This window comes from Mustelus asterias, chromosome 16 (genome assembly GCF_964213995.1).
Source record: "Mustelus asterias chromosome 16, sMusAst1.hap1.1, whole genome shotgun sequence".
Taxonomy (NCBI): Eukaryota; Metazoa; Chordata; class Chondrichthyes; order Carcharhiniformes; family Triakidae; genus Mustelus; species Mustelus asterias.
This window is the reverse complement of record NC_135816.1, coordinates 32,541,244-32,685,422: the sequence shown is the minus strand read 5'-3', so window position 1 is coordinate 32,685,422 and position 144,179 is coordinate 32,541,244. Positions and strand designations below refer to the sequence as shown.

The following is a 144,179-nucleotide window of genomic DNA, read 5'->3' as shown; positions in this document are numbered from 1 at the left end:
CTCATTATAACTTGGGCTATAATGATCATTCTTCAGATTGACTAATGTACCGAATAATGTGTTTTCCAGTGTTTATGTCAGATTCCCTTGGGAATTTGCAGAGTGGGGTTTGATTAGGATGATTGGCCAGGTATGGTCATGTGACAGGGAAGCTGGGCTCACACAGAATATTCAAGCTTAGATGCTGCTTTTGGAGTTGAGAGAGAACAGTTTCTCTCTTTTCCCCTCTCTGAAGTTGGAGACTGGAATCTGCCAGGGGATAAGTTTCTTTCTTGGAGATTATGCTGTATGAGAGTGGCTTTTTCTGAAAATTGCTCTCTGGACCTCTGTCCAGAAAGGTTAAAATGCTGAAAATCTGGCATCATGTGGGCATGTTTTTGTGCTAACTAATTCTGAAGAAGTGTCTATGTCTGTGTGGTAGTGTCTTAAATTGGAACAACAGAGAGAGATAGCTGTTAAGGATTGTACTTTGCCATGTCTAAATATTTTAATTGGTAGACGTTATGCTAATTCCTTTTGTTATATTCTAACTGTGTTCTTAAATAAAGTTTGTTTTGGTAAAATCTTCCTATTGGATCATTTGAATCGTACCTGGAGTGAAACACGTTATGCCAAAATCAAATGCAAAAGTTGAGCTCCAGGGTAACTGCATAATATACCTAGGAGTTTTTGGTCTGGGTTTTAACACCTGGGGCCTTGAGAGAAATCTTTGTATCCTCACTGGCTACAGGGGAGGTCCCAGAGGATGGGAGAATAGCCAATATTGTTCCTTTGTTTAAGAAGGGTAGCAAGAATAATCCAGGTAATTACAGGCCGGTGAGCCTTACATCAGTGGTCGGGAAATTATTGGAGAGGATTCTTCGAGACAGGATTTATTCCCACTTGGAAATAAGTGGACGCATTAGTGAGAGGCAACATGGTTTTGTGAAGGGGAGGTCGTGTCTCACGAACTTGATCGAGTTTTTCGAGGAAGTGACGAAGATGATTGATGAGGGTAGGGCAGTGGATGTTGTCTACATGGACTTCAGTAAGGCCTTTGACAAGGTCCCACATGGCAGACTGGTGCAGAAGGTGAAGTCGCATGGGATCAGAGGTGAGCTGGCAAGGTGGATACAAAATGGGCTCGGTCAAAGAAGACAGAGGGTAGCAGTGGAAGGGTGCGTTTCTGAATGGAGGGCTGTGACAAGTGGTGTTCCTCAGGGATCAGTGCTGGGACCTTTGCTGTTTGTAATATATATAAATGATTTGGAGGAAAATGTAACTGGATTGATTAGTAAGTTTGCGGACGACACAAAAGTTGGTGGATTTGCGGATAGCAATGAGGACCATCAGAGGATACAGCAGGATATAGATCAGTTGGAGACTTGAGCGGAGAGATGGCAGATGGAGTTTAATCTGGACAAATGTGAGGTAATGCATTTGGAAGGTCTAATACAGATAGGAAATATACAGTAAATGGCAGAACCCTTAGGAGTATTGATAGGCAAAGGGATCTGGGTGTACAGGTACACAGGTCACTGAAAGTGGCAATGCAGGTGGAGAAAGTAGTCAAGAAGGCATACGGCATGCTTGCCTTCATCGGCCGGGGTATTGAGTTTAAAAGTTGGCAAGTCATGTTGACGCTTTATAGAACCTTAGTGAGGCCGCACTTGGAATATAGTGTTCAATTCTGGTTGCCACACTACCAGAAGGATGTAGAGGCTTTGGAGAGGGTCCAGAAAAGATTTACCAGGATGTTGCCTGGTACGGAGGGCATTAGCTATGAGGAGAGGTTGGAGAAACTTGGTTTGTTCTCACTGGAGCGACGGAGGTTGAGGGGAGACCTGATAGAAGTCTACAAGATTATGAGAGACATCGACAGAGTGGACAGTCAGAAGCTTTTTCCCAGGGTGGAAGAGTCAATTACTAGGGGGCATAGGTTTAAGGTGCGAGGGGCAAGTTTTAAAAGAGATGTACGAGGCAGATTTTTTACACAGAGAGTGGTGGGTGCCTGGAACTCGTTGCCGGGGGAGGTAGTGGAAGCGGATACAGTAGTGACTTTTAAGGGGCCTCTTGACAAGTACATGAATGAGATGGGAATAGAGGGATATGGTCCCCGGAAGCGTAGGGGGTTTTAGTTAAGTCAGGCAGCATGGTCGGTGCAGGCTTGGAGGGCCGAAGGGCCTGTTCCTGTGCTGTAATTTTCTTTGTCCTTTGTTCTTTGACCTGTCTATGGACTCATTTCTCTATTGGTGATGGAATACAAAGTCTGTGCTGTGGAGTAAAAAGAGAAAATGTTGGAAATATTCAGCCAGTCTGGGAGCATCCGGTGAGAGAAACAGAGTTAACACTTGAGGGCTGCATTGGAGAATCCTGCTGGGCAGGTGAACTGAAGTTGGGAGTTTGCTATGGCAGAATAGAATGAGTGACTGCACACAAAACAATGTTTGTAAGGCAAAGAAGCAGGCCATTGCAATATTTTTCAGAAATGAGTATAAATAAAGGTAAAGTATATTCAACTCAGGAGCTATGTGCCTGTAAAGCAAGCAGTCAGCAGTTGAAAAATGAGGGGTGAGGAAGGGCCTTAGCCCTTCAATGTTGAAAGTCCGCCTGATGCAAGATTCAGGTGGATAAACAGTTCACCCGTCTGAAACCAGTACAAGGCTGTTCAAACTTACAGATACTACACCAAATCCCGATTGCCAAATTCAGCTACAATTAGGCAGAGGTCATTCAGGGATCAGCGAAGATGTTCCAAATAATATTCAGTTTTTTATTTTCTTGGATCATGGACCCAATGATTCTGGCCTTCCATAATTTTCTAAGCCATCTCTGTACGATCTCTGACTCCTGGATCACTCCCTCCCTGCCCCAACACAGCCCTGTCCAGCCTCCTAGCCGTCTCAGGATGGGAGCCATTCAAATTCCCATCCTAAAATAACTGGTGGCCTGTTGTGGGGCACCTCTCTGGCTCCTGAAGCTCATTGGTGACATTTAAATGAGGCTGAACCCCAGATTTGTGCACCGGCTTCATCTCACACAAGCAAACACAAAACCAGTTTCTGTCGTAACTCTTGGAAATGGTTCTGCGTTCTATGTAATTAATTAAGTTTAATCAGATTGATCACGTTCAGTGAGGTGAAGGATGTTTATGCTGGAGATTATTCTACCCAGTGTCAGGTGAGGGTATGTTTTAATATGCTGAACAATGGAGTAATAGATATTGAAGCAAGGAAGGGATAGTATTACAAATTGATAGGCCAAGTGTGGGCCATCAGAGTCAAAAGGCCAAGTGGCTTTTTCTCTGCTGTTAGGCTGCATGATTAAACTCTATCAATGCTCCTCGAAAGTGCCTGTGCTTGCTATTGAATTAGTATAATATCCATTTCTCACATTAATAATTTCCATAGCCAATCTAAGCGTGTCTATGTTGCACCTAATTATGGATAGTTTTGCATTGTGGGCCAGCACCCAGCAGGACATAAATTGAGTTTGTTCCAATTGCATTTCACACAGGAACCTTACAGCTAGCGCGATCTTGTTTATGAAAAAAAATCACATTTTTAATGTGTCTGTTGAATAAAGAAAAAAAATTCTGTCTGCTTTTCTAAATGGCTTGACTTTCCCTGGAACAAGTCAAAATTATTTCAGCATTCTCTTTATCATTTCTAAATCCACCATCAAATGCAACAATTTGCTAAATCCTAGACCTGGTTGTTACTACTGATTTCTCTGAATTTCTATATGGGTGGCACGGTGGCACAGTGGTTAGCACTGCTGTCTCACAGCGCTAGGGACCCGGGTTCAATCCCAGCTTGAGTCACTGTCTGTGTGGAGTTTGCACGTTCTCCCTGTGTCTGCTTGAGTTTCCTCCGGGTGCTCTGGTTTCCTCCCACAGTCGTCATGATATGAAGATGCCGGCATTGGACTGGGGTAAACATAGTAAGAAGTCTCACACCAGGTTAAAGTCCAACAGGCTTATTTGTAGCAAACACCACTAGCAGTTCCAAAAGCTAGTGGCGTTTGCTACAAATAAACCTGTTGGACTTTAACCTGGTGTTGTGAGACTTCTTACTGTGTTCCTCCCACAGTCCAAAGATGTGCGGGTTAGGTGGATTGGCCATGCTAAATTGCCCCTTAGTGTCAGGGAGATTAGCAGGGTCAATATGTGGGGTTACGGGGATAGGGCCTGGGTGGGATTGTGGTTGGTACAGTCTCGATGGGCTGAATGGCCTCCTTCTGCACTGTAGGATTCTATGATTCTATTTAACAGGTATTAAACTTGCATTGTGGGCAAAATTTTCCATTCTGGAAGCTAAATCCAGCAGTGGATATGATTCCCACCTGGTGGTGGGACAGCTGACCATGTGCAATCTTCCGCTGATGGACCTGCGAGGAGCTCCGCGAATCCCGTGATGGATCGGGCAGGAAGTAACCCAGCCCCGAATTACCGCACGGGGCTGAAGGTCCTGGCTCCATCTTGAAACAGCACCCAGAGAGATAGCCACTCACTGCAGGTCAGCTGCTGCATAGAAGACAAACACTATAGCAACCAAACATAGGAAACGCTTGGACCCATGATCCAGCAAGGCCCCGCTGGGATTCTCCCCCAGGTCATCCAGGATGGACTGTCCAAGGGATGGGAGCAGGAAAGCTTGTCACTTGACCACACAGGCCTGCGAGGGGGTGGCTAGGGAGGCTAGTGCATTTGGGGCCCAGAAAAGGACCATCCTGCAGTGCAGGAAATGCATGGATGACCTGTTGCAGTCCACCAGGGTAAGTGAAAGTTCTACTTACTGTAAACCTCAAACTCTCATTAGAGCATTCGGCAGTCTATGGTTTAGAATCCACAGGATTGTCACACATGGCAAACAGATCAGCACTGAATGTGTATCAGCCACGCTAAGGACACCATCTCATGTAAGTTCCTGGAGAAACAACTGCGGAGGGCTCAGCGAAGATAACAGGCATGCATGCATTCTGAACTGCTCCTTCATTCATTGGGTTCACAGTCAATCTTTCTGTCTTTACAGGGAACAACATTTCCCATAATAAAAGAGAGCGAGCCATCACCAGAGGGGGAAACCCTCATATCAGGACCCTTTCCAGTTCTGAGGAACAGGATGCAGGGCATGCTGGAGGGGAGAGAAATCATTTCTGTGGCAAGGTGAGATTTAACTCCTGCAACAAGGCAGTGAGAATGTATCCAAAATATATCAACAAGATGTGGGCAATAACTGTGAGCGATCTTTAAGTTTTTAAAAAAGTTTTATTTATTAGTGCCACAAGTAGGCTTACATTAACACTGCAATGAAGTTACTGTGAAAATCCCCTAGTCGCCACACTCTGGCACCTGTTCGGGTACAGTGAGGGAGAATTTAGCATGGCCAATGCACCCAACCAGCACATTTTTCAGGCTGTGGGAGGAAACTGGAGCACCCAGAGGAAACTCATGCATTCACGGCAGAACATGCAGACTCTGCACAGACAGTAATCCATGCTGGGAATCGAACCCAGGTCCCTGGAGCCGTGAGGCAGCAGTGCTAACCACTATGCCACCAGGCCGTCCTGCTTCGTCAATCACTAATTCTCTCTTCTGTCCATTGCAAGTATCAGCAAGAAAAGGGGGAGGACCCCCTCCTTCGGATGACACAGTTCCAACCCCAGACCACCTCTGAGGCGGAAGCAGAAATACCCTCATAGGAAGAACTTTCACTGCATTCAGCTGCACTCTCCACCAGTGCAGATACACCTCCGTTGGACCTAGGGGTAGAGTAAGCTTGGGTTCACAATCTGGTGATTTCCTCATGGACACATGTCCATAGTTAGCGGAGACAATGACAGCTGATGTCTCAGACACTATTGGAAACCAGACCCTTGATGAGAACAATTCTTATGATGAACCTCTGGACTCTGCCCTAATAGACCTTTTGGACATGCAGCAAAAGGCAGGCGGACATCAGGCATAATTGTCAGAGGCCGTGGTCGTGTCACACTTCTTTGTGCATTTTGCTCCTCCTTAGGAGCACGTGGACTATCCTGGAGCCCCTTTCCGTTGTGTTGCTCAGGTTAATGATCCTCCTGGACCTGCGCCAATTGGTGATGGGCCTTTTGCATTCTAATCAGAGCTAGCATCAGGGCATTGCGGCCTGCATCCTGCATTCTCCAATCCTTGTATCTGGGAATGAATTGAATTCAGACATCACTCTCTCTTCAGCTCCAATCCAGGAATCCAGTTCCAAGTCTTTGGCCTGCCCTCAGTCTAAACATGGCATCCCTAAGCGACCCCTTGTAGCTGATTAACATCCCTGAGGCCCACAGGTGTCTGAAAGGTGGTTCCCCACAAACCACCCCCCCCCCCCCCGCTCAGACATGACTGTGTTTTCACAATGAGAGTCTCGATTAGGGTGAATACACTCATGTGCTATAACTCTTAATGTGGAGATGCCGGCGTTGGACTGGGGTAAACACAGTAAGAAGTTTAACAACACCAGGTTAAAGTCCAACAGGTTTATTTGGTAGCAAAGCTTGTGTGGCTTTTGCTACCAAATAAACCTGTTGGACTTTAACCTGGTGTTGTTAAACTTCTTACTATAACTCTTAGTCAGGCTATTGCCAGCTTGACTACATTAGCTTTGGCACGATTGATACCCTAGCCTCGCAGGAATGTCTTGATTGTAAGTATGATGCTTTGGAAATTGTGACCATGATAATGGAAATACTGAGGCTTGTTTTGTGCGTGAAGCTTCTGCACAGCAGCCATAGCCCTTGATTGTTTGATCCTCCTTCCCTTTTTACACGTCTCTGTCAGAAACAGATAGTCATTCGCATCAACTTCACTGTAGTCCCCAACCGTAATGGATTGTTGCCTGAATGCACAGTTAGTAAAGGAGCAATGTTCTTTCAGAGGGCATTTGATCATTGGGACCAGTACTCAGCTCAGCCTTGCTCACTATATAGCCTGAGTAGCTAATTAAGAGTGGCCTTTCAATCCCAAAGCCCAAAATAATGGTGATCACTAAATGTGAATTTGGTGTTCATTACCTATGTGAGTGTCACCAGCTTCCCACCCCCTCCTGTCACCCATCAGGTTCCTCCCATCCTCCTCCACCGTCACCCCTCCTACTTGATTGTTTTTGTTAATTCATTAATGGGATATGTGTGTGGGATATGCCAGGCCAGCATTTTTATTTCCCATTTCTAACTGTCCTTCAAAAGATGATGGTGAGCACCGCTGCAGTTCATGTGGTGTAGGTACATGCACAGTGCATTCCAGGATTTTGACTCCATCCAGAACTTGCCACCTGATTCCAATGAATCCTGATGTCACACTTGATCAAATGCTATCCAGCCACCCCCCTGACCCTTGACCCCCAACTTTGTCCACGTTAATATTCCTGTTCTCCACCCTGTCACCTTCAACGATGTTCCCATGTCATTTGCCGATCTGACCCCCTCCCCTTCTTGAAATCACATTCTCCCTTACTTTTCGAAAACTCCCTTTATCCACTCTGTCCATGTCTCTCATAACCTTGTACACCTCAATCAGGTCACCCCTCAGTCTTCTCTGCTCCAACAAAAACAACTCAAGCCTATTTAACTGTTAAATACTCCATCCCAGGCAGCATCCTGGTGAATCTCCTCTGCACCCCATCCAGTGCAATCACATCTTTCCGATAACGTGGCGACAAGAACTGCACAGAGTACTCTAGCTGTGGCCTCACCAAAATTCTATATAACTCCAACAGGACTTCCCTGCTTTTGTAATCTATGCCTCGATAGATAAAGGCAAGTGTCCCATATGACTTTTTCACCAGCCTTCCACCTTTTCACATGCCCTTCTGCCTTCAGAGATCTGTGGACAAACACACCAAGGTCCTATTTTCCACAGAACTTCCTAATGTTCTACCAATCATTGAATACTTTCTTACCAAATTCCTTCTTTCAAAGTGTATCACCTCACACTTTTCAGGGTTAAATTCCATCTGCCACTTAATCTTTTTTTTCTAATGAAAAAGCATTTAACTTCCTCAATGATCTAACAACTGGGATTGCCTTTCTCCTTTGAAGAGGAGTAAAGCAGTGTTGACCGGTCCTCTATCTCCCAGCACAGGGATCCACAGCCCAACAACCAATCGGAGAGCCTGATTAGAAGTTCATAGAAATCATACAGTACAGAAAGAGGCCACGGTAGTACAGTGGTTAGCACTGCTGCTTCACAGCTCCAGGAACCTAGGTTTGATTCCCGGCTTGGGTCACTGTCTGTATGGAGTTTGCACATTCTCCTCGTGTCTGCGTGGGTTTCCTCCGGGTGCTCCGGTTTCCTCCCACAGTCCAAAGATGTACCGGTTAGGTTGATTGGCCATGCTAAAAAAAAAATTGCCCTTAGTGTCCTGAGATGCGTAGGTTTGAGGGATTAGTGGGTAAATATGTAGGGATGTCGGGGTAGGGCCTGGGTAGATTGTGGTCGATGCAGACTCGATGGGCCGAATGGCCTCTTTCTGTACTGTAGGGTTTCTTTCTTTCTGATTGATTCGACATATGCTCAGGTAACTTAGAGCTAATGCTGGTTTTCTTTTCAATACATTTCTGAAGTATGACAAAGAAATGCACATGGGTGACACCAGAAGCAGGTATTAAATGCAGTGAATTTACACAGATATTAATGGGATCGCCTGTGGTGAGTTGGATGATGTGGTGTTCCATAAAGACAGGATTTTTATAGGATGTAACATGTACTGATTTGCTAGTAAAATGGAGCTGAGTTTTTTTAGGCTACAAAGTCTCAATTTTAACCCTGATCAACCAACCAACAAGATCGAGGCAAGTGATTTAAATAGCGATGGCCAAATTCCTTACACTTAGCACCCACCACCATTTTAACTACATGGTTAGTTGTTCTTGCAATAAGACTATCTACATTCCTCACTGCTCTAAACTGTTTACCTAACACAATGGCTTCAAATATATTAAACTGTAATCAAAGTTACTTTTTTTTCAGAATTTTCTCCAAATTCACCAAATTTTAAAATGTCCAAGATAATGACGCTGCATTGCTTATTGTGGATGTTTTAATGTCCCATGTAACCTTCAACAGGAAAATACAACTTCCTTCCAATTTAATTATGTAATTTGGAAGCAACATAGGTTAAAGACCAATATAAAGCTTTGATAAATGTGCAAAACATTTCAAGGTAAGTCAAACATTTACTGAATGTCCTATTTAATAAGCTCCTGAAAGTTTGAGAAATAAAATCGATACACTTTACTGAAATAATTAATGGGGTTATCATAAGTTTTATTTCTATGTTGTCCTGATATTGGATTTATTAAAGATCAAAAATAAAGTTAGAAAGCTTTGTATGGAATCTAAAAATAATGTGAAAAGGGAAAAGCATGAGTTGAGGCGGCACGGTGACACAGTGGTTAGCACTGCTGCCTCACAGCTCCAGGGACCTGGGTTCGATTCCTGGTTTAGGTCACTGACTGTGTGGAGTCTGCACATTCTCCCCGTGTCTGCGTGGGTTTCCTTCGGGTGCTCCGGTTTCCTCCCAAAGTCCAAAGATGTGCGGGTTAGGTGGATTGGCCATGCTAAATTGTGCTTTAGTGTCCTGGGATGTGTAGGTTAGAGGGATTAGTCGGGTAAATATGTGGGGTTACGGGGCTAGGGCTTAGGTTGGATTGTTGTTGGTGCAGACTTGATGGGCTGAGTGGCCTCCTTCTGCACTGTAGGGATTTTGTCCTTGCCAAGAGGTCATTTGATTCATTAAGTCCTTGCTAAGTTTCTGCAAGAGCACTTTAGATAATTCTTCCCGAAGGCATCATTTTATTTCTCTTCAGCTGCTTATTCAATTTCCTTTGGAAATTGGAAAACCACCATTAAACCAGTCTCCAGCACCCTCTCGGCCATCCATTTCTACATCCATTCACTGAGTAATAAATTTTTTTTATCATATCGCCTTTGGTTCTTTTGCCAGTCACTTCAAATCTGTGGTCTTGTGTCTTAACTCTTCCGCTAATGTAATCAATTTTTCTCTATCTACTCTGTCCAGATCCCTCATGATTTTGGGCCCCACTATCAAATCTCCTCTCAACCTTCTCTCCTCTAATGAGAACAGTCCCAGCTTCTCCAACCTATTCATCTAAACTAAGTTCCTCAATCCTGGGACCATTCTCATAAATAATTTCCGCAACCTCTCGAAAGCCTTCACATTCTTCCCAAATGTACAGTGTCCAAAATTGGACTTACTACTCAAGTTGAGACCAAACCAATGGTTAATCAAATCTTCCTTGCTTTTGTATTCCATGCCTCTATCTATAAAGCCCTTGTATCTTTTTAACCATTTTTACAATCTATCCTGGCACCTTCAATGATTTTGGCACATGTACCTCAGGTCTGCCATTTTTCCAATCAAAATGTACCACTTGTACAGGGACTCTTGCAGCTTGGTCCGCTGATATCTGTAGTGAGCATTGCTGGGTCATAGACAGCGCATCCTTTGTTTCACCTAACACTTAACCTTGAACTCAGAACAGCCTTCCCTACAGTCCTGGCCAAAGAAGTAGACACAGTAAGAAGTCTCACAACACCAGGTTAAAGTCCAACAGGTTTACTTGGTAGCAAAAGCCACTAGCTTTCGGAGCACTGCCCCTTCGTCAGGTGAGTGAGAGATCTGTTCACAAACAGGGCATATAAAGACACAAACTCAATTTACAAAATAACGGTTGGAATGCGAGTCTTTACAGGTAATCAAATCTTAAAGGTACAGACAATGTGAGTGGAGAGAGCATTAAGCACAGGTTAAAGAGATGTGTATTATCTCCAGACAGGACAGTTAGTGAGATTTTGCAAGCCCAGGCAAGTCATGGGGGTTACAGATAGTGTGACATGAACCCAAGATCCGGTTGAGGCCGTCCTCATGTGCGCGGAACTTGGCTATCAGTTTCTGCTCAGCGACTCTGCATTGTCATGTGTCGTGAAGGCCGCCTTGGAGAACGCTTACCCGAAGATCGGAGGCCGAATGCCCGTGACCACTGAAGTGTTCCCCAACAGGAGGAGAACACTCTTGCCTGGTGATTGGCGAGAGGTGTTCATTCATCCGTTGTCGTAGCATCTGCATGGTCTCCCCAATGTACCATGCCTCGGGACATCCTTTCCTGCAGCGTATCAGATAGACAACGTTGGCCGAGTTGCAAGAGTATGTACCGTGTACCTGGTGGATGGTGTTCTCACGTGAGATGATGGCATCTGTGTTGATGATCCGGCATGTCTTGCAGAGGTTGCTGTGGCAGAGTTGTGGCAGGGTGGCAGCTCTGCAAGACATGACGGATCATCGACACGGATGCCTTCATCTCATGTGAGATGATTAGTTGAGGCAATGTCGACTTTGAGAAAGTGAGACTGGGCTACTGAAGGGAGAAGTCAGGAGTGTGCATGTTGCCTTGAGTATGGAGAACAGGAAGTGGTTCAAGGAACATTGAATATCATGGAGATATCTCTAATCAGCGATGGCAAGGTGGCATAGTGGTTAGCACTGCTCCTCACAGCGCCAGGGATCCGGGTTCGATTCCGGCCTCAGGTCACTGTCTGTGTGGAGTTTGCACATTCTTCCCCGCATCTGTGTGGGTTTCCTCCGGGTGCTCCGGTTTCCTCCCACAGTCCAAAGATGTGCAGGTTAGGTTGATTGGCCATACTAAATTGCAGACTCGATAGGCCAAATGGCCTCCTTCTGCACTGTAGAGATTCTATGATTTTATGATTCTATTGGTGGATTTGAAAGCTAATGGGTGGAACTTAAGTACAAATCCACTTGGGAAGGTCAGAGACAGAGATAGTTGTTGGGGAAGTAAATGTGACTATGAAATAGAGGTTCAGCAGAGACTGTGAATGAACCATGAGGATGAGTGGGGGCATGGATTGACATACAAAGTATGAGAGGTCACTGGATAGAGGGGAAAAGAGTGGCATTGGGAATATGTGGGGCCATAAAAGATGGGTGGGGGTCACAATGTGGCATGGATGGGGCATGGACAGTGTGTGGGTGTTGAGGGCGTGTGAGGGGTGAGGCTGTTTTTTGGTTTAGTTCATTTTGTTCAATAACTGCACCAAAGTCCTGGGCACTAAGGCAGGCCATCCGCCCAGCCTACCTCTGTGCCAGGCAACCTCTGAACTAGTTCTGGGCTGCCAAGGGGGGGGTCGGGGGCTCAAATTCTAATGCAGCCTTCCCCCCACGCCAGCGTCAACCCTTCCCCAACACCCCCCACCACACCCTCCTCCCCCACCACCCAGAACAAAAATCTCAGCTCCTGGGCCTCTTTGTTCTAGGGGAGAAAAAAACCAGAGGGCATGGGTTAAGGGTGAAAGGAGAAAAGTTTAAAGGAAATATTAGGGGGGCTTCTTCACGCAGAGAGTGGTGGGAGTGTGGAATGAGCTGCCGGATAAAGTGGTAAATGCGGGGTCACTTTTAACATTTAAGAAAAACTTGGACGGGTTCATGGATGAGAGGGGTGTGGAGGGATATGGTCCAAGTGCAGGTCAGTGGGACTAGGCATAAAATGGTTCAGCACAGACAAGAAGGGCCAAAAGGCCTGTTTCTGAGCTGTAATTTTCTATGGTTCTATGGTTGGATTTGCAATGCCGGGAAGTGTGCCGAATCTGTGCATCCAACCCAGGAGCGGAAAACCAGGCCAACCAATTTCACCAGTCAGGCTTTCAGTCAGTTCCTGTAACCAATCCAGATCAGTCACTCACTAAATGCCAGAGATACACTGAATGGTTAATTTATTTAAAGTAGTTAAGATTCTTCCCAAATGCCCTTGTTGTGTATTAACCTGCAGAAAAAAAGAAGTAATTGGTTATTCAAGTGAAGGATTTGGTGTTAATGATATAAGAAATAGACTTAGCTCTCAATTAATTTTGAAGGAAAACAAAAGGTGTACAGGGAATTATGAAGCATCATCTTTGTTGAAATGCACTTGAAAAATACTGGCATGAACATAGTGAAATCTCAAGAGCACACATTAATATTTACAATTAATATTATCTGGCATAACACACTAGAACAGTGTCCTGAAGTTTTGTCATGCTTTTTCTCAACAATTGGGATTAGCTATTAAATTAACTCCAGTGCCATCTGAAATTTCCTTTCTCTAGCGATTTCCTAGTAAAAAGAGTTCAGTGTCAAACCCTGTCCCAGCAGACATGGGCTGACCACAATACAATGCTGATCAACTTAACGAATGCACCGACAATCTCCAAGGCCATGAAGTGGAGAACATGGGGATTTAGAACGTTTCAGTGTCACAGCAGGGAGGTCCTTTAAGAAGGTTGAAGTTAACAGCTCCCAGGCAACCACAGGGGAGCTTGGCATTGAGATGAAACCAGTCATTTGCAATCGTTAGCTGTTACCATTACAATCAGATGCAAAAGGAGTATAAAATTACTTTTTTTTTTGCTTCTCGATTTAAACGAGCAGTGCACCAGGCTGAATATTAAAATCAAACTCTTTGATTTTAATTCCAGGTAGCTTTTGGGTGAGTGGATAGTGGGTTGCGTTTGAAGGCACAGCCCAGCATCATTTAGAATATTATGGGTGGCTTCCCCACCCAATTCGCTGACACATTCAGAAATGCATTATCTATTTGGGTTGACTTGGGGCAATTTTATTTTCCATGGCTGATGGGAGGAATGGCAGGTTCCCAACAGCAGTGAACATTTGTGTTCATGGGAGATGCTGTCCAGATGTCGCTTTCTATTTAGTAAAATCTCACATCTGCTTAATGGAGAAGAAACCCTGAAAACTTAGAAAGGAATGTATTTTCACTGAACACCTCCAACTTGTGGGGTTTATAGGCGAGGATAAGCTTCCTGGGCACGGCTGAACACAAGTGTGTCAGGAAGTGCAGAGTCTCCTATCAGGTGATTGCTATCATTTCTAGCTTCTTGGAAGGATACCACTTGCCAGGTGGGCCCACATTGCCAGTAACGGTCAAGGGCACCAAAACCTCAAATTTCTTCATCTCTGCCTCCTTCCAGGGATTTGCCGTGACATTTGTAGAATCTCACAATCTGCCGACTACAAAGTAAATTTCCCAAGTGACAGTGCCAAGTTTGCAAGGGCCAGCACTTAGCTACTGGTGATGCCAGTCAGAATGAGAGATCTCTTGGATTTGCAGATGTGGCTGGATTCCCACAGGTCCAGGGACGGTTCCTTGGAGTCAAGGGCTACCCTCTAAGAATGTGGCTATTGACACCCAACAACTGACACCCAAGAAAGGTGCAACCCAAAGCACATGAGTATAAGAGTGATCAATGAGCAAGCTAACAGGGTGCTGAAGATGTGATTGGGGTGCCGGGACAGATTTTGGGATGTCCTTAGGTATGAACCAGCAACATTCTCTAGAATTGTAGTGGTCTGTTGTGCTTTCCATAACATTGCGCAGCAATGAGGACTGGAGCTGCAGGAGGAGAAAGGTGATGACTGCTCTGCATCTTCAGAGGAGGAGCACCAGGAGAGAGAACAGGAGGAGTAGGAGAAGGAATAGTAGCCTGATGTGAGTGACACTGAGCTCTAACCACTCACTTAGCTGCCAGGGATGCCCAGGGAGACTGACTCAGTCATGCTTCAGCTAATCTGAGGCTATGGCGTCTGGCACACAAATTCTGAAGCTAATCTGTTCAACATCTCCCCACCCCTATCCAGCCCCCAGTATAAAGTAATCCCATAATCAACAATCCATCCATCTCACAGACACCCATTGCTCACCTTTTACTTTTGTTCTATCATTCCTCACAATGCAGAAAGCAACAGTGGGGAGCATTGGACAATGGGGATTTGAAATAAAGTTTATGGTTCTTAAAAATTAAACAGAAATGTGACAATATAACATAGTGTTAAACACCCCATTGGCTACCCTTGTGCGACTCCAATCCTTTTGTTCCTTTTTCTTTTCCTCCGATATGGGGCAATCCTTGCGGCTTCAGCAGAGCTAGAGTCCGACCATGCATATTCAGGATGGAAATGCTTTGACTTTCTCCATCTTCCCTCTGACTGTACACCTGCACTTCCAAGAGTTGGAGGTCACTGCTGCACTTCAGTAAGGCCCAGGAAAGTCAAGGGGTTGATTGCCTCCATGCTGTTTAAGGTGGCACTTTGAGTGTACAGGTGAGGTCGAGGGGCCTGTGGAAGATTGAACTGATAACGTGAGAGGGTCTAAGAAATTATTGCACACATCAATTTTCAGTGCTGACATTATGTCAACATGAGTGAATGTTGTATCCATGTTGCTGTGTTAGACTTAATACTGTCATTAGGTAGTTGGGAGACCCCCATTACTCCATCTCCAATGGTCAGGCATGCTGTGATGTGGCTTATCTCCAGCATTTCCTCCTCTGTAACTGTCAGAATGGTGATGAATCGAGGCCACCCCCAGTTTTTCTGCTTCTTCCCGATGTTCTGTTCTCCCTTCAACAAGGAGAGAAAAAAAAAGAGATCTATAAGTGCTGCATTACCATGTTGAGTTTCCATCTGTGCCATTCCTGAGTGTGTCATAACACATCTACCATGGTTCAATGGGCGGCATGGTAGCATAGTGGTTAGCACTGCTGCTTCACAGCTCCAGGGACCTGGGTTCGATTCCCGGCTTGGGTCACTGTCTGTGTGGAGTTTGCACATTTTCCTCGTGTCTGCGTGGGTTTCCTCCGGGTACTCCGGTTTCCTCCCACAGTCCAAAGATGTGCGGGTTAGGTTGATTGGCCATGCTAAAAAAAAATTGCCCCTTAGTGTCCTGGGATGCGTAAATTAGAGGGATTAGCGGGTGAAATATGTAGGAATATGGGGGTAGGGCCTGGGTGGGATTGTGGTCGGTGCAGACTCGATGGGCCGAATGGCCTCTTTCTGTGCTGTAGGGTTTCTATGATTTCTATGAATGCTAATCCTCGCAGCAGATCCCTTTAAATTATGGAGCTGAATGAGGCTGCTGTAGATTGTCAGACATGTCTCTCAATGGCCAGGAATCACTAAGTCGACGTAAGTGCAGTGGCTTGGCCAAAAAGCCACTGACAAAATGTGCTGCTGAAACTTTTAGGTTAACAACTTGCTGATGGCCTCTCCCACTGTGAACAGGTTTGATAGTTAAAATTTAGCCCAATATGTCAAACTAGGGAACCATGGACAGAAAGTCATTTGGCCGTGATTGCAGCCAATGCGGAATTTGTTTTGGAGATTTGTTTATTTCTTTTTAATTTTCTCTTCCATTCAAAGACCGTTGACCAATAATGGAAAATGCGCACGTTACAAAATCAAATGACTGCATGCCGTTAATTAGGTTTTTGCTGTGATAAAGGATGTCATGATTGCATTGCCATGATTCTGAAAGGATCACATACAAGCCTGGCAGATTGAGAAAAATCTTAGGCACTGTAGAATCTATTGAAAAAATTCAGGAAATCGGCTGCAAAAATCAAATGAAGAGACAAGCTCAAGCAGCATCAACTCTCTGCTGTGGCAGAGACACCTCAGTTTTCTTGCTCAGTAATGACTGGATTAATGTGACTCCTGCAGCAATGTCCAAAACCAAAATAAATAATTATCGAAGCTTCCATTAACCTAAATAAAGTGCTGCTTGCTAGAAACTTAGAAACCCTACAGTGCAGAAGGAGGCCATTCGGCCCATCAAGTCTGCACCGACCACAATCCCACCCAGCCCCTACCCCCACATATTTACCCACTAATCCCTCTAACCTACACATCTCAGAATTCTAAGGGGCAATTTTTAACCTGGCCAATCAACCTAACCCGCACATCTTTGGACTGTGGGAGGAAACCGGAGCACCCGGAGGAAACCCACGCAGACACGAGGAGAATGTGCAAACTCCACACAGACAGTGACCCGAGCCGGGAATCGAACCTGGGACCCTGGAGCTGTGAAACAGCAGTGCTAACCACTGTGCTACCATGCCGCCCTTACAAGGTAACTATTTCCTGGTTTACCTACTATTGCTCAATATATTCAGTCAAACATTTAGACTACCATTTTCAAAGGGATTCATTTTTTTAGGTATTAATGACAAACATCTGACATGCTATGAATAAGTTGACAATAAAAGTTAGTTAGTTCATTTATTAGTCACAAGTAAGGCTTACATTAACACTGCAATGAAGTTACTGTGAAAATGCCCCTAGTCACCACACTCCAGCACCTGTTTGGGTCAATGCACCTAACCAGCACATCTTTCAGACTGTGGGAGGAAACCAGAGCACCCGGAGGAAACCCACACAGACATGGGGAGAATGTGCAAACTCCACACAGACAGTGACCCAAGCTGGGAATTGAACCCAGGTCCCTGGCGCAAGACAGCAGTGCTAACCACTGTGCTACTGTGCCGTAATAGATACATCTAATTAATTACAAGCTGGAATCTAATCAAGGGCTCCAGATTCAAGATATATGGAAAAACATATAACTGGAAGTGAGGCACAGACTGGAATCTAATCAATTAAAATGGTTTATATATAGAATGGAAGAGTCCCAGGATTGAGAAGCGAACTGTGATCTAATCCAGAGATTCAAATGAAAGCTCCTTCTGTAAAAAATAAAATTAGTGATGTTTGCATTCATCGTTTGAACTTTTCAATAAGATTACACCTTTTTGTAATTACCTCAGGCAGTGACCCGATGCTGTGACAGACAAGATCTTAACTTGAGTCCTAGAGTCAGTCAGTGGGCACAGGTTGAAGTATGCCTATACATTGTATGCAAATATGGATTTCATCCTTAGCACGGGAAATTCGGTAATCAGATACCATGCAGAATCATCCTTATTGCTATAAAAAGTAAAAGGTAATCTATGAAGTTGTGGGTTTTCAGACGTTTGCTGATGAGTTAATGTTATTCATTCATTTCGGAGATTGGTTTTACGGAGATGGAAAGAAAATTTACTGATGTCACGTTTATTCATTGTAATTGATCTAGGTGTGCTTTGTGGCTCAGTTAGCTTCCAAACTGCACAGCACAGTGCCAACACTCTGGGCGGCATGGTGGCACAGTGGTTAGCACTGCTGCCTCACAGCGCTAGGGACCCAGGTTCAATTCCCGGCTTGAGTCACTGCCTGTGCGGAGTCTGCACGTTCTCCCCTTGTCTGGGTGGGTTTCCTCCGGGTCTCCTCCCACAGTCTGAAAGACATGCTGATTAAGTGTAACGACCCAAACAGGTGCCGGAGTGTGGCAACTAGGGGAATTTCACAATAACTTCGTTGCAGTGTTAATGTAAACCTTACTTGCGACACTAATAAATAAACCAAAACAAACTCAGTTATATACTGGATGAACACCTACAGATTAATATTGCTTAGTGTAGGAAGGAGCATTGGAAGATGAGTAGGACACTCAGTCATTCAAACCAGTTCTGCCATTCAGTTAGGTCTATCTTACCTCCATCTTTCCAAATTAGTTAAAAACCATTCTGGACTGATTATGAACGTATGAAATTGATGGGTAGGGAAAGACCATAGAACATAGAACAGTACAGCACAGAACAGGCCCTTCGGCCCACGATGTTGTGCCGACCTTCATCTGAAACCAAGATCAAGCTATCCCACTCCCTACCATCCTGGTGTGCTCCATGTGCCTATCCAATAACCGCTTAAATGTTCCTAAAGTGTCTGACTCCACTATCACTGCAGGCAGTCCATTCCACACCCCAACCACTCTCTGCGTGAAGAACCTACCTCTGATATCCTTCCTATATCTCCCACCATGAACCCTATAGTTATGCCCCCTTGTAATAGCTCCATCCACCCGAGCTGGTCTATTCAGCCTGTATTACGTCACACTAGATCATCACTGGATCTGATTTAAGATGAGTTCTTAAATAGACATGGTAAATCAATCCCTTTTTTTGATTGAGACAAACAAAGTCAGGAGAGAAGGTGATATAAGAATTCCTAGTCGGAGGGCTACTCAGTTAACTTCTGATAATGGGCCACCCCTTCTACTAGTTTTTCAGCTTCATTCTGTTTCAGTCCTGTAAATTTCAGCTGCTTTTGGAACTTATGGTGTCCTCCCGCTTCACCATCACCTTTTCTCCTGCAACTGACTCTGCTTCACTCAAGCTTCATTCCTATCAAAAAACCACCATCAATGCATCCGCCAATACTCTACTCTCAAACAGCTTCTGGATCTTCAACCATTTCACCCGCCTCTAACCTTGGACAACAGCTTAGTGATGCTTCATGCTGATTTCACCCTTTACTACGTGTTCATTATTCCAACACATGACCTTTGACTTTAATTCTGGACTCCTTCCTGTTGACACCATTTATTTGCTATTTTCCATTTCCTATCAGGTTTTTTTCTATTCTAATTTTTATGCAGCCAGACTCATGTAACCTGAGCTCTCCCTGTGCATTTTGTTGTTGCTCTGCACCCAAGCCCATCAATCTGCTTCTACTTTTGCTCTTTACCACTTCTCGATTCTCTTCTATTGGCAGCCTTCTTTCACATCTCCTCTCTCAGGTTCTCTACCTTCCCAATTCCCGATTTCAATCCTTCAGTACTCCTTGACCTTTCTGTTCCCTTGTCACTGTCCCAGACTTGCTCCCTGTTAGATAAGCCTACTACTTCTTCTATTTCTTGGTATCCTTCCATGGGCTCATTGAGGCACTCGCAGCTGGCTCATTACAAGCAGCCACCCCAAATCCCCATTCCACTTTCTCAATGAGTTTCCCATCCATTGCATCATTAGGGACTAACTTTGCCAATCTTCTCAGCTCTTCCACTGCTGACCCTGTGGATTCAGCTAGCAGATCAACTCTCACAACCCCTCTAGGCAACTCCCTCAAGACTGTCCGTTCACTTGTAAACAAGGTATTCACTGGCTATGAACATATTGTGGATGATTGGGCAGCACGGTGGCACAGTGGTTAGCATGGCTGTCTCACGGCTGGTGACCTGGGTTCAATTCCAGCCTTGGGTGATTGTCTGTGTGGAGTTTGCATGTTCTCCCGGTGTCTGCATGGGTTTCCCCCGGATGCTCCGGTTTCCTCCACAGTCAAAAGATGTGCAGATTGGATTGATTGGCCATGCTAAATTGCCTCTTCGTGTCAAGGGGATTAGCAGGGTAAATACAAGGAGTTACGGGGATATATAGTGCCTGGGTGGGATTGTTGTCTGTGCAGACTCAATGGGTTGAATGGCTCCTTCTGCACTGTAGAGATTCTATAGATCCTATGATTGCATTGACATCATGACCTGGCTGAGGAGTGATGATACATTAAGCTCCCTCCTGGCTACTTCTTCCACACTCACCCAATAAAAACCATCGCGATGGTTTATGGTGTTTATCACAAAATCACTCCTTGCACTGACCCTCTATTCTTCAGGCACTTCTCCTCCTTTGAAACATTTGTTTAGCCCTCTCATCTCTCTTTCAAAATTATCATTCCCCCAAATAGAATAAACATTTTATCACTGAGATTGTTCACTGTTTTTCTCCCTCTGACCCTGCATCGAATGACTTCTCATCCTCAGTGATTCCAAATTCCATCTCAACTCCTCTCTCCTCTGAGTTATCTGCCCTCTTATCCTCACCTCGCTTTCACATTCCCGATCAGCCGCTTGGCTTTGCCATCCCACATGATCTTGCTAATCCCAAAGTAGTAACAGATAGGGCCTTCTCTGATCGCTTCCTTGTATCACTCCACTCACAACGCTCTGCAATGCCTCTTTCTGTATCCATTGCTGGAGAAAAAACTGTCCCCCATTCATACAACTGCACTTTCAAAATCCCAGCTGCATCCTTTGACCCGCCATTTGCCACAAAAGTTCTGCAGCAATTAATTATCTCAACCACACTTTCACCTTCAGCGTTAATGACTGAGTCTCCAATAAAAACCATTACTCTCTCTTACCCTGGCTGTTCCCCATGGTATAGTTCTCATCACCATTCCCTGAAGTCCAAGACTTGAGAGGGTATGGTGGACCATCTAGCCATCCACTACAAGATCTGACTGGACCATTTAAAAGTAAAGTAAAGTTAAAGTTTATTTATTAATCACAAGTAGCTTACATTAACACTGCAATGAAGTTACTGTGAAAATCCCCAGTCGCCACACTCCGACACCTGTTCGGGTACACTGAGGGAGAATTTAGCACGGCCAATGCACCTAAACAGCACACCTTTGGACTGTGGGAGGAAACCTGAGCATCCGGAGGAAACACACGCAGACACGGGGAGAATGTGCAAACTCCACACAGTGACCCAAGCCGGGAATCGAAAACAGATCCTTGGCGCTGTGAGGCAGCAGTGCTAACCACAGCACCACCATGCCACTAATTTAAAACATTATCAGATGTTACGTTCTTCTGCTAAAATTATTCATTATTCCAGGATCATCCTAGAATGCAAAGATAACCTTCAACTTCTTTTCTCTTCTACAAACAGCTTCTTAAACCCCACTCCTCTATCTACTCCATCTCCAACAGCAAGTGTGAGGAACTCATGGACTCTGTCACTAAGATTGAGACAATTGATTAGCTGCACGGCACGGTAGCACAGTGGTTAGCACTGCTGCTTCACAGCTCCAGGGACCTGGGTTCGATTCCTGGCTTGGGTCATTGTCTGTGTGGAGTTTGCACATTCTCCTCGTGTCTGCGTGGGTTTCCTCCAGGTGCTCCGGTTTCCTCCCACAGTCCAAAGATGTGCGGGTTAGGTTGATTGGCCATGCTAAAAAATTGCCCTTAGTGTCCTGCGATGCGTAGGTTAGAGGGATTAGTGGGTAAATATCTAGGGATATGGGAGTAGGGCCTGGGTGGGATTGTGGTCGGTGCAGACTCGATGGGCCGAATGGCCTCTTTCTGTGCTGTAGGGTTTCTAAGATTCTAAGATCTATGCACTTCCCTTCCACTAGCCCACCTGCCCAAACTTACTTTCATGCTAGCTCCTGTCCTAGCCCTGAACTTGCACCTTCCTCTAGTTTCTCTCTTCTGACCTTTCTGTGCTCAGCCTGTTGTTTGATTCTATTCTCAGTAAAATGCTGATCATCTAACCTCCCCTCCTGGTGTCCATGTTAACTGATATTGTCAATGGTTTCCTCTAATTCCGGTGTTATCCTGCAAATACATCCCTCTCCTTGGCAACAGTCTGAAATTAAGCTATTCCGTTCACAACCTCGCTGTTACAATCTCCAGCCTGCTCCGCCATTTGATAACACCTGATTGTGGCCTCAACTCCATTTTCCTATCTGTCCCTTGACTCACTAGTTAATCAAAAATCAATCCATCTCAACTTGAATATGTTCAATGGCCCAGCCCCCACTGCTCTCTAGGGAAGACAATTCCAGACAAACAAACCTCTTTGGTCTGAGGTTGTGCCCTCTTGTTCTAGTTTTTTCTACCAATAGAAACATCTTCTCCACGAAGATGGGGAGACCCTATTCTCTTGGCATCCCCACATTCTCTTGGCATCCACCCTGTCAAGTCCCCTCAGGATCTTATATGTTTCAATAAGATCACTTCATTATTCGAATCTTCAATGGGTATAGGTCTAGGCTGCTCAAACTTTCATCATAAGATCAATCCTCCAACCCAGGAGATGTGCCTTCTCTAAATGGCTTCTAATGCAATTATATCCTTTCTTAAGTAAGGAGATCAAAACTGTACGCAGTATTCCAGATGTAGTCTAACAAAGGACCTATACAGCTGCAGCAACATTTCCCTACTTTAGATTCCCCTTGCGACAAACAAAATTCATCTTGCCTCTCTAATCACTTGCTGCACCTGTATATCATTTAGTTTTGCGATTCATGCACCAAGACACCCAGATCTGTGTACCGTATAATTCTGCAGTCTCGCTCTCTCCATTAAAATAAGATATTGCTTTTCAATTCTTCCTGCCAAAGTGAACAAGTTCACATTTTTCCACATTATATTCCATCTGTCAAATTTTTGACCACTCACTGAACATACCTAAATCCCTTTGGGCCCCGTATCTAAGGAAGGATGTGCTGGCCTTGGAAAGGGTCCAGAGGAGGTTCATAAGAATGATCCCTGGAATGAAGAGCTTGTCGTATGAGGAACGGTTGAGGACTCTGGGTCTGTACTCGTTGGAGTTTAGAAGGATGAGGGGGGATCTTATTGAAACTTACAGGATACTGCGAGGCCTGGATAGAGTGGATGTGGAGGGGATGTTTCCATTAGTAGGAAAAACTAAAACCAGAGGGCATAACCTCAGACTAAAGGGGCGATCCTTTAAAACAGAGATGAGGAGAAATTTCTTCAGCCAGAGAGTGGTGAATCTGTGGAACTCTTTGCCGCAGAAGGCTGTGGAGGCCAGGACATTGAGTGTAGATAGGTTCTTGATTGATAAGGGGATCAGGGGTTATGGAGAAAAGGCAGGAGAATGGGGATGAGAAAAACATCAGCCATGATTGAATGGCAGAGCAGACTTGATGGGCTGAGTGGCCTACTTCTGCTCTTATGTCTTACAGTTTCAGTAAATTCACTCAGATTGCCTATTTCCACCTCTCAATTTTACCCCATCTCAGCTCATATTCCAAAACCCTCATGCCTTCGTTATTTCTAAAACTGACTATTCCAGCGCACCCCTGGTTGGCCTCCCACATTCTACCCCACGTAAGCTTGAGGTCATCCAAACCTCAGTTGCTGTGAGTAAATGCACTGCATGTCCTCCAATTCTGACCTCTTGTGAATTTCGAATTATAATTGCTCCAGGATAGATGACTGTGCCTTCAGTTACCTAGGTCCCAACCTCTGGAAAATGTCCTTATATCTCTCTGCCCCTCTATGTCACTTTCATCCTTTAATACATTCCTTAAAACATAGCATTCTGACCAAAATTTTGGTCAGTTGACCTAATATCTCTTTACAGAGTTTGGTGCCATAATATGTCCCATAATGCTCCTGTGAACTACCTTGGACGGTACTTAAATATTTGTTGTTGTTATTATTTCTTTTTTAACTCTTTAACCCTCTTTAATTGTGGAGCTGTCACGTGATATGAAATTATGGTACTTGTGGCTTTACATATCGTGGAGTAAACTACTGCAAAGCTAATTTGCAGCACAAAATCTTCTTTGCAATAATAAGATTCGTTGGTTGAAGTGAAAATTGCCTGCCACTCTTGAATTTCAGCACCTTCAGCAAGCCTTGAAAGTTGAAATAAATGCACAAACATTAACTGTGAAATATAACAGCAACATTTGTGTACAAACTAGTCTTGAATTGTTCAGCACCTTTGTGAAAACGGTGTACAGAAATTTGGTTCAGCACATTATGCATTGATGCATAAAGGTCATTGATGATTCTACGCTGTAGTGTAAGCAATCAACATCTGTACATAGACTTGTACCTGTTTTAACCTGGAGTGCCAAACTAGCAATTAACTTGTGAACTTGTGTTCAATAGCCAGACTAATAGAAGCAGCAGCTCCCTGGTGCACTTCCCTTAAAATTTAGGTTGTGTCGCCATTTGATGTAAGAAGAATGTTTCTGATGGGTTTTTGTGGTTCCTTTAGTCTGACTTGTTGCCTCAAGGGCGGCATGGTGGCACAGTGGTTAGCACTGCTGCCTCATAGTGCCAGAGATTTGGGTTCGATTCCCAGCTTGGATCACTGTCTGTGTGGAGTTTGCACATTCTCCCTGTGTCTGCATGGTCCGGGTGCTCCGGTTTCCTCCCACAGTGCGAAAGATGTGCTGGTTAGGTGCATTGGCCATTCTAAATTCTCCCTCAGTGTACCCGAACAGGCACCGGAGTGCGGCGACTAAGGGATTTTCACAGTAACTTCATTGCAGTGTTAATGTAAGCCTACTTGTGACACTAATAAATAAACTTTACTGCTGGGCTACTATCTGATGTTGTTACTTCACTCTCAGCAGATTCTGTGCTTTGAGCTCAAGGTGGATTTTGATATTCCTGAGCACCTGTTTTTTTTGTTGATGAAACTTTTGATACACAACGACACTGTGAAATGAAGAGGAAAGGACCCTTCTGCATGGGGTGGGGAAAGCATTGTGTGAAGGAACAGAGGACTGTGTGAAAGGGTGGAGATGTTGAAGGGTGGCTGTTCAGATGACTAAGTTAGGCTTCTGAATATGGATAAACTAACTGAACGTTAAGATTAAAAAGCAGTCATTTATGCAGTAAAAGTGTTTTTGCTTTCAATAAATGGGCCATTTTTGATTGTTTTTTTAAAATACTGGAATTCATGCCTGTAAACCATTGAGGATATTTACCACAAATTATGAATAAATAATTGTAATCATTTACTGGAAATTATATGACAGTACAACTTTTTCTCAGAACCTGTATCTGGACCTTGTCCAAAGAGGAAGCATTCTAAGTTGTAGCTTCACAGCATCAGGGGCTTGGTATGCTAATTACAGTTTCACACCACACACAGAGGGAGCTGGTAAATGTCATAAGGAGGTCTATCAGTCATGCATCTATTCCAATCTAAATGGTAATTATGCTATTTTCAAATATCCACATTAAGATTATCGTGACAGCACAAAGCAAGGAACATTAAATCAAATACTTAGGTAATATAATTGTTTTTATATTTGATGGTCCTTGTGTTAAAACAATACAGCAGAATTACAATTGAATGTTAATACGAAACAGCAAATACTTATCTTTGACTAACTTATCTAAATGGCATAATTAAATTTATCCTTCCTGCATCTTTATCCTTTCATTCAGATAGATTTTTAAAAAATATGATAGCATTGTTGTGGGAAATTTACCACTTCGGAGTCAGACTTGGAGGTTCAACAAAACAGTTTTATTTTGGATAAAGCTTTGGGAGAAAGCACTGGTACTCCGCAGTAGTTGGCAGCTACCTTCTCAACTACACAATGGTAGTTGAGCATCTCTTATACTTCTTAGACAATAGGCAGTACGGACATTAGCCGTTAACACATCGTTACAAGTTGAGTAGACAGATACAGACATCGACAGTTAACACATCGTTACAAGCAAACAGGTACGGACATGGACAGTTAACACATCATTGTACATAGAATGGATACATTCATGCAGTTATGTCCTCTATCAATGACTGGCTTCGATATATATACATTTATGTCCCCATCAGTGGCTGACCTTGTTGTCAAAACTAATTGTTCTGGGTCTGCTCTTTATCTCAAGTCTTAAAGTGCCCCGGGTCTGACCAGTTTCCTGCAGCAATTCAGATACTGCAGGTTTTAACTCTGTGTAACTGTCTGTGCCCAAAGTCAGTGCCTTTTAATGTCCCTTCCCAGAGTCCACTTTGTGTGCCAGGTAACCATTTTGTGTCCATCACTTTAATTTCACCAGAGCAGCTCCCCCTTTTTGGTCAGGATTATTATTTAATAATCCCCAGACCAATAACAGCAACATCTCCACAGGTAGATATCCATCTTCTTCTTTCCTTCCTCGTAGCTCTCGATGTCTTCGGAGGTTCCCATCATGTATTCTTCCTCGATGGTTATACTAACTCCTGACGCAATTCACGTCACCATTACTTTGCAACAGACATTAAGGCATCCAACAATTAGGCAACAGACAATTACTATTGCAATGAGTATGATCAGTCCATGCATTAAATAGGAACAGTAAGAAGTCTCACAACACCAGGTTAAAGTCCAACAGGTTTATTTGGTAGCAAATACCATAAGCTTTCGGAGCAATGCTCCTTCGTCAGATGGAGTGGTCTCTGTTCTCAAACAGGGCACAGACACAGAAATCAAATTACAGAATACTGATTAGAATGCAAATCTCTACAGCCAGCCAGGTCTTAAATGCACAGACAATGTGGGTGGAGGGAGCATTCAACATAGGTTAAAGAGATGTGTATTGTCTCCAGACAGTACAGCTTGTGAAATTGTGCAAATTGTGCTTATGGTATTTGCTACCAAATAAACTTGTTGGACTTTAACCTGGTGTTGTGAGACTTCTTACTGTGCTTACCCCAGTCCAACGCCGGCATCTCCACATCTTAAATAGGAACCCCAGGATCCCCCCACTAGCCATTCCTGCCAGCTACTCCCTTTCTTGGGTCCCTGTCTGAAATCGTCAAGCTGTTTTCTGATGTTATTAATGACTTGGGTGATGTTATAGGATTCGTCTGTGACATGGGTTATGCATTTGTCTCCTATGATTGTACATACTCCCCCCTGTTGTGCTAACTGGTAGTCTACTGCATATCGGGTCTGCTGTGCATATAGTCTCAGTTCAGCCGTTTCTTGGTTGACCGCTTCCAGTGCTTTTGATGTGCTGTTTCCCAGGACTGTTAGTCCACAGACAATATAATTTCTATTTTTTGCAGTAATTACTCCTGCTGCCCCCCCCCACAGAAAGGGCTCCAAGGAACCCATATCCCAGTGATGATCCCATTGTGCCCGGGGTTTCCCAATCAGCACAGAATTCTTTGCTGATAGCCTGGGTTACTATCTTTCTCTGGATGTGCCCCTTCTGAGGGCATGGAACAGTGAGTGGTCCTATTGTTCCTACTGCAAAAAGGATCGGGACGGCTGGTACTGCTGTCATGTAGGTACCATTGAAGAGGAATACAAATCCCTTTTTAGCCCGGTAGCATTTAGTGTCCCGATTATTAGTTTGTGTATACCGCCAATTGCTCGGTTTACTTGACTCCCCATTTGATCCCACCACTTGGTAAGAATCAAATGGGTATGTCCATTCGGCTGAGCTGACACGAGTCCCATTACACTGTCCACAAATGAGCTGCCTCCCCGCGGTTACATTCAGGCACTTCTGCTCATCACAGGTGCAAGTAAACTGACCCCTATTTAACCGACAGTGCTGACGGACACACTGCGTCTGTACGCAGGAATCATTCTTGGGGATCAAGGCATATGCACATCCCCATCCCTGCCCCGAAAAACAAAGCAGATAGTTTGCATTATCCGAGCTAGCTCTTCCTCCCACCTGTTGGAGCCCCCTGCACACACGATCTGTGGGATTTACAAGTTCCACACATCTTCCCTGTATACCTCTTTTATATTTGCCAATTTGTCCTTTACAGGGTGCGTCTGATGTATCTACTGTATATAAGTCATGGGGCGTCCACCCAGGGAAGTGTGGATTGGCACAGGCTGTTCTCTGGTTCTCTGGTAAGGATGTAAATGGAAAGTGGGAGGCCTTCAAAGGAGAAATTTTGAGAGTGCAGAGTTTGTATGTTCCTGTCAGGATTAAAGGCAAAGTAAATAGGAATAAGGAACCTTGGTTCTCGAGGGAGATTGTAACACTGATTAAGAGGAAGAGAGAGTTGTATGAAATGTGCAGGCAGCAAGGAACAGATCAGATGTTCGAGAAGTATAAAAAGTGCAAGAAGCTACTTAAGAGGGAAATCAGGAGGGCTAAAAGAAGACATGAGGTTGCTTTGGCAGACAGAGTGAAGGAAAATCCAAAGAGCTTCTATAGGTATGTTAGGAGCAAAAGGATAGTGAGGGATAAAATTGGTCCTCTTGAAGACCAGAGTGGTAGACTGTGTATGGAACCAAAAGAGATGGGGGAGATACTAAATGGTTTTTTTGCATCCGTATTTACTGAGGAAACGGGCATGGAGTCTACGGAAATACGGCAAACAGGTAGGGAGGTCATGGAACCTTTACAGATTAAAGGGGAGGAGGTGCTCGCTGTCTTGAGACAAATCAGAGTGGATAAATCCCCAGGACCAGACAGGGTATTCCCACGGACCTTGAGGGAAGCTAGTGTTGAACTTGCAGGGGCCCTGGCAGACATATTTAAAATGTCAGTATTCATGGGGGAGGTGCCGGATGATTGGAGGGTGGCTCATGTTGTTCCGTCGTTTAAAAAAGGTTCCAAAAGAAATCCGGGAAATTATAGGCCACTAAGTTTGACGTCGGTGGTGGGCAAGTTATTGGAAGGTGTGATAAGGGGTAGGATCTACAAATATTTGGATAGACAGGGACTTATTAGGGAGAGTCAACATGGCTTTGTGCGTGGTAGGTCATGTTTGACCAATCTATTAGAGTTTTTCGAGGAGGTTACCAGGAAAGTGGATGAAGGGAAGGCGGTGGATGTTGTCTACCTGGATTTCAGCAAGGCCTTTGACAAGGTCCCTCATGGGAGGTTAGTTAGGAAGGTTCAGTCGCTAGGCATACATGGGGAGGTAGTAAATTGGATTAGACACTGGCTCAATGAAAGAAGCCAGAGAGTGGTTGTGGAGGATTGCTTCTCTGAGTGGAGGCCTGTGACTAGTGGTGTGCCGCAGGGATCGGTGTTGGGTCCATTGTTGTTTGTCATCTATATCAATGATCTGGATGATAATGTGGTAAATTGGATCAGCAAGTTTGCTGATGATACAAGGATTGGAGGTGTAGTGGACAGTGAGGAAGGTTTTCAAAGTTTGCAGAGGGATTTGGACCAACTAGTAAAATGGGCTGAAAAATGGCAAATGGAATTTAACGCAGACAAGTGTGAGATATTGCACATTGGAAGGACAAACCAAAGTAGAACGTACAGGGTAAATGGTAGGACTCTGAAGAGTGCAGTTGAACAGAGGGATCTGGGAATACAGGTACAGAATTCCCTAAAAGTGACGTCACAGGTGGATAGGGTCGTAAAGAGTGCCTTTGGTACATTGGCCTTTATAAATCGGAGTATCGAGTATAAAAGTTGGAGTGTTATGGTCAGGTTATATAAGGCATTGGTGAGGCCGAATTTGGAGTATTGTGCACAGTTTTGGTCACCTAGTTACAGGAAGGATGTAAATAAGGTTGAAAGAGTGCAGAGAAGGTTCACAAGGATGTTGCCGGGACTTGAGAAGCTGAGTTACAGAGAGAGATTGAATAGGTTGGGACTTTATTCCCTGGAGCGTAGAAGATTGAGGAGAGATTTGATAGAGGTGTATAAGATTTTGATGGGTATAGATAGAGTGAATGCAAGCAGACTTTTTCCGCTGAGGCTAGGGGAGAAACAAACCACAGGGCATGGGTTAAGGGTGAAAGGAGAAAAGTTTAAAGGGAATGTTAGGGGGGGCTTCTTCACACAGAGAGTGGTGGGAGTGTGGAATGAGCTGCCGGATAAAGTGGTAAATGCGGGGTCACTTTTAACATTTAAGAAAAACTTGGACGGGTTCATGGATGAGAGGGGTGTGGAGGGATATGGTCCAAGTGCAGGTCAGTGGGACTAGGCAAAAAATGGTTCGGCACAGACAAGAAGGGCCAAAAGGCCTGTTTCTGAGCTGTAATTTTCTATGGTTCTATGGTTTTTTTTCTATGGGTGGCCACAAATAGGGCTTTTACCGATTGGGCTAACGGGTAACATACAGTTCAATTCCCGTGTAAATGTAAATTAGCCTTATAAAATAGGTTATCCTCCAGCCCAGTCAAGTTTACAGTCACGACAACGCAAAGTAATACAGTTACATACGCGATTTCATACATGTCCGCAACAAGCAAGTATCAATCCTAATACTTTAAGTTATACAATTTTCCAAAAGTTATATTGTCAACCCGAACGCGTCAGTTACTCTTGCTTGCAGTCTTCACCTGTTTTGGGGAAAGCAATCTGGTCACTTTAATTCATTCATTCATTTCTTTGTGTAATTTCAGCTGGGTCCAATGTTTCCATTCACCTTTCCCTCTTATGTCTAGACAGGCACAGGTGTCTCCACTAATTATAACTTCATATGGCCCATTCCATTTTGGTGCAAACCCTGGTTTTTCGGGTAATGTTTTTACTAGGATGCGACTTCCCGCTGTTGGGACGTCAGGGAACATTTCAAGCTCTCTCTGTCTTTCTTCCTGATTATCTTTTACCAATTTGCGCATCCCTTTTAGTTGGGCGCTTAGTTCCAAAACATATCTTCTGATTTTATCTTTTAGTGGACCTACATTGGTCCCACCTGTTATGATGCTTTCTGGTAATTGCATCGCCCGTCCTGTCATCAGTTCATAAGGGGTTCATCCGGTTGTCCGGTTTGTGGTAGCTCTTAGCCTCATTAATATAATGGGCAATACTTCTGTCCACATTTTTCCTGACGACTGTATGGCTTTAGCCAGTGCATTCTTAAGTGTTCTATTCATACGTTCCACCATTCCAAAACTCTGTGGGTGGTAAGGGATGTGGAATTTTTGTTTTATCCCCATCAATTGGCACACTGTTTTTACCACCTTTCCGGTGAAGTGCGTCCCTTGATCCGAATTGATTTGTAGGGGTACTTCCCATCTCGGGATTACCTCTTCTGCCAATATTCCAGCCACCGTTGTAGCAGTACAATTTGTAGTAGGGAACGCTTCTACCCACCTGATGAACTGGTCTATAATAACCAGACAATAGGTTTTGCCATGGGATTGTGGTAGTGGCCCTGTGAAATCTATTTGCAGATGTTCCCAGGGTCCCTTTGGTCGGGGCTGGTGTCCCATCTTAATTTTTATGGGTTGACCAGGGTTGTGTTGCGCGCACGTCACGCATCGGTGACAATGTCGGGCTATGTCCCTTCCCATTCCTTTCCACCACCATTCCTTTCCCATACCAGTTATCATGGCCTCTCTTCCTGCATGTGAGAGTCCATGGTGTAGTTCCAACAGGGTGTTTTGTATGCACTCTGGTGCCATTACCTTATCTTCTCATCTCCATACGTTATCAGTTCCTTTGCTCGCTCCCAGTGCTTCCCACTTCATGTAAGTCCCGAATATCTATTTCGTCTCCTGTCTGTTCCGTTACTGCTATTGGCAGCTCGCCAACTGTCTCCTGTTCTAAGGCTAACTGTGCTGCTCTATCTGCGGCTTGGTTCCCTTTGAAATTTAACCAGTCTGGGTTATCTCTTCCTGGTTCTTTCTGGTGCGCTTTAATTTTTATTACTGCGGCTTCTCGGGGTTTCTCACTAGCTTTTAGCAATGCCTCAATTCTTTGTCGGTGTTTATTAGGAGTTCCTATGAACCCCCTTCTACCCCATGCTGTCATATAATTGTGTATTACCCCGAATGCGTACCGACTATCTATATATATGTTTACCGTTTTGCCTTCAGATAACTCTAGCGCCTTTGTGAGTGCCACTAGTTCTGCCACTTGCGCGGATAGACCTCCGTCAATCCTTTCTGACCTTACTATTTCTAATTTGTCATTTACTACTGCCCACCCTGTCTGGGGTGATCCTTCCACATATTTGCGTGAAGATAGCGGGGCTGTTGTGGAACCCCTGCGGTAGGTGAGTCCAAGTGTACTGTTTGTCTCCCACTGTAAAGGCGAATTTGTCTTGGGACTCGGGATCGAAGGGTAGGGACCAGAATCCGTTGGCTATATCCAATACTGTGAATATTTTGTGCTCCTGTGACAGTCCATTCAGGATTGTCGAGGGGCTTGCTACAATGGGGTGCAACTTGGACGTGACTTTATTGAGTCCGGTGTAATCTATCGTGAGCCTATAGCTTCCGTCAGGTTTGCTCACCGGCCAGGTTGGGGAGTTAGTGGTACTCGTGGTTTCCCTCAGGATTCCTTTCTCCACTAACCCTTTAACTATCTCCACTACAGCTGCCTCTGCTTCTGGTTTTATTGGGTATTGTCGGTGGGGCTTGTGCTCTGGTCCAGGTACCTTTATTGGATCCGTTTTAGTTAAGCCGGTATCTAATTTTGTTTTAGCCCATACTTCCGGGACGGAGGCACAGATAGCTCCGAACCCTCCTGTCTCTAATTCCCAATCTCTGGTGGTGGCTGTGGCCACCTTAATAGTTTCGAGGTGACTTGTGAGTTTCCCTATTCTAATTTTCCGACCGTCCTGTCTTGGCCAGATTAATTCTCCCTTTCCACAGTCTATCAAAATCTCATATTCTTTCATTAAATCATTTCCCATTATTGTACCCTCGTTATTTTTACACACATAAAATCTCATTGGTATATACAAATTATTTATTTCTACTGACGTGGTCTCGCTCAGGTGGGCGGGTGTTTTGTTCCCTCCTATAGGTAAATCATTCTACTTCGGTGACAGATATGGATGCTCCTGTGTCCACCAGCATCTCACATTGCCTGCTCCCAAATAGTGCAGACACATAAATACTTCCTTCCTTCTTACCCTTATGAATGGGGGCTGCAGACCGTCAATCTTGCTGACCTCGGAGGTTCCTTGGTTCCTCCGATTCTGCTGTAGTCATGGATCGGGTCGGGGGTCTCCCATTTTTGTCCCAACACACTGCTTCTGTGTGTCCATTTTTATTACAGTGACTACAATGTTTCCCACTGTTTCCAAATTTGTTTCCTTTCCTTGGGACCCCGCAATCCCTCGCAAAGTGCCCTTGTCGGCCACAATTGTGACAAGTCAGTTTGGACTTAGTTCCGTTCCCGTTACTGTAAGCGGCTACTCTTTCTAGCCTTACTCTTGTCTGGGATTTCTCCTCTCCCACCTCCCGGTACGCCACTAGCCCATTCAACTAGTTCATCATAATCCTGGGACATAATCACTCCCATTTTTAGGATGGTTTGGTGAGCACCAGAGAGCCCATCCTTGAAAACCTGGATGAACGCTCAATCCCCACGACCTGGATTCCCTTGCCCTGAGCATTCCTGGTATACTTGGAACAACCGTTCCCCGTACTCAGAAGCTCCTTCCCCCTTTAGCTGCTTGGTCGTGGTAATTCTGCTCCAGTTAATAGGAGCATTTCCTAAAACTCTCTGAATTTCTGTTTTAAACTAGGCGAAGGGTGCCTGTTGGGCATCTATTTCTGCTGTTAGGGCGACTACATGTGTCCAACGTCCCCCACTATAATCTTGTGCTGGAGGAGTGGCGGGTCCACCTGTTACCTGTCTCCACTTATCCGCTGGACAGGCTGCCCTGACCAGTTGGTGTATGTCTCTCAGGTGTAATTGGTGTCCTACCCTAATTGTATCTAATTCTTCCCAGAATTTAGCGTTTGCACTTCTATGTTGTAATTTACCCAGGGAAGCCATTATCTGCTGCCTTTCGCCTGGGGTGAATGGTTTATAATTTGCCTTTTGCTACGCATCTGTTCCCCCTCGGGTTACTGGCGCTAAGTTGTGTTCTAGCGCTTCCCACTCCTCTGGAGGAGCGGTTGGTCCCTGTCGCATGGACTCATAAGGAAGTAGAGGAACAGTTTCCCCCCCCCCCCCCCATCGATTCCCTTCTAACACTTGGTTTCGTTTCTCCAGTTCCCTTACTCAGGATTCTAACTCTCTAATCTTCTCTTTATCTTTATCGTCACTTCACTTTTTAGTAGAGGCGACTACTTGCTCAATTAGTCCAGCTAACTGGTGTACTAATAATACCCCTGTCTTCTTTGTCCTGTTTCTTTTTTCCCCATCTATCCACTTTCTCTGCTGTTCTAAGGTCTGAGAAGCATCCCAGCCATCCCTTTGCATCCTCTTTATTAACGCTTGTCTGTCTGTCATGTACACTTCAATAAGGGATCCTACAGGTCCTCTCTTAACTTCTTTATCTGCCATCTCGCAGACTTCACTACCCCCGGTCACTATTGCCTCCTTGGCAACGTGTTTTAGGCACCGTACGGCCATGATTACTTCCTAGTAATGTGTTCTCTCTACCATAGAGACTTCACTACCCCCGGCCACTATTACTACTCTAGCACCGTGTTTCACTACCGTCTCAGGGTTTCAATTTATACTCACGGCTCCACTATTACCGCCTCGGTGTTTCTCCACCGGAGTCCGGCTCTAGGTCAGAGTTAATCAGCTCCTTTTCCGCACCGCTTTACAACATTGACAGCCCAGTACCCAACTATACAAACTTTCATGCAAACAGGTGGCAAACTCTGCGTTTGTTCGCCACTACAGAGTTTGATGTTAACTGACCTTTGCCACTTGTGCTTCACAATCCTAAGTGCCCTTGGTGCCTCTATGCCCACTTCAGGGTCCTGACGTTTGCATGGGGGATTTCCCCTCTTAACAACTGGTCTAAGGCTGTGCGTTTGAGACAAGCACTTCCTTGTCCTCTAGTCGGTCAGCACAAGTAACTGTCAATCAATACTTATCATTATATCATCAGCAGTTAGTACTTATCACTATAATACTATATACAATCAATACTTATCACTATAAATACCCCTTAATTTTACCCCTTTTAAACTGTATTGTTGACCTTGGCTGACTCCCACAGATTCAGTGATCTCTACCCCAGCTTTCCGATCGTGGCCAATCGATCGAACTTACCAGCAATGAGATCCTTGCCGACTACGCCAATTGTTGTGGGAAATTTACCACTTCGGAGTCAGACTTGGAGGTTCAACAAAACAGTTATATTTCGGACAAAGCTTTGGGAGAAAGCACTGGTACTCCTCAGTAGTTGTCAGCTACCTTCTCAACTACACAATGGTAGTTGAGCATCTCTGATACTCTTTAGACAATAGGCAGTATGGACATTAGCTGTTAACACATCGTTACAAGTTGAGTAGGCAGATACGGACATCGACAGTTGACACATCGTTACAAGCAGACAGGTATGGACATGGACAGTTAACACATCGTTGTACATAGAATGGATACATTCATGCAGTTATGTCCTCTATCAATGACTGGTTTTGATATACATGCATTTATGCATTTATGTCCCCATCAGTGGCTGACCTTGTTATCAAACTCATTGTTCTGGGTCTGCTCTTTATCTCAAGTCTTAAAGTGCCCCAGGTCTGATCAGTTTCCTGCAGCAATTCAGATACTGTAGGTTTTAACTCTGTGTAACTGTCTGTGCCCAAAGTCATTACCTTTTAATGTCCCTCCCCAGAGTCCACTTTGTGTGCCAGGTAACCATTTTGTGTCCATCACTTTAATTTCACCATAACAGCATAAAGATGTATAGAATAAGCCCATCAAGCCTGTGGCCTCCACAGGTCTGAGATCACGGACAAAGCAAACATTCGCTCCATCCACCACTGACAAATATTGGCAGCAGAGTGTACCACCTACAAGATACTCCGCAGGAACTCACCAAGGCTCCATAGGCAGCACCTCCCAGACCCACGAACACTACCATTTAGAAGGACAAGGACAGCTGTGGCCAAACAGGCCATCTAAAATGGCGATTTGCAAAGCGCTCTGGGACAATTGGGCAAAACTAAAATGACAGGCTGCAACCTAAAGACAGAGACAAACAGGCTGCAACCCTGACGAGTGAATAAACAGGATATGGGTCTTCTCCAGGATGAAAGAGACTTTCTGGTCACACTGGGTTGTTTACCAGGCATGAGGGCGCCGTGGCCCCTTGTTTCAGGGGAAGGTGTGAACTCTGTGTGCCTCCAGCACCTACAGGCATGGCCGTTGGATACACACCCAGAAATCGGTGTGGCAGCACCTGATTGGACTCTTATCGATCAGGGTGATCAAGTCCTGATCGATTGATTGGCAATGGCCAAAAGGGGCGCAAAACCCAACGGGATATAAAGGGTGCTGCGCAACCAGGAATCTCTCTCTCTCTCTCTCTCTGACCCCACGAACGGGCTACAACAACGGTGGCCATCGTCGGCGACGACCAGCACGAGGAGAGCCACCACACCCGAGAAGGAAGGAAGACCAGAGCCAGAGTGCCAGACCAGACCAAAGGACCAGACTACGCAGAGGACTACAGAGACCAACGCACAGATAAAGGCCAATATCTGCTTGGGTACTTGCCAGTCACGCAAAATTAAGTCAAGGTCTTATGTTGGACTTGAACTCTGGTATTCTTTGTAGGATAACTTATTGTTGGTTGGGTGGGTGATTATTGATTGTGTGACTTAAATAAATATTGGTTGTACTAACAAGACGTCTACTCGCAGTTATTTGTCCACCGTATAAGGATTAAAACAGACTGTGTGGCAGGCACAACACAGAAGATATCTGGGAACACCACCACCTCCAAGTCATTCACCAATCTGACTTGGAAATATATTGCCGTTCCTTCACTGTCGCTGGATCAAAACTCCCTCCCTAACAGTACTGTGGGTGTACCTACATCACAGGGACTGCAGCGGTTCACGAAGTCAGTTCACCACCACCTTCTCAAGGGCAAATAGGGATGGGCAATGAATGTTGGCCTAGTCAGCTACACCCACTTCCAGTAAATGGATTAAAACAACGTTAGCTGGAGGCAGGGCTTACACCCTTCGCTCGGAGAAGCCCCGCCTTAGAGAGCTGCTGGCCATCTTATTGGCTGATAGCTCTCTAGATCCAGTGGTGCTACAAGGAAGCAGTCTTTGAATATGGGGATTGAAGAGGCGGGAGTGGCTTCAAAACCAGCACAGAAACTAACACAAAGAGAAGAACTCTCAACAGATCAGCGACTGAGCTAAATCATGTACTCTCAAAGTAGAATGCTAATTACTGATAAACATTTTCCTGGCTCTGATTCGAGTGAATTAGCACGGTGGGCAGCATGGTGGCACAGTGGTAGCACTGCTGCCTCACAGTGCCAGGGACCTGGGTTCAATTCTGACCTCGGGTCACTGTCTGTGTGGTGTTTGCACGTTCTCCCCATGCAAACTGGGGTTTCCTCCAGCTGCTCCGGTTTCCTCCCACAGTCCAAAGATGTGTGCATTAAATGGATTGGCTGTGCTAAATTGCCCCTTAGTGTCAGGGGGACTAGCTCGGTTAAATGTATGGGGTTATGGGGATAGGGCCTGGGTGGGATTGTGGTCGGTGCAGACTGGATGGGCCAATTGGCCTCCTTCTGCACTGTAGGGATTTTATGATTTTATGATGTTATGAATTTTATGATTTTATGAATTTAGTTGTTTCCTGACTGAGACTCTTTATAATAATGAAACCATTGAACTTTATGAGACACATCTCCTCAAAGGTGCACGAGTAAGTCACTGTTCATAATGAAGGGAATAATGCAGAAAATAATTGGAATTTTCCTCATTTTACTGGAAATCCCTCTTAATAATGTTTCCAATCCTTGGCTGAAATATATATAATGGCTTGGATTTACCTTCCTCAATAGTTTTGCAGTGCTTGTGATGCTAATTCCCAGATGTCATGAAATGTCACTTAAATGATGTCCGGGAAGGAAAAAATACACCTTGGGACCAAGATTATATGTGCGTTTGCCACTACACCTGCACCCCATCACTAGACTGCAAGTTGAATTAATTTATTTATTTATTTATTAGTGTCACAAGTAGGCTTACATTAACACTGCAATCAAATGACTGTGAAAATCCCCTAGTCGCCAAACTCCGGCACCTGTTTGGCCACACTCAGGGAGAATTTAGCATGGCCAATGCACCTAACCAGCATTGGACTGTGGGAGGAAACCTGAGCACCTGGAGGAAACCTATGCAGACATGGGGAGAACATGCAGATTACACACAAACAGTGACCCAAGTCGGGAATTAGAACCCGGGTCCCTGGCACTGTGAGGCAGCAGTGCTAACCACTGTGCCACTGTGCCGCCCCATGTTCAAGTTAAATCTTGCTCCTGTGATGCCCCAAGGCAGGGTTTCTCAAAGTTGTCAAACTGTGGAACCGCTAATGACCTCCCAAGAGCAATGGGGAATCCCAAGCATTCTCAATGTTGACTCCACTTTTTTGCTGTGAAATAGGTGTGAACATAAAAATCAAATGTAACCGAGTCTTTGCTAGTTATATCTATGCATATATTAGGGATTGGGAAGTGGCACAGAGTCTCAAATACATCCACCAGCTAAATGGTCCCCTCACACTAACCTCTGGCCAAACCACACACCCACCCATGGCCCCTTAATATTAACCCCTGGAAGTAGTACCCACTTTAGAAGTGGGTAAACTGGTAATAAGTACAATGTTCTCTTATTAAGCATACTTACGTCTTACCTTTCGTCATTGTTATTGGGCAGAATGATGCTGGAAAGCTGATTCCCAAAGATCATGGCTAATCTAACACTCACTAAATCCACTTTTCTGCCTTCTCTCTGCAACCCTTAATTCCTCTACTGATTAAGAACCTATTGATCTCAGCTGTGAAAATGTTCAAGGACTCAACCTCCACAGCTTCCTGGAACAAAGAATTCCAAAGATTCACCACTCCGTGAGAGAAGAAATTCTTCCTCAAATCCATCTTCAATGAGCACCCCCTTATCCTGTGACTGTACTCTCTGATCTACGCTTTCCCATGAGTGAAAACATCCTCCCAACATTTACCCTGTCTAACCCAGAAGAATCTTACATGTTTCAATCATATCACCCCTCATTTTTCTGAATCCCAAGGAGTACAGACCAAAGATTGAGGACCAATCTTTCCTCATATGGCAGTCACTTCATACCCGGGATCATCCTAGTAAAGGTCCTCTGTATTGCGTCCAATGGTAATATAGCTTTACTTAATTAAATAAGGGGACCAAAACTGTACACGGTATTCTAAATTTGGCCTCACTAGTACCTTGTAAATACCAGCCTCCCTCTGCCGCAGCCCCCCCTTCTCCCCCCGCCATCAATCACACCTCTCCTCGGCCGAATCCCCTCCCTCTCTCGTGCATTCCTCTCCCAGGCCCGAACCCCTCCCCCACTGATGCACAGCTCTCCAAGGCCCAAACACCCCTGCTCTCTCACGTAAACCTGTCGGAGGCCTCTCACCGCTTCTCATCACCTCTTTGGCTCCATTCTTAGGATCAATCCTCGCTGTTGCCCGTGGGCTTTTATGCCCAGCAACAGTGAAATGGTCTAAATCAAATGGTCCAATCAGCGAAAAACCTTGCAGATCACTGGATATTGCTAAGTCAGACTAGTCTCCAAGAGGCCTTGCCCTGATTGGCCTATTTTATTGCAGTAACTATTTGTGAAATTGGTCGGTTGCTCCTTTCAGACCGGCGTTTGCCGGTCACGAGGCATCCGCCAGTTCCGTGGGCCCCCTGGAGACCCTTCATGGACACCCAGGGGTACATAGACCCAAGATTGGGAACCCCTGCCCTATGGTTAAACTACCAACCCACACTCATTGCCCAGCTTGCAGTGGAGAATGCTTTTGTTGTGAAACAAAATGTATCTTCAGCTGGAGAGGGGAGAAAACAGGAGGGGAAAAGGCCAAAAGCTGAAAGACTCTGAATCTCTAATTACAGTCAGTTTTCAGCCAGCAAATCATTAGCAAAATCTTTATTCGGAAATCTCCAGAGCGTATGATTAGCATTCTACCATCAGCATTCTGATTGAGTGTATTAAAGCTTTGATGGTGAATCTCAGAATGAATATTGATTCAACAATGATCTCTCCTTTCAATCTACATTGACCGATCTGAGGAAGATTGAAGGCTGGAATTCTGAGGACGTTTTTTTTACAGTGTCAAACAGCAACGCTGGCAGGGATCGTGGGAGTAAGGAAAATTCGGCAGATCATTGACCTTTGGTAGGAATTCTCGGTCCCAGCCCTGGACCGTTACATTTTAGTGAATAGATCATAATTTGAAATGTATATTATGAAGAAAAGTATCTATAAGCTGCAGGTAAAAATCTGACCTGAGCTGGTGACTTGAAGGGCGGGATTTTCCCAAAAGATTTCTAAGGGCCCGATTTTACCATTGCGTCGCACCCGTTTTCGGGCGCGAAAACGTGGTAAAGTTGGGTGTGAGGCCATTAACGCGGTCCACGTCCCACGTCCGCGCAGATGCCCACTTTACGGAGACCTGGGAATGGCCGCGATCCGATTTGCACCCGAAACGGGCATGCATTTCAATTGAATTAATGAACTGCCCGCCCAACTTTATCAGCATTTCCCCCTTTACCATCGCGTTCGCCGATCTGGAATCGCGCCGAAATGAACCTGCTGAATAAAAGTCTGAATCAGGCGCTCCAGCTGCTGAAGACATGAGTTCAGTGCTTCCAACGGCTCTCTGACTCAGACCGGTGGTGGGCGGGGCGGGGGGCTGGGCGGGTGGGTGGGTGGAGGAGGGGGGCGGGCCATATCATTCTCAGGTGAGGGGGTGGGGAGGGAGGAGGAGGTGGGCCAAATTATTCTCTGGTGGGGGAGGAGGGAGGGCCGATCGTTGTCTGGTTGTGGGGAGAGGTGGGTCAGATGTACCTCTGGGGGGGCGGGGGAGTGAGGCCAGATCCTTCTCTGGGGGGGAGGGGGGGGAGTGAGGCCAGATCATTCTCTGGGGGGGGGGGGGGGGGGGGAGGGAGTGAGGCCAGATCATTCTCTGGGGGGGGGTGGGGGGGGGGGGGGGGGGGGGAGTGAGACCAGATCGTTCTCTGGGGGGGGAGGGGGGGGTGAGGCCAGATCATTCTCGTTGGGGGGAGGGGGGGGGGGGTGAGTGAGGCCAGATCATTCTCTGGGGAAGGCAGGGGGGGGGGCGGGAGAGAGCCCAGATCATTCTCTGGAGTGATGGGGAATGAAGCCAGATCATTCTCTGGGGTGGGGAGCGGGGAGTGAGGACAGATCGTTCTCTGGGGGGGGAGGGGCTGGGTCTCAGGCCAGATCATTCTCTGGGGGAGGGGAGAGTGAGGCCAGATCATTCTCTGGGGGGTGTGGGGGTAGGGGGGTGGGGGGGGGGGGGGGTGAGGCCAGATCATTCTCAGGGGGGGTGTGGGGGTAGGGGTGGTGGGGGGGGGATGAGGCTGGATCATTCCTGGGGGGGGTGGGGGGAGTGAGGCCAGATCATTCTCTGGGGGGAGGGGGGGGAGAGGGAAGCGGGTAAGATGTATCTCGGGGGGACAGGGGGGGCCGCTGCCACTCTGCGGGTGATGGGTGGGGGGGAAGGGGGTCACAATCGGTCGGGGTAGCGGGTTGGGGTTGGATAAGGGGGGACAGTGATGTCTGTGGGGCCATCGCTCCCGCTTTTCACTCCCGAGCTGCTTTCTCCACTTTCTGTGGCCTGGGAGCGATCTGTCACGGGCGCGCTTTTTGAAATTTTTTTCTAACTGCGCATGTGCAGTTCAGAGCTCCGATCGTTTCGGGCGCGCTAAGCCCCGCCACAGTGCAATTTGGGGCTGTGATTTTTTTTTCAGGCTAAGTGCGTATGGGGGCGCCTGAAAGCAGATTTCCAAGTCGGATCTGAATTGTGCCCCGATTCAGCACTTGGAATGAAAATGGTAAAATCAGGCCCTAAGTGTCATAACGGCAAGGAAACGGGAGTCCTCGGGGCCAGGAAGATAGCAATCCGATCATGGCGGGTGCAAATCGGATTTTTGATCTCGCACATTACCTTCCCGGCTCGCCACATTGATCGAAAGGCGCAGCCAGCTGGTAAGATCCCGCCCGTAATGTTGGCTGAATTTTATTACACGCTACCACACATTCCTCCCACTCCCCTCCATCCACTCCACCATGTGCAGGTGCAGTCTGACAGGCAGGGGTGCATAAAATCATGCAGCATGGTAGGGATACCATGCCTGTTGGTGTCTACCCTGCCGGTATTTCACCCGCAACGAACATGCAGATGCCATGTGGCAAGGCTGCCAAGTAAATAATGATGGCCTGCTTGCATGCTTGGGCTGGGGGGAGGAGGGGGAGATTCCTCATGTTCGGGTACCCCGTGGTAAAGAGAGACCATACCCAACAGTAATAGCCAACCCACTGATTCGCTGCCCCTGACCTCCCTAACACAGCTCCACACCCCATCGCCGGAACCTGCCTGGCTGGCCTTGGCAAAACTGCCCCACTTAGCTTGCAGTCCAGCCTCCAGCCACAAGAAGCTTCTGGCCATCTGATTGATCAGCAGCTCTTGGAGATGGGACATCCACCTGGATAGTGGCAGAAGCTACAACCTGAGCCCACTACAACAGCCTGAAGGCCTCAAAGTTTAGTCACAGCTTCCCAGTGTTGTGGAAGTGGGTTCACCCCCAACAGTTCAGCCAGGGGATAAGACCACTGCCTCCATGAAATATTCCAGTTGTTTACTCTGTTTCTCTTTCCACAGATGCTACTAAACGTGTTGAGCATTTCCAGATATCCAGCACGAGCAGCTTTTGTGTTTGTGCGCTACTCAATCTTTCTTGGTTACTTTTTGTTTTGGTTCCAATTGAAACAAAAGGCTATATGCAAAACAGTGCTATACTTGGTGTGAGTTCATTGTGCTCTGTCTCAGTGATATCATGGCTTGATTAAATGAGATCAAATGTCATTTATTTATCGAAGAATGAAAAGACAGATTGCAAACTCATGTAAACTAATGGAGCTTTCTTGTTTAATAAAATTAGCATACATCAAAATCTCTATTCATCATCACAAGGAATGAAATAAGACTCAGAGCATCATCTTAAAACTTGCAGAGAGCATTAAAGCCTGAGCTATTGTTAGCACTGTAGACAATGCCCAGATGCTTCAGACAGATGTGTTAGAGATAGGCTCATAATTGGAAAATAATGTTTAACTTGGAAAAGGGCAGATGATGAGCAGGATGAGTGCTCAACATTTATACACCCAGCAGGGAAAAGCATTAAAGAACTTTGAGAAAGGAAGAGGTCTGAGTTTCCAAACGCAGAGATCTCTAAAGGTTCATGAGTAACAATGCAGTGAAACAACAACTAGAGCAAGTAAAGTGGCACTTGTATTCACAAGACAATTGATTATAAGACGAGTCTTACTATTTTGTCCTTGTACAAAACTGTGGTCAAGCCTCAATTAGAATACTATGTCCAGTTTTGTTCTCCGCACATAGGGGTTATAATGAAGCTTTGGAAAGGGTGCAAGGAAAGGCCATGAGATCAGATCTTAGATTAAGGCATTTAATCAAGAGCGGTTAAGCAAAAGCTGGGACTCTAGACTTTACAGAAGTTGAGTCTTATAGCTGATCTGATCAAGATTTATAAGATGATAAAGCAAATGGATTGTGCTGAAGTTGACAGCTTGTTCCAATTAAATTAATCGAAGGTGGACCAAGACCACATCTCGGTTAGATGTCAGGAGTTGGTTCTTTTCAAAGGGAATAGTGGGTCTCTGGGTAAGGCTGCCAGCTGGTGGGGTGGACACAAATTCACAAAATTTCTGTCGTGATACACAAAGTAGGGTTGAACAGGCTGGATGGAGCTGAGGGCTTTTTCTTCTCTTTTATCATTTGCATGCTCATAGATGCTAGATTTGTACGTAGCGATGCATGAGAGAGAATTCTATCCAGAAGATGTGCTCTCACACCTCCTTAAAAATAGTTTTAAAGTGCAGCAACAAAAATTAACTTGAAAGTTAATAAGTTACGGAGGCAGTTATCCAGTTGTTCCCTGGATAACAACTAGGAACAAGGGAGTTGAATATTGCTGAAAAGAGAGCCATGTTGGCAAGGATTTTCATCTTGCGCTCATCAGGACAAACTGTTCAAACGATCACGGGGGTGATTCACCCAGCCCGCTGTGCTGCTTTAGCAGTGCAGCGGGTCGGGAGACTCAAGTGGAGGCTGTTTAGTCAGGCTCCCCGCTGGGCACCAGGGCCTCCACGAATCTCCGGCCGCCGGATTTTCAGTGACGTTTCCAGTGACGTCACTGGTTTGATTAGGGAGAACATCACAGCAGTATTGAGAGGGGATATTTCTGAGGGTTCGCCCACTGAGTCTATATGGATAGAATTAAAAATAAGAAGGGGGAGAACACTTTGATAGAATTGTACTATAGGCCCCCAAATAGTCAACGGGAAATTGAGGAGCAAATATGTAAGGAGATTACAGATAGCTCCAAGAAAAATAGGGTGGTAATAATAGGTTACTTTAACTTTCCCAATATTGACTGGGACAGCTTGGATGGAGAGAAATGCATTCCAAGAATGTATTCACGAGGAATTTCTCATTCAGTACATGGTTGGCCCGACTAGAGAGGGGGCAAAACTTGACTTCTTCTTGGGAAATAAGGAAGGGCAGGTGATAGGAGTGTTAGTGAGGGATTACTTTGGGACCAGTGACCATAATTCCATTAGTTTTAAGATAGCTATGGAGAAAGGTAGGTCTGGCCCAAAAGTTAAAATTCTAAATTGGGGCAAAGTCAATTTTGATGGTATTAGACAGGAACGTTCAAAAGTTGATTGGGGAAGTCTATTGGCAGGCAAAGGGATGGCTGGTAAGTGGGAGGCTTTCAAAAGTGTGTTAACCAGTGTTCAGGGTAAGCATATTCCTTTTAGAGTGAAGGGCACGGCTGGTAGAAGTAGGGAACCCTGGATGACTTGGGATATTGAGGCTCTGGTTAAGAAAAAGAAGGAGGCATATGACATGCATAGGCAGCTGGGATCAAGTGGATCCCTTGAAGAGTATAGAGGGTGTTGGAGTAGAGTTAAGAAAGAAATCAGGAGGGCAAAAAGGGGACATGAGATTGCTTTGGCAGATAAGGCAAAGGAGAATCCAAAGAGCTTCTACAAATACATAAAGGGCAAAAGAGTAACTAGGGAGAGAATAGGGCCTTTTTAAGGATCAACAAGGTCATCTATGTACAGAGCCACAAGAGAAGGGTGAGATCCTAAATGAATATTTCTCATCAGTATTTACTATTGAGAAAGGCCTGGATGTTAGGGAAGTCAGGGAAATAAATAGTGATGTCTTGAGGAGTGTACATATTACAGAGAAGGAGGTGCTGGAAGTCTTAAGTACATCGAGGTAGACAAATCCCCGGGACCTGATGAAATGTATCCCAGGACATTGGTTGAGGCTAGGGAAGAAATTGCAAGTCCCCTAGCAGAGGTGAGGTGCCTGAAGACTGGAGGGTGGCAAATGTTGTGCCCTTGTTTAAGAAGGGCTGCAGAGAAAAGCTTGGGAACTACAGGCCAATGAGCCTAACATCTGTAATGGATAAGTTGTTCGAAGGTATTTTGAGAGACAGGATCTACAGGCATTTAGAGAGGCAAGGAATGATTAGGGAGAGTTATCATGGCTTTGTGAGTGGAAAATCATGATCTTGATTGAGTTTTTTGAAGTGGTAACCAAGATGTTAGATGAGGGCAGTGCAGTCAACATTGTCTACATGGACTTTAGCAAGGCCTTTGACAGGGTACCACATGGTAGGTTGTTGCATAAGGTTAAATCTCACGGGATCCAGGGTGAGATAGTCAATTGGATACAAAATTGGCTTGATGACAGAATAAGAAGTTTAACAACACCAGGTTAAAGTCCAACAGGTTTATTTGGTAGCAAAAGCCACACAAGCTTTTGAAGCTCTAAGCCCCTTCTTCAGGTGAGTGGGAATTCTGTTCACAAACAGAGCTTATAAAGACACAGACTCAATTTACATGAATAATGGTTGGAATGCGAATACTTACAACTAATCAAGTCTTTAAGAAACAAAACAATGGGAGTGGAGAGAGCATCAAGACAGGCTAAAAAGATGTGTATTGTCTCCAGACAAGACAGCCAGTGAAACTCTGCAGGTCCACGCAACTGTGGGAGTTACAAATAGTGTGACATGAACCCAATATCCCGGTTGAGGCCGTCCGCGTGTGTGCGGAACTTGGCTATCAATTTCTGCTCAGCGACTCTGCGCTGTCGTGTGTCGCGAAGGCCGCCTTGGAGAACGCTTACCCGAATATCAGAGGCCGAATGCCCGTGACCGCTGAAGTGTTCCCCAACAGGAAGAGAACAGTCTTGCCTGGTGATTGTCGAGCGGTGTTCATTCATCCGTTGTCGCAGCGTCTGCATAGTTTCCCCAATGTACCATGCCTCGGGACATCCTTTCTTGCAGCGTATCAGGTAGACAACGTTGGCCGAGTTGCAAGAGTATGTACCGTGTACCTGGTGGATGGTGTTCTCATGTGAGATGATGGCATCTGTGTCGATGATCCGGCACGTCTTGCAGAGGTTGCTGTGGCAGGGTTGTACTCTACACCAGCATGCCCCATGACGATGGCATTGCTGCAACGGCTTCAGTGCTCAGCGCCAACAACTGCCAGTTTCCAGATGCAATTTTACATCTCATCCGCTTCATCCTGGACCACAATATCTTCACCTTCAACAACCAGTTCTTCATCCAGACACACGGAACAGCCATGGGGACCAAATTTGCACCTCAATATGCCAACATCTTCATGCACAGGTTCGAACAAGACTTCTTCACCGCACGGGACATTCAACCGATGCTATACACTAGATACATCGATGACATTTTCTTCCTTTGGTCTCATGGTGAACAATCACTGAAACAACTCTATGATGACATCAACAAGTTCCATCCCACCATCAGGCTCACCATAGACTACTCTCCGGAATCGGTTGCATTCTTGGACACGCGCATCTCCATTAAGGACGGTCACCTCAGCACCTCACTGTACCGCAAGCCCACGGATAACCTCACGATGCTCCACTTCTCCAGCTTCCACCCTAAACATGTTAAAGAAGCCATCCCCTATGGACAAGCCCTCCGTATACACAGGATCTGCTCGGATGAGGAGGATCGCAATAGACACCTCCAGACGCTGAAAGATGCCCTCATAAGAACAGGATATGGCACTAGACTCATTGATCAACAGTTCCAACGCGCCACAGCGAAAAACCGCACCGACCTCCTCAGAAGACAAACACGGGACACAGTGGACAGAGTACCCTTCGTTGTCCAGTACTTCCCTGGAGCGGAGAAGCTACGGCATCTCCTCCGGAGCCTTCAACATGTCATTGATGAAGACGAACATCTCGCCAAGGCCATCCCCACACCCCCACTTCTTGCCTTCAAACAACCGCACAACCTCAAACAGACCATTGTCCGCAGCAAACTACCCAGCCTTCAGGAGAACAGTGACCAAGACACCACACAACCCTGCCACAGCAACCTCTGCAAGACGTGCCGGATCATCGACACAGATGCCATCATCTCACGTGAGAACACCATCCACCAGGTACACGGTACATACTCTTGCAACTCGGCCAACGTTGTCTACCTGATACGCTGCAAGAAAGGATGTCCCGAGGCATGGTACATTGGGGAAACTATGCAGACGCTGCGACAACGGATGAATGAACACCGCTCGACAATCACCAGGCAAGACTGTTCTCTTCCTGTTGGGGAGCACTTCAGCGGTCACGGGCATTCGGCCTCTGATATTCGGGTAAGCGTTCTCCAAGGCGGCCTTCGCGACACACGACAGCGCAGAGTCGCTGAGCAGAAACTGATAGCCAAGTTCCGCACACACGCGGACGGCCTCAACCGGGATATTGGGTTCATGTCACACTATTTGTAACTCCCACAGTTGCGTGGACCTGCAGAGTTTCACTGGCTGTCTTGTCTGGAGACAATACACATCTTTTTAGCCTGTCTTGATGCTCTCTCCACTCCCATTGTTTTGTTTCTTAAAGACTTGATTAGTTGTAAGTATTCGCATTCCAACCATTATTCATGTAAATTGAGTCTGTGTCTTTATAAGCTCTGTTTGCGAACAGAATTCCCACTCACCTGAAGAAGGGGCTTAGAGCTTCGAAAGCTTGTGTGGCTTTTGCTACCAAATAAACCTGTTGGACTTTAACCTGGTGTTGTTAAACTTCTTACTGTGTTTACCCCAGTCCAACGCCGGCATCTCCACATCTTGATGACAGAAGACAGAGGGCAGTTGTAGAGGGTTGTTTTTTTAAACTGGAGGCCTCTGACCAGCGATGTGCCTCAGGGATTGGTGCTGGGTCCACTGTTATTTGTCATTTATATTAACGATTTGGATGAGAATTTAGGAGGCATGGTTAGTAAGTTTGCAGAACGTACTCAGTTAATGGTAAGGCATTGGGGAGAGTTATTGAACAAAGCGATCTAGAGGTACAGGTTCATAACTCCTTGAAAGTGACGTGACAGATGGACAGGGTGGTGAAGAGGGCATTCGGCATGCTTGGTTTTAGTAGTAGTAGAGACGGGTACAATTTTGTCTTTTAAAAGGCATTTAGACAGTTACATGGGTAGGTTTGGTGGAGAGGGATATGGGCCAAATGCAGGCAATTGGGACTAGCTTAATGGTAAAAAAACTGGGTGGCATGGACAAGTTGGGCTGAAGGGCCTGTTTCCATGCTGTAAACCTCTATGACTCTAAGTAACTCACCACCTGATTTTCACAGGCAATTGCAATGTGTAATAAATGTTGATCTAGTCAGTGACACCCATATCTATGCTGGAACTTTCCGGCTGTTCACACCAGTGGAAACCTCTGGTCCCACCAATGGTGCACCCCCTTAGAAGATTTCCCGATGGCATGGGTGCAGTCAATGGGAAATCCCATTGATGGCAGTGGGACCGATAGGTCCCGCCATGGCGAATGGTGGGTCACCTTCCACCGTGAGAAATGTGCCACGAGGTGGCCAGAAAATACCACCCCTCCCCTCCACCCCCCACTCCCCATGAAAGAATAAAGAAAATAAAACTATGGGAAAAAAGGGTGCTGACTGTTTGGTAATTTGACTGATTGCAGTGGAGAAAGCAATGGTGATCTTTATGCTTCCGAAGACAACTTGTCAACCAGTCAGCACTCTTTCGTCCTGTAGTATAAATTGTGATTGTTTGAAATTTGGTATTCTTGTATTTATCCTGATGAGTGCAAGACAAAAAGCTTCACATCTCCCCCTCCCTTCAGCAGTATTCAATCTCTGCACTACCAAACTAGGGAGTATTTCTGTTAAACGCAATGCCCTTTAACTGCCTAATAAGAAATATGCATATATTAATTACTCCCCTCCAAGGGAAGATCTACACAGCCTATTTCCAGAATGCCTCTAACCACTGGAGTATAAAACACACCTAGGAAATTCCAGCAATTATATTGGTGCCTTTCTTTGAAACAATTAGGACTATATATAGGTCAATTGAGTAGAATATAAAACTTAACGGCACAAGGAACAAGAAGAAACATGCAGCCCATTAAGCTCACTTTTTCTCGACATTTTGTTTATAAATGCTCCCTTATCTCTCAAGATCATCAAACAAAACCTTAAAATAGCTTTGCATTTCCCACCCCTCACTGTTCACAATGGCCTGCAGCAATCCAGTTTTATATTAGCATGATCTGTACACTGAAGTGTTCATTAGTTACTTAACAGCGTATTAAAAGGGGAACATTGCAACAAGGCTGTGGCAATATTGCTCGCTGGAAAAGCAATATAGACACCCACACAACCACAAAATTGCAGCCCCTCAACTACATTCAGGGTTAGCAGCTGCAATCTCACTGTAAACATGGTCCACGAGCCAGGAATATGCCTCGACTTGAGGCACATTGCTTCGCATTCTAAAACGTGGCAAGAGCATTCAAATACACAAAGAGGTCGATGCCATAAGTGCGTGCATACAGCATATAGATATTTATTTGTGATATAAATAGGCAAAACGTGAGTCTAAACACAATCACAGGGAAATAAGATACAAAGACAGAAAATAGTCGAGTTGTAAAATGACATGCAAGAGAAAAAGTGAAATTTGTCACGCTGCATCTTGAGTTAAACGTTGGGCTCAAATTGATACTAGACTGAATCATTAACAGAGCACGCTACTGTAAACCACAAATTTGTTGCAATTTAAATATATTTTGTGTGGATGTGATAAGGGACGAGATGAATTTTTCTTTGAAATTGTTTTTTACTGACAATTAAAATCAGGTATTTTGGTGCAATGGTGATAATCAAAATTTTATTTCATAAACATTGATGTTACTTAATACCCAAGGACAACTATAATGACATTACGTGGAAGACTGACAACGGTTAAATAAATAAGAACATGAAAAAAGAATTTGAACACAGTGCAGAGAGCATGCAACATGGAGGATGGGGAGCCAGAACCCGAAAGAAGCAGGAAGGAAAAACATAGGGATAAACTGTTGAAAACCTGAAAGTACAGGATTGTTCTGCAGCAGCTGATTGGCTGTGAATAGCTTTCTACAGCTTGATTGACAGCATACTCAGTATCTGGGATCTGTATAAGGGCGAAAGGAATGAGAGCTTAGAACAGCACAACAGTAACTCGACAAGTCATTCAGCCAAAGCCATAAAGGTAAGGTAAACACGTCACATTTTTGAGTTAGGAATAGAATTAATTCTCTTGTTTAGTGTCTCCTTTGTAACAATTGAAGTGAAAGATTAAGGATAGTCAGTAGTCATAACCATGTTGCCAGATTGGACTTGTATTTGTATTGCTGCTGTCTTGCAGAGTATCGAACATGAATGAAAAACATTGTCGAACGGATTTGCCAGAATAAGTGGCTGCAATAAGTCTCCTGATAGTAATTGTTCTGAGTTCAACACTTCATCTGATAAACGGTTGGCTCTGTGGTTTTAGTGTGCAGATAATTCCAGGAAAAAAACTGATTCGTGGAAAAGCAGGTTTTTGGTTTTGGAAAACAAACAGGAAAACTGTTTTCATCACAGCCAAACATTGTTGATGGTTATCATAGAAAAATGGACAGCATTGTGATATTCAGATCCAAACCCTATACCCCGATTTAATAAGAATATTTAGTTCTTACCTGATGACCACTGTTATGAACAGGTAGAATTATGGATTACGATCACCAAAACATCAACTAAATCTCAGAATGCCATTTATTCAACTATTGCAATTCAGTGGCCTCTGATTATGGGTTTAAGTCCATTGTAACACGGCTGATGTCCCGAACCACAAATGTTGTTTAAGAGCTCTTTCATCCCACATCAATTGATAACAATGTTGGTAAGTTATTTCCTTTTCGCTGCATATATGCTAATTGGAGATTGTTAAAGTCACCATCTCAGTGGCTCTGAGGTAAAAGTGCCATCTCTATCAAGAGGATGGTTGTTTTGATCCCTGGTCTGTGATAAGAGGTAGCTGAGATCAACCAGGTCAGTGGTAGAAACACCACTTCTTAGCAGCAGGATTAAGCATGATAAGGATCAATAATGTTTATACCATATTGTAAGTACAGGGCTTATAGTTGAGAACAAAAGGGCGGCACGGTGGCACAGTGGTTAGTGCTGCTGCCTCACAGCGCCAGGGACCCAAGTTCGATTCCCGGCTTGGGTCACTATCTGTGTGGAGTCTGCACATTCTCCCTGTGTCTGCGTGGGTTTCCTCCGGGTGCTCCGGTTTTCTCCCACAGTCCGAAAAATGTGCTGGTTAGGCGCATTGGCCATGCTACATTCTCCCTCAGTGTACCCGAACAGGCGTCGGAGTCTGGCGAGTAGAGGATTTTCACAGTAACTTCACTGCAGCGTTAATGTAAGCCTACTCGTGACACTAATTAATAAACTTAAAAACTTAAAGGCTTGTCTGTGATGCTCTCTATGGTTGAATATCCAAAAAAATACTCACTATCAAAACTCATGTGAGTAAGCACTAACTGGCCAAAGTGCAAGGGGGCAAATTATGCCTAAAGAAGCATGAGGCAGGAGGATGGGAGGGAGGGAGAAATATTTAAATCAAAAGATGCACCTGGAAAGCATTTATTGAAATATGTGCAGGTAGTGGCCCGAATCTTCTGAGGCGTGGCAATTGCCACTCCACTCCTCTTTTCTGTGCCACATCGGATCTCCGCATCACTGACCGGGACTTCCAACCCTGGCTTCTCCAGAAATGCATACCCGAAATGGAACTACTTCTTCATAATGCTGGATCATAGGCGGAAGACAAACCATGTCCTCTACTTACCACATCAGATGTCGTATTCTGGCAAGTACAGAGTTTCAAATGTCCCAAAGCTCCTTTGAAAAGTTATGGAGAGAAGGTAAGTAAGGGAGTAGGTGAGGGAGGTAAGGGGGTGAGGGAGTATGGTGCATAAGGTACATGGATAGGATGGGCAATGTATGTGGGTAAGGGAGTAAGGTGGGTAAGGTGATTGGATAAAGGGGTAGGGTGGCATCCAGGTAGGGTGGTGAGGTAAGTGAGTAAGGGGATAGATGGGTAAAGGGATAGGGCGGGTAAGATATGTGAATAAGGGTATGGGGCGGCAGCTGAGTAGGGTGGTGAGGTCAGATCAGTTTGGGTAGAGGTTGTTCAGGGTGGCGGGGAGGTGTTGGGTTGTGGGGGGCTGGTCAGGTTTGGTCAGGTGGGAGTTGGGGAGTCAGGTGGTGAGCTGGAGGTGTTAGCAAGTAGTCAGATGGTGAGGTTGGGTCAGGGCTTTGGGGCCGTTGGGGTTTGGGGGCTATAATGTCAGTTCAGGGTTGGGGTCAGGGCATCAGTGGGAGGTCAGGTGGTTGGGACTAGATGGGTTGGGTCGGGAGGGTATCAGAACACCAGTGAGGCAAGGGAATTGGGGGTAGGCCAAGAGGTGGAGTTTGGACAGGTCAGGACAGAGATAATCAGGGTGTTGGGACGTCGAGAGGGGAGAGTCGGTTGGTGAGGTCGGGTCAGATTGGGTTGGGGGATAGTCGAGGTTCATGGGGGTGTTCATGGGCTCAGGTGGTTACATGGGGGGGGGGGGGGGTCAGTTGTACAGTTATCCAGGAGTTAGACTTGGATTTTTCCTTCTCACATTTCCAGGTAACCCCTATCCAGGTAAGTAAGTTAGAACTGCCTGAAGAATCCAACTCGATCTCAGGGTTGGAGACTTTTTTGTAGGGTCCTGGGGAGCAGGAGAAATTGCCCATCAGAAGTTCAAACTTTGTGGGTAATTCCCACGTAGTTATTGCACTGAAACTTATCTGGGGTCACATAGTGCATCCTTCAGGGTATGTCCGCTCTCTGACTATCCAGAGATCAAAAGATCTGAGCCAATCTTATTATTCCCAATTAGTGGAATAATTTGCAAGTTCATTGATAGATTTACATTGAATCATTCCTATGTTAACTGTTTTTATAAAAGACATCGGGGGCAATTTTACCAAAAACATTCCAAATGCTGAACAAACGTGAGAATGGGAGAGACTCACAACAATTTTTGGGGTGAGCTCTCAGGTGCAATCGTATGGCACTTAGTACAAGAAACGAGGCAAAGTGTGATTCACGCCAGTAGGGGGAGTGCAGGAGTCTATTCTCACCGGTAAGCCAGCTGCTGACTGCTCGGGGTGCAGTTGCGCATGTACCTTGATCTCTGAAGGTTCTGTGTACAAGTGTGCACGGAACACTGAGATATTTGTCACTCCCCCTCCCCAACCCCCAGATATCACCCCTCCACCCCTCCCCCCCTCCCAGATATCACCACACCACGCCCCCCAGACATCGCCCCCACCCCAGATCACTGGCCTCCCTAGATGATTGCTGGCCTCGCTGGCCGATCGCCACCCCATAACCCCCCCCTGCCGGATGATCATGGCCCCGATATCCCCTCAGCTGACCACCACCCTGGCCAATCCCCAATTGCGGAGTGCGCAACCTCCCACCTCCCCTTAGGCCTCCACCCACTTCAGGCCCCACTCCCTCCCCTTGGGCCCACGTTGGCACTGCACAGTGCATGGTGGATAGTGCCAGGGTGTCTGGTGGGCAGTGCCAGGCTGGCAGCCAGAGACAAAAAAACTGTACCTGAGGATGTTTGATAGGTTGTTGTACAAAATGCAGATTAAATATGGACTTCTGAAATATATAGATGTTAGGTGGTTCTGAGCTGTATGCAAAGCCCTCGGTTTAGTCCCTGCCTTGTTCGGAGTTGTTGGCCATGGGGAAAGCAGCAATAGCATAAAAGCTAAAATAGGCGACCTTATTCCCAGGCTGGGCAGGGGAAACACAACAACCAATACTGCCATTGCTGACCAGCATCCTGTCATTCCAGCCAGAAAGTGACCTCTATGGACAATGGATGAGGCTGACATCAGATTGATTTGCACCATTCCTCTTCTTTATGAGCAGCAAGCATACACTCAAATTTAAAGAATAATCATTCAGGTGAGCTATTAGTGCCAATGACTGTGAATGCATCTCACATCATCATAGAATCCCTACAGTGCAGCAGGAGGTCATTCAGCTCCTCAAGTCTGCACTGACTTGAGCACAGAGTATCTTATCCAGGCCCACCCCCTGCTTAATCCCTGTAACTCCACACATTTATCCCACCAATCCCCCTAACCTTGGGACACTAAGGTGCAATTTGGCATGGGCAATCCAGCTAACCTGCACATCTTTGGACTGTGGGAGGAAACCGGAGCACCCAGAGGAAACCCACGCAGACACAGGGAGAACGTGCAAACTTCACACAGACTGTCGTCCAAGAATGATAAGTGAACCCAGGTCCCTGGCGCTGTGAGGCAGCAGTGCAAGCCACTGCGCCACTGTGTCTGAGTGATCTCTTGTAGATTGTATGTTTCCATTGTCATTGTGCTAGCTAGTGAGAATAGATGAACTCATCAATGTCTTCAGCGAAAATGTTGCAGTGTACGAATTCCCTGTTTTCGTGCCCCACTGAATTTCCTGGTAAACTCAACCAGAAGCACCCAACAAATAGGTTATCTATCTGAGTCACTGTGCTGTAATTGGAAAGCCAGTTGCAGTACATAATTAAAGAATCTTGAATGACTATACACCAGAGAGTGGTTCGGTAATGATATCTGACTGTGTAAGTGTGCAGTCTGCATTCATCCATTTTGATTAGGATCCTCTTGCAGCTCTTAGCACAGTATTGTGAAAACATTTTCCAGACTAGAAATAATTGTGGTCTTTGCATAAAAGGTTGAATATAATGTAGTGGGGTTTTTTTGTTGCGAAGGAACAATGCTTGTCTTGTACGGTTCCTGCATAATGCTGGTTTGCAAGTAAATTAATTTGCTAAAAAAAAACAAGTCACTTGCACACAGAACATTATCAGCTAATTGTGCCACTGTGCTATTAAAGAAGACGGGACATAGGATCAAATTTAAATATATATAACAGATGCCTAATACTGGGTCATTTTGGCACATTGTCTTGGATATGAGGGCAAGTATTATATCTGGCAGGGAAATGATTAAAATAAATAAATTTGACTTTGTGGTGCTGTGAATTGGAGTGGCAAAGCTGTTCAAGGGGACTGAGATGTCCCCACCTTTGCCAAAATTGCCATGGGCGAATCAATGCAGAGATTCTCACACTCAGTCTTTGTAAGTTCAGTGGAAGAAAGATGGAAATCACAGACTCCTACAGTGGAGAAAGAGGCCATTTGGCCCACCTAGTCTGCACTGACACTCTGACAGAGCATCTTACCCAAGCCCCAATAATTTACCCCACTAATCCCACCAACCTACATATCTTGGAACATTAAAGGGCAACTTTAGCATGGTCAATTTACCTAACCTGCGCATCTTTGTGGGAGGAAACCGGAGCACCCGGAGGAAACCCACGCAGACAAGGGGAGAATGTGCAAACTCCACACGGACAGGCACCCAAACTAGAATTGAACCCAGGTCACTGGCGCTGTTAGGCATCAATGCTTACCACTGTGCCACTGTGCAATCTTGGGTATCACCCAGGGGCATCCAAAAGCTCTTCCACAGATGTTACAGAAGATGAGCATGGTGCTGTCTCTGAAATCCATCCTTCTCTATCTCTGTAGTATTGCACTGAGGAGTCTAGCTGAGGCCTAGACAAGAAAGAAATAAACCTGATAGTCGACAAACGAACTCAGAACATTGCTGGCAGGACCCTAGAAGCGGCTGCACTGTCCACCCTTCTTGGCTACAGGTGAGGGAAGCCACTAAATGAAATGGGAAACTTGAAAAAAAAATAAAGGCACTTTACACCAAATGTGATATATATTTTGCTGCAATATAATCGTTATACATGAATTGGGGGTTTGCAATCTATGAACATGAAGCCATTGTCGATTGTCAGAAAAACCTACCTCGTTCACTAATGTCCTTTAGGGAAGGAAATCTGCCGTCCTTTTTTTTAAAGTTTATTTATTAGTCACAAGTAAGGCTGTGGTGGACCTCAGTTGTGCCTTTGTCCTATATGGACCACCGTTGTGTGTGTTTGTCATACCTGGACACATCCCCTTCCAGTTTGGTTCCTCCCCTCAGCACCTAGTATAAAGGTGGCTGTCTCCTCCCCCTTGTTCAGTCCAGGTCTGTTAATTGTTGGGATCTGCTCCTGATTCTGTTGTGAATAAAAGCCTACACTTATATTGGCATATCGGTAGTCTTTCGCCTTATTGATAGCGCATCAAAGGCTTACATTAACACTGCAATGAAGTTACTGTGAAATTCCCCTAGTCGCCACACTCCGACGCCTGTTCCGGTCAATGCACCTAATCAGCACGTCTTTGGACTGTGGGAGGAAACCGGAGCACCCAGAGGAAACCCATGCAGACACGGGGAGAACGTGCAAAACACCACACAGACAGTGACCCAAGCCGGGAATTGAACCTGGGTCCCTGGCGCTGTGAGGCAGCAGCGCTAACCACTGTGCCACCGTGCTGCCCCATTTTGTCCTTACCCGGTCTGGCCCATCAGAGCCACTGCAGTGCGGTTGACTCTCAACTGCTCTCTGAAATCGTCTAGCAAGCCACTCAGTTCAAAGGTGACGAGGGATGGGCAATAAATGTTGGTCAGTCAGCGACGTCCTTGTCCCACGAATGAAAAGTACACGAAAAGCGCCCGTTTCAGATCATTTAAAAAGCAAAAAAAAAGTTATAAATCCCAAAGAGTAGATATTACTGAAATTACCTATGTTTTAGAACATAGAACATAGAACATTACAGCGCAGTACAGGCCCTTCGGCCCTCGATGTTGGGCCGACCAGTGAAACCAATCTAAAGCCCATCTAACCTACGCTATTCCAATATCATCCATATGTTTATCCAATTATAACCAAAGTCAGGCATATGATGAAGTTTACATTTTAGTTTAGTGCTAAATTTAATAGTGACTCTAACCATCGATACCAATTACAAAACAAATGGAAATGTTTCGAGCTCCACACCTGGGAATTTGGAGATCTGGGAGTTACTGACCCCCATGCTCCAGTGCTCAGAGTTATAGTTCTTCTTTTAAATAAGTGTTGCCTGGTCATTAAGAACTGATTTTGTTACATTCGGTAGTCTTGCAGCAAGAATTGTATTGCACAAGTGCTTCAAGTACACTGGATTTCAAATTCTGCCTTATCACCTGCTGCTCACTAAAGAAGGGCCCACAACAGGACAAAATATCCCCAGCAACTCCAGGCTCACTAGTCCAAATGCAGGTCATTTCAACAGCTGTAACCTCATTCCAGAATTCAGATGGCACTTATGAAACGCTCAGCTTCTTCGCTCTGATGCCTCAGAGACTTAAAATCTTCTATTACATTCTAGCTTCTAACTTGCAAGGTGAAACCTTACCAAAAAAATGGCAGAGTGGTGTTTCCAGCAAGAAAACTGGTGTGTTTCTCTCGAGAGAAACCGGTCAGTTTTCTCTCCAGATCCTAAGACACTCTGACAGAAAAAAATCAAGGGGGCATTTTTCCCGCAGTCATACGGGGAGAAGGGGGGAGGGGCAAACATGCCGCAAAACCCAGCTCAGAGATCGGGAAGCCATCTTTAAAGGGCACTCTGATCAGAACCTGTGTACCAGAACCTCCCCACCAGCCCACCAGGGTCTCAGAAGCCCTCCCAGGATTGAGTCAGCATTTCTCTACCCGCTCCCCCAATCATTGGCCCCTTCTCCCTGCACCCCCCCCCCTCCTGTTTGTTGGCACCTTCCCACCTTCTAACCCCCCCACCCAACTCAGTCTGAGCCAGCACCCACCTCCACTGCGTCACCCTTCCCCATGGCTATCGCCAGCAACCCCTGCTCCTCTATCCACTGCCAGCTACAATCACATCTAAATGAATCATCCCCCCTCCCTCCCCCCCCCCCCCCCCCCCCCACCCCACACCCATGAGGGTCCTGCTGGGGCCTGCCCCCTTGGCACAGGTTAGCACTGCCAAGCAGCCTAACAGTGCCAAATTGTGCCAAGGGACAGCACCGGGGGACATTGCCACTGGCTGGCCATGTTCCTTTCCCCAGGGGGTTATACTCACCTTTACAACCTCAGGGAGACCCTTGTGACATGTTCATGTCCAGGTGAACGTGTTGTAAATAGCATTGGCAGACCGGCACCCACTGAATATCCAGTGAGGGCAAGTTACAGAGAGGGTACTTGCTAATGATATGCTAATGTATTAAAATGAGCTTTCTGTGGTCCTGTGGTGTGTTTCACGCCACTCCACCGATGAGAGGCTGGTAAGATTGGAACTTGGAAACTTGCCGTTGTGAATTGCGCTCCCCAGATTTTGAGCACACACCGCCATTCCCGCAGATGGAGAATGCGTGCTCAAAATTGCTCCTGCTGTTTACAAAAGACCATAACACCATAACATATAGGAGCAGAATTAGGCCATTCAGCCCATCGAGTCTGCTCCGCCATTCAATCATGGCTGATATAATACTCAGTCTCATTCTCCTGCCTTCTCCTAGTAACCCTTGATCCCATTATTGATCAAGAACCTATCTATCTCTGTCTTAAAGACACTCAATGACTTGGCCTCCACAGCTCTCTGTAGCAATGAGTTCCACAGATTCACCACCCTCTGGCTGAAGAAATTCCTCCTCATTTCAGTTTTAAAGGAGCGTCCCTTCAGTCTGAGGTTGTGCCCTCGAGTTCTAGTCTCTCTCACTAATGGAAACATCCTCTCCACGTCCACTGTATTTAGCCTTCTACGTATTCTGTAAGTTTCAATTAGATCCCCCCTCATCCCTCTAAACTCCATCGAGTATAGACCCAGACTTCTCAACTGCTCTTCAGATGACAAACCCTGACATGTAACAAAACACCCAAGCTCATCAGTTAGATTGTAGCTTGTAACTCTTCTCACCCTCACTCCTAATCCTCTCCTCAAACAAATGTTCATTATTCTAGATATGAGCCACTTGAACCTTTGAATTGCTATCCAGTTTGTACCTCCCCTCTTTGACCTGTACAGCCATTATTTTTGAAAGCTGGTGTTAGTGAATAACTCAAGCTAGAATGGTAGAAGAAGTTTCGCAACGTTTTTTCCCAGCTTCCCTTACCACTCAAGAACAAATAGAATGGCCTCAATTTCTCTCCAGTGGCAATGGGCATATCGCCGCTGCCCATAAAAGATTTTTCCTGACCCGACGTTACTGCACATTTCTTCCAGGATCTTCCGATCCCAGCCTACAGAGAAATGGGCAGCACAGTGTTCCCCATCTAACTCCAGTGAGTGGAGTAGTGTCAGGGGGGAAGAAAGGATATGTGCCTGCTTTACGGCAGTAGCTACCATATTCAGGTAAGTTTTTAAATGTCCAATGTTTAATGAATGAGAGTATGTGTTAGTGAATGGATGAGTGAGTGGGTGAGTGAGTGAATGGGTGAGTGGACGAATGGGTGAGTGGATGAATGGGTGAGTGGATGGCTAAGTGATAGGGTGAGTGGATGAATGGGTGAATGGATTAATGGGTGAGTGGATGAATGGGTGAGTGGATGACTGACTAATTGAGTGAGTAAATGAATAGGTGAGTGGATGAATTGGTGTGTGAGTGGATGAATAGTAGGTGAATGGGCGAGTGAGTGAATGAGTAGGTGGGTTAGGTGGGTGACATGGGTTTGGACATGGGGTCGTTGGGCAGTGAGGGCTACGGTTGAGTCAGGTTGGGTCGGGGGATAGTCAGGTAGTCAGTGGGGGTCGGCAGGGGGTTGATGGGGGGGAGGGAGGTTCAGTTGTGGAGTTAGCCAGCTGTTAGACCAAGTTTGAAATTGTCCAATGTTTCCAGGATAAGTACCCATGTAAGTTGTACACATGTAGACCAAGTCTCTGCCCTAAGCTCAGGAAACATTTGTGGAGAGAGCAGGGAATCAGCCCTTCAGAAGAGTATATTTATTTCAGTGATGATTTTGCCCTATCTCCCTGCAGGATTTATAGAGACAATTTTTCCTCTATTTCACATTTGGTTTGATTATTGTTTCATTCTGAGTCATGCTTGTTTCGTCTCAGTTTATTAATTCTGGTTACGTATTCATCCTTCAGGCCCAGTATTGTTCCAATAAAACCGTATCTTACATTGCCTCAACTGAAGTGTCATTGAACAAACCTTCCCGGTCAACCTGCTTGAAAAGCTTCCTCATTTCTTTCAAGTTAGCCCTTACAAATCTCCTCTTGGCAATTCCCACATGCAGCCACACTGCCTCTTTAAGGTAGTGTCACCTTCAAGTTTCCAGTAATTTGCAAAACATGTTTATTTTGCACTTGCTTTCAATTTTGTGAAAAAAGTCGTAGAAATTTGATTTACTTCAACAGACTGTAAAGACAACCAATACGAGGAACATGCTATGCCTAAACTTTTCATAATTATAGCTTTAAATCTCACTTCCAGGTAGCATTTCAAAACTGAAATCCAATATTGGATACCCTATCTTTTTTAAACAATCAAAATGTCAACTCTTTTCCAGACTAAATAATCTTTCCAACACACCTCTTACAGGCCAGCTTCACACATTTGATGCTCCTTGCTAGTACTTGATCTTTGAATCACATTGGAACTCAGGAATCAGTCCATTCCTTCCAGCATGGGACTGGTGGCCAACTCCATGAGGACACTTGCAGACCCAATCATGGTGCAGTATCTAATGGCCAATATCTCAACTTCCACTGCAGAAGCGATACGGTGGCACAGTGGTTAGCACTACTGCCTCACAGCACCAGGGACCTGGGTTCAATTCCGACCTCGGTTCACTGTCTGTGTGGAGTTTGCGCATTCTCCCCGTGTCTGCGTGCGTTTCCTCCGGGTGCTCCGGTTTCCTCTCACAGTCCAAAGATGTGCGGGTTAGGTTGATTGGACATGGTAAATTGCCCCTTAGTGTCGGGGGATTAGGAGGGTAAATATGTGGGATTACGGGGAAGGGACCTGGGTGGGATTGTTGTCAGTGCAGGCTTGATGGGCCAAATGGCCTCCTCCTGCACTGTTGATTCTATGATAAGAAGCAATGCCTGGTTGCTACATTAAAAGCTCAGACTGAGGTCATGCAATCACAGACAGCTACCATAATGGCTACTGATATCAGAGTTCAAAGGAGCTTGCAGAGCGTAACAGCAATGCAGCAAGCTGTTCACTGACACAGCTAGTACCAGAAGTGTGTGCTCATGAGTGCACTGCCGAAACTGTTTTGGAGGCAAAGCGGCACCCTTGGTGCTGTGCAACAGATCCAAATTTCACAGCCAATGCATTTTAATGATATTTTTCTACAGGGGATTCGATGACACAATATTTTCACGACCCAAATATAAAACCAAGATCCTATGACAGATTATTTGTGTTTACGTTGCCAGCAGGGAATGTCACCCACCTGTAGTGTTTAATTGAGATAGCATAGTTTTCAATTGACTCAAGGGCGAGGGGAGACCTTACCAGAATTTGGCAGAGTGTTGGTTCCGGCGAGGAAAACTGTGTGTTTCCGGGAAACGTGTTGGTTTTCTCTCTAGATCTTACCACACTGTCAAAAAAAAGCCCGGCTGCACTGAGATCAAAGTGCCATGTTTAAAGGGCGCCCCCACCCCTCCCCCCTTCCCCCAAACCAGGGTCTCAGGGTCTTCACCCTATCCTGATCAGACCCGGCTCCTTTCTTCCCCTCCTCTCCCCCCACCCCCCTACCCCCCGTCACTGATTGGAGTTGGCACTTCTCTCCCCCCACCCACACAGTCAGTGCCAGCAACCCCCCCTTTCCTCCCGAACATTGGACACGTTCCCCCACTGACCCCCCCTCCTCCCACCCACCCACCCACCCACCCACACAATCACTGCCGGCAGCAAAACCTACTCCCAAACGGCCATTACTGGCATCCCCAGCTCCCACACCTGCTGTCAGCCACCGCCACATACAAATGAATCCCCCATCCCATGAGCCTCTGTCTATGGTCTGCCCTGGCACTGTTCCCTGACACAGGCATTGTGCCAAACTGGCAGTGCCAACCTGTGCAGACCAATTGAAATCAAGGTTGTGCAAGAGGCTGGATTGAAAGAGCAGTTATCTCAGAGCATTATGGGGCTGGAGAAGGTTACAGAGCTAGGGAGGGGTGAAACCATGGAGGGATTTGAAAACAAGGGCACTAATTTTAAGACTGAGATGTTACTTAACAGAAACCAATGTAGGTCAGCGAGCACAGGTGTGATGGATGGCTGAGTCTTGGTACTCAGGATAGGACATCAGAATTTTGGGTGACCTTATGTTTATGAAGGGTGCAAGATGGGAGGCCGACCAGGTGTGCATTGGATAGCCAAGTCTACCCCTAAAACGAAAGTGGACTCTTCATAATGAGACATTAATAACAGCTTTTTCTGAAGGACATTAAACATTATTGAATTTCTTCCTCCATACTGATGCAAAGAAACTCTATCCTACATCTTTACTAAAGTAAAAGAGAGGCGATACCTAAGAGCCATTACCTGTCGGCATCAGCATGTCAGATACCTTATTCACAAGTGGGTATGTGAGGGAACTATGGAGCTGGGCGGCCATTGTAGATCCACCGGTAGGATCTGGAAAGGGAAGGTAGTTCATTGAGCCTTAAAGAGTGTGTTGGAAAAGATTGTTGAGAGTTGGAGAGCAAAGGATGGAGAAGTGAGGTGGGCTGATCTCAGTGAGATGAGTGACAGATGTCCCAATTAGATCTGAAAGACAAAGCTAAGAAAGGGACAGAAACAAGTGGTAGGCCAATCTTGAGGGATTGGAGCCTGTGAATCATAGCTCAAACTTTTACGATCTTCTTCACTGCCCTCCAAAATGTGCATGAAATGAGCAACAGAAGTATAAAAATGGAAGCAACGTTTGCTGTCAATATCCTTTACATTATTGTGTCCTAGTGGCTGACAATACATCAACATGAATACCACCATGAAAAAAAGACAGGGCTAATCTTTCCTTCCCAAATAAAAGACTTTCCAAAAGCTGTTTATGAAGTTCTTTTCAATATACAACCTTTATGTTTATGAGTTGAATGCAGAAGTTATATAGAGTAGTTTCTGTTTCTGTTCTTGCTGAACTATCCCAGCACCCTTTAAAATAGAAAATGAAAAAGTTAGCAGGTGAAGACGAGCTGTTGTTAGTTGAGACAGAGACACTTTCATGACTCGGGGTATACTCAAGTGTAAAGTAGTGACCTGTGCGTCAATGTGCCAGTCGCTCCTTGTTAAGGGTATTAAATAGACTATGTACTTTCCAAATCTTGCAATTTCATGTAGTCCTTTGTATTTCCTTACATATCTCTCGCCCAAGTCTTATTAATTTTACCTTTGAATAGGCCCAGTGCTGTGTGCTGGTGGCACAAGCTAATGGAGGCCGCTTTGAGACTAGTGCACATGTCGGGAACCTCAAAGAGAGGGGAAGAATTATCTTGCTCTTCAAACTTAATGAAAAGGAAAAAAGAAGAAATGATAGCCATCAAGGCAGTTATGTGGGTTGCATTGTTCCGCTACGTCTTTTGCCACCTAATGGCTTTCTCCATTGTGTATAATGCCAGATTTTCTTTTGCTGGTGTACTTTGCTGGTGCATCAGTGATAATGATAAAAGGCCGCATGGTTGCTTTGCTTCTCAATCAGGTGGACAATTTGTTGCTTCTCCATCTGTGCCGTGAGTCCAGCTTTCAGCAGTTTGGTTCACAGACCAGTCCTAAGTAATCCTTTTGCTTTGCATTCCTTTATCTGTTAGGCGGGATTTTCCTCCACCCCCTCCCCCGCGGTGTGTTTCATGGAGGCGGGAGGTGGCACTCCACTCGCTGGTGGCGGGATCTTATGGTCCCGCCGTTGTGAGCGGGGTTTCCCGTTGAATACACCCCTTGCCACTGGGAAACCCATGGCTGGGGTGCACCATCGATGGGGCCATAAGATCCCACTAGTGTGAATGGCAGCAAGATTTCAGTGAGTGTGTTTTGAGGTGCTTAGATTGATTACCACAGATATTCGGCTAGCTTCTTCACACTTTGTGCAAAGGTTTGAGGCCACCTGATTATTTTCACTGCAGTAAAGAAAGCTAAGAGAATAGAAGTTGTTAAGATTTTGATTGGATGAATTGGAAAAGGTTATTTTCTCTAGCTGGTGTGAGGCAGGAGGTGTCAGGCTATTGGGAACCAAGGAGGCTGTGGGATTAGTTTTGGATTGTGCCAGCAAATGCACAATTGGCAAAATAGTTACCTTCTCGTTAAACATCTCGGGGTAGCAATTGATCTTGGACAGTGGCACAAAAAACTGCAGTTGGCCGCTTATTATACACAACACCTGATATCCAGTTCTATTACAATCAATGGAATCGTGTATCAGATGCTGTGAATAATTTCTTCCCACCAGGCTGGATATTTCCACCATTGTCACCCCACGTTTTACTCCACCTGCCACCTTCTTTGCCTGTGTCATCTTTGAAGCCTTTTTGTGTCCTCCTCACAGCTTTCCCATTGAGCTTTGCATCATCAGTAAACCTGGATATTTTACGCTCATAAGGTCATTAATCTAGATTGTAAATAGATCCACGTAATGATCCATGTGACTCTGCACAAACTGCACTTTATCAACTCAAAAATGACTCGTTTGTTCCTACTCTCTGCTTTCCGTTAAGCCTTAATTCATGCTAAAAAGGGCCTTCAATCCTGAGCGCTTATCAGGCACGGGACATTATTCGGAAATCCGAATATATTGCATCCATTGCATATACCCTTATCTATCCTGCCAGTTCCACCCTCAAAACATTCTAACAGACTTGTCAAACGAGATTTTCCTTTCAAAAAACCATTTTGACTTTGCCAAATTACATTGCGATTTTCCATGTGCCTTTGTTACCATGTCCTTAGTAATAAATTCCAGCATTTCCCATCGCTGTAACCTCCTTCAGTTGGGTTCTCTGTACTTGGGTTCTCTATACATCTGACTCTGGCCTTTTGTGTGTCCTTTCATCCCACCAATGGTGGCTATATATTTTAGCAGCCTAAGCCCTGTACTCTGGAACTCCATCCTTAAACCCTCCGTTACTTTTCCACCTTTAAGTATTTTAAAATACTTTCCACCCTGCTTAAAAAAAACATCTCCTTGACCAAGCTTTTGGTCAACCCTCCTCATGTCATCTTCTTTAGATGGGTGTGTGCAATTTTCTTTGTCTATTACATCCCCTCTGAGGATACTTTTCCAAGCCGATAGGTGTCATATAAATGAAAATTGTTCCCTGGGTAGTAACTTAGCAGTTCCATGGCATATTGAAAAAGAGAAGGGACTTCTATCAGTATCCTGATGAACATTCCTCCCTCAAACATTGCCAAAAAAATAATAATTTAGTCATTTACTGGTGTTTTGTAGCTGTTGTATTTATCTTCAAAATATCACTGCATGATGATTACTTTTGAGTTGCTTCTGAAAAAACGAGGTGTGATATAAAAGGTAAACATTTCTGTCTCTTTAATAGGATAAAGGTCTTGTAAATAATCTGGCAAAATTGAAGGTTATCTAATACACTGCATTGGTCATCCCAGACAAATTGTGTTCGATCGGCAAAATTTCCGTCAGTGTTATATATTTATTAATTTATAAAAGGACCGGATCTACGCAGCATTACTTGCTGAAAGGCTGCCTCACATATTCATTTCTCCATGGCAGATTGGAAAATAATTCTGGAAAATTCGTGGTAAGTCTGAGGAGATCTTGAGGAGTTATTCAAAAGTAACAAGTTCCATTGCGGCATGGGTATTCTTTTCCTTTTGCCAAACATCCCTTTCTATTTTTCTCTTCTCCTCCACAGATCTTTAACCCCTGACCCAAGGCCTCCATTAAAGCTGGCCTTTGTGAAAAATCTGGGTCGCTGTGCTCTCCTGCATTTTACAGGAAAGGTCTGCTGAAAAATAGTAAAATCACCAAAGGTTTTGGCCTCCTGGTGTTTTCTACTTGAATTTAAATACCAAAACCACTTATAACAAAAAATTGCTCTCCTGTTGGTCACTTAAGCCGTTGAAATAAATGTCGGTAATGCACAGAATATGCACATTATTAATGAGCAGTAGTTTGAAGATTACTAATTATTTAAGGGGGTCTTTTATCTTACAGACAGTGAAGTTTTTAAGTTGATTGAGTGACAACATAAATAGAGTTGCAAAGTGCCCATTTTATGAGTTAATCACTGTGATATTCAGCGGGTTCTTGACAGCCTAGACAAACAGGACCTTCTCTCCGGAATGTGAAAAACTGGATTTTAGCAGAAAATAAAAATGCTTTTAATAAGATTACAACTTGCATTTAAATAGATACCAGGAGAAGTCTGGCTCCACACGCTAATTCAATTTGCTCTGTGATTTCATCATTGAACATTAGGAAAATCATTGACGAAAAAGTGAAAATACCCAATTGGAAGAGTGAGACTTCTTACTGCCCACGCCAGTCCAATGCCGGCATCTCCACAATTGGAAGAGTCAATTACAATAATTTGAGAACTGGTCTAACACTGGTCGGCTGGAGGTAAAATAAACGCTGGGAAAATAGTCATTGATCCGTGGCAGACCATCAAGGTGAAGATATTTCAGGTACAAACCAAACGTTTCCTCAGAGTTCCCTGGATGGGAAACAGGGAACAGAGGTTAAAATAATCAAGAAGGGCTTTATGATTGCAAATCGGGTAGAATATAGAGTGTAGGGCAAAAACGAAGAAGGATGCAAGAAACGTAATGAAAAAAATAGAGAGTAACATAAAAGGGAACACAAAAATCTTTATAAACATTCAAAAATAGGTGGGTGGTTAAAGGAATGATGGGGGTGATTAAAGACAAAACTGGAAATCTTCTTGCTGAGGAAGTGGGATATTCAGGTGTTGAATCATAGAATCCCTACAGCGCAGAAGGAGGCCATTTGGCCCATTGGGTCTGCACTGACAACAATCCTATCCTATCATCGTAACCCCACTTATTTACTCTGCTAATTCCCCTGACACTAAGGCACAATTTAGCATGGCCAATCAACCTAACCTGCACATCTTTAAATTGTGGAAGGAAACCAGAGCACCGGCCCGGAGGAAACCCACGCAGTTTTGGGGAGAATGATAGCCCTCACAAAAAAAAAGGATTAATTTGATCGCAGAGTTGAGGATGGGACTGTAGAGATATTGAATAGGATAAAAATAGATCGAAAGGAAGTGTGTTGACACCACCTTTTGTTAAAAAGTCACCAGGCTGGATGGGATGCATCCTAAGCTGCTGATGGAAGCTAGAGTAGATTCTAGAAACTCTGACTACAATCTTTCGATCCTCCTTGAATATTGGAATGATGCCGGAGGACTGAAAGATGCAAATGTTACACCTGTGCTTATGAAAAGGGGGATGAACCTGATGACCAGGCCAATCAGTTTAATATCAGTGGCAGGAAAATTACCAGAGACCATTGACCAAGAACAAAATGACGTTTCGCTTGGGGGACCATGGGTTAATAAGGGAGTCAAACCAGAGAAGAAGATACCTGATTTACTAGATTCTTTGGATAGCCAGGGTACCCCTCTGGAGAGGTACAGTACCCCTTTGGATAGGGTCCAGGGACACCTTTAGGAAAGGTAAGGCACCATTTGGGACTGTTAGAATTAAACATAGAACATAGAACATTACAGTGCAGTACAGGCCCTTCGGCCCTCGATGTTGCGCCGACCAGTGGAACCAATCTAAAGCCCATCTAACCTACACTATTCCAATATCATCCATATGTTTATCCAATAACCATTTGAATGCTCTTAATGTTGACGAGTCCACTACTGCTGCAGGCAGGGCATTCCATGCCCTGACTACTCTCTGAGTAAAGAACCTACCTCTAACATCTGTCCTATATCTCTCACCCCTCAATTTAAAGCTATGTCCCCTCGTGCTAGCCAACACCATCCGAGGAAAAAGGCTCTCACTATCCACCCTATCTAATCCTCTGATCATCTTGTATGCCTCTATTAAGTCACCTCTTAACCTTCTTCTCTCTAACGAAAACAACCTCAAGCTCCTCAGCCTTTCCTCATACGATTTTCCCACCATACCAGGCAACATCCTGGTAAATCTCCTCTGCACCCTTTCCAACACTTCCACATCTTTCCTATAATACGGCGACCAGAACTGTACGCAATACTCCAAATGCGGCCGCACCAGAGTTTTGTACAGTTGCAGCATGACCTCCTGGCTCCGAAACTCAATCCCTCTACCAATAAAAGCTAACACACCGTACGCCTTCTTAACAACCCTATCAACCTGGGTGCCAACTTTCAGAGATCTATGCACATGGACACCGAGATCTCTCTGTTCATCCACACTATCAAGTATCTTACCATTAGCCCAGTACTCTGTATTCCTGTTACTCCTTCCAAAGTGAATCACCTCACACTTTTCCGCATTGAACTCCATTTGCCACCTCTCAGCCCAGCTCTGCAGCTTATCTATGTCCCTCTGTAACCTGCCACTTCCCTCCGCACTGTCTACAACTCCACCGACTTTAGTGTCATCCACAAATTTACTAATCCATCCTGCCACGCACTCATCCAGGTCATTAATAAAAATGATAAACACCAGTGGCCCCAAAACAGATCCTTGCGGTACACCACTAGTAACTGAACTCCAGGATGAATATTTACCATCAACCACCACCCTTTGTTTTCTTACAGCTAGCCAATTCCTGATCCAAACCACTAAATCACCCTCAATCCCATGTGTCCGTATTTTCTGCAAAAGCTTACCATGGGGAACCTTATCAAATGCTTTGCTGAAATCCACATACACCACATCAACCGCTTTACCTTCATCCACCTCTTTGGTCACCTTCTCAAAGAACTCAATAAGGTTTGTGAGGCACGACCTACCCTTCACAAAACCGTGCTGACTATCCCTAATCAAATTATTCCTTTCTAGGTGACTATAAATCCTATCTCTTATAATCCTTTCCAATACTTTGCCCACAACAGAAGTAAGGCTCACCGGTCTATAATTACCAGGGTTGTCCCTACTCCCCTTCTTGAACAAGGGGACAACATTGGCTATCCTCCAGTCTTCTGGCACTGATCCTGTAGACAATGACGACACAAAGATCAAAGCCAAAGGCTCTGCAATCTCCTCTCTAGCCTCCTAGAGAATCCTAGGATAAATCCCATCCGGCCCAGGGGACTTATCTATTTTTACCCTTTCCAGAATTGCTAACACCTCCTCCTTATGAACATCAATCCCATCCAGTCCAACAGCCTGCATCTCAGTACTCCCCTCGACAACACTGTCCCTCTCCAGTGTGAATACCGACAAAAAATATTCATTTAGTGCCTCTCCTATCTCTTCAGACTCCACGCACAACTTCCCACTACTGTCCTTGACTGGCCCTAATCTTACCCTAGTCATTCTTTTACTCCTGACATACCTATAGAAAGCTTTAGGGTTTTCCTTGATCCTACCTGCCAAAGACTTCTCATATCCCCTCCTGGCTCTTCTTAACTCTTTCTTTAGCTCCTTCCTGGCTAACTTGTAACTCTCAAGCGCCCTAACTGAGCCTTCACGTCTCATCTTAACATAAGTCTCCTTCTTCCTCTTCACAAGAGATTCAACCTCCTTAGTAAACCACGGTTCCCTCACACGTCTGCTTCCTCCCTGCTTGACAGGTACATATTTATCAAGGACGCGTAGTAGCTGTTCCTTGAACAAGTTCCACATTACAATTGTGCCCATCCCCTGCAGTTTCCTTCCCCAACCTATGCCAGCTAAATCTCGCCTAATCGCATCATAATTTCCTTTCCCCCAGCTATAACTCTTGCCCTTTGGTATATATCTATCCTTTTCCATTACTAAAGTAAACGTAATCGAATTGTGGTCACTGTCACCAAAGAGCTCACCTACCTCCAAATCTAACACCTGGCCTGGTTCATTACCCAGTACCAAATCCAATGTGGCCTCGCCTCTTGTTGGTCTATCTACATACTGCGTCAGGAAGCCTTCCTGCACACATTGGACAAAAACCGACCCCTCTAAAGTACTCAAACTATAGCTTTTCCAGTCAATATTTGTAAAGTTAAAGTCCCCCAGTACAACTACCCTGTTACTTTCGCTCCTGTCCAGAATCATCTTTGCAATCTTTTCCTCTACATCTCTGGAACTTTTCGGAGGTCTATAAAAAACTCTCAACAGGGTGACCTCTCCTTTCCTGTTACTAACCTCAGCCCAAACTACCTCAGTAGACGAGTCCTCATCAAATGTCCTTTCTGCCACCGTAATACTGTCCTTGACTAACAATGCCACACCTCCCCCTCTTTTACCACCTTCCCTGCACTTACTGAAACATCTAAACCCCGGAACCTGCAACAACCATTCCTGTCCCTGCTCTATCCATGCCTCCGAGATGGCCACAAAATCGAAATCCCAGGTACCAACCCATGCTTATGCATTATTTATGCACAAACTCATTGAAACTGTCAAGATGTCAAGAAAGTGTCCAACTGTCAAGGAACTATCCAGGGAGTACCGAAATTGTCAAGGACGTGTCCAAGGATACTAGATGAGTTGGCATGGAGGGTGTAAGGGCAAAGTATAGTGGTTGGGTGGCATGGATTGACATCAGTTAGTACTAAGTTAGCATAGAATATATGAGGGGCCTTGGGCTGGGTAGAGGGACATGGGTTGGAATGAGGTTGTTAAAAGCTATTGAGGTGTGAGGGGCCATGGGGGTGGGAGTAGGCATTGACTGGAATTTATGGGGCATAGGGAGTGTTTGGAGGCTGAGGGCTGGAGGGATTTTTTTGTTTTGTTATATTTATTTATTTAAACACAGTGCCAGAGGACAGAGGCAAATTTTGTACCCAAACCATCTCTGCACCCAATAGCCTCTGAACTTGTTCTGGGGTCGCCCGTCCCAATTCCTATTTCAACCCACAACAACCCCCCGCCCCCCCCACCCTCACCCCTCCTCCCGGCCCAGAACTGAAAATCTGAGCTGCGGGCAGACATTTTTAAAGTTCTAGTGTGGTGAGCTCCCAATTCTGCACATCTAACCTGGGATGAAAATCTGTGCTCAAATTTGTAAAGTGATCCACAGTCAGGAAGATATTAGGTGAAAGATCATTAGACATTGCTTTGAGCATGAAAGAATAAAAGATGGAAGATAAGTGCGTGCAGCAGCATTCATACGGGCAACACCTGACTCATGGATTTCCTTACCCTCACAGTCTGCAGGCTACAATAATTCCATCTAGATTCTTCCTATGGACAGGTAGCTTTTACCCCCAGTACTGTGGCAGAGATATGACAACAGTTAGAACCTGACTCGCAGCCTGTTTAACCACAGCCATTGATTTGTCTGTGGCTGAGAAGGTAGCAACAGTACCTAAATTTTACGCATTTGGATATTTCGAAGACATATCTTGTAGCTTTAGTAATAGTCAGTCAGCAGTTCAGTGTTGCACAGGACACCACATGGATGCTCTGATTAAGTCTATAAACTTCATTCATTTCCAAATGTAGGAGATAGAGAGAATTTTTCCCTGCATCTCTTAGTCACCCCACACAGAAGTTACACACTCAAGACTTCGGCCCTCTTTTTGTTTGCGAGTAACTCACCTCCTGACTCTCCCCAAAGCCTGCCCACCACCTACAAGGACACAAGTCAGGAGTGTGATGGAATACTCTCCACTTGCCTGGATGAGTGCAGCTCCCAACAACACTCAAGAAGCTCAACACCATCTAGGACAAAGCAGTCCCCGCCCAATCGACACGCTAACCACAAGCATTCACTCCCTCCACCACCGGCGCACAGTGGCAGCCATGTGTACCATCTACAAGATGCACTGCAGTGACTCACCAAGGCTCCTTAGGTAGCACCTCCCAAACCCACCACCTCTACCATCTAGAAGGACAAGAGCAGCAGATACCTGGGAACATCACCACCTGGAGGTTCCCCTCCAAGTCACTCACCATCCCGACTTGAAAATGTATCACTTTCCCTTCACTGTTGCTGGGTCAAAATCCTGGAACTCCTTCCCAAATGGCATTGTGGGTCAACCCACAGCATGTGGACTGCAGTGGGTTCAAGAAGGCAGCTCACCCATCACCTTCTCAAGGGCAACGAGGGATGGGCAATAAATGCTGGCCAGCCAATGAGCCCACGTCCCACGATTGAATAAAAGACACCATGAACGCGATTACACAATGAGTAGTGGTGGTTCTTTTAAAATATATGATTATGGTGACAAGCATTTAGGCTTCGATTAATCACATTAGGGATGCCATCTTAATCTTCCGCTATAGTTATCATTGGTCCCCATACCAGAAAAAGGTGCAACACTTTCTCACTTATTATTTGTAAACTGCTGTAAACTGGAAGTTACAACTATGGGTCACTGTTTTAAAAATAAGGAGTCGCTCATTTAAGATGGCGATGCGGAGAAATGTTTTCTCTCAGAGGGTCACGTGTCTTTGGAACTCTTTTCCTGAAAAGGCAGTGGAAGCAATGGCTGGAATGTTGTGGCCATTCGCGCCGCCAGGATTTTCCCATCCAGCTGAACGGAGATTTGGCTGGGCGCCAAATTCTCTGACTTCACTGCAGCAGGAGCGTGGTGTGGTAAGATTGCACCCAGAGTCTTTGAATATTTTGAAGGCAGAGATAGATAGATTATTGATTAATAAGGGGGTGAAAGGGGGGAGGGGTAAGCAGGGATGTGGGGTTGAGCCATGATATTATTGAATTGCAGAGCCGACTCAAGGGGCCGAGTGGCCTACTCCTGCTCCTAATTAGTATATTAAAAAAAAAATGAAACCAGGTACCCTTGTAATGCTATGGTTGTCATATAAATTAATGCAGCAATTGTTATTTTCATGAACTATGTTTGCGCATACTATAATATATTATTCTTGAGACCTCTTGTAAGCCACCAGGCCAGTTTCACATGATTAGGAACATAATTACACATGTTTACACTCAGTCAAAAAGAAATGAACTGCTCGACATGTCTCAACAGAGAAGCCCTAATGCTTCCTACTGATTAATTGCAGCAAAGCAAATTTTATTTTCATGAGGTTTTATTTTTATTTTATCAGTGCACCAGGGGACTGAAGTGAAGTTAATTTAATGTCACTGTCTCCAAAGGCAGATGATACTAATTTCAGGTCACTGGTTAGAAGGGACAGGTAATTTAAATTTATTCACTGTAATTAAAGTAATTATTTTTTCAGTGTTACTGCAAAAGTTGTCTAAATTAGTAACCCTACTTTGCAAGGTGCTCAGTGTGAATTTCAGCTTGAATGCTTGGCTGGCAGCGGGCAGTGGGCAGAGATTGTGTTATACCCTCCTGAAGGAGCTAGCGTGCGCCCTATGCCATTTTTTGTGACCAGGCTTCACTCATGTTAATTCAGTGAGCTGCCAACATGAAATTCTCTCTGGACAGCAGAAATCTGCCAAAGGATCTGATCTTAAAACAGAGTAAAGAGTTTGTTTTGGGAGTCTTGTGTCAGGCATGCAGACAATGTGGCCCACTCAACATTGCTGATTTGCCACAACCACTGCCTCAATACTGGAGATGCCAGTTTGAGAGAGGACACCAATGTTGGAGCATCCATCCTACCATTGAATTTGCAGAGGCGCCACTGATATATTTCTCCAGGGATTTAAGGTGTCTGCTGTACATTCTCCATGTCTCTGTCACATACAGGAGGGCAGGTAGCACTGCAGGCCTGTAGACCATGAGCTTGGTGCCAAGTTTGAGATCTTTGTCATCAAACATTACTTTCCTCAGATGACTGAAGGCTGTGCTGGTACACTGGAGGTGATATTGAGTTTCATCGTCAATGCCTGCCTTCGTTGAGTGGAGGCTCCCAAGATATGAAAAATGATCCACATTATCCAAACGTTTGCTATGGATTTTGATAGTTGGGGGGGGGTATTGTTGCACTGTGGTAGGAGGCTGGTGGGGGACCTTTGTCATGAGATCCATTCTTTCATATGCCTCCATACGTGCGTCGACAGTTGGAGCTTGGCCTCTAAGTGTGTGCTTATGCCATGGAGCGAGGGAGTCTTTTATTTGTCTGACTGATTAAGTCCGGTAAGTTAAGTCCATAACAAGTTCGTTATGGTCAGACCATGTTTTAGGCATTTTGACGGGATGAATCCTTTGGTGTTAACTTCTCTTGTGCCTTCCTTTCCAATCACATGCTTCCAGAGATTTTTGCTCCTCCAAACTCTGACATTGATATCACTGAGGAGAATCAGTTTGTCTCCCTTTGAGGGTATTGGACAACAAGTTGTCAAGTCAGAAGTTGGCCTCACCTGGTGCATCTAGGGTTGGGACTTATGTGCTGATCCCTCTGGTGTTTCTGGACCAGGGTGAGCTGCAGGGACATGAGGTGTTTGTTTATCTCACAAGGGGGCCCATTGAAATGGTCAACTAATTTATTTTGCATGGTGAAGCCAAGCCCTTAGAGTTGGTGTTCTTCTTTTAATTTATCTTTTCAGAGGAAGGTATATTGAGCTGGCTGTCTGCTGCACACTTCTCTCACTCAGCATAGCGACATGTCGTAGTGCAGCTATTCCTGGGCTATGATAGTGGTGCAACATTCTGGTCTGTCACTGCTGGGGTTGGCTACAAGAGTTCTGATGCTCCAAGTCTAGAAATTCATTTTGAGGGAATGGAAGATGCCTGTGCATGGGTTCTTTTAACGTGGGCTGACCAGCTCCCACATGGTCCAGACGGAGCAAGGTCTTTATCCAATCACAGGGATATCCGAAACTCCTGAAGACCAAATTCCAGTGCACTGCCTGAGAATGTTGGGCAGCATTTAACATCTCATCAGAAAGATAGCACCTCTGACACTGCAGCACTCCCTCAAATACTGCTCTGGAGCTTGAATGCTTAACCGTCTGACTCGGATTTGAGGAAAGCAGCAGCTGACACAAGGCACTGAACTGGCACAGCCACAGTTTAAGCTTTGGATAAAAGCAAATTACTGCGGATGCTGGAATCTGAAACCAAAAGAGGAAATGCTGGAAAATCTCAGCAGGTCTGGCAGCATCTGTAAGGAGAGAAAAGAGTTGCCGTTTCGAGCCCAGATGACCCTTTTTCAAACATTGTCAGAGCTTTGCAGTTTGTTTTAGACACTGACTTTCCTTTTCAAGTTGGCTCCCAGCTATTTCAGGCTTGACTGCTGCTCAACTCTCACCCATGATGTGGAGATGCCGGCGTTGGACTGGGGTAAACACAGTAAGAAGTTTAACAACACCAGGTTAAAGTCCAACAGGTTTATTTTACAAAAATAAACCTGTTGGACTTTAACCTGGTGTTGTTAAACTTCTTACTCTCACCCAGCCAGTTCTGAACTTGTGGCAGGCTGAATGTCAGTGCGGATGGTAAATAGAACCCTGCAATTTGTGGCTTAATACCACCCGAAAACAGGCAAGCACAAATCGCAATACAATTCTCAATAAGAGAATTGTTTTCCTTCAATTTCACCAGTGGTGTGATAGATTGCTGAAGCATAAACCACACTAAGTATAACATTTACACCTCTTCTTTTCGAACCTTCTGCTCGAAAATCTCTGATGTAGACTTTATGGATTTTCGTGTATGGTGCAAGTGAATTTGTTTGGCCTTGTACTCTTGCAGGCTTAAATCTTTTTGGCTTTTCAATCTCTCAGTTATTCTAATTTAGATTGCCTTTCTCTTTGAACACCAATAAGGATTTAATCTAACCTCTTATTTGTTACATCTGTAACTACCCTATGAAGAAAGGAAAGTAAATACGGGTACAGAAAAAAACTTAAGGAACATAGGAGTTAGGAGAAGAAGCCCTTTGAGCCACCATTCAAGCAGGTCATGGCTTACCACTTCCTTGTCTCAAATCCACCTCCTCGCCTGTTCCCCATATCCCCTCATCCCTTTTTTATTAAAAATATATCTATCTCCTTCTTGCAACCATTCAGTGATTCAGACTCCATCTCGTTATGGGGCAGTGAGTTCCATAAATTCACCACCCTCTGTGGGTAGCCTCATCTCAGTTTTAAATCTACCACCTCTCAACCTATACCTGTGACCTCTTGTTCTAGATGACCCCACAAGAGGAAACATTTGGCCTACATTCACTTTATCAATCCCTTTTAAAATTTTATATACCTCGATCAGATCCCCTCTGATCTTTCTAAACTCCAGCGACCATAAGCCCAAACTGTTTAATCTCTCCTCATACGTCAATCCTTTCATCTCCGGAATCAATCTGGTGAACCTCCTCTGAACTGCCTCCAAAGGCACCACATCCTTCCTCAAATAAGAAGACCAAAACGGGACACAATATTCCAGATGTGCCTCACCAACACCCTATACAATGACAACAACACTTCTCTACTTTTATACTCCAGTCCCTTTGCAGTAAATGCCAACATCCCATTTGCCGCAGTCATGCAGTCAGTTACAGCCCTTGGTACTTTAATACTACAAAGTTCTATTTCCTACAGTCCGCCTAAAACCACCTTTCCATTCATTCCACTACCGCTGAACACAATGGCTAGAATTTTCTGACCATTCACGCCAGCAGGATTTTCCCATCCTGCTGCAGTGAATGGCGATTTGACTTGCCCCCAAATTCTCCATCTTCGCTTCAGCGGGAGCGTGGCATGAATGGGCATTAAGATTGTGCCCATTACTTATTTACATATGCCAAATTGGCTCACAATGCTTCCATGTAGCAGAGATAATGGCATGGAAAATGTTAAAATGCTGAGATTTGAAGTTCAGGAATCACAGCTTAAAATCTAAGTGCGTGATTTTATTTTATTTAGTATTTAAACAGATAATTAAATCTGTTAATTAATTGGGTCAACATGTTAAACAAAAGAGTGGATAATAGGATTTTATATAATAAAAAATAGAAATAAAAATTGCACATTGCACATCCATGATTTTAATCCCCCACACATCACTTGTCACTTGCCTAGACCGCAAGATCAAGAATTTTCATCCTAAATTTCCCACCTTTCTATCACTCTCTCCTCCAATAGAAAGCTCCTCAAAATCTTCCTATCTGGCCAAGCTTTTGGTCATCTGTCCAAACTTCTCCCTTTGTGATGGGTGTCAAATCTGCTATGAAGCACCTCGGGATGTTTTGCTACATTAAAGGGGAGGCACACAGTGGTTAGCACTGCTGCCTCACTGCACTAGGGTCCTGGGTTTGATTCCGGCTTTGGATGACTGTGTGGAATTTGCACTCTCTGCCCATGTCTGCTTAGATTTCCTCCAGATGTTCCGGTTTCCTCCCACAGTCCAAAGATGTGTAGGTTAGGTGTATTAGCCATGGTAAATGCGCAGGGTTACGGGGATAGGGTGGAGGGGAGGGCCTGGATGGGATGACCTTGTGGAAGGACAGTGCGGACTCAATGGGCCAAATGGTCTCTTTCTGCGCTGTAGGGATTCTATGGTTCTATGAAAAGTGTGTTATAAATGCAAATTGTTGTGATTGAACATGTTTAAGAGTTGTACACAACATTGCAAAGAGTAAAAAAGAGGCTAACTGACCTTTGAAATTCTGCCAGGGTTCCAGTCATCTCCCTCTTTAAGCCCAGTGGAAGACCAGCGGAACCCACAGGAAAACAGCATTCACGACCAATCAAGCGGCTTCTCTCATGGGGTTTGTTATGGTTTGCTATAAGAGCTATAGCAGGGATACCGGTAGAACTCCCATGAAACTTTTGTGAAGTTACCTCTATAAATATGAGGAACTAAGAGGACAGGGTCGGAGAAATCCACTGGAGATGGATTTTACTGCCTTACTCGATCGAGACTGGAAACTCCCCCTTGAGCGAGACCAGAAATTCTTGCTCGAGGTCAGTGGACACATCCGCTGTCCACCCCTCGCCCGCTCCGATTCCATGATGAGCAAGGCGGTAGAATTCCGGCATATTACTTGTTCGAGAGTTGAGATGAGAGGCTATACATTACTTTGATTACATTTATTTCAACGTAAAAATTTCATAAGAGTTGACGGACTAACTTCATTGATTTTGCTTGACTCTAAATTTATTAATACTATAGCCACTGGGTAGGACTCACATTTTGGAGCTGCAGAGGTTTGGTATGAAATACTGAAATGTATATCGATTACTTAAAATATTAACAGGAATTCTGATTCAAAAAATTGACAGCATGAGTTTATAGGTAAATTAAATAGCTCGAGAATATAAATAGTAGCATGATTAAACAGTCCCTCATTCCTCATTTAAATAGAAATTGAATAATGATTTCAATCCTTTCGTTGCTTCTTTTGTGGGACGTGGGCGTCGCTGGTGCAGCCAGCATTTACCCTAATTGCCCTTGAACTGAGAGGTTTGTTAGGCCATTTCAGAGGGCAGTTAAGGGCAGTTAACAACATCGCTGTGGGTCTGAAGCCAGACCAAGTAAGGACGGCAGATTTCCTTCCCTCATACTCATTAGTGAACCAGATGAGCTTTTACGACAATTGACGATGGTTTTCATGATCACCTTTACTGCGACTAGCTTTATATTCCAGATTTATTGATAGAATTTAAATTCCACCAGCTGTTGTGGTGGAATTTGAACCCATGCCCCCAGAGCATTAGTCTGGCCTTCTGGATTACGAGTCTGAGTGGCAAAATGCTGGCATCATAGCAGCTGTAGTGTGGGTGCTTTGTGTGGCTATAGAGTGATGCGCTTCATTATAGCTTCAGCTATTGGAGGACTCACAGAACATGAAATGAGAGGGCATGTTATCTGGGATATATTAAAGCTGCACTGTTCCTAATGAATATAAACTAGGATATGGTTTTGGAGATCTTCCTGTAGAAGATGCAGGAGAGAAAGAAGTGCTTTAACATTTCCTTGAGAGAGTAGTATGTGAAACATTCTGGATTGGATAGCTGAGTTAACACTGTCTTACTTGTGACCGGATCCAAAGAGCAGGTGAAGAAAAGATTTGCTGATTTCCAACAGTGGTGGTGGAGGCGGATTCGATAGGGTCTTTTAAGAGACTTTTGGATAAGTTCATGGAAGTTAGTAAGATAGAGGGTTATAGGTAAGCCTAGTAGGTAGGGACATGTTCAGCGCAACTTGTGGGCTGAAGGGCCTGTTTGTGCTGTAGTTTTTCTATGTTCTATGTTCCAACAGGCTTCCCAGGTAAGTGTGCTCACATTTTGTTTAGTATTACAGTGTTGTTTTTGAAAACAATTCACTGCATACTTGATGGAGCATCACTAACATTGTAAATGCACAAGCATGCCCATGCTTTAGGACAGCGGTTTGTGTCCCTGCCATGCCAACAAATCTGCCCTTTGACACAAAATGTGTGACAAAAAATTCCAAGCATGCAGTCAATGTAAAATACACACCTGCTGCATTTTCACATACTGGCATAGAGTGGCTAATGGCCAGGGAGAGCTTCTGCCACTGGTTGAAGCAGGTTTCTCGCTTCCTTTTCCTTACAGGGATGAAGTGGAAATGGTCGTGAGCTTCAAGTTTCTGGGTGTCCAGATCACCAACAACCTGTCCTGGTCGCTCCACGCTGATGCTATAGTTAAGAAAGTCCACCAATGCCTCTATTTTCTCAGGAGGCTAAGGAAATTTGGCACAGCCCTACGACTCGCAATCTCTCTCGACTCTACCAACTTTACAGATGCACCAGAGAAAGCATCCATTCTGGGTTATCACAGTTTGGTATGGTTCCTGCTCTGACCAAGACCGCAAGAAACTACAAAGGGTTGTGAATGTAGCCCAGTCACAAACCAGCCTCCCATCCATTGACTCTGTTTACACTTCCCACTGCCTCGGCAAAACAGCCAGCATAATCAAGGACCCCACGCACCCCAGACATACTCTCTCCATCTTTGTTTGTCAGGAAAAAGATACAAAAGTCTGAGGTCACGTACCAACAACAGATTTTTGAATGGACCTATCTCATAGCAAGTTGATCTTTCGCTACAGCCTAGCTATGACTGTAATAGTACATGCTGCACCCATTCCTTTCCTTCTCTATGTATGGTATGATTTGTCAGTAAAGTGTGCCAGCAATAATACATTTCACTGTATACCAATACATGTGATAATAATAAATCAAATCAATAGTCCTTTGCACAGCAAAATTTTGTAAAGCACATGTAAGCAATCACTCAGGCTGGCCTGAGTTCCACTTGCCTTATTTCCCTTTTTCCGAGCCAGCACATTGATAGGGCTGATCCGCAGGATGCCCAAAGGTCTCATTTACCCAGCACTCACTTACAGTTCTCTCAGCTAATACCACAGGTGGGGTGCATTTTAAAGAGCGGTACCAAAGCCTAACATCAGGGGAAAACACAACCATTTCAGACACCAACCGAGCTGAGCAAATACTGACATGAATCATAGAATCCCTACAGTGCAGAAGGAGGCAATTCGGCTCATTCAATCCACACCGATTTACCAGGCCCGATCCCCATAACCCTATCCCCATAACCCTATCCCCATAACCCTATCCCCAAAACCCTTTCCCCATAACCCTATCCCCATAACCCTATCCCCATAACCCTATCCCCATAACCCTATCCCCATAACCCTTTCCCCATAACCCTTTCCCCATAACCCTATCCCCATAACCCTATCCCCATAACCCTTTCCCCATAACCCTTTCCCCATAACCCTATCCCCATAACCCTATCCCCATAACCCTATCCCTATAACCCTATCCCCATAACCCTATCCCCATAACCCTATCCCTATAACCCTATCCCCATAATCCTTTCCCCATAAACCTATCCCCATAACCCTATCCCCATAACCCTATCCCTATCCCCATAACCCTATCCCCATAACTCTATCCCCATAACTCTATCCCCATAACCCTATCCCCATAACCCTATCCCCATAACCACATATATTTTACCCCACTGATCTCCCTAATGTTAATGTATCTTGGGGACACTAAGGGGAAATTTAGCATGGCCAATCCAGCCAATCTGCACATCTTTGGACAGTGGGAAACCCATGCAGTCATGGGAGAAGGTGTAAATTCCACACAGGGCAGTCACCCAAGGCCGGATTGAATCCAGGACCCTGGTGCTATGATGCAGCAGTGCTAACATGAATAAAGGGGCACCTATTTTAAATGGGGCCAAGCCCCTGCCATGTTTTCAGATTCTGAGATAACATTATGGGCATAGGACCTCAATGACAATATTGTTTCATGAAGGTGGCGGGTTGAGTTAGTGGGCATACTATACACCCGATGCATGAGCACTCTTGCCAGTAGTGCATTTGTACCAGAATACTATACGCTACACACAACTGGTGCACAGCAGGTAACTTACCTCAGAATTCAATCAATCCAGTGCACATCACAAGCATCGCCTATCAGACCCTAGTTTCATGCTTTATGGGAACCCAGATAAATTTTTACAGAATCCACACAAATGTTATCTACAATTTTATAATTAGAAACAAGAAAAAAATGGGACAGGCTGGAACTTTTAGAATCAAAATACCAAGATTGAAGGGGGGGAAATAACAGCATAAACGTAGCTAGAGTTGTGCGATAAATAATGACATGAAAACAAGTGAAGAAACTGATTTTCCCTGAAGATTCCTCTCTCTGTTGGCCCGATAAATTGTCCTACAACCTCAGACTATGTGGCCCCCATAGTTAGGTGGGAAATCATGCGCTCAAATCTCTTCTCCACACACGTGTATGATTTGAAATCACTGGAACTCAAAGAAGCGTTGAGAGAATTAGACAAGCCAGACTAAGTTGGCATCTCCGGTGTCATTCTGTTGCATTGCTGCTTATGCGAGGGATAACCATATGGAGCAAGAAAGGTTTCTTCCCTCTAATCCATCAGCCAGGTTGTCAAGCAACTGAAATACATAATGCTGAAGGAAATGCACGGAAGAAAGTTTGTTTTCCTAAGCATGTCTGACAGTCGGGTGAAATGAGAAGGCACTTATACCTCACAAATCACCAAAGCACATTATGGTGGAGTGGTGAGTTATCGATTTCCCCCCTTGATTCTCCGCATGAGAGAGTTCTTCCTCTCAAACACTAAATGGAGACCAGCACAATTGATAGCAGAATTTCTAAAAGGGAATACATTGTGGGGAGTCGAGAAGCAGAGTATATGCTCAGCGTCTCAACCGAGCTTTAAAAGGAATGTGGAGAGACCCATACTGAGAAAAGGAAGAGAACATAATGATGCTACAATTTCACGAAAATATGATTAATGAAACATCAAGTCACAAATATTAGCAACATCGTGAAAGTTGAACATTTTCATTTATGAAGCACTGCACATTAATTCTAAAATGAAGCCTTCCAGAGTCAGGAGTTAGTGGAAAAAAATTGTACTAATCAATCATATGTTCAGAGGCTGAATTGATGTTTTATAATATGCATGTTTAAGAAATAAATATATAGAGATTGATATCATTGAGTAGCAAGAGAGAACATATTAGAGCAGATTTTAAGAGAAATTGATTTCCATTGACATAAAAAGGGCACTTGTTACCATGGACCTGGGCTCACGCAAAGCTGTAATATCCTCCAGCAGTGAGGTACTTTTTAATGTAAAATCACAAGGGTCTGACATCTCTATTTCCTCCCCTGGTCACATGGGGCTGGATGATCTGCTCCTGTACTTTCACTGCGAGCTAAGATGTTGCTGTCTGTGTGCTCTTGCGCACTGGGCTTAGTGATGATTTGTTCTGTCGTGATTACAAAAAATAGGATCTCTACCAAGAACTGTACAACAGCAACCCAGGAAACCTCACTCAGAGATTTCCCACCCCGACTACATGAAAGTGCCCAGCCTTCAAGAAATACATCAGCATGGTTGTGCGGTCAAGATTGTCAACTTAACAGCGTGACGGTTTAATCCGTATTCCTATTGTTGTGACACTGTGCACCAGTACACCAGAGCACTAAAACAACAGTCCCTTCTGCGGGAAGCCACTTTCTAAAGGGCATGTTCTTTCAGACATAAGCAGATGTTCCAGCGATGAGCAGCTTATGCACATCCACCGGAATAGACGGATTCCAGTTGTCAGCAATAAATTTATATTGAAACCTCTCAGACTGAAGCAGTGCAGCTCTCATTTCGCAAAAAAAAAAGATCCCCTCCTGTATAATATTTAATGGGATCAATGACATTGGAGTAGAAAATGTGGATACATACTAAACAGGTATTATTTTGGAGCAGTAACAAAATGCTTCCCTTACAGCACGGCAACAATTACATTTCTATAGAACCAGTATCTTCTTTCTTACAGCCTACCAGCAAAAGTGAAAACAATTTTGTGTGAATGAATTTCACTGAAAGCATTTAGTCGAGTTAAACCTGTTATTAAAGTAAAGTTAAAATTTATTTATTCGTCACAAGTAGGCTTACATTAACACTGCAATGAAGTTACTGTGAAAATCCCCTAGTCGCCACACTCCGGCGCCTGTTCGGGTAACACTGACGGAGAATTTAGCATGACCAATACACCTCATCTGCACATCTTTTGGACCGTGGGAGGAAACCGGAGCACCCGGAGGAAACCGATGCAGACATGGGGAGAATGTGCAAACTCCTCACAGATAGTGACCCAATCGGGAATTGAACCCGGGTCCCTGGCGCTGTGAGGCAGCAGTGCTAACCACTGTGCCTATTAAGCTGGCTACTCAAGCACTTAGGTGCATTTTGAGCATTTCTGACTAAGTTTGAACACTTTTAATGCCATTTTTAACTTTGGTAATACCACTCGTGCAAAGTTGCAGCTTTTCCAATTGTTTATGCCACCGGTCGGTTAAAGGGAACGGCAATGGAAGTAAATCCTGTTCATCAGTTCTAAGCTCTTTTTGAAAATTGCTGCAACTTCTGGGCAGAAAGCACTTGGGAGATGGAAACTATCTCAATGAACAGACAGAAGTTTCAATTCAATATTATAATGTCGTTTAAAGGTATTTAATTGATGATAAAAGGTATTGACAAAGTATACATAGAGAAGCTTCCTCTTGTGGGGCAATCTAGAATGAGAGGTCATTGTTTTAAGAGAAAGGGTAGCAGATTTAAAACAGAGATGGGAAGGAATTGTTCCTCTCAAAGAATAGTGAATCTGGAATTCATTCCCCTAGCATGCGATGGATACTGAGACATTAAATACATTTAAGAGATAGACAGATGTTTAATTAGTAATGGGTTGAAGGGCTATGGAGAACAGGCAGGAAGGTGGTATTGTGGCCAAGATGAGATCACATTGAATGGCAGAGCAGACTCTTGGGGCTGAATTGCCTATTCCTGCTCCCAGTTCTTAAGTTCTTATGTTCTAAATCAGGGCACAGGTACATTTCTGACATTCATGCCAGAATGTGATATTTTCATTCATCACGCCGACATGAAATTGGCATTTAAGGTTGCAAATTGATGTCTAACAGGTAATCAGCTGCCTTTTTCCAATTCAATTTATGGAGGCTGCAGAAGAATATTGTTGCTATTTTGACCCTTTGTTTTGAATCTACTTTATTTTCAGACCTTTTGGCTATGGCTTTGGCACTGTCAATTTCAGTTGATGTAACTCAGATTAACTCTAGGTTATAAAGTTTAAAGTTGATTTATTAGTGTCATAAGTAGGCTTACATTAACACTGCAATGAAGTTACGGTGAAAATCCACGAGTTGCCACACTCCGGCGCCTGTTCGGCTACACTGAGGGAGAATTTAGCATGGCCAATGCACCTAACCAGCGTGTCTTTCGGACTGTGGTAGGAAACCAGAGCACCTGGGGAAACCCACACAGATGGGGGGGAGAATGTGTAGACACCACACAGTGACCCAAACTGGGAATCGAACCCGGGTCCCTGGCGCTGTGAGGCAGCAGTGCCGCCCATATTTAGACGACTTGCAGTACAAGGGGGATAAGTGAAGGAGGGATAGGAAATGAGTTCACCTCAAAGGCAGATAGTTTGCATCCATTCGAGATTACCTAAATTTGCCCATTTAGGAACATATCCTGTATCTGGATTTAGTGTAACTGGGCACCATCATAAATTTCTCCATTATCAGCCCAGATAATATTCATTTTTGGCCATAGATTTTCAGAATGTATCTTCCATATTAGAGTCTGGGAGCCGAGACCATACTGTCTACTTGATGATGTGGTTAGGTCCAAATTGCAATCAAATTTCACCTCCTTCTCAGCATCATGTGTTGCTTGTCTGTGTTGATGCTGTATTGGGATACAAACATTGCTATCACCAGATCACCTGGAATTCTTGACTGTAGAAGCACTTACATGTGTAAGCGGCTGGTTCTACGTGAGCCCTGCTGCATGTAGCTGTCCATGATAATCCTCCAAAAGTACTATGAGGTAGTGTGAGGAACATGGGTCGGGATTCTTCAGTCTCGTACATCACCACGCCAGCAATAACAGAGAACATGGTGCTCAGCCAAATCTCCATTCACTACAGCGGACACCAGAGAATCCCAGCCGCAGTTGAGGTCAGAGAATCCTGGCCATGTTGCCCAAAGGGTCAGCTTATGTCTATCCTCACTTGTTGACACAGTAAGAAGTCTAACAACACCAGGTTAAAGTCCAACAGGTTTATACTGTGTTTACCCCAGTCCAACGCCGGCATCTCCACATCATCACTTGTTGAGCTCAGGGCTTTACTAATGTTTGTTGAAGTCAATGAAGATTCTGCCAGTTAATCTGCTGCTAGTGTGAATCAGTACACTATCAATACCTGTACAATGCAGACAGGTGGATTTTCAAAATTGCAGATCACAATAGATCATGTAGAATTCCCTGGGCATCTCCAGCGACAAAAGCAAAAATGTTGATACCCAAGCAAAGGGTGCCAAAAAGGCTGGGAACTTTCCAAGTCTCAAGGATATATCTTTTTTGTGATCTGGACACATTTCCCGAGTTGTAATAACAGGTGGCAGTGCACAGTGAGAGGCTGGTTGTAAACAACAAGGACAAAGTCCTGCTGCAGGAGGAGCAAAGAAAAGGCAGAAGTAAAATCAGAAAATCTTCATCTCAAAGCTGAACTGAAAAATTTAAGACGTAAGATTCAAGCTGAGTATGTACCTTTGAAAACGCATGATAAATGAAAGTCTAACTTCAATTAACTGAACTGTTTAGCATCTGAACAAACAAAATTTCTGAGGTGTCACGAAGGTGCCAGGAAGAAATAACATCCCTGAATTCCACAGTTAACAAATCAAAATGGGAGTTGGGAAAATTGAACCAGATTTACAGCCAGGCACAACAGCCTGAGGCTGTTGAAAGGTACTCAAAGAAGTTGTGTCCTTGAAAGCCAGTTTGAAGAACAAATATGTGCCCAATGAAAAACACAAGGAGTTAAAAAAAAGCAATTAAATGCCATTTCAGATAAAGCTGCACTGGAACTATCCATAGTGACAAAGCAAAACACTGAAGCACAGAGTGAGAAGACAAGAGCTGAACAAGAAAATTAACAGTTGAAAGAACAGCTAACTGCCCTTCAAGCTAAAATTCAAAAACAGTACATAACCCTTCAGCAGCATGAAGAATAAAGATTACTTTGACCATATTTAAACTGTTGCATCTTAATAAACTACATCTCCATGCAGACTCCTTGAAAGATTGTACTGGTTATGTGGTCTCCTCAGTGACAGTTCATGTTATCTGGCCTCTGTTGAAATAGGAAGTGGGCAGTTGGGCCACAGTCTGAGAGTTGAACCATTTCTATAACCTTGCCACCCAACCCACCCACCCACCATCCCCACACCTCCATCTCACAATCTCCATCTCCTCACCCTCCCCCTTGTACCTGAGGACTTCCCCCATCTGGATTTGCTAATTTATCAAACAGTGCTTCTTAATTGGAGTTTATTACAGTAAGCCTGGTTACAGGATTATAGCAAGATAGACACCAGTTAATAAGGACATGAAGATCACACACGCATGCACACACACACACACACACAAACACACACACACACACACATCTCCTGGAACAAGCACAGTCTTTGGATTGGACTGAGTTCAAAGAAAAGTGATTTGGATCATTCCAGCCCAGTGAAGTGCAAGTTATGAAACGAGACTCAAAGAATTGAACTTGTTTTCACAAGAGAGGATAATTTAGGAGCAATGGGAGACCATTGTTCAGAATGAGAGATTTGGATAAAATGCACAGAAACGGGTCAGTTTTACATGGACTGAGTATAGAAGCAGACAAAATGAGCAAAGCTCATTGAGACTCGAGATTTGTTACACCGAACAATCCTTTCAATAGGGGGCTTAAGAACTGTTTTGAAGGTTATGAGGATGATTACAAAGATGATTAAATACTCCGAGGACAATGATGAATCATGCAATTTTAGACTTTGGATGCTTCTGCTGTAGAAAGCAATTGCTCTCTGCATTTTCAGTGAGTCAGGCAGAAATCTCATAGACGTTTACTTTGTTGGAAGGTTTAACCGGTTGTTTACCTTCCCGAGTAAAATGGAGTTATTGGGAAAGTTTTAAACCATCTGAGAAGAGATGAGGCATGCTGGGCTGAAAGGTTTGTCTCGTTTAATTTTCTGATGATGCACAGATCACAGATACTGATCATCTGATGACAATCTCATTTCAGAAACCTTGAAGAAGAAAAAAGAAGACGCTGCTTCGGCAGGATCCCATAAATAAATTCAACTCCACCCACACCAGCATGGAGCTGTACAACATGTCACAGGCCATGAAGAATGAGACACACTTAATAATCCCAGATGCAGCCCATTACATCATTATCATTATGTATGCCTCAGCCACCTTCCTGTCATTAAGTGGGAACATACTGGTAATCTGGGTGCTGACCATGGGCTGTAGAACCAGAACGGATATCACAGTGTTTCTCATCAACCTTGCTGTGGCTGACCTGACTATGGCCATCTTCTGTATACCCCTCACATTTACGGAAGTCCTCCTTCAAAGGTGGCTGTTTGGAGAATTGCTCTGTCCTCTGGTGCGTTTTGCTCAAGTAAGTGTTACGTCCAAAAATATGAGAACATAGTACTTTGAGAATGCTTTTGTAACTTATTTAAAGGAGTATGGTTTTTGTGCAAGTGTCACCAGTAGCATTTTCTCTCAGGAAGTGGGAGCGTCACAAGACTTGGGTGTCATTTTTGTCATTACAAGGAGCACACTGAAAGTGTTATCATACTGATTTTTAAAGAACAAAACAAGGTTTGCCAAAAGTGATCATCGCCTTTCGGAACTATATAAAAGTAATGGTTCGCAGTGCCAGCAGCAAGCACTCAAGGTCTCTGCCATACCTCTTCCATGCACTATTATGAAAGATTGATTTGAAAATTTTACAATAATTTGCTATGAACTCTTAAGCTACTAGCATTAGGGTGGCATTGTGGCACAGTGGTTAGCACTGCTGCCTCACAACGCCAGGGACCTGGGTTCAATTCCCAGCTTGGGTCACTGCCTGCACAGGACCTGCACATTCTCCTCGTGTCAGCGTGGGTTTCCTCCCACAGTCCGAAAGATGTGCTGGTTAGGTGCATTGGCCACACTAAATTCTCCCTCAGTGTACCCGAACAGGCCAGAGTGTAGTGACTAAGGGATTTTCACAGTAATTTCATTGTAGTGTTAATGTAAGCCTACTTGTAACTAATAAATAAACTTTAATTTTCCAAGATTATAAAAGAAATCAAGCCCATCAAGTCAATTTCAAAAGTCCATGTGGTTGAAGTTTCCTTGTTCTTTCTTGGCCACAAAACAAGTTAAAAAGATTATAGATAGTAAATCTAGCCTTCATTTATGGTTCTTATCACATTTGTAATCTTAACCATAGAATCCCTCCAGTGCAGAAGGAGGCCATTTAGCCCATCGAGTCTGCACTGACTTGCCAAAAGAGTAACTCCATAATCCTGTGCATTTACCCTGGTTAATCCACCTAACTACACATCCCTGGATACTAAGAGGCAATTTAGCGTGGCCAATCCAGTTAACCTGCACATCTTTAGCCTGTGGGAGGAAACCGGAGCACCCGGACGAAACCCACGCAGACACAGGGAAAAATTGCAAACTCCACTCAGACAGTTACCCAAGGCTGGGATCAAACCTGGGTCCCTGGTGCTGTGAGACAGCAATGCTAACCACTGTGCTATCATGCCGCCCAGAATTCTAATTCCCGATTTTTTTAAAATTCAGATTTCACTATCTGCCGTGGTGTGATTTGAATCTGGGTCCCCAGTGAATTACCCTGGGTCGCTGGATTGCTAGTCCAGTGACAATAGCGTGAGGCTACGGTGCACTTATCCTTCCAGTTGGATTATGCCACTCCAACTAAACCAATAATAACACCCGTGCAAATGATGTTCAGGCCATGTCAACCAGGGACAGGGAGAAGATGAAAGATGGAGGCAGAGATACAGATCAGAAACTGAGTGGGAAGAATGGAGAGCAGAGTAGTGGGCAACAGGGGTGGGGGCACGACAGCAGCCACTGTCTTTAAATGTGGGGTTGGAAGGTACTCCCTTGCTGCTCTCGTTTTCTCATTCAGCAATGTACATTTTGGAAACTTATAACCTGGGTAGCAGACAGTTTCAAGGTCTGGCTCTCCTAAGTACGCACCTGAAAAATAGGTGTTACATTGCTGAATTTATAGGTCTCTGAATTTCTGGGAGAGAAACGGTAAAATAGTGAGGGGAGAAAAATTCACAATTACGTTTTTATTTAAACAGCAAGAGAGCTAGCTTAATAAAAGTTAGAGCCCTTTATATTGCATATGTTAATCCAACTACATCACTGTCACGGTTTAGTAACTTCACCCAGTGAACACATAGATTATTGGCTGTGTCTCTACTGAAATTAATTCAGTTTCTAGACACTGCAATGCCACTAATTCCTTCTAACCAGTATCCTGCATTAAAGGTGTATTTAAATCCAATATATGACTCTTCAGATTACACTGATTCAATAATTTGAAAATTAACAGAAAAGAATAGGTAGCTTGCATCTAACAAAAAATACAAGATGTTGAACTTAGTGACCATATGTAATTTTCAACAGACATTTAAAAAAGCACATAAAAAGAACACACAATCTTTTCATTCCTCCCCTAATGGGAGAATGTAGAACTAGGAGGCACAGTTTCAAAATAAGGGTCCCCATTCAAGAAGGAGATGAGGAGGAATTTCTGCTCTTTGACATTCATTAGCCTTTGGACTTCTCTCCTCAGAGAGCAATGGAGACTGAGTCACTAACTATGTTCAAGGCTGAGTTAGACAGATTTTTGATCTACAAAAGAGTCAACCATTGTGGGGAGATGTTGCCTGGGTGTTGGTTTGTTTGATTTGATTTGATTTGATTTATTATTGTCACAGTATACTGCATTAGTATACAGTGAAAAGTATTGTTGTAAGCGGGAAGTGGAGATAATGCCACCATAAGATCAGCCATGGTCTTACTGAATGGCAGAGCAGGGTCGAGGGACCAAATGCTTACTCATGCCCGTACTAATCATGTTCTTAAAACGTGCATAAAAATTATATTTTACGTTGTATGGTTTGAACCCCGTCCACATATAATCTCTTTATTTTTGTGATTCAGGTTTTCTCACTCCTTGAACAGGTCATTTGAGCACCGACTACAGCATCAGAGTTGTCCAAAAGTACTGGCTATGCTATTCCCCATTTCCACACAAATCATAGCCAGAATTCTGAGTGCAGAATTTTATGAAAAAAATTCTAAGTGCCAAATGAGCGTGAAAACAGGAGAGAATCGCGCTGATTCTTTGGGCGAGCTCCCATTCACAATCGTACAGCACTTAGTTAAAAAAAGCCCATATGCGATTCTCGCCAGTAGGGGAAGGGGCGGAGCATAATCTTGCCAGAGAAGCCGGCTACTGAGCTCTTGGTGCGCCATTGCGCACGCACTCTGATCTCCCAGTGTCATCACATCCGGTCTCCACCGATGGAGATGAGCTGTGATTCTCACCAGTGAGGACCTCGACCGGCAAGGGGGGGTAAATTCAAGTGAGCCCGGACAATAGCGTCCATCACTCACTAATGTCATGCTAAGCATGCCATCCATATTTAAATCGGCATTGCACCCTTTCTGGGCATGAAGCCAATTTCGCTGGCAAATCAGTGCTGATAAGATCGTGAGAGGTGAGAAACTGCCTGTTGGATTTAACGCACCAATCTGCCTTTCAGTTTGCCAGGGAGGAACATTAAATCCAACCCTATATATTTCAATGCGATCACGTCTCATTCTTCCAAAGTCCAGAGTGTATAGGCCAGTTCCACTCAACCTTTAGGTCAACTCTTTCATCCCAGGAATCAACCTAGTGAACTTTTTGTGCAGCCATGTCACACCACCACCCCCCCCACCCCCCACTTCCCCCAGTAAGTAAAAAGTCCCCATAGTCCCAGATGGCCATGGGCTACTCTCCCCTTTGGTGGTGATTTTAACCTGAGGATCGCCACACCTGAGGTGAGGGGCAAGGTTGAGAAGACAGGCCTTTTAGGTATGGAGACCAAAACGGCACACAATACAGCAGGTGTAATCTTGCTAAACCCTGTACAGTTCCAGCTAGACTTCATTACTCTTGTTCTGCCTTACAATAAAGACCAACATACTATTTGTCTTTTCCTAATTGTTTGCTGTACTGGCATGTTCACTTCCTGTGTTTTGTGTAAAAGGACAATCAAATCACTTTGAAAACTAGCATTTAATTGTTTCTTACCATTTGAAAAATATTTTGTTTTTCAATTCTTGCCATCAAAGTTATATCTCCTCACATTATACCCCATCTGCCACTCACTTCACCAGTCTATCTGATTTTAAGTACGTTTTGTAAAATGGTAAGTAAATAAATAGTACTGCCATTATATTTCCTGACATTATATGGTCCTGTTATATCCTTCTCCTTTTTAGGCTGTCACTTGAGATAGAAGGTGATTTGCTTCCATTCTGGTTTGATGGGTTCTAAGATGGCTGATAAGCCCAGTGTGTGATCTGCAGCCTTTATCGCATGCAGTGCAGGTGGTGTTTGAAGGGACAGGCAAATGAAGTGTTTGGATGTTTGTACTTGACTTTGTCAATGTCCTGACTTTGCCTCTGCATGCACCCATCGAAGTATGTCAATGTATTCACTGCCTTCTCAAATTAATCTTTTCCATTTTGCTCAGTCACAAGCCAGGGACTCCAATGAGTCAGTTGAGTGATTGATCTCCTCAGGGATGCATTGAAGACATCCCTAAAACATTTCTGCTGTCCTCCTGAGAGTCTCCTGCCATGATTAGGTTCCAAGTAGAACAGTTGTTCTAGGAGTCAGACATACAAACAACATGTCCCATCCGCCAAGCTGGTTTTGAGTGATTAGCATTGCGATGCTAGGCATGTTGGCTTGGCAGAAGATGCTATTGCTGGAATCCTTTCTTGTCACCTTCTTGCGAAGGGAACACTGATGGTGCTTCTCCAGTGCTTTGAGGCATCTGTTCTAGTTTGCTCTTGGCATATAGGAGCGTGGGATCCCTGCCACCCAGTAACTCATGACTATGGTCCCAGGTATATCTCTAATCTTCTGCATGCCTACAGGAGATGCCTGTAACCTGTGCAAAACTTTCACCTCATGTCAGCCATATGAAATCAGAAAGTTTTTTACTTTATATCAGTCAGTTTATATATCAGTTCAGTTAATTTGTTGTTTTGGTACAGCAGGCAAATTAATGTTGCCATAGCAAGAATACAGCAAGCATTAAAACCACTCTCCAGGTTCTGGCCAGCCACTGACTAATGCTTCCTGAGGTTTATTTGTAATATAGAACATTCGTCATTACTGTTGTATACTAAGTGATGATACATTGTCTGCTACCAAGCCAAAATGTGAGTGTGTATCTTATAATATTGTACACTGTATCAATGGAGGAAACTGTTATTGTATAGAGTATTGTATGTATTATATCATATTAACATACTATAGGGTAGAACAAGGTCTCTGATGACAAAAGCACATTCCTTCAGTGTCGCTAAGTCAAAATCCTGGATCTCCCTTCCTAACAGCACTCTGGGTGTACGTACACCACATGGACCACAGCGTTTCAAGAAGGTGGCAACTTCTCAAGGGCAATAAGGGATGGGCAATAGCTGCTGGCTGAGCCAGCGACACCCACATCCTGTGAAAGAAAATTGGATTTGGTAATCATTGTATCATTTTCACGTCGTTCCCAATTTTCTAGGTATTAATGTTAATAGCCCCACTTGATTCTACAATCTTAAGCCCTGTTGACTGAAGTTCCAGATGTGGAGATGCCGGCGTTGGACTGGGGTAAACACAGTAAGAAGTTTAACAACACCAGGTTAAAGTCCAACAGGTTTATTTGGTAGCAAAAGCCACACAAGCTTTCGAAGCTCTAAGCCCCTTCTTCAGGTGAGCCAGGAGTGAAGCATTGCAAAATGCATCTTGAACTGTAGTAATCTGTTGTTTCATTGTTAGAGTTAATTCCAAATTCTTTTGAGCTGCACCTTTAACTTAAGATCTTTTAACTTATCCATTTCTTTACTAGATTCTCTCTGTGTCAGTCAGTATATACACCCTTATGACCATTGGTGTTGATCGTTACTATGCCGTTTGCCATCCTCTGAAGTCTCGCATGGGTCGATCCCGCAGTAAGATATTAATTGCGGTGATTTGGATGGTGTCCTTCAGCATTGCATCTGTGCAGTTACTTGTATCTAGGGTGAGTGCAAGTGCGGTGAATACATTGTTCAATGACTGTCTCTATTTCAGAAACGTTCCCTAAATATGGGGAAAATAACCTTAATCATAGGAATTATAGATAATTCCTGGTACTTCCCCACAAGATACTGACCATTTTCAATTGGTTCCATCAGACTTGCTTCAGAATTACCATGGGATTTTGATAGAACTCACAAAGAATTTCAGGGCTTGCATTTCTCAAATTAATATCACTGCAGACATGTTAAATGCCCATGCAAAAGTATTAATTGAATAGTAATGATGCAATAACTGCAAAGTTACTACCCTTTAAAATGCTGTGGCTACCAGAGCAGGTCAAAGGCTAGGAATCCTGTGGTAACTCATCTACCGGCCCCCCAAAGCATGTCCACCATCTACAAGGCACAAGTTGGGAGTGCAATGGAATATTCTCCGCTTGCCTGGATGAGTGCAGCTCCAACAAAACTCATGAAGCTTGACACCATCCAGGACAAAGCAGCCCACTTGATTGCTACTCCTTGCACAAACATTCACTTCCTTCACCACTGACAAATAATGGCAGCAGTACAGATGCACTACAGGAACTCACCAATGTTTCTTAGGTAGCACCTTCCAAACCCACAACCTCCACCATCTAGAAGGACACGAGCAGCAGATAGCTGAGAACGTCACCCTCAAGGATCCCCCCCCACGTCACTCACACCCTGACTGGAAATATCTCCACATCATGGAAATATATCACCATTCCTTCACTGTCGCTGGGTTAAAATACTGGAACTCCCTCCCTAATAGCACCGAGGGTGTACCTACATCTCAGAGACTGCAGCGGTTCAAGAAGGCAGCTCACCACCACCTTTTGAACTATGGATGGGCAATAAATGCTTGTCTAACCAGTGACACCCACAAAATTAATTTTTATATAAGTAATGCAGAGGAGGCATGGGGGTAGTGGAATTTATGTTCTGTAAATAGACTTTCAAAGATGTTTAACAAACTACTGCATAATAGATATGTCAGCAATTTAAAACCACGGGCCGGATTCTCCGACCATGCCCGCAGCTGGGATTCTCCAGTCCCGCTGCAGTGAATGGAGATTTGGCTGAGCGCCTAATTCTCCGTTCTCACTGGCAGCAGTGGTGGGGGGAGAATGTGCCAGAGAATTCCTGCTCATATCATGAAATGGGCAATGGCATTTTGTGAAGGAGTAAAAAGCAAAGAGCAGTGAGAACAAACCGTTGTTTTCAGACTTGAAGGAAGATCAAATGGGGTGATACAAAACAACTACCACTGACACTAGAAAACTGAAATAAAAAAGAGAAAATGTTGGAAATACTCAACAGGTCAGGCAGCATCCGTGAAGCAAGAAATGAGCTGGATTTTCAGGCCCCACAGGGATCTGGAATGGAGGTGGATAGGGTCTGAGAATCTCAGCACTGGCCAGCATGCTGGCTTCCACATTACTTTAATGGAGCTGGGATTGGGGCAGGGCTACCCACCTATACAGATAGTGAAAAGACTGCCAAGTGTCTAATTAAGGCCAGTTAAAGTGGGACAACGGGGATTTTCCAGTCGGCCTCCAGTTTCCCACACCACTGGAGGCCAGCTAAGATGTCTGGAGGAGAACATTGGTGTGGAGATGCCGGCGTTGGACTGGGGTAAACACAGTAAGAAGTTTAACAACACCAGGTTAAAGTCCAACCTGTTGGACTTTAACCTGGTGTTGTTAAACTTCTTACTGGGAGAACATTGGTACAGGGGTAGAGGGCCAATGCTCCAGATAGGCCCGGATGCCCTCGCTGCCTGCCTGGGTGCAAGTGTAACCACAGGCCACCCTGGAGAGCCATACCCGTCCACACCATTCCCCCCACGGTGTTGGCCTGGCTGCTGAATCCATCTTTTAAATAAAAGTTTTTAAAAGTTGGTGATGCCCCTCCATGTTGAAATTCCCTCTCCTTTAATTATCTCTCGTCGCAGACTGCAGTCCTCTGATTGGCCATGCAACTTCCAGAGCCACTGTCCTTGGTCAGAGAACTTGTTTCCATGCCAATTAATGAAATTCCCCATCAAAATCCCAAGGAGTGAATGCTTCCCTCAGTGGGTGGATTTGGGACCCAGAATCCCAAAACAATCCTGACTTTTCTTTCCTTCCCCCAAATGGAAAATCTTGTTGCCGGTCAAAATTGAATATGTGATGTTTCCCAGGGCTCATTATTCCGACCACTGCTGCTTTTGATGTATATGAATGGCCTGGACTTGGGGCAATATTTGCTGATGATACGAAACTCAGTGCAGCAAGCCACGAGCTGGACAGTAACAGACTTCAGGAGAAAATGGTGTAAAGGACAGGTCAGGCCTAGGCAATGTTCCAGATTCATTGAAGAAGAGAAGGGAAAACTCAATAGCAGAAATGCTGCATTTGTGATTCATACAGATATTCAAAAACATTTGATACGGTTCATGCATGAGATTTATGACAAAGATAATGATGTGTTGGAATTGAAGAGAATATCGTGTCATTCATAGGGAGATGGCTAGAGGTCAGAGAGCAAAGGATCAAAGTTAGGAAAAGCACAATCATTGAATTTAAAAGCAGAGAAGCGTGAAATGATACATTTGGTCAAAAGAAGGAGAGATGAGGCAATATGAACTAAATGGTACAATATTAAAGCAGTGCAGGAACAGATAGACCTGGGGGTGTAGGTACATTCATCTTTGAAAGTGGCAGATGAGTTGTGAAAGTAGCTACTAAAGCATATAAAATGCTTGGCTTTACTAATAGAGGTCCAGAGTTCACCAGCAAGGAGATTGCCTTTATAAAACATTGGTTCAGCCTCCCCTGGAGTATTCTATTCCAATATGGGCAGCCATTTTAGAAAGGTCTTAGAGAGGATACAGAAAAAAATTATTTAAGTGGTATCAGAAAGGCATGGCAGGGCTGCTCACACTGGTTGAGTGCACATCTGTATTATGTGGGAGGTCCAAGACACTAATCATGTCCTGGACAATTATATGTGCAGAAAGTGCTACCAAATGCAAAATTTCGAGCCCCACATCTTTGAATTCAAGGAGCAGCTGATGTCATTGTGGTACATTCATATGGAGGTGGCCACCATGCAGCTTAAGAAAATGCAAACAAGAGGGACTAGGTGGTCACCAGATAGACAGGAAAGACAAGGTAGGTAGTCCAGCAGTCCCCTGAGGACATCCCACTTTCTAAAAGGTACTCAGTTCTGAGTACCGATGGAAATTAGGGTTCCTCTGGAGAGAGCAGCAAGAGTCATGACCACAGCATCACGGGAGAAAAGACAGAAGAGCAATATGGTTGGTAGGGGATTCTATAGTTGGGATAACAGACAGCCAATTTTGTGATCGCAGATGTGATTCCAGGATGGCATGTTGCCTCCAAGGGTCCAAGGGTCATGGATATGGGTCAAGGGTCAAGGATATAGGTAGTCTAAATGAGTGGGCGAGGGTCTGGCAGATGGAGTACAATGTTGGTAAATGTGAGGTCATCCATTTTGGTAGGAATAACAGCAAAATAGACTATTTAAATGGAAAGGAGAGCAGATTTCCACTCCATCTGACGAAGGAGCAGCACTCCGAAAGCTAATGGCATTTGCTACCAAATAAACCTGTTGGACTTTAACCTGGTGTTGTTAAAACTTTTACTGTGTTTACCCCAGTCCAACGCCAGCATCTCCACATCATCACTTAGAAAGGCACAGATTAATCAAGGATAGTCAGCATGATCTTGTTAAAGGGAAGTTGTGTCTTACCAACTTTATTTAATTTTTTGATGAAGTAACAAGGAGGATTGATGAGGGAGAGCAGTCGATGTGGCCTACATGGATTTTAGTAAGGTTTTTGACAAAGTCTCACATGCCAGACTGTTCAGAAAAGTAAAAACCCATGGGACACCGGGGAATGTGATGAGTTGGATCCAAAATTAGCTCCGCCAACAGGAAACAAGGGTTAATGATGGACGGATGTTCTAACAAATAAAAAGCAGTTTCCAGTTCCACAGGGCTCAGTGTTGGGACCCTTGCTGTTTGTGGTATATATTGATGACTTGGACTTAAATGTGGGAGGCATGATTGGGAAATTTGCAGGTGACACAAAATCAGCCATGTAGTTGATAGTGATGAGACTGTGGACTCCAGAATGATATCAATGGTTTGGTGATAAATACAATTCAATCCAGAGAAGTGTGAGGTTATGCATTTTGGGAGGGCAAACAAAGTAAGGGAATATGCAATAAATGGGAGCATATTTAGAGGGGTTGAGGAAGTGAGAGACCTTGGAGTGCATGTACCAGGTCCCTGAAAGTGGCAGTAAAGGTAGATAGGGTGGCAGAGAAGAGCATGTGCACGAGGTATAGAATACAAAAGCAGAATTATAATGCTGGAACTGTATAACATGCTAATTAGGCCACAGTTGGAGTTTTGTTACAGTTCTGCTCACCACATTACAGGAAGGATAATTGCTCTTGAGAGAGTACAGAGGAGATTCACAAAAATGTTGCCAGGGCTTGAAAATTGCAGTATGAGGAAAGAATAGGTAAACTAGGATTGTTTTCCTTAGAACAGAGTAGGCTAAGGGGAGACTTGATCATCGTGAACAAAATTAGGTGCCTAGGTAGAGTAGAGAGAGTAAACTCGTTTCCCCTAGCAGAGAGGTCAGTTACCAGGGGGCACAGATTTAAAGTGATTGGTAGAAGGATTAGAGGGGCTATGAGGGTAAATCTTTTCCACCTGGAGGGTGGTGGGCATCTGGAATTCACTCCTGGGATCAGTGATTGAGACAGAAACCTTCATGTGATGAGCAGAACTGTAGCAAAACACAATTAAAAGGTACCTGGATCTGAATCTAAATTGCTGTAGCCTTCAAGGCTACAGACTGGGTGCTGGAAGGTGGGGTTAAAATGGGCGACCGGTTCTTTTCAGCTGGCGCAAATAGGATGGGCTGAATGGCCCCTTCCTGCACCATAGCTTTTCTTTGGCTCTACGAGGCATTTCGGTTATGGAAAGATACTGGCACAGTTGTGATTATTCTCCGTCGCACTGAGAAGGTTATGAGGAGATTTGATAAAGTTTAAAGTTTAAAAAGTTTATTTATTAGTCACAAGTAGGCTTACATTAACACTGCAATGAAGTTACTGTGAAAATCCCCTCGTCGCCAGGCTGGAGTGCACTGAGGGATGAACAAAGAACAAAGAACAAAGAAAGTTACAGCACAAGAACAGGCCCTTCGGCCTTCCAAGCCTGCACCGACCATGCTGCCTCATTTAACTATAACCCCCTACGCTTCCGGGGACCATATCCCTCTATTCCCATCTCATTCATGTACTTGTCAAGACGCCCCTTAAAAGTCACTACCATATCCGCTTCCACTACCTCCCCCAGCAACGAGTTCCAGGCACCCACCACTCTCTGTGTAAAAAATCTGCCTCGTACATCTCTTTTAAAACTTGCCCCTCGCACCTTAAACCTATGCCCCCTAGTAATTGACTCTTCCACCCTGGGAAAAAGCTTCTGACTACCCACTCTGTCCATGCCTCTCATAATCTTGTAGACTTCTATCAGGTCTCCCCTCAACCTCCGTCACTCCAGTGAGAACAAACCAAGTTTCTTCAACCTCTCCTCATAGCTAATGCCCTCCATACCAGGCAACATCCTGGTAAATCTTTTCTGTACCCTCTCCAAAGCCTCCACATCCTTCTGGTAGTGTGGCAACCAGAATTGAACACTATATTCCAAGTGCGGCCTCACTAAGGTTCTATAAAGCGTCAACATGACTTGCCAATTTTTAAACTCAATACCCCAGCCGATGAAGGCAAGCATGAAGTTAGCAAGGAAACCGGAGCACCCGGAGGAAACGCACGCAGACATGGAGAGAACTTGCAGACTCCGCTCAGACAGTGACCCAAGCCGGGAATCAAACCTATGTCCCTGGCGCTGTGAGGCAGCAGTGCTAGCCACTGTGCCACTGTGCCGCCAAAATCATAAATGGTTTTGATAGAGTAAATAAGGAGAAATAGATTACTATGGAAGAAGGCTTGCTGGGCAGAAGACACAGATGTAAGGTACTTGGCAAAGGAACCAGAGGCAACATAAGAAAACATTTTTATGCAGCAAGTCATAGAAATCATAGAAATAGAAATCATAGAAACCCTACAGTACAGAAAGAGGCCATTTGGCCCATCAAGTCTGCACCGACCACAATCCCACCCAGGCCCTACCTCCATATCCCTACATATGGTGGGGTCATGATCTAGCCAGAATTGCCTGAAAGGATGATAGAAGCAAATTCAAAGGGGTATTTGAAGGGAAAAATTACACAGCTATGGGGAATAAGCATTGAGTATGTTTCTTTAAATGCCAAGAAGTATTAGAATTAACATCTTCAGATATGGGTAAATTATGGATTTATATGGGTAAATTATAACCCTCGAAGCTTAATAGCCCACACTTATATCACCCACAAAGACAGAAATCTTACATACAAAAGTCTGCTATGTTCTCCTACAGTCAGTCTAAAGCTTTACAAGAAAAATTTAATCTTTGCCTGGTTTGTAGAGCAAAAGGTCAGATTAATGTTGAAAGAGATGGCCTTAAATCTTCAGATCCCTCATTAATCTTCTAAATGTCAAAAACAACGTTCAGAGGTGGGTGATTGAATGAAGATGATCTTTGAAATAAAATAAACCTGACAGGATGTAAGATAGCGCTTTAGTGATATAGATTGCTGTTTTCAACATGGATCGTGGCATACATAAATACATAAACAAATAATGAACCATGATTGTGCAATAGTATATAAAATAAATTGCTTCCCGTTAACCCGGTAGCTACATTAACTTAATGTCAGTGAAATTCACTTATCTCACTTCCACTTATAGCTAATTTTATGCCCTCTTTTCCTCAAGTTATGGGACAATAAATTCAGCTGTGGAGTGCCCATTTTTCTCAAGCGAACCAATCTACTTTTCTCCCGTTATGACTGACAGGAAGCACGCACATACTTCCAATTGGGAAAGGAGGTTGTAGTGGCAGGAATGCATGGCAACCATTTTAAAAGGGGGAACTGATTTACTGAAATTAGGGTTCTACGCTTCTTGAAGTTTTTGAAAGTCACTTCACTTCACTCCCCGAGTGCTGAACTTGCACAAATCATTAGGAAGGCTCCATATTTACCTGAATGTGGAGCTGGGAAAGACAACAGGCTTTATAAATGGATTGCATTATGTACCACATGCAAGAATTGCACGTATGTATATATAGTAGCTGGGTGCAGTATTGGATTTAGTTTGATGCACTCCACTTTTTCTTTTTTAAGCTTACAACAATTTTATTTTGAATGACATGGGAACACACTTTAATGAACTATTAAGCTAGAAGCAAGATGACTCCCCGCAACAATGAAACTCAGTACAACAGTAGTTTAACAAGTGCCCCCTCTCAAACGCAGAACCAAATGCAAAGTTGGCTCTTTCTGGATGTTGTAGTTCGATAGGGTGCAACCATCTTCCAGTTGCTTGCCTGCAACGATCAAATACTGCTGGTCAGGTGGGATGCCTTCTTTACCTTAAATTTTGGCCTTGACATTCTCAATGTTATCACTGGGCTCAACCTCCAAAGTTATTGTCTTGTCGGTCAGGGTTTTCACAAAGATCTCAGACGCAGTACCAAATGCAAAGTTGACTCTTTCAGGATAGGGTGCGACCATCTTCCAGTTGCTTGTCTACAAAGATCAAACGCTGCTGGTCAGGTGGGATGCCTTCTTTATCTTGAATTTTGGCCTTGACATTCTCAGTGGTGTCACTGGGCTCAACCTCAAGTGTTATGGTCTTTACAGTCAGGGTTTTAACAAAGATCTGCATGTTCGCTCTTTGTGTCTCTATCTCAGTGTAGCTGTGTCTCTGTGTAGCTCTATAGCTCACTCTTTCTCTCTGTCACTCCACTGTTGGATAACCCTTCATTGTTAAATTGCAAAATGAGTGGGCACTTGAGGCAGAATTTTCCCGTCCCATCCGCCACGGGAATTGTAGTGGGCAGGATACGAACCATGTAAAGGTCCATTGACCTCGGGCAGGATTTTCCAGCATTGGGGCGAGCACGGCTGGAAAATCTCACCCTTGGAAGAAGTAATAGAGCACAGCTGTGCCCATGAAACTTTACATAAGTATGAATCATAATATTAAAACATTAGTAAGGGGACAAAACAAGGATTATATAAAATAAAATTACAGTGGCCCAACTTTTGCAATGGGAAGAATAGTGAAGATGCAAGTGTTTACAGTCATTATGGGGTAAATAAGACAACAATGTCTGGCGACCATACATGCAGAGTTAAATATGGAAATCTTTGGAAGTGGCTCTCCGAAATACGCTGCTCCTCCATGGGGTGTGCTATTGCTGTCCTTGCCAACAGATTTGGCATTGAAATCAATGCAGTGACGTGAACTTGAGTTACTTGCCACTAATTCTTCACATAAAGAGCAGTCTGTGTCCACATGCAGCAAGACCTGGACAACATCTCAACATTCAAGCTGGGGCTGATAATTGGCAAGTAACATTCACACCACACAAGTGCCAGACAAAAACCATTACCAACAAGAGAGAATCTAACATTTCCTTTGACATCCAATCCCTCACCATCCCGGGTGTCACTCTGAACCAGGAACATAACTAGAGCAGCCACATAAATACTGTGATTACAACCACAGGTCAGAGACTGGGTATTCTGTGGCAAGTAACTCAACGCCTGACTCTCTAAACCCTGTCCACATCTCGATGGTGCAATTAAGTAAGGAGTATGAGGGAACAATACCCACTTGCCTGAATTAGTAGAATTGCAAACACACTCAAGAAGCTTGACACAGATCAAGTCAACATATCCTTTTGGATTGTGGCCCAAATCAACATTCACACGTTCCATCACGCGTGCACAGTAGCAATAGTGTGTACCATCTACTTGCCAAGACTCATTTGACAGCACCTTCCAAGCCCTTGATTTCTTCCACCAAGAAGAATGAGGATGAGAGCCGCATGAGAATACCCAAACGGCAGGAAGTTCCAAACTAATTCACACACCATCCTGACTTAGAAACATGTTGCTGCTCCTTCACTGCCATTGGATAAAATTCTTGGAATGCCCAGTCTAACAGCGCAGTGGGTATACCTTCACCACCAGGATGTCAGCAGTTCAGGAAGATAGCTCATCATCATAGCTGGTAGTATGGGAATGCTGCATGGTCACCTCCTGCTCTCCGTCTTTCCCAAGCGTTCAGTGCTCTCTTTTGCAAGGAGAGACCCATGAGGGAGAGCAATGAGAATTATTAAGTGGACAGACGGACATCATTTGTTGAAAATCTCTGTGGGAAATAGTTGTGACATTGTACTAAGATCAGGGTAAGTGTCAGTGGTGAATGGCCAGATCAGGATTGAACACATGCATTGGCAACGAAAAGTGGTTGATCTGTAAGATAAGTTAGTGTGAGGAGTGACATGCAGAAGGAGACTTGGGGAGATAGAGTGAGGAAGCTTTGACAAAGGGTCATCTGGACTTGAAATGTCAGCTCTTTTCTCTCTTTACAGATGCTGCCAGATGTGCTGAGATTTTCCAGTATTTTCTCTTGGTTTCAGATTCCAGCATCCGCAGTAATTTTCTTTTATAGAGTGAGTGGGGTTGGGATTAGACCCACAAAAGTATATACTTGAATGTGCCTTTGCACACACGCGCCTTTCCTGACCTGATTAGGTTGTTAGAACTCTTCTGGCACTGTATGCGGAAGTGTGAAATTACACCATTGCGGACAATCTCCCTGTGGACCCTTACAACCCACAGCAAAGCGCAGCCATACAACCTTGGCAGTCCAGTGCTGCAGGCCTCTGTTCAAACACTTGAACTATGCTTCAACTTTCAAAAGGATTCTTGTAAATCCTTCAGCTGAAATACACTCATGCAGCCGTAGAACCTCGCTGAAAATCAATCTGGAAGTAAGGCTGCCTACTTTCAGGCTTGTGTTTGATTTGTCAAGAACACCCAGAGCAATCTCAGTCGAATCTCAGAGCATACCCCATTGTTGGTTTCCTCAGCAACCTCCCACAATACGACCCCACCCCCTCCCCCTCCCCCACAACTCCCAATCTGTGAAGGTGCCCCTAGGCTGCAATGGAAAGAAATTAAGGTGTGTGCGCCCACCTCCTTTTCATTGGCAGGCTGGGTCTGCACCTATTGAAGCACAGAACTTATTCTGCACCTTAAGGAAAGTGTTGGAAATCATAGGGCGATGTAGAGGCCAGAGACCGACTGTCACAGATCTCCAACCAGATACCCAGGGCCAAAGATCAGGAAAATCAGCCCCTGTAGCATGAATGTAGCATACATTGAAAACAAGGGATCCTTTCTATTTGGTAACTATTTTGACAAGAGTATAAGCGTTCCTCTGATACTTCCATTGATCTTCACTGCACAGATTTTATGTAATTTTATCACTTGAATCTCTTTGCCGACCTTATTGTCCCTAATTTTTCCCAGCCACTGGAAGACATTGCTGAAGAGCTGCATCTCTATCACCACTCTGCCAAGTTGTCCTATGGTTGAATTCAGCATTTATGGGCATAAATTATTTATTTCACAGTATAATTTGGGATGTGACATTGATAAAAATGGTTTTGATATCGAACATTGCCTGAATAAGGTGTGAACGGTGTTATGTTTTGTGAACCAGGCCAAGTACATGAACCTGGACAGTGAACCTGAAATGATCTGTTTGGAGACTGGCTGGCCTAACAATACTTATCGGAAGGTCTACACGCTCTTTCTGCTGCTTTTCACTTACATGCTGCCCTTATTTATCCTCACCATAACCTACTGGAATGTAGGCATGAGGCTGTGGGGTCGGAGACCACCGGGAAATATGGACAAAAACAGAGAAGCTCAGCAAGACAAATCCAAACGGAAGGTAAGGACGTATATGTATAATAACCCAGGGAGACTCTTAGCACGTTTGAATGCATGCCTAGATTTTAGACAAACAATAATGCATCCCTGCACAGTTCATAGTCATGATGTGGAGATGCCAGCGTTGGACTGGGGTAAGCACAGTAAGAAGTCTCACAACACCAGGTTAAAGTCCAACAGGTTTATTTGGTAGCAAATACCATAAACTTTCGGAGCTTGCTGCTCCTTCGTCAGATGGAGTGGTCTCTCCATCTGACGAAGGAGCAGCAAGCTCCGAAAGCTTATGGTATTTGCTACCAAATAAACCTGTTGGACTTTAACCTGGTGTTGTGAGACTTCTTACAGTTCATAGTCCGCAGCTGGCATTATTTCCAGTAGAGGCATTTCTCTGCTTTGACATTTCCATTGCTGAAATTCACAAAGAATATTGACAAAAGGCTAAGCTGTGATTGATATGTTGGTATTCATACTTTTATAGCACGCTGCCATGATCATGGGGAAGTGATGGCCTAGTGGTATTATTGCTAGATTATTAATCCAGAAACTCAACTAATGTTCTGGGGATCTGACTTCGAATCCCACCACTGCAGATGGTGAAATTTGAATTCAGTAAAAAAAAAATCTGGGATTAAGAATCTACTGATGACCATGGAACCATTGTCAATTGTCGGGAAAACCCATCTGATCACTAATGTCCTTTGGGGAAGGAAATCTGCCGTCCTTACCCGGCCTGGTCTACATGTGACTCCAGAGCCACAGCAATGTGGTTGACACTCAACTGCCCTCCGGCAACTAGGGATGGGCAATGAATGTTGCCCAGCCAAGTGACATCAATGTCCCACAAACGAATAGTAAAAAAGAATGGATGTTGTCCTTTGCCCAATGGATAAGTAATAATTGCAAAGTGTGTTCCTAAGTCATATAGACTAGAAAGGCCCCAGCTTAGCTCCCTGGTGATGGTACTGATCTCAGCTGAGGCAGCAGTGAGTCCTATAAATGGTGCTGGATGGATGCTGGGGGAGACTCTGTGAGGACTCCTGTTTTCAATGATTTTAGCCAATATACTTCAATAAAGCTGGATGTAATAAATGGCTTTCTCATGCTGGTCTAAGAGTTTACTAAACCCCATCAATATTACTGCAATCCACCCCTAGCCTTGGGCCTGGGTTCCTGGTGAGGATTCTTACAGAAACAGTCCATCGGCTGAAAAATAATTATAAAATTGTCCTAAATTCTAACTGCAGTTAGGAGATTAAGGCTGGGCATTTCTTTGGAGTTGCTCCCGTATCACTGCCATAACTTTGATGGAGGCAGTAACCTTGTTTATATGGGGGTTTCCACCATACTGTGACTGAAATTGCAGTAGCAAGGTGGAAGCAACTAGTGTTTTATTTTTCTTTGGTTTGAAATTTTCCTGAAGGGTTATAATTGATATAGAGAAGTAGACCTGGATAAAATAACAATTTATTAAAATCTACTTCTTTCAGGTAATCAAGATGCTATTTATAATTGTAGCTGTTTTCGCTCTTTGCTGGCTGCCATTTCACATCTTCAGTGTCACATATGAGTTCAATCCTGCCGTGCTGCCAAGTGACCCCGTGGACATCACTGCCCTTTACTTTTTCTCCCATTACCTGGCCATGTCACATAGTTTCTGGAACCCTCTTATTTACGGATTCTACAATGACAATTTCAGGGTATGTTAACATTCAAGGTAAGAAGCACATGTATAAGCACAGGATACGCACCTGAGTGAGAAGGGAATGGAAGGTCAGAAAGAGTTATTCTCATGGAGTTGTCTGAGGAAAGGCAGGAGGAGGCTCAAGTAGAGTACTAACACTGGCATGGATTGGTTGGCCCACATAGTCTGCTTCTGTGGGGTATATCCCATATACTCATGTCACTTGGCTGAGTTTAGCACCAAATAGTACCTGAAAAACAGACACAATGCACAGAAACAGTGACTACTGATCCTTAACTAATCTGCAGAGGCCTTATTTTAGTGAGCAAGAGATAAATTTACAGAACAAAATCACTAAGGAAATGATGGAAGCAGAAAGTGTTAACTCTTTTCAAATGAAAAATAGATGAATTTCTTTCAGAAAACAGATACAGGATATTGGTATTTTGAGACAGAGATAAGCTAAGTGTAGCTTACTTGGGAAGAACAGGGGTGAGAGAAGAGTAAGGCCTGATAACGCTTGACGTTGTCCAGCCAGATCTAGTGATGGATGGTTCAGCTGAATGAAGTGAAGATTGGGGCTGAACCCAGGGAACAGATAGGCTGGAAGAGAATTAAAGTTTTATTGGGATAAGAACACACCAGCGACAGGCACAACGAATGGTTGAGCAGATCAACATCTACAGAAGTAATGTGATGGATGAAGGGCCAAAGGTTATGCGGAAAAGTTTGAAAGACAGGCTATAAATGACACAAAGAAGAATATTTTCGAGGGCAGATGTAAAAGAGATGGGCTTGGAAGGGGATGTGGATGATGAGGTATACAAAGAAGTGGTTGAAAACGGCTTTGTCTGTGATCAATTTGATGGGAGTAGAGAGGCCACGTGAAATGGCAAGATCAAGGGAAAGCCATGAATATGCAGAGGAGAGTTTAAGTTAAAGGATGACAGGAGGATTTTCGAAAGCGTCATGGACGATGGGTTCAAGAGTAAAATACTGAGGACGCTGGAACTCTGAAACGTAAACAAAAGTGCTGGAAATACTCAGGTCAAGCAGCATCGGTGGAGAGAGAAAGGGAATTAACATGTCAGGCCAATGACCTTTTCCAGAACTGAAAAAGTTTGTAACAGGTTTCACTCAAGTGCAGAGGTGGGGAAAAGGGGAAGGAAATAACAAAAGGGAAAATCTGTATTGGACTAGAAGGCAGGAGATTAAATGATGAAATGATGGTGGTGCAAAGTGAAAGGAGATGGCACATGTAAAGAAACAAACAATATGGGCGAGATTCTCTGGCCTCCCTGCCACTGTCAATGGGCGGAGGTTCGTTACTGGCGGGACTGGAGCTGCTGACGTGAATGGCTGGAGAATTCTGGCTGAGATCTATGGGACTTGTAAATGGAAATGGCAGACTCATTAGCAGCACTTCTGGCCAAAAATATGGGATCAGTGGTCATGGCCTGAAATTGTTGAACTCGATGCTGAGTCCAGAAGGTGTGTGAATCCCTCACTGAAAGATGTGACGCTGTTCCTAGATCTTTGAGATGGATATTCAGTGTGAGGACAGAGGGAAGAAGAGGGTATTCACCTTAAAGTTGCAAAGGTTAAAGGGTTAGTTAGAAAGCACATTGGAATATCCCGAGGTCATAAAAGGTCCTTTATAAATGCAAGCGTTTTCCTTTATTTGTTCCCTTAATGCTGTAGCTGCCTTTAAAGACTGAATTTCTCACAATCAGCCTTACCTGAACCCTCCAATAACACTCAAAGTCCACAATCCTTGGTGTAATGAGGACAAACAGGAAATCCACATCCATCAGTGCACATGGGGGAATGTAAACTTCCAATGCCCTGCAGTTACTGTTTTGCCCAGGAGAATTGGCTTGCTCGAGTTTCAGTTAATAACCATTGCCAGTTTTGATGTTAAAGACTTTAGCATTTTTTTAAAAGTAAGTTTCCATATTTGCCCAATCTACAATACACTCTGGCTAAAGCAGTTAGGTTATGACCTTGGGAAAAGAAGCAGAGAAGATGTAGAGAGCAGCCAGTATCCAGATAGATTAAGAGTTGAAGGAAATTGAAAGTTTATAATGAAGAAAAGAGGAAGAGAGGAAAAAAGACTGGACATTGTCATATAGGAAAAAAAGCGAGTAAGGATAAAAATAGTAATAGGTTGGGCCACAGTGGAGAAGGTTAAGGAACGGCAAGAAAACAACTGAAACAGGAGGAGAGCAGACTGTGCAGATTCATATGGTTCCATATCCCAAATAGAATTTGGGTCACAGGGTGCTTGGTGTAGAAATCTTCTAGATTTGGAGTCAACCCTGGTGAACAAGCAGCCCCACTTCTCACCAAAATTTCAGGGCGAGGTCTCCAGTTTCGTGGAAGCAGAAGTTATTAGTCTAGATAATATCTACAAGATCCATTATTTCTCTAGCTTATAAACAGGGTCTAATATAACAATGAAATTCTGTTTATTGACAGGCTGACCTGCAACGTTTGTGCATTAGGTTCTATCCATCACAATGTTGCCTTCACATGTATGGAGATAATCTCTCAACCCACAGTGATTCTGAAATCTTTAGAAAAGAAAACACCATCAGTCTGCGTTTGAGCTCAATGGAAAGCTGTAGATCTCTTGTCTCCAGAAAACAATCCGTTGGCACCACTCCCCGAGCAGTCCAAATCCACAGTAAGTAATGCAGAAAGAAGCACTTCATCTTTAAGTTTTCAAATAAATTTGAAGTTTGATTTTGCACATAATCATAGGAAATGTATATTGTCAAGGGGATGGGGTAGGGTTGGGAATACGATTTAGAATGTGTCGAGGACTGCTTCTTAGGTATCAGTATGTTCCTAGTCCAACTAAGAAAGAAGCACTGCTTTAGTTCTGAGAAAGGAACAGCACAAATAGCAGATGTGAAAGTAGGATTGGGAAATAGTGCCCATAACATAATTGAGGTCAACCAAGAATAGAAAAGGATACTGAAGATAAGGGCATCAAACAGGAAAAGGAACATAGCTTGAAATTAACTGAGCAAAAAAAGTTATCAAAACAAATTGACAAAGCGTCTGTGGAAAATCTTCAAAGAGAAGCTAGGTGGAATGGAAAATTAATAAGGGTGCATTTAGAAAGAGTTCAGTGGATCAATAGAGAGATTAAAGCTCAAGTGAAATTTAAAAGTAAGACATTTAAAAAGTTGGAATTAAAAATACTAAAGAAGAGTACTCGTGAGAAGTACAGTGAATGCAGTTGGAAGGTGATAAATGAGATCAAAATGACTAGAATGGAGTTTAGGAAGCGACTCACAGAGAGTATATAAAATAAAGAGTTTGATTATTTATAAGCCTAAGAAAAATAAAGGCTAGTTTCAGTTCAGTGAACTCTCACCTGAAGCAAAATCGATTATTTTGGAATGTTCTATCCAGTTGTACCTGAGCTGGAAAAAATGAAAGGTGTCCCATTGTCCAACGCTATGCCTTTCACCTTGATCAGCATAAAACTTGTCCAAGCAAATGGGATTTCAAGAATTGTTTTGTTATGTTTACTCTTCAATTGTCTCATTTATTACATTAGCTTCTTGCCCTATTCTTGTTTTTATTTACTGCCCTCTGCCTTTTTTTGAATTCCTTTGGTCATTCGGAACGCACATCATTCTTAGAATCATAGAATCGCTACAGTGCAGAAGGAGGCCATTCGGCCCATTGAGTCTACACCAACCACAATCCCACCCAGGCCCTAATCCCATAACCCCATATAATTACTTTGCTAATCCCCTAACACTAGGGTCAATTTAGTATGGCCAATCAACCTAACCCGCACATCTTTGGAGTGTGGGAGGAAACCGGAGCACCCGGAGGAAACCCACGCAGGCACAGGGAGAACGTGTAAACTCCACAGAGACAATGACCCGAGGCCGGAATTGAACCCGGGTCCCTGGCGCTGTGAGGCAGCAGTGCTGTGCCACCGTGCTGCCCTGAAGAGGTCAGGAAGCTAGCCAACCCCCAGGTCTTTGCCAATGCTACTCTGCAATCTTTTGTGTAGACTTGCGTGAATGCAAGTTGAGCTGATAGAGCCTTGAAGATTTCCTCTCTCTATGTAAAGAAACATTGCTGAATAACTCTCGCTGATAGTACACCTGAGGCTCTTGTGCTCATCGCATGGGGAACTTCAAGCTAATTCATACACATCACTTCTGAACATCAATGGCAAAAGGAAAGCAAACATGATATGCCATCACAGACATGCACATTTTAACATCACTTGACAGAAATGTGAAATGATTAATTTTGTAAAATTAAAATTAACCGAATCTTTTGATGAAGTTACAGAGAGACACATAGATAACATTGAAACCCATGTGATTAAAGAGGTAGTGACAGTACAGAAACAACAATACCTAAATGAAAGCAGTGGTGAGTGGTTGCATTTCAGTCTGCAGACAAGTATACAATGTTATCTCCATGGGTTGGTGTTAGTTTGAGACAACTCAAAAATTGGAAATGTTGTAAACAGGAGGATAGTGGCAGACTTCAGGAGGACGCCTGAAGTCTGCCACTATCAGTAAAATGGGCAGACACATGGCAGATGAAAAGTATAAAGTGATGTATTTTGAAAGGAAGAATGAGAAGAGGCAATATGTACTAAATGGTACATTTTAAAGAAGATACAGGAACAGACAAACCTCTTGGGTTACATACACAAATCTGATGTTTCAAGGACAAGTTGAGAAGTCTGGTTAAAAGCCGTAATGCATCTTTGGCTTTTTAGAGATATGGGGACAGATTTTATGGGAGTGGTGGTGGAGGGGAGGGGGGTCCGATGATGGTCAGGGGGTGCAGTTGTTGGGCAGGGCAGGCTTCAACCACGTGGGACTTAGCAGTTGATAGTTGGGGAGAGCAGTTGGTGGTCTCTTAGTGTTTGGAATGGAACGGGTCAATGGTGGTGAGGTGAGAGAGTCTGTGGGAGGGATGGTTTACTGAGTAGCTTTTTGGGCCTTGTGGAAGTACTCCTGTTCCCCCTGTCCATCAAGACATGCTGTCAAAGTAGAGATAAAAGATTAAATACAAGAGATTTAGAACAGTTAGCAGAAAGTTGTGAAGCTGCATAATGTCCTATCAATGATTGAAGCAATGTTGACATTTGAGTATAGGTTGGTCAGGTGCTTGAAGCAAAATGGGATAATGGGGTATAGTCACATAAAGGACAGGATTAGGACAACTGCTCATATAGTGCATGAACGCCAAGACTAATTGGTTGGGGCAAATGGTCTATGTTGACATTTCTATGTAATTCAACGTACATCAGCTTTCTTGTACCGTTTGTACTTAGGAGCACCTTCAAGTCCATCTCTGCTCACTGTTTAAGTGGACGCATACCAATAATTCACATAGAATAAATCACAAAATGAATGGTGACTGTAGTCTATCTCAAATGATACTCTGTGCATATATTAAACTAGTGCTTGTGTTATTTTCAAATGATCATCAGTTACAAATGAATGACTTAAATTCCTTCTAGAACAGATGTGAGACTAATAAACCACAGATAGGGCATTTTCATCCATATTGCTTCCTGTTTACCCGACTGAGATTTTTCAAAATAAAACCTCAGAATTCCACATAGAAATCAAAGGACCAAAGATGATAATCCTGTCAAATTATTACTACTCGAGAACCCACAGCTGAAGCTCAGCCCGGTATGTACAGGATAAATTGTGAGATATATTTGTCAATACAACTGTAGCAACCATTGTTTTCCTCACTTAATTTAGCTCTCAATGGCGAATAATCTGTCTGTTTAGGATTAGCACACTAACAATTGATTATACTTGAACATAGAATTTCTAACTAGAGGAGCCATAGAATCCTTGCAGTGCAGAAAGAGGCCATTCAGCCCATTGAATCTGCACCGACTCATCCAAAGAGCATCCAACACAGGCCCTCCCCTCTGCCCTATCCCCGTAACCCCACATATTTACCATGGCTAACCCACCTAACCTGCACATCTTTGGACTGTGGGAGGAAACTGGAGCACCCGGAGGAAACACATGCAGACACAGGGAGAGAACATGGAAGCTCCACACAGTCACCTGAGGCTGGAATTGGACCCAGGTCCCTGGCGCTGTGAGGCAGCAGTGTTAACCACTGTGCCACCCCTTAACACAAAGGACAGGATTAGGAACACTGCTCACGAGCAGTAAGACAAACTGGTTGGGGGAAAAAGTCTTGTATCTATTTTGAAATTACTATGTAATTTGGTGTGCATCAGCTTCCTTGTGCTGCCACCATGCAAGTGAATATGATGATACAGTAGAGGAGGCACAGTGTGAACAAGCAAAAATGTCACGTTCTGAAGAGTAAGAATGGTCCACTTCACTTTAACTGCAGCAATCGGCACTCCCTTTATACTAGAAAAACTATCTCACTCTGAGATTCATATCAGGTCTTCCATTATTCCAAAATTTATGCCTCTACTTTGTGCAGAAGGAGGTGAAACTGATGATTTTGATTATCCTTTACCTTAGGATGAGACAGTCATTTAAAAGCACTATCCTTTCACCCCTTGAACCTGCTTAGTTGAATTTATTTCAAGTGAATCGGTTGGAAGTCCTCTCATTCAGTCTGTTGCAGATTCTAACCTTAAACTCCTCAGATAAAGAACACTGTGATAGCTAACCAATTTTTTATTTTTGCCTTTGTGTTATAACTCAATAAGCGCAGCACAGATCCACTCATCAAAATTATTGGATCATGAAGTAACAATCTATCACTAATTCAGTCAGCTGTATTCAAAACATAATAGATTTGACACTATTCAAGAACTTATAATCATAATTTGAATTCATGTCAGTGTAATTAGTCAAGAGAAACATTAATAAGTGCCAAACAATGTCTCCTATAAGCAAAGGCATCCTGCTGAATAGAAATTAGATGTTTTAGAATAAAATAATATTTGCCATGCCAAGATAATTCCTTGCAGCTGGAAATAAGTTGTGTTATTTATAGCATCATTTAATTGATGGTGTTCTTTATGTGACAGCTGGTTCATGTTTACAGAAATTGCACTAATTAATCAAGCAATATTTGCCACGTAAATGTAAATTAGTCATACTAGGAATTCAACTCGTGTCTGTTTGTTCCTCTCTTCCCTTTCCTTTACCAGTTTTAACAGAGGGCCAATGGTTAATATTCGTTGCACTGTTTCAGGATGCGTGGGCTTGCAATGTACTGTTAACAAGGGCTGGAACTGGATAACTTTGCTTTCTAATCATTAAAAAAAAACGTTTTGCTATTTCTTAATTAAGTTTCCTCCCCCGTTTTAATATTTCCACTGTTTTTCATGTTGCGGCTTTTCGTTTTTTAAAATTGGTTATTGGTTGATACAAAGAACAGAGAACAAAGAAAAGTACAGCCCAGGAACAGGCCCTTTGGCCCTCCAAGCCCGCATCGATCATGATGTCTGCCTAAACCAAAACCATATGCACTTACGGGGACTGTATCCTTCCATTCCCATCTTATTCATGTATTCGACTAGTTGCCCCTTAAATGCCGCTTTGTGCCTGCTCCCAGGTACAATAGCGGCATTTAAGGGGCAGGTCTCGCAAAGATGAGTGAAACTTAATTAAGCAGTTCAGAAATGTCAGAATGTGAATAGAGATGCCCCGAGAATTTAACTAATCAAAACTAAACAACCTGTCAGCACAGACTATTGACACGTTTCTTGATATTTGGCAGTCATATAGACCAAGCTTGAGAAGTTCCATGGAGCTAAGTGACAACAATTCTGATCCTATTATCATATGAACTCATCCAAAACGCCGATGCCCGTTTCCTAACTCACACCATCCCATTCTCCCATCATATCTCTTCTTGCTGCCCTACATTGATTCTTGGTCTAGCAATGTCGCAAATTTAAAGCTCTCATCACTATATTGAAATCCCTCCATGGGCTCACCCCTCTTCATTTCCATAACCTCCTCCTGCCCTACAATCACTAAAAACTCTGTGTTCCTCCAATTCTAACCTCACAATTTCCTTTATTCTAACATTAACCTTCAGATGTTCAGACCCCAAGCTTAGAAATTCAATTCTGGAAGCTCTCTACTTCTACCTCTCCTTTAAGATCCCCAAACCCACTGACATGAATTTCTGCTCCTGTATCGGGTGGTGGGATTTGGGAAGTTTTCCAGCTTCCTGGTTTCTCTGGTGCATTGTCCCCATTGTTTGCTTGTATTGTAGGCCCTCACCCTTCACAACCCCGCAATCCCCACTGACTCCCCATAGCCAAAGTGCCAACTCATGCCAACCCATGCCCCATACCAACCACCATGGTCCTTTATAGACCTTATGCCATCTTAGTGTCAACGTATACCTCTCCTGTGAAGGAGAAGGCATATTACAATGTTAAAAGCATTATATAAATGCAAGTTTTAATTATCTACCTTACAATTGCCACTGATGAGTCAGGCTAGATTTGGTAATTATTCCTGGCTCAGATTACCAAATTTATCATGGAATTTACTTGATTTAAACTTTCCATTGTCAGGCAAAGTCAGTGACCATCACAAAAGCGCCTGATAGCATTCTTTTAGGAGGTGATTGAAATAATGGATGGGGAAAATTAAGTATATGTGGCGTGCATGAACTTTCAAGAAAGCCTTGGATGATTATTGGATTTTACAGAATCTTTACTTGAACACTCATGAGCTAGGTGACAGATGTAAACTGTACTGGACGAAGATGAGCAAATATCTTTTTTATTTGAAGTTTTTAAATTGTGAAAGGATTAAGGCTATGTTTTTAATCAGGTTTTCTATCCTCTAATATCGAATCCCATAATCTTCTCTAATGTACTTCAATGAGATGCCCTATCCAAGGATTTCTTGAAAGTTCATATACTTAATACACTCATACACTACATACACTTAATTTTCCCCATCCATTTTTAGTTACCTTCATAAAGAATGCTACTGGGTTTTTGGTGCATGATCCACCATTCGGAGTAGTGCTCAATCACCTCAACCCTAGTAGTTGCACTCTGTCATATTTGGTTCAAGTTCAACAAGAGGGCTAGCACATAATCTCAGCTCAAACCTCAGTGCAGTTCTGAAGAAATATTGCATTGTCCAAGTTAACTAAGTTCCCATCCACACATTCAAACAGACGTAAAACAATTATGGTGCAATTAAAAGAAAAACAGGACTTTCCTAGTCTCCTTGTTAAAGTTTATCCATCAACTAGTCCCACCAACTATTTGTTTATCTTGTTTGTTGCACGTGAGATCGTGTGCTCAAATTGGCTGTCACATTTATCTTCATAACTGTGCCAACAATTCATGGGTTGTGAAGGGCTTAGGGATGTTCCGAGGACTGAGAGATGTTATATAAATATTATTCCATTGGAATTGATGGGCTGTATTGTCTTCTCCTGCTATATCTTCATCTTTAAAGCCCATATCTTTAACCAAGATTTTTAAAATCTCATCTTTCTTCAAAAGAAGAGTCATTTTGGACTCAAGACGTTAATTCTATTCCTCGCCCCACAGATGCTGTAAGACCTGCTGTGTTTTTCCAGCACTTTTCTGTTTTTATTTCAGATTCCCTGCAGTATTTTCCTTTTATTTCAGTACCTCTGAGTTCATTGTACATCATGGGTTACTTAAGAGAACAAGCCTTTGCATGTCATTCACTAGTTAGAAATTTCCATGTCCCCTATCAGTCGAACTTACAGCTTGTCTGATTGAGATTGCACCAGTCCTTAATTAAAGAGCAATGTGATGGCCATTAGAAACTGAGTTTAGACTGCTCCTGTGTAATTTAATGTAGAACCCTTCCAGGCAGCAGAGTGAAATGACCTGTATTCCATTAATCTGAAATTGACAAGAAGCCACTGATTCCTCAGTCCACTATATTATAGAAATAAATTGACTCATTAAAAGTGGACTCACATCTGAATGGGGAATGAAAGCAGCAATCAACTGCTTAGCCTGTCCAAGCTCTTTCACATCATGGGAGTATACTGGAACAGAAAGACAAACAATATAAGCAGATGTAGTCCCTCGAGCCTTGTCCAGCATTTAACAGGATCATGACTGATCATTGACCTTAACTCCACTTTCCCACCTGATCCCCATATCTCTTACAGTCCAAAAACCTATTGATTTTAGCCTTGAAAATTCAATATTCACAGCACTCTACAGGAGAGATTTCCAAAGAGACTCTCAAACTCCCAGGTGAAGACATTTCTCATCTCAATCCCAAACGGCCAGCCCCTTATCCTGAAACCAGACCCTATAGTTCTTTCCAGCCAGGGAAGATAGCCTTTCATTCTTCTAAACTCAAGAGAGTATAGATTCATTCTACCTAATCTCTCTTCAGAGGAATCAATCTAGTAAACGTTTGTTACATCCCATCTAAGGTAATATATCCTTTCTTAGGTCCGGAATCCAAGCTGCATACAGTGCTCCAGGTGTGATCTCACTGAAGCTCTTGATTTGATTTGATTTGATTTATTACTGTCACATGTATTAGCATACAGTGAAAAGTATTGTTTCTTGTGCGCTATACAGACGAGCATACCGCAAGAAACTACAAAAGGTTGTGAATGTAGCCCAATCCATCACGCAAACCAACCTCCCATCCATTGACTCTGTCTACACTTCCCACTGACTCGGCAAAGCAGCCAGCATAATTAAGGACCCCATGCACACCGGACATTCTCTGTTCCACCTTCTGAAGGACATTCTCTCTTTCAAATGTCTGAAGTCACATACCAACCGACTCAAGAATAGCTTCTTCCCTGCTGCTGTCAGACATTTGAATGGACCTACCTTGCTTTAAGTTGATCTTTCTCTACACTCCAGCTGTGACTGTAACGCTACATTCTGCACCCTTTCGTTTCCTTCTCTATGAATGGTATGCTTTGTCTGCATAGCGCGCAAGAAACAATACTTTTCACTGTATGCTAATACATGTGACAATAATAAATCATAGAATCATAGAAACCCTACAGTACAGAAAGAGGCCATTCGGCCCATCGAGTCTGCACCGACCACAATCCCACCCAGGCCCTACCCCCATATCCCTACATATTTTACCCGCTAATCTCTCTAATCTATGCATCCCAGGACACTAAGGGGCAATTTTATTAGCATAGCCAATCAACCTAACCTGCACATCTTTGGACTGGATCAAATCAGATCAAATCAAATCAAAGCTCTACTCTTGCAGCAAGACCTCTTGACTCTTATACTTCAATTGCCTTTCAATTAAAGCCGACACAGCATTTTTTGTCTATTGTTTGCTGTATCTGCATGTTAACTTTTTCTGCTTCATGCGCAAAAAAGTCCAAACCTTCTGAACACTAACATATCAATGCCACTTATACTTAAAACATTCAAACTTTCATATGTAATTCTCAAATACAATGTGAAATTTTAACACATTACGATCTTTTTCCCCAGAAGATCCCTTACTATGAGATCGCAAATTAACCTGCCTCATTACACAAAACAAGATCTAAAATAGTCTCTTCCCGGTTGCTTCCACGATATATTGTTCTAGGAAATTGTCACAAACGCATTCCATTCAAACTCTGGGCTACCTTTGCGGCTTTGATCTGACCTGATTGATATCCTCATTTCAAAGAATCAGAGTGATTTCATTGAAAAGCATGATATTTTTAAAGGGCCCGATAGGTAAGATGCTGAGTGGCTGTTTCCCAGGCTGGAGAGTCTAAACATAGGGGCGGCACGGTAGCACAGTGGTTAGCACTGCTGCTTCACAGCTCCAGGGTCCCGGGTTCGATGCTCGGGTCACTGTCTGTGTGGAGTTTGCACATTCTCCTCGTGTCTGCGTGGGTTTCCTCCGGGTGCTCCGGTTTCCTCCCACAGTCCAAAGATGTGCGGGTTAGGTTGATTGGCCAGGTTAAAAATTGCCCCTTAGAGTTCTGAGATGCGTGGATTAGCGGGTAAATATGTGGGAGTAGGGCCTGGGTGGGATTGTGGTCGGTGCAGACTCGATGGGCCGAATGGCCTCCTTCTGCACTGTAGGGTTTCTATGAGTTCTATGAGTTATTCTATGAGTTCTATAGGGGGGGCATAGCCTCAGGATAAAATGTTGACCTTTTAGGTTTGAGATGAGGAGATATTCCTTCAGAACATTATAAACCTGTGAAACTCTCTACCCCCAACAGCTGCGGTTACTCAGTTTACTGAGTACATTCAAGATGGTGATCGATAAATAGTTTAACACTCAGGGAATCGAGGGATATGGGACTAGACTAAGAAAATAAATTTGAGGTGGAACATTATCCATGATCTCACTGAATGACAAAGCAGGTTCAAGTGGCAGCATGGCCTATTCCTGCTCCTATTTCTTGTGCTTTTATCAAAACTTCCATGTAGCCACAACCACGTTTGATCAACATCTTTTTATTTTTTTTTAGCTACTTCCGTGATGTGACATTTAAATCTAACCAATTGTCCTGGATCCCAATGAATGCTTTACACATAGATGAATATTATTTGATCTTCCATCGGAGTTGTACCAGGTGAAGTTAACGCCAGCAACACAGGGGAATCGTGATTTTTGTACAAAATGAGAAAATGTATCCAGCATTCAAAAAGGAAAGAGAACCTGGAAATTCGAATGGGAAGAGGCCAGCTAAATGGCAAGATTACCAAAGCAGTAGCGTCACTTCACTTGGAAAGGAATGCGTTTCATGCTTTAGACTCGGATACATACAAAATCAAATTGTATTGACTTGATACGTGTGGAAAATGTAGACTGATTCTGCATGTTATCTGTTTCTCTAATTTAAAAAAAAGCATATTTTTAAACAGTGTAAAATGTTACATTTTCTTCAGTGTTTGTTGGTAGTTTGTCCCTAGTTTAATGACCAAGTAAGTGGAACAAAGAAACAATCTAGAGGCAATCAATAATTACTGTGTAACATCATTGTGCCGTTTATACTCACCTGTATATGTTGGTACTGTAGAATGATTACCTTAAGTGATCAACAAGGCTGTCATTTAATGGAAGGGCTCAAATGATGAGTTTTATTGACATCACCCAAACCTTATATATTTTATTCATTTACGAGGTGTGTGGGCATAGCCCCAGTATTTAATACCCATCCTTGAGAAGGTAGTGGAGAGCTGTCTTCTTGAATACACTCGAGTGGTTTGCTTGGCCATTTCAGAGGGTAGTTAAGAGTTATTGATTTGGAGTCACATTCAGGCCAATCCAGAAGGGCAGACCAGGTAATTTTGTTCCACAAAAGATGTTCACAAACCAGACATTTATTTACAGCAATCCAATTGTTTCATGACCGCCGCTAATGATGCTAGTTTTTGTTCTGTTCCACATTTATAATTTATTTAATGAATTGAATTTAAATTCCCTACCTGCCATGGTGGGATTGGAACTCTTGTCCAGACCATTAACACAAGCCTCTGGAATACTAGTCCGGTGACATAATCACGATGCTACTGTACTCTAAGCCTTGTTTCTCACTGGCAGAAATGTTTATAACATACTAAATCAGATTTTTTTAAATAAACAGATTTATCATTCTGGCTGAGTTGCAGGGTTCAATAAATAAGTAAATGTGAGATGACTATTATATTGTCAACCCACAATTGACAGAATATCATCTTCATTCAAAGAAATGAACTTTCAATTCCAATAAAATAGTTATGCTACAGTTACACCATGTCACCAAGCATTGTTACAAGGAAGCATTAATTCTGGGACGACCCAATGCTTTTAGTTTATTGGCACGATTTTTAAAAAATAGATGCACAATTTTAATAAGTTTAATCATACTTAAGTTAGAGCCACGGTTGTAGAATGCTGTAGATGCAAATTAGAATCAATGGGGGCGATTTTACCATCATGTTGCGCCTGTTTTCGGGTGCGACGCAGTGGCAAAGTCTGGCATAAAGTGCTTAGCACAATTGTCGAAGGTTTTCGTAACCAGCGCCATTTTACAAGCGCCGGATTTCCAGCGCAGTCAGCCTCTCGCCAGGAATGGGCGGGAGGCAGGTTAATATATGTAAGTTTATTTTAATGCTGTTCTACATCTGCTTAATGAGCCCGGTGCTCAATCGTCTGGGCCCGCCCCCCCCTTATGACCTTGTCGGGAAAGGTTTTTGCCGGCAAGGAATAGACATGCTCCCCATGAATGGGGAATAGTCGACTTGGCCTCGCCAGTGGAACCGGAGGCCATTGAGGTTCCCCGGGGAGGCCGAGGGCAAGGGGGGGTGCCCCTTGGGCAGTGCCAGACTGGAACTGGGTCAATGCCCACCATGTGGGCAATGGCCACCATGCAGTGCCGGGGGGGCGGGGCTAATGGAGACAGGGCCAATGGGGAAGGGCTAATGTGGGGGAGGGGCTAATGGGGGAGGGGCCCGCTGCCACTCTGCACGGATCAGAGGAGGGTTGGGGGGGAGGGGGGTGCAGGGAGGGAGAGGGGGCCCCCTGCAACTCTGCAGGGATTGGTGGGGGTCAGGGAGGGAGAGTGAGCCCCTGCCACTCTGCAGCTATCAGTGGGGGGGGGAAGGGAGAGAGAGGGGGCCCGCTGCCACTCTGCAGGGATCAGTAGGGAGAGGGCAGCAGGTCCGTGATCGGTGGGGGGAGGACGGCGGGTCTGCGATCAGTGCGGGGAGAGTGGCGGGTCCACGATCGGTCTGGGCAGCAGGGGGGGGCAGCAGGGTGTTGCATCTCGGGCTACAGGCCCCCGCGATTGCGGAGGATGGAGCTGCTTCAGGCAGCCTGCACTAGCAGGGGAGTGCATATGGGGCAGAGTGCATATGGGGGGGGGCTGGAAAACACACCCAAAAAAACGGTTCTGAAACTCTCCCGGTTTCAAGTCTGCCAGCACTTAGAACAGAAATGGCAAAATCGTCCCCAGTGTAAGTGAAATCACACAAGATTGCCTTCTTTCTTTAAGTTTTGTATCAGCTGCATGTGCAGAAGTTGCTTCTTAAACTTGCAGGAAAAAAATCTTCATCACCATTCATCTTCCAAGTTTCAGAAAACATATACAGAGCTTCCTTTACCAACATCACTTTAATGCAAGAGCAACATAAACTCCAAAATGCCCACTCAGAATATTCTACACAGTGCCATCCCCTACGATGGAATAACTACAGCCTTATTAAATCTTGTGTTGTATGATTGGAGAGTGAGATTTTGGCAGTCATATTGGCAGAGCATTGGTAAAAAATGACACTTACCAAGAGGGGCTGTGAAATTACCTTAAGAATATTTTTTTTTCGATTCATTTTACGGGATGTGGACATCACTGGCTAGACCAATATTTATATTGGCCATCCCAAGTTGCCCTTGAGAAGATGGTGGTGAGCTGCCTTCTTGAACCACTGCAGTCCTCTGTGGTGTAGGTACGCCCACAGTGCTGTCAGGGAATTCTAGGGACAATGAAGGAACAGCAATATACTTCCAACTCAGGATGGTGAGTGATTTTTTTTCTAATTCATGGAACATGGGCATTGCTGGCTGGCCAGTATTTATTGCCCGTCTCCCGTTGCCCTTGAGAAGGTGGTGGTGAGCTGCCTTCTTGAATCGCTGCAGTCCATGTGCTGTGGCTTGACCCATAATGCCGTTAGGGAGGGAATTCCAGCGACTGCAAAGAACAGCGATATATTTCCAAGTCAGGATGGGAGTGGCTTGGAGGGGTACTTGCAGGTGGTGGTGTTCCCATGTATCTGCTGCCCTTGTCCTTCTAGATGGAAGTGGTCGTGGGTTTGGAAGGTGCTGTCCAAGGCTTTTTGCTGCAGTGCATCTTTCAGATAATACACTGCTGCTACCGAGCATTGGTGGTGGGAGTGAATATTTGTGGTGCCAATCAAGTGGGCTGCTTTGTCCTGGATGGTGTCAAGCTTCTTGAGGGTTGTTGGAGATGCACCCATCCAGGCAAGTGGGGAGTATTCCATCACACTCCTGATTTGTGCCTTGTAGATGGTGGATAGACTTTGGGGAGCCAGAAGGTGAGTTTTTCATCTCTGATCTGCTCTTGTAGCCACTGTGTTTATATGGCGAGTCCAGTTGAATTTTTCGTCAATGGTAACTCCAAGGATGTTGACATTGGGGGATTCAGTGATGGTTACACCATTGAATGTTAAGGGGTAGTTCGAGTGTCTCTTATTGGTGATGGTCATTGCCTGGCATTTGTGTGGCTGGGAACTTCCAGTTGGTGATATTCCCAGGTGACATGGGGCATTCTATTTTGGTGGCTGGATTACTTTGGAAAGTTCTAAAAAGCAACTTTGATAAGTAAACTTTTGCAAAGGTAAATGAAACTCAGTCTTCAAAGCATAATAACATTTTATTTTTAAAATTAGTTTTATTAAAACATAGAAACTACAAAACAAAAAACATCCAATAGACACACAAACAAAGACTTCGGCCAAAGGAGAGATCCAAGATAGGCTCAATGACACAACAGCACCACTGAGTTTTCTCCACAGATCTCTGTTTCCGTACCAGAAGCTTGGTCAATTAAACATTTTAGTTATCTCAATTATCTCAAAATACACCCAAGTAATTAATTTACAGAGTTTAATTTAATAATCAACATGTCAATCTATTTGTGATAATTTTGATGCTTGAATCATAATATGACACTTGAAATATTGATCTGTCATTCGTCTGTCCATTTTACAGAAGTTCTCTCCCAAAAATGGCTTCTTATGATTCAGCATTTCTCTAACCAGTTTAAACCAACTCTAATAGCAATGAAGGTGCCTTTATCATTTGGCATTATCCCCTGGCCTGGATATACATGGGTAATTTACTTTGTTAGAAACATAGAAAAACTACAGCACAAAACAGGCCCTTCGGCCCCACAAGTTATGCCAAACATATCCCTAACTTTTAGGCCTACCTATAACCCTCCATCCTATTAAGTCCCATGTACTCATCCAGGAGTCTCTTAAAAGACCCAATTGAGTTTGCCTCCACCACCACTGACGGCAGCCGATTCCACTCGCCCACCACCCTCTGTGTAAAAAACTTCCCCCTAACATTTCCCCTGTACGTACCCCCCAGCACCTTAAACCTGTGTCCTCTCGTAGCAGCCATTGCCACCCTGGGAAAAAGCCTCTGAGAGTCCACCCGATCTATGCCTCTCAACATCTTATATACCTCTATTAGGTCCCCTCTCATCCTACGTCTCTCCAAGGAGAAAAGATCAAGCTCCCTCAGCCTATCCTCATAAGGCATGCCACTCAATCCAGGCAACATCATTGGACTGCCTGCAGTGATAGTGGAGTCAGATACTTTAGGAACATTTAAGCGGTTATTGGATAGGCACATGGAGCACACCAGGATGATAGGGAGTGGGATAGCTTGATCTTGGTTTCAGATAAAGCTCGGCACAACATCATGGGCCAAAGGGCCTGTTCTGTGCTGTACTGTTCTACTGTTCTACTGTTCTTCTACTAAATCTCCTCTGCACCCTTTCAATCTTTTCCACATCCTTCCTGTAATGAGGCGACCAGAACTGAGCACAGTACTCCAAGTGGGGTCTGACGAGGGTCTTATATAGCTGCATCGTTATCCCCGGGCTCCTAAACTCAATCCCTCGATTGATAAAGGCCAGCACACCATACGCCTTCTTAACCACCTCCTCCACCTGTGGGGCCGACTTTAGAGTCCTATGGACCCGGACCCCAAGGTCCTTCTGATCCTCTACAGTACTAAGACTCTTTCCCTTTATAGTGTACTCCTTCATCCCATTTGACCTGCCAAAATGGACCACGGCGCATTTATCTGGGTTGAAGTCCATCTGCCACTTCTCCGCCCAGTCTTGCACCCTATCTATGTCCCTCTATAACTTCTGACATCCCTCCAGGCTATCCACAACCCCACCAACCTTCGTGTCGTCAGCAAACTTACCAACCCATCCCTCCACTTCCTCATCCAGATCATTTATGAAAATGACAAACAGCAAGGGTCCCAGAACAAATCCCTGGGGCACACCACTGGTGACCGACCTCCATTTAGAAAAAGACCCATCTATACCCACTCTCTGCCTTTTTTGGACAAGCCAGTTCTGGATCCACAGCAGCCCCTTGGATCCCATGCCCTCTCACTTTTTCTAGGAGCCTTGCATGGGGGACCTTATCGAATGCCTTGCTAAAATCCATATAAACCACATCTACCGCTTTCCCTTCGTCAATGTGTTTAGTCACATTTTCGAAGAACTCCACCAGGCTCCTAAGGCACGATGTGCCTTTGACAAAGCCATGCTGAGTATTCTTGAGCATACTAAACCTCTCTAAATGCTCATAAATCTTGTCCCTCAGGATCTTCTCCATCAGCTTACCAACCACTGAGGTTAGACTCACCGGTCGGTAATTTCCTGGGCTATTCCTATTCCCCTTCTTGAAAATAGGAACCACATCCGCAATCCTCCAATCCTCTGGCAACTCTCCCGTCTCCATTGACGACGCAAAGATTATCGCCAGAGGCTCTGCAATCTCTTCCCTCGCCTCCCACAGTAACCTGGGGTACATCCCATCCGGACCCGGCGACTTATCTATCTTCATGCCATTCAAAGATTCCAGCACAACCTCTTTGTTAAAGTCCAGATACTCAATCTTTTCAGTCCACCGCAAGCCCGCAGTACATCCACCCATGTCCCTCTCCTCTGTGAAAACCGAGGCAAAATACTCATTAAGCACCTCTGCCATTTCTACTGGTTCCGTACAGATTTTCCTGCCTTCACCTTTTATAGGCCCTATTCCTTCACGTCTCATCCTTTTACCCTTCACATATTTGTAGAACGCCTTAGGGTTTTCCTTAATCCTACCTGCCAAGGCCTTCTCGTGACCCCTTCTGGCTCTCCTAATTTCCTTCTTTAGTCCCTTCCTACAAGCCGTATACTCATCTAGATCCCTATCTTCGCCAAGCTCTCTGAACCTTTTGTATGCTTTCCTTTTCTTCGTGACTAGGTCCCGCACAGCTTTCATTCACCACGGTTCCTTTAACCTACCAACTCCTCCCTGTCTGCTCGGAATGTTGTCTTGTAGAACTCTAGACGGACATTCCTTGAAAAACTGCCACCCTCTTCAGTACATTTCCCCGAGAATACCGCCTTCCAATTTACTCCTCTAATTTGCTGCCTTATGTCTTCATATTTCCCCTTACTCCATATAAATGCTTTCCTAGCTTGCCTGATCCTCTCTTTTTCCAATGCAAGCATAAAGGAGATAGAGTTATGATCGCTATCCCCAAGCGATCATAATTTGCATAATTTGTGCCTGACTTGTGCTGGTATCCTTCATGAATACATCTTCCATTTTATTGGCATATTATAAATTCATTTCTTAGAGACATTATTAATATGTTACTCAAATATTTTGCATTATTCTCAAACCACAGATTCAAACATTAGTTGCTAATTATCCTCATGTTGGGTATTTAGAATTAATCAGAATTCTCAACTACACCAGGTGTTTGCTGCTCTTGTTCGTCTAGATGGTAATGGTTGCGGGTTTGGAAGGTGCTGCATAAGGTTCCTTGGTGAGTTCCTGCAGTGCATTTGGCAAATGGTTCACACTGCTGTCACTGTTCGTCGGTGGTAGAGGGATTGAATACTTGCAGCTGGAATACTGTGTGCAGTATTGGTCCCCTTATTTGCGGAAGGATATATTGGCCTTGGAGGGAGTGCAGAGAAGGTTCACCAGGTTGATACCGAAGATGAGGGGTGTTGATTATGAGGAGAGACTGAGCAGATTGGGTTTGTACTCGTTGGAATTTAGAAGGCTGAGGGGGGATCTTATAGAGACCTATAAGATAATAAGGGGCTGGATAGGGTAGAGGTGGAGAGATTCTTTCCACTTAGAAAGGAAGCTAGAACTAGAGGGCACAGCCTCAAAATAAAGGGGGGTCAGTTTAGGACAGAGTTGAGGAGGAACTTCTTCTCTCAGAGGGTGGTGAATCTCTGGAATTCTCTACCCACTGAAGTGGTGGAGGCTACCTCGTTGAATATGTTTAAATCACGGATAGATGGATTCCTGATCGGTAAGGGAATTAGGGGTTATGGGGATCAGGCGGGTAAGTGGAACTGATCCACTTCAGATCAGCCATTATCTTATTGAATGGCGGGGCAGGCTCGAGGGGCTAGATGGCTTACTCCTGCTCCTATTTCTTATGTTTTTATGTTCTTATGTTCTTGTGGAAAGGGAAGCAATCAAGTGGGCTGCTTTGTCATGGATGGTGTCGAGCTTCCTGGGTGTTGTTGGAGCTGCACTCATCTAGGCAAGTGACGAGTATTCAATTACACTCCTGACTTGTGCCTTATAGATGGTGGACAGGCTTTGGGGAGTCAGGAGGTGAGTTACTCGCCGCAGGATTCCTGGCCTTTGACCTGTTCTGGTAACCACAGTATTTATATGGCTAGTTCAGTTTGGTTTCTGGCCACTGGTAACCCCAACATGTTGACAGTTGGGTAATGCCATTGAATGTCATGGCGTGATGGTTAGATCTTCTTTTACTGGAGTTGGTCTTTACCTGGCTTTTGTGTGATGCGAATGCTACTTGCCACAAGCTTGGATTTTGTCCAGGTCTTGCTGCATTTGGACATGAACTGCTTCAGTATCTGAGGAGTCACAAATGGTGCTGAACATTGTGCAATCATCCCCACAAGGTAGCACTTGATTGCTACCCTTATGATGGGAGGAAGGTCATTGGTGGAGCAGCTGAAGATGTTTGGTCCTTGGACACCATCCTGAACAGCTCCTGCAGTGATGTTGTGGAGCTGAGATGATTGACCTCCAACACCACAACCATCTTTTGTGCCAGGTATGACTCCAACCAGTGGAGGGTTTTCCTCTGATTTCCATTGACTCCAGTTTTCCAGGGCTTCTTGATGCCATACTTGGTCAAATACTGCCTGTTTAAAAGGATAAATCTCTTACCTGATGGTTAAGTGGATAAATGAATTTATTCAGACAGACCAGGAAGGTCCCAGATTGAGTTTACTGATTTCATCTGGTAGATACTACAATTGGGTTTCCTTTCCAGATGGCTGGGCCAATTTTGTGGCCGCACTCTCCATCTGCGGGAATGGCGGTACACACTCAAAATCCGGAGAGCATGATACACACCATCGAGTTTCTGATTTTACTGGCCCCTTGCTGGTGGAATAGCACGAAACACGCCACCAGACAGCAGAAAGCTTGTTTTAGTACATTAGCCTGTCACTAGCAAACATTCTCTCTGGGACCTCCCCCTTCACTGGATAGTCAGTGAATGCTGGCGTGCCGTCTCACTAGTGCCATCTACAGCAGCTCTACATAAGTGTGAACCTGGTGCTTTCACCTCCAATGGGGATTTCAGAGGTGAGCGCTCAGGCAGCCAGCATCCTCAGGGGGCACTGGAGAGGACGTGGGGGCACAGATAAGTGCAACCCGCAGCTGGGGAGTGGGAATCCCACAATTGCCATATTGAGGTGAAGGATCCACAGGGGTCACTTATCTTCCCTGGTATGTAAGCAGCGCTTCCTGTATCCTCCTTCCTGGGTACCTGTCCATATCGCAGATGAGGGAGTGCCCTTCCTTAGTGGGGGCTGGCCAAAAGGTAGGAGGGCTTGAAAACAAGAGGCTCAGCACTGGGGGTGACTGTGAGTTACCCTGGAGGGATCCCATGTGAGGCTGGGCTGTCAGGGCACAGTAGGGGAATCAGGAATGGGCTGCTTCTTCCCTCATGCAGACTGAAGGACCTCAGACTCAAGGGAGGTGATTGGAACCCACGCAGTGTGAGGACAAAGAGAAGAGGCTGCCTGGAGGCCAAAACCAAATGTCAGGGATCTTGCGTATAATGGCAGATTTCAATGAATCATGGAAGGTTGCTCAGCTCAGCAGCTCCTATGATCTGGGACAAACAGGATGCCCTCTTGGAATGAGCTGAATATTCTAATTGCTGGCCTCACCATTCAGCTCTGCCTCATTTGCCACAAGAGGAAAACACTTGGCTGAACAGCCACCACAGCATATCCTCACTAGTGATTATACCATTAAATGGTGTGCAGTCAAAAAGCACTGTCATTTAGTTGGCAGCCTGGCAGCACCTCGACAGCCCTTGGCCTTGTGATCTCTAGAGAACACTGTTATAGATGAGAGGGGTGTGTTTTGATGGAGGGGAGCGAGGGGATTCACCATTCCATGCGGATGGGGGTTGGGGGATGGGCTCCAGAGCTAAGGGACATGCCAGCAGCAGCGCTTCCTTACTGCGTCACCAGTGTAGGAGAGACATAGCACTGCCATTCTCACACGCCACAGGGATGAGATGCTGGATGAGTGCAGTGGTTCCCCTTGGCATGGTTGCATAAACAGATAGGGTGGAGGCTCTGTGGGTGAACGAAGAGAAATGCAATGCCAAATATTCAATACAAAATGGTGACCTATCTACACTCATATCCATATTCACCCGTGCCCACTAAGTGCTTGCAATTTCTTAATCTTCTTCACCCTCATGCTCCTTCTATGTGTATCCCCAGCAACCACAGCTGACTTTCACGTCCTTTTGCCTGAGATGACCTTGGTGCATGTCCCTTCGGGGGCTGGGATCTTGAGGGTCCATCCAGGCCAAGCATGGATGTTTGATGTTTTATCGGTAAGGGAATTAGGGGTTATGGGGATCAGGCGGGTAAGTGGAACTGATCCACTTCAGATCAGCCATGATCTTTTTGAATGGCGGAGCAGGCTCGAGGGGCTACATGGCCTACTCTGGCTCCTATTTCTTATGTTCTTATGACTGCTGCCCCCCCTCGGTGTCAGAACTGGAGGTGTACCACTCACAGGGAAGGGGGTGTCAGATGAACTGGAGACACCCAGTGTCTCCTGGCTGGAGGGCCCCGGATTATACAGCAGCCGAACCTCTTCTCTTTGGGTTCCTGGGAACTCTTGTGCTCCTCCATGGAATGGAGGGGCAGCTGAAGTGAGATCCAGAAGAACTGCCATCCTCTGGCGTTGACAGTTGTGGATTCGCACCAGTGCCTGCACCATGGAGTTTATGCCCTCAGACATGGAGATCATAAGCTGAGCCAAGGTGCTAACATCTCCTACTGGCACCCTCTGCTTTTCAGGCCAGGACCAACATTCTGCCACGTTTTGGTATAATTTCATCTGGTAATGGGGCATGAGATGTGTTAGGATGGTGCAAGTGGATGTTAGGCAAAGCCAGAATTGAGCTTGTGATAATGATTATCATAAAGCACTCTTTAGCTGCTGAGGAGAGATATTGGAGGATTGTTTGAAAATCTGGACATGTATCTAATCTTCTGGATACAGTGGCATCAGTGTGCACCATCTGTAAGATGCACAACAGCAACTCAACACGGCTCCTTTGATAGTATTTGAGATTGCAGATCTGGAAGGTGCTATGTAGGACAAGGGCAGCAGATGCATGGGAACATCGCCACCTGCAAGGCACATACCTATTCTGACTTAGAACCACATCACTGCTCCTTCACTGTCACTGGGTCAAAATCCTGGAACTCCACTCCAAACAGCACGGTGGGTGTCCCTACAACACATGGACTGCAGTGGTTCAAGAAGGCAGCTCACCACCATCGATTCAAGGGCAATTAGGGATGGGCAATAAATGCTGACCTAGCCTTCGATGCCCACAACCCATGAACAAATAAATTAGCAATAAGGAACAGGAAAAGCAACGGGGCAGTAGAGTTTGGAATGTTTAATCAGTTTGGTTGCATCCAGGGGCTCCAAGTTCATTTTCCAGTCTGGAGTCAGTGAATCTAAAGTTCATGGAGAGCTGGCATTCAGATCAATGTTGGACAAAGACTGGGAAGTGAGAGGGGTGCAAGGAAAGCGTGAAAGGTGAAATAATTTGAAAACAAAACTTATTATATGCTAGTATTCCGACACTATTCCTTCAAAAGCTTTAAATACCCAAACTTAATGTGACAGATGCTGATTCTGATTTGTGTGTCAAACCCTTGCGTTCTTAGTAAGCTGTACTTAAAACTAAAAACTGCAATTGTATGATGGTAAACTTGTTCTGGGCGGTTAAACATTTGTCAAGTGTCTAAACAGAATAATGCAATGACTAAAGAGAAAAGTACAGGTAATAACTGGCAAGCAACTTAAATATTGGGAATTCTACCACCCAAGCTATTTGATTAGCATAAAGGTGGCTTTAATTTTATAATTTTCTTTAGACATTTTTAAAAATTGACTAATGAATGAATACAATGGATACAATGTATTTTGTATGGTTGGGTTCATTCAGTTGGGCTGAAACCTGAGGTGAGCCTCTTCCAATTGTATGGCTCACCATGCAACTGAACTATAAAGATCACAATGTCACAAGTTTCTCACCCACCTCTCTCCTTAGCCTGCTGAATTAGCTGATCTGAACCCATGTCAGCAGGAGAGGCACTATCCGTTTATCTTGTACCTCTAGTCCAGAAAAGGGGGTATGGCAGAATGTCTGGTGTCACTCCCTGCTGCAAAGTGTCTGTGTTTAGGAATGTAAGGATGCAATCAGCCCACTGCAGTTAAAAACTGGGCTCACAAATGAACTGTCATGAACTACACAATGCATCCATGGAAACTGTATCTTAGGAGGAACTGATGCCTTCTAAATAGGAGAAAAAGGTCAAAATACAGTTTTGATTTAGCAGTGTTGGTGTGTCAAACATCCTATAACAACTCTACCCAAGTAGTGGGAAGCAACATGTGGTGTGATACTATTATGGACACATTAGGAAGACCCTCAGGCTGTGTTATTAGTCAATTTTAGCCAAAGCCACAGCTGTAAATACTGCAGTTGGTTTCATTTACCCCAGGATAGAAGGGTTTTTAAAAAAAATGCTAATAGCCATGATCCCCTATTCTGGGCATAATGCCAGAAACTTGACAATGCTATTCTTCCACACTTGATCAGTTTTGCTCCATCTTCCTGACAGGATGTTAAAGGGTTCCTACAAGGAAGCAGAAATCTTTTTCACAAGGTCCTCTCTCAGGTGGTGCTAGTTCTGCAAAAATGCCTTGGGTATGGCAGAATCCCTCTGCATCATAAAAAGTTCCTTTGCAAGATGAAAACTGGGACTGTTTACCACTGCCCACCACCTCTACCCTGAGCTTTGGCAAAACTGGGTACACTAAAATTCCACCTTTCACCTTGTTTAGGACATTTTGAGTATATATGTTGCATCTGTAAATATGCATGACTATTTTTTGGCTACATAATATGTACATTCCCCGTCTTATCATTGTTCACTCATTTCCCCATCACCCACCTCATTATGGATAGAGTTCCTGAATTGTCCAGTGACCACTGCTGGAAATGTGAGAATAGCATGCGAGGAGAAGACTAGGGCTTGATGTGATGCCTCATAATCAAATAACCTACAAAAAGAAATTGTCTTCTGGCACTAACTGTCAGCAGAAGACACCATTTTGAAAAAAAAAAATTGGACATCCAGTCAGAGGAAATATGAATGATCTAAAATGGGATTTTACTCAAGATCTCTTTTTGATACTTTGGAGGGCCGAAGGGCCTGTTCCTGTGCTGTATTGTTCTTTGTTCAATATTTGGGCTTAAAAACTACTAAAACAGAAGAAAATGAGCAGTTTGTCCTTCCCATACAAAACAAACACTTACATTGCGTGGGACAAATTCAATGATGTCTACTTTATGTCTATCTCGCTAATTCATCCTGTCCCTTTTTTGGAGAAGTGTGGATTGCCTAAATGAAAAATTCATTAATTTCCAACACTGCATAGATGGATAAGGGTGAAATCAGGAGGTGATCTTTCAGTTGTCAAATGACCTTTTACAACTGTGTCACTTTTGGGATAGACTTGCATTAATATTTAGAACAAACATATAAAGTGTTAGACATTTAACTTTTAATGAATATTAAATTACACGATAAAATGTTCACTCTGCTCTTCAACAACTCACAGGAAACGCATAGTAGCCAACAAGTGTCTACAAATAAGATAATCTAATAAATACAAAACATGGGTCAAATAACTTAATCACAGCATGTCGCAATTAAAGATAAAGTAACAAACACACTGGACAGTGGATTCTTGCTCATAAAGCATGGTGTCAAACCAGTGCAGATGGATGTCAGGCAAGTAGGCTATAATAGTATTCAGCTAAGAATGTTAACTTTTCAAAATAAAAGAAAAATTTCTATGCTAAATGCTTTTTGTTGTACCTCTGTAATTTGACTTACAGTACCTTTTGTACTATAGATGGCTTATAAGCATAGAGGTAAAAAATGCATGTCATATATGTATATATACAGACACAAACATGAGACTTCTTGTACATTTTGAGCACAGCTTTCTGCATATTAAAGTTACAGAAAAATGTTTCTTGATTTTCTTAGTTAAGAAACACCAATATGAAGAGTTGGAATTTCTGAATAACAGTTTCCAAAGCTTGTAACAATTCATTTTTGTCTGTTAAATTTTTTTTTCCCCAAACGTTTCAGGACAGGGGTGACCCAGAAAAGAATTCGAGAGCCTGCAACAGCCTGAAAGATCCAATGCCCATTAAGACTGAAGAATGGCACAGACAGCGGAAACTGTCTGCTGGAAATGTTAGATGAAACACAGCTTGTACTATTGTTGTTTCCTTCCCTTCCCATGCCCAATGATGTCAAGGCAAATCAACACCAATAAAAACAATTACTTCATGAGAAAAGATAAAGGTGAAAAAATAGACACAGAGATCTGCAAACACATCGCCCATTTTCCCATACGTATCCATGGAGCGATTGATGACCTCAGCAGGGATTCCTGACAGAAGCAGGGCAGCAGTCAATACCGTCGTCCTTGCCTTCTTTTCACTCTATGATGGAGCAGATTTATAGTTATCAATATTTTTCCTCCAAATTAAATATCTCGTACATTATTGTAGTCACTTAACTCTGGGGTGGTGCGGTGACAAAATGACACCAGTTCCTTGTGGCCCTACAACTTATACATTTACCAAAATCAGAGTAAACGGTAGCATTAATCTCTAATGTAGATTGTTTCAATTAAGGTCATTATTAATCCTCATGTTATCTGCCAGGGCTAACCAAATAACAATGCAGTGAAGTCCACTTTTTATTTATTTACAGGGTGTGGGCATCACTGGCTGGGTCAGCATTTAAATGCTCATCTCTAATTGTCCTTGAGAAAGTGTGGTGGGCTGCTTTCTTGAAATGTGATGTAGATACACCCACAGTGCTGTTAGGGAGGGAGTTCCAGGATTTTGACCCAGCAACAGTGAAGAAACGACGATAGATTTCCAAGTCAGGATGGTGTGCAACTTGGGAGGGGAACTTGCAGGTGGTGGTGTTTCCAGGTATTTGCTGCCCTTGTCCTTCTAGATGGTAGAGGTTGTGGAAAGTGGAGAGTATTCGATCACACTCCTGACTTGCACCTTGTAGATGGTGGACAAGCTTTGGAGAGTCATGAGGTGAATTACATGCCACAGAATTCCTAGCCTCTGATCTGCTCTTGCAGCCACAGTATTTATATGACTAGTCCAGCTCAGTTTCTGGTCAATGGTAACTCCCAGAATGTTGATAGTGTGGGAATATTCTGAACATTTAGGAATGGAAAATATTGTTTTAAAACTTGTTTCTATACTTTGAGAGGTCAATAAGTAACAGAGAGAAAGAATCAGAGCAAAAACTAGAATGCAAGAATCAAAATTGCTTAAGGACATTCTGAATTGGAGCAGTGGATCATTTTACTTCCTTCTCTTCCATCCAATCTGAAATTTGGCTGCTAGTTCTGGCTGTTATAACTAGAAAAATTAAACTTTAGCAGTGTTTTCTAATAAAAAGTTGGTCTTTTCACCAACTGATGTTCCAAATGTATGCTTAAAGCTTGGAGATTAAGGTCAGCACACTTGACACTTGATTTTCATAGAATCAGACAGTGCAGGTCGTATATAATTAATTATACAACAATTCAAGACTTAAATGTTACCTTCGGAAAGTACTTTGACAAGCCCATATACGCAAGTTGAAGAGTCAGAAATGGAGCAAAAATGGCCTGTAAAATATTTGACAAATAAAATCATGTTAACACTAAAAGCATTAATAACATTAATGAGGCAAAATTTACAGCATAATTATTAAAAAATCAGCAATGTTTTGAGCTGTTCACTGTAAAATTTATAAGCACGACTTATGGTAACTGCACAACTACTGCAGAACTTTCACAATTATTCCAGATTTGTTTTGTGACTGCCTGTATACAATGCATTAATTATGAGTTTTTCCACAATAGTCTCTTACAGAATTTCCACAGACAGAAGAAACAGACTTAAATATATCAGGAATCAAGGTTACTTCTATTTCTGAAATCAAACAAGTGACAAATGTTTTGTAACCAAATTCTTGATATTAATCAGAACATCCAATACTTGTTTCTTGATAGCAGGGGAACATTTCCCCATGCAGGTAGCAACAACTGCACAGAATACGACCGAACACCACTCACTTCTGACTCTTTTTTTTTACTTTTACTAGATTAGGGATTCTGTAACGTAGTAAAATTCCCGAAATGGACTTTTTCGGTTCTACTATTAAGTGGTTCCTCAAATATCATGGTGTTCTAATAGTGCTGGGTTACTGCAAAGCCAACTCTCAATTATAAATGCTACTCTCTGTTTAGGGGTGTACAAGTATTTCAATCTTTTATTGAAAGTTCACAAATCCCAGAGGTGGTCCATAATGTTCCTGCACACCAGTGTTACACAAACTGACTTCCTTAACCCAAAAGTGATAAAAGGCCACTGGCCTGAAGTGTTATTTTTTAATTCCTTTGCTTGTCATTAATTTATTCATGGAAATAAGGTTTGTAACAAACAATATATTAAAATACAAACTACAGAAAATTAAATATTTCAACCTTGTGCCTTTTTGAATTGCCCAGAAGCATTGTGAGCCTATAGTTCCCTACTGCGCTCTCCATGGCACGCTCAGCTAGAATCAACTTGCCAATTATTCAGCACTCCTCCGGAGTGTAGTATCAATTGCTGTGATCATTTGAAATTTGGCATTTTTGTGCTAGTCCTGATGAATGCAAGATGAAAAGCTTCAGCAATGTCTCTTTTCAGTCATATTCAAGTTCTGGACTACCAAGAGACTGTTTAAATATTTATTTTATTAACATTTTCTGTTCGAAACACCTATAACAATAATGTCTATGAAAAAGCCTTATTCAGGAGTTCATTCAAACTAATTTCAGTAAGCAGAAGAGATTCAAATTAACACCTTACAACTCCCAGCAAGCATCTCTGTTTAAGTATACCTGGCCATTCACAGAGCATATCAGGATTTTTTGTTTCTAAACCAGCCCTATTCAAATGAAAAATTACTGAAACTGAAAACTTCTATCAAAGCCCAAGTTCTCCTGAGGCATTTATCCTAAAAAATACTTAGTGTGATAATCAAAATACAATACACAGCATATTACATATGACAAATAAAATATTGTCAAGTTTCAAGATAGAAACATTACATTATGCAATTTATTCTTGGTAGTTACACCCTTATTTGTTAAATGCACAGAACTGAAAAAAATGCATTTTGCTGTAGAAATTGGTCTGTACAATAATTGAAGTTGGAAGGGAAGGTCAAATTTAAAATGGTTCATCAAAAGACTATGATTAAGAAAGAGTTGCAAATGCTTAGTAAAGAAGAAAAGATGTAGTATGAAACTAAAGCCATATACCAGATAAAAGATTTTGCTTAAATTTCCAAAAGGCATTTGCTAAGGTACCACACAAGAGATTGACAAAAACTAAAGTGCACAAAATCAGAATCAGAAGTAACCTTGCAACATTTGCCGGAAATTAATTCAGTGAGTGCAGAATAAAGGAGTACATACTCTGATTGGCGGGATTTGACAAATTAAGTTTCTAAAAAAATCTGTACTAGAGTTTCAGCTTTCAACTTTATTTGTCAACGATTCAGGTAAAGGTTGCATACCCAAGGCTGCAAATGGCACGTAGTTCAAAAACACAGCTAACAGTATAGATAGTAGCACGAGGAAAGTAGGCAAAACTCTGACAAATAAGAGTTCAAAACCAAGAAAAGTGTGAGGTCACACACTTGACCCAATACAGACAATTTTCTAGGAACTGTGGAGCAACAAATGCATAGATATCCATATGCATAATTCACAAAGCTAATGGGCAGGTACAATCAAAAAGACCATATAAGTGTCAAACTTTGTCCTAAAGTGGCTGGAATACAAGGGGAAGAAAGTTATGCTTCATTTGTAAAGAGTCTTGGTCAAACTCAATCTGCAAGTCTGCATTCCATCCTAGGCAACACAGCTCAAGGAGGATACACCAACCTTGGAGGGACTGCAGTACATCTTCACCAGAATGATATTGGGGTTAAAGAGTTGAATTATGAGGACAGGTTGCATAAAAGCTGCCCTAGGGAATAGGAGATTGGAGGATGGTCTACAAAATATTTACTTGATCCTCTTGCAAACTTTAGTCCATTTTTCCACAAGAGATAGCAGCCCCTGCCTCTTTGACTTACTAAGCAGCAATGCGGGAAAGTTGCAAGCATAATATATTAGTATACATCAAAATATTCTCTCTTCAAATGTACAAATATTTTATATTGGAAACCAGCTGTGGTACTCACCAGATATTTGCATACAAAGACTCTAACCAGTAAGGCTAGCAGAGCACTTCCAACTAATCGGAAAACACGGAATGTGCCAAACTCTTCACTCCCGCCTCCATTCTCATGACCAGATTTCTCACTCATCAGTTGATTTCTAAGTTTCATCGCTTCATCAAATCGTGATATGTACTGCTCAATACCACGGCGTGGAGCACGCTGGGCCTGCTCTGCTGGCATGTCTGGTTTACCTAGGTGCCGACTACCTGGACCCAAATCATTGTCAGCCTCATTAATTTTGTTAAGCGAGTCTCTTTTGTCTGCAGAATATGGCCCTTGAAGCTCTGTTCCATTGGTATAATGAATGGATGTCACTGAGCCATCAGTAGTTTCACTTGGAATTCCTGGAGTTCGTTTGGAAAGGCCCGAGTTCTGCAGTGTCTCTGTTTTCTCCAGTTCATATGGTGGAAGAGAGTCTCCGCGGTTTTCCTCTTCTGAAATAGGAGGAAGAATAGGAGAGATTATATTTATCTTTCCTTTCTGCAACATTCAAAATCTATGGAAACATTCACCTGAGTTGAGTTTTTAAGTCATCAGGACATTTCTGAATTCTTTACAGTAACCCATTCTTGGAAGTTTGGGTAAATTTATTCTCGAGCCTTGCCCAATCCAAATCAGATTATGCACTGTTTAGGTGCAGAATATAACTCCGATTACTTACTCTACCACAATAATGTGTCTTAACTCTTAACCTCAGAAGAGCTCCTGACTGCATTAGTTTTATATAGGTCCCTGCCAGTTACCAAAGAGATTTTCATATAATCATCCCAGAGATAAAAGGGCAAGGGTCTAACTAAGTGCACTACCCATTGCGAGAAAAAATTAATGTAAACTACTGCAATGTTTCTGAAGATTATTTATGTGAAGATGATTGTAAATGCTAGCAAAAGCAATCTTAATATTCACCTACAGTTGGTCACTCATTTGTTACATCTAGTTAGTGGCCAAGCCAAAACGATAGTAATATGGTTGCCACATCTATCAGAGATTCACCAGCACATAATCTGCTCTCCTGTGTCCCACATCACAAACAATGAAGCAGAGGTGCAGGCACTTTATGTATTCCGATGTACACTCAATTTCTTTACACTGCCATTGCCACTCTAATCGCGTGTGTGTTTAAGTAAAAATCAGTAACCACCAATCTAAGTCTAAAGCAGTCGATAAAAATGGATCAGTCAGTTTCCAGAATAGGATTACATTGGTCCCACTGGAATGGCAATGGAATCCACCAGTGATAAAAAGTGGTGATCTGAGAATCAATATTCTGACAAACAAAGAACAAAGAAAATTACAGCACAGGAACAGGCCCTTCGGCCCTCCAAGCCTGCACCGACCATGCTGCCCGACTTAACTAAAACCCCCTACGCTTCCGGGGACCATATCCCTCTATTCCCATCTCATTCATGTACTTGTCAAGGCGCCCCTTAAAAGTCACTACCATATCCGCTTCCACTACCTCCCCCAGCAACGGGTTCCAGGCACCCACCACTCTCTATGTAAAAAATCTGCCTCGTACATCTCTTTTAAAACTTGCCCCTCGCACCTTAAACCTATGCCCCCTAGTAATTGACTCTTCCACCCTGGGAAAAAGCTTCTGACTATCCACTCTGTCCATGCCTCTCATAATCTTGTAGATTTCTATCAGGTCTCCCCTCAACCTCCGTCGCTCCAGTGAGAAAAAAACAAGTTTCTCCAACCTCTCCTCATAGCTAATGCCCTCCATACCTGGCAACATCCTGGTAAATCTTTTCTGTACCCTCTCCAAAGCCTCCACATCCTTCTGGTAGTGTGGCGACCAGAATTGAACACTATATTCCAAGTGCGGCCTCACTAAGGTTCTATAAAGCATCAACATGACTTGTCAATTTTTAAAATCAATACCCTGGCCGATGAAGGAAAGCATGCCGTATGCCTTCTTGACTACTTTCTCCACCTGCATTGCCACTTTCAGTGACCTGTGTACCTGTACACCCAAATCCCTTTGCCTATCAATACTCTTATGGGTTCTGCCATTTACTGTATGTTTCCTATCTGTATTAGACATTCCAAAATGCATTACCTCACATTTGTCCGGATTAAATTCCATCTGCCATCTCTCCGCTCAAGTCTCCAACTGATCTATATCCTACTGTATCCTCTGATGGTCCTCATCGCGATCCGCAAATCCACCAACCTTTGTGTCATCCGCAAACTTACTAATCAATCCAGGTACATTTTCCTCCAAATCATTTATATATATTACAAACAGCAAAGGTCCCAGCACTGATCCCTGAGGAACACCACTTGTCACAGCCCTCCATTCAGAAATGCACCCTTCCACTGCTACCCTCGGTCTTCTTTGACCAAGCCAATTTTGTATCCACCTTGCCAGCTCACCTCTGATCCCATGCGACTTCACCTTCTGCACCAGTCTGCCATGAGGGACCTTGTCAAAAGCCTTACTGAAGTCCATGTAGACAACATCCACTGCCCTACCCTCATCAATCATCTTCGTCACTTCCTCGAAAAACTCGATCAAGTTCGTGAGACACGACCTCCCCTTCACAAAACCATGTTACCTCTCACTAATACGTCCACTTATTTCCAAGTGAGAATAAATCCTGTCTTGAAGAATCCTCTCCAATAATTTCCCTACCACTGATGTAAGGCTCACCGGCCTGTAATTACCTGGATTATTCTTGCTACCCTTCTTAAACAAAGGAACAACATTGGCTATTCTCCAATCCTCTGGGAGCTCCCCTGTAGCCAGTGAGGATACAAAGATTTCTCTCAAGGCCCCAGCAATTTCCTCTCTTGCCTCTGTCAGTATTCTGGGGTCTATCCCATCAGGTCCTGGAGACTTGTCTACCTTGATGTTTCTCAAGAACCCCAATACCTCCTTTTTGATCTCAACATGACACAAACTATCTACACATCCTTTCCCAGACTCATCATCCACCAAGTCCTCCTCTTTGGTGAATACTGACGCAAAGTACTCATTTCATACCTTGCCCATTTCCTCTGGCTCCACACATAAATTCCCTCCCTTGTCCTTGAGTGGGCCAACCCTCTCCCTGGCTATCCTCTTGCTCTTCAAACACTCATCTTGCACCCAGTGAAGGTAGGAATAAATATTGCCCCACCCCATGCTCCCTCCAGCCACACACAAATGAGGTTTCTCTCTGCAAAATGACGAGGCAAAAACACCTATGTTTTTTCTGATCCCTGCAGCAACAATCTATTATTATCTCGCATCCGGACGGTCGAGCACAACCATCCACACTGATCATTCAAAATGAGGGGTACGGGGCTGATTTTCATTCTATATTATGATTTTTTTAAAAATCTAACCCATCGCCACCGCCTTTAGGATGTCAGTGCCAGGATTTAACACATTTGCACAACTGCAACTGATCAGACTGGCCCCCGCCCAGCCCTTGACCTCAGGTGGGTGCTGGACTGGGTTTCGAGGTTGGTGCTTTGTTCTGCACTGTGTTGAACTGGGACAGTGGGTCTGGCGCTGATCGGTGTTGCTGCTGGGATGAAGCGGCCGGGGCGCACACACACACACAGAGAAAGGTGTATAATGCCCTCCCCCGCGGTGTTTATTGCCGCCCCGGGTCTGCGCTGAGCGCTGCCTGTCGCCGCCGCTGCTGCTGCTGAGCCGGTTGCTAAGGGGGCTTGGGGCTGGACCAGGCCGCAATCCCTACTCCCACTCACCCGCCCCGCTCTTGCTGAAACCCATGATTCGGTTCAGCCGCTCCTCCGAGTTCAGCAGCAGCTTCCTCCGGCGGAGCTCGGCTCTTCTTCGCTCCGAGGTCATTTTCTTCCTCTGCTGCTGTTGGTGCTGAGGCTGCTCCTCCTCGCCGCCGCCACTCTCCATCCCTCCCGCTGAGAGCGACAGGCGGCCAGCCAGCCGGCGCACTCTGATGACGTGGCCAAGCAGCCCTCACCACCTGTCACTGATGGTGCTCTTGGCAATGGGAAATCCACACCCCTGCTTTTTTTTTTAACCAGTTATACAGCTTTAAAGTTTATTTATTTATTGTTACAAGTAGGCTTTTACGTTAACACCGCAATTAAGTTACTGTGAAAATCCCCCAGCTGTCACACTCCGGCACTTGTTCGGGTACACTGAGGGAGAATTTAGCATGGCCAATGCACCCTAACCAGCGTCTCTTTGGAGGAAACCGGAGCACCCGGAGGGAAACCCATGCAGACACGGGGAGAATGCACAGTGGTTAGCACTGCTGCCTCGCAGCTTTGGGGACCCGGGTTCAATTCCATTCTCTCCGTGTCTGCGTGGGTTTCCTCAGGGTGCCCCAGTTTCCTCCCACAGTCCAAAGAGACACTGGTTAGGTGCATTGGCTAAGCTAAATTCTCCCTCAGTGTACCCAAACAGATGCCGAAGTGTGGCAGCTGAGGGATTTTCACAGTAGCTTAATTGCGCAGGTTAGGTTGATTGGCCAGGGAAAATTGCCTCTTAGTGTCAGGGAGACTAGCAGGGTAGATATGTAGGATTGCGGGGATAGGGTTTGGGTGGGATTGTGATCGGTGCAGACTTGATGGGCCAAATGGCCTCCTTCTGCACTGTAGGGACTCTATGATTGATCGATGAACGTGCAGAATCCGCACAGACAGTGACTCAAGCCAGGAATTGAACCCGGGTCCCTGGCGCTGTGAGGCAGCAGTGCTAACCACTGTGCCACCATGCCGCACCCCTCCTCCACCACTCTCTCCACCCCCCCCCCCCCCCACTTCTATGTTTTATTCACAATAAATGCTTCATATGTTGACTAAACATCAAATAAACCCAAAAATCTGGAATTGGAAACAAGAAAGGGGTAGAAAAATTGTCTCTGGTGATGTAGCCAAAAATGGACGACATCAAATCAACAGCCTGATATCCTCAGCGCCTGTTGTTTGGTTCCATTGCAGTCAATGTAATTAAAATATCAGGTCTCACCTATTACAGGCAGCCGATCCAAATCTTGTCCTGTTTTTCTTGTCTTCAGCTCCGACGAAGGGTCTTCCTGATTTGAAATGTTTGCTCTATTCTCTCACGGTGGACTGGGAGAAATTGTCAAAGTGTGAAGGGAATTGAAAGGTTTACAGAGGTGGTTGGGAATAGACTGATAAGGGAGAATAAATTGATTTGAGATAGAAAGAAATCAATTCCATGGGACAAGAATAGATTGAAGTGGTGGGTCTACCATGGCAGTCCTGTTGGTTCTTGAGAAAGAGTTTATAGCCAGCTATGTGGTGTTGAGGGATCTATGACACTGGGGACCATGAAGGCTCGGTTTCCAGAGGTTGGACCAGGCAACAAGTGGCACCCTTGTCAGTGGACTTAATGGATCTTTTGTTTCTTGCCAATTATTACCCCCCCCCCCCCCCCCCCCCCCCCCCATTGCTCAGCAAAATCAGACCATTTGTCACTGATGCTGGTTGAACAAAGAAGATAATTTATCTTCTTCCGACACTGCTGCCCCGTCCTCTTTTGGAGTACGCTCGCACTGACCAGGGCTGCCATTGCATCCGAGGCCGAGGTGGTGACCCTGCTGGAAGTCCGTCTCCTGGAACGGGGGTAAAGTCTGTCCTGCCCCTGCTCCACTCCATCCAGCATCCAGGTGAAGGCCCCCTCCCAAAAAGGGCAGTGTTGTCTTTTTGTCTGCCATCCGCTGCAGTTGTTATGGAACAAGTGCTGGGGAGCCATTTAAATGAAGCTCCCCAGTGCTTGCAGCAGGTATGTTGCTGTGGGGCAGGTGAATCAGAGGGAACATGACGTGATGACGTGAAACTCATGGACATAAAAATTACAACATTCTGCCGATTTTGATCAGATTTCACCCAAGGCATATGTGATCCTGGGCTTAATAGAGGCATAGATCACACAAACTAGGAGGTTAGAACATTATAAAATGTTCATTCGGTTTCAGCTGGACTATTGTGTCCAATTCTGGGCATCACACATTAGGAAAAAATCAAAGCATCAGAGAGGCTGCAAAAATCATTTACAAGAATGGTTCCAAGGACCGAGGGACTTTGATTTTAAAGAAGTTGGAGCTATTCTGCTGATGAAATAACATTAAAAGGAGATTTCATATAGGTGTTCAAAATCATGAGCAGTCAGGATGAAGTAGATAGAGAGAAATTGTTTACACTACAGGGAGGTGATTGCTTAATGGTATTGTCGCTGGACTAGTAATCTAGAGACCCAGCGTCATGCTCTGGGAGACATGGGTTCAAATCGCACCACAGCAGGTGGTAGAATTTGAATTCAAGAAAGGAATCTGGAATTAAGAGCCTAATGATGACCATGAAATCACTGTTGTTTGTCATAAACCCATCTCGTTCACTAACGTCCTTTAAGGAAGGAATTCTATCATCCTTACCTGGTCTGGCCTGCATGTGGCTCCAGACCCAGAGCAATGTGGTTGACTCATCAATATCCTCTGAATTGGTCGGGGCAATTAGGGATGGGCAATAAATGCTGGCTTTGCCAGCATGAAAGAATTTT

At 44.1% G+C, this 144,179-nt stretch overlaps 2 protein-coding genes and 1 pseudogene across 2 annotated transcripts; 1 reads left to right on the top strand and 2 right to left on the bottom strand.

Moving 5' to 3' along the window:
• Positions 1-50,723: 50,723 nt before the first annotated feature.
• Positions 50,724-120,542, top strand: LOC144505474 (RYamide receptor-like). Its single transcript, XM_078231582.1, has 7 exons — positions 50,724-50,792; positions 88,222-88,605; positions 94,151-94,324; positions 105,056-105,289; positions 106,776-106,985; positions 109,448-109,655; positions 119,411-120,542. Exons 2-7 carry the CDS (start codon positions 88,297-88,299, stop codon positions 119,425-119,427), a joined length of 1,152 nt encoding a protein of 383 aa, XP_078087708.1. The 5' UTR covers positions 50,724-50,792; positions 88,222-88,296; the 3' UTR covers positions 119,428-120,542.
• LOC144505473 (polyubiquitin-like) lies at positions 101,644-102,220 on the bottom strand (annotated as a pseudogene).
• A 12,305-nt stretch (positions 120,543-132,847) lies between the features above and the next one.
• Positions 132,848-141,623, bottom strand: camlg (calcium modulating ligand). Its single transcript, XM_078230868.1, has 4 exons — positions 141,380-141,623; positions 137,639-138,111; positions 134,958-135,023; positions 132,848-133,824 (listed from the first exon to the last, which is right to left on the bottom strand). Exons 1-4 carry the CDS (start codon positions 141,540-141,542, stop codon positions 133,633-133,635), a joined length of 894 nt encoding a protein of 297 aa, XP_078086994.1. The 5' UTR covers positions 141,543-141,623; the 3' UTR covers positions 132,848-133,632.
• Between the last annotated feature and the right edge of the window lie 2,556 nt (positions 141,624-144,179).

What these genes read in the sequence shown, in the direction of transcription:
- LOC144505474 (XM_078231582.1), top strand. Translation starts at nt 88,297, where the DNA reads ATGGAGCTGTACAACATGTCACAGGCCATGAAGAATGAGACACACTTA. An exon ending in AAGACAAATCCAAACGGAAG is followed by an intron (nt 105,290 to 106,775) that starts GTAAGGACGTAT and finishes TACTTCTTTCAG; the next exon opens with GTAATCAAGATGCTATTTAT. An exon ending in TCTACAATGACAATTTCAGG is followed by an intron (nt 106,986 to 109,447) that starts GTATGTTAACAT and finishes GTTTATTGACAG; the next exon opens with GCTGACCTGCAACGTTTGTG.
- camlg (XM_078230868.1), bottom strand. Translation starts at nt 141,542, where the DNA reads ATGGAGAGTGGCGGCGGCGAGGAGGAGCAGCCTCAGCACCAACAGCAG. An exon ending in TTTCAGCAAGAGCGGGGCGG is followed by an intron (nt 138,112 to 141,379) that starts GTGAGTGGGAGT and finishes CTCCTATTTCAG; the next exon opens with AAGAGGAAAACCGCGGAGAC. An exon ending in TCTTTGTATGCAAATATCTG is followed by an intron (nt 135,024 to 137,638) that starts GTGAGTACCACA and finishes AATATTTTACAG; the next exon opens with GCCATTTTTGCTCCATTTCT.